The sequence below is a fragment of the Nothobranchius furzeri genome, chromosome 15 (assembly GCF_043380555.1).
Source record: "Nothobranchius furzeri strain GRZ-AD chromosome 15, NfurGRZ-RIMD1, whole genome shotgun sequence".
In the NCBI taxonomy this organism is placed as follows: Eukaryota; Metazoa; Chordata; class Actinopteri; order Cyprinodontiformes; family Nothobranchiidae; genus Nothobranchius; species Nothobranchius furzeri.
The window spans coordinates 54,178,679-54,317,944 of NC_091755.1; the positions used below are offsets into that span (position 1 = coordinate 54,178,679).

At 42.5% G+C, this 139,266-nt stretch overlaps 11 protein-coding genes across 13 annotated transcripts; 5 read left to right on the plus strand and 6 right to left on the minus strand.

Annotated features, from left to right (window-relative positions):
• Positions 1–2,973: 2,973 nt before the first annotated feature.
• LOC107391250 (inflammation and lipid regulator with UBA-like and NBR1-like domains) lies at positions 2,974–7,459 on the minus strand. The gene is made up of 5 exons (XM_015968443.3): positions 7,191–7,459; positions 4,474–4,628; positions 4,194–4,391; positions 3,421–3,740; positions 2,974–3,283 (listed from the first exon to the last, which is right to left on the minus strand). Exons 1-5 carry the CDS (start codon positions 7,346–7,348, stop codon positions 3,251–3,253), a joined length of 864 nt encoding a protein of 287 aa, XP_015823929.1. The 5' UTR covers positions 7,349–7,459; the 3' UTR covers positions 2,974–3,250.
• A 2,433-nt stretch (positions 7,460–9,892) lies between these two features.
• bltp3a (bridge-like lipid transfer protein family member 3A) lies at positions 9,893–26,055 on the plus strand. Its single transcript, XM_015968438.3, has 21 exons — positions 9,893–10,065; positions 11,974–12,136; positions 13,749–13,787; positions 13,961–14,052; positions 14,130–14,319; positions 14,593–14,733; positions 14,816–14,986; positions 15,200–15,386; positions 15,513–15,599; positions 16,051–16,221; positions 17,842–17,987; positions 19,650–19,791; positions 21,901–22,094; positions 22,178–23,400; positions 23,478–23,650; positions 23,723–23,862; positions 23,954–24,104; positions 24,488–24,753; positions 24,845–24,953; positions 25,033–25,127; positions 25,796–26,055. The coding sequence occupies exons 1-21, from the start codon at positions 10,022–10,024 to the stop codon at positions 25,910–25,912; spliced, it is 4,041 nt and encodes a 1,346-aa protein (XP_015823924.3). The 5' UTR covers positions 9,893–10,021; the 3' UTR covers positions 25,913–26,055.
• Positions 26,056–28,780: 2,725 nt separating this feature from the next.
• taf11 (TAF11 RNA polymerase II, TATA box binding protein (TBP)-associated factor) lies at positions 28,781–32,967 on the minus strand. The gene is made up of 6 exons (XM_015968442.3): positions 32,778–32,967; positions 30,530–30,737; positions 29,562–29,692; positions 29,401–29,488; positions 29,224–29,320; positions 28,781–29,152 (listed from the first exon to the last, which is right to left on the minus strand). The coding sequence occupies exons 2-6, from the start codon at positions 30,704–30,706 to the stop codon at positions 29,022–29,024; spliced, it is 624 nt and encodes a 207-aa protein (XP_015823928.3). The 5' UTR covers positions 30,707–30,737; positions 32,778–32,967; the 3' UTR covers positions 28,781–29,021.
• Positions 32,968–33,677: 710 nt separating this feature from the next.
• Positions 33,678–41,592, plus strand: nemp1 (nuclear envelope integral membrane protein 1). Its single transcript, XM_015968435.3, has 9 exons — positions 33,678–33,834; positions 34,175–34,296; positions 37,349–37,565; positions 37,650–37,722; positions 37,812–37,905; positions 37,986–38,100; positions 38,248–38,473; positions 38,689–38,865; positions 40,914–41,592. Exons 1-9 carry the CDS (start codon positions 33,723–33,725, stop codon positions 41,068–41,070), a joined length of 1,293 nt encoding a protein of 430 aa, XP_015823921.3. The 5' UTR covers positions 33,678–33,722; the 3' UTR covers positions 41,071–41,592.
• A 1,224-nt stretch (positions 41,593–42,816) lies between these two features.
• ormdl2 (ORMDL sphingolipid biosynthesis regulator 2) lies at positions 42,817–52,236 on the minus strand. 2 transcript variants are annotated; one of them, XM_015968436.3, is made up of 4 exons: positions 52,126–52,236; positions 50,491–50,664; positions 50,209–50,360; positions 42,817–43,337 (listed from the first exon to the last, which is right to left on the minus strand). In XM_015968436.3, the coding sequence occupies exons 2-4, from the start codon at positions 50,662–50,664 to the stop codon at positions 43,202–43,204; spliced, it is 462 nt and encodes a 153-aa protein (XP_015823922.1). In that variant the 5' UTR covers positions 52,126–52,236; the 3' UTR covers positions 42,817–43,201. The 2 variants fall into 2 exon arrangements, with proteins under 2 accessions (XP_015823922.1, XP_015823923.1); XM_015968437.3 differs by lacking the exon at positions 52,126–52,236 and adding an exon at positions 51,342–51,551.
• Positions 52,237–62,552: 10,316 nt separating this feature from the next.
• Positions 62,553–64,330, minus strand: LOC129164788 (uncharacterized). Its single transcript, XM_054746118.2, has 4 exons — positions 64,090–64,330; positions 63,290–63,391; positions 63,025–63,195; positions 62,553–62,948 (listed from the first exon to the last, which is right to left on the minus strand). Exons 1-4 carry the CDS (start codon positions 64,252–64,254, stop codon positions 62,778–62,780), a joined length of 609 nt encoding a protein of 202 aa, XP_054602093.2. The 5' UTR covers positions 64,255–64,330; the 3' UTR covers positions 62,553–62,777.
• Positions 64,331–66,383: 2,053 nt separating this feature from the next.
• pan2 (poly(A) specific ribonuclease subunit PAN2) lies at positions 66,384–76,189 on the plus strand. Of its 2 annotated transcripts, XM_015968431.3 has the most exons (26): positions 66,384–66,483; positions 66,676–66,981; positions 67,069–67,238; positions 67,330–67,450; positions 67,553–67,630; positions 67,703–67,973; positions 68,204–68,549; positions 70,169–70,265; positions 70,528–70,647; positions 70,752–70,871; positions 70,963–71,091; positions 71,171–71,370; positions 71,468–71,616; positions 71,695–71,801; positions 71,874–71,972; positions 72,051–72,139; positions 72,568–72,712; positions 72,796–72,933; positions 73,006–73,065; positions 73,146–73,236; positions 73,311–73,468; positions 74,290–74,433; positions 74,630–74,809; positions 75,232–75,325; positions 75,767–75,970; positions 76,039–76,189. In XM_015968431.3, the coding sequence occupies exons 2-26, from the start codon at positions 66,694–66,696 to the stop codon at positions 76,071–76,073; spliced, it is 3,633 nt and encodes a 1,210-aa protein (XP_015823917.3). In that variant the 5' UTR covers positions 66,384–66,483; positions 66,676–66,693; the 3' UTR covers positions 76,074–76,189. The 2 variants fall into 2 exon arrangements, with proteins under 2 accessions (XP_015823917.3, XP_054602092.1); XM_054746117.2 differs by lacking the exons at positions 66,384–66,483; positions 66,676–66,981 and having other exon boundaries at positions 67,086–67,221.
• A 2,716-nt stretch (positions 76,190–78,905) lies between these two features.
• spats2 (spermatogenesis associated serine rich 2) lies at positions 78,906–98,108 on the minus strand. The gene is made up of 12 exons (XM_015968433.3): positions 97,879–98,108; positions 92,965–93,044; positions 91,002–91,110; positions 90,577–90,626; positions 90,168–90,390; positions 89,698–89,874; positions 89,430–89,565; positions 85,758–85,816; positions 82,594–82,703; positions 82,357–82,459; positions 79,895–80,040; positions 78,906–79,815 (listed from the first exon to the last, which is right to left on the minus strand). The coding sequence occupies exons 1-12, from the start codon at positions 97,901–97,903 to the stop codon at positions 79,561–79,563; spliced, it is 1,473 nt and encodes a 490-aa protein (XP_015823919.3). The 5' UTR covers positions 97,904–98,108; the 3' UTR covers positions 78,906–79,560.
• A 2,757-nt stretch (positions 98,109–100,865) lies between these two features.
• Positions 100,866–106,130, plus strand: pym1 (PYM homolog 1, exon junction complex associated factor). Its single transcript, XM_015968430.3, has 3 exons — positions 100,866–101,042; positions 104,624–104,717; positions 105,403–106,130. The coding sequence occupies exons 1-3, from the start codon at positions 101,012–101,014 to the stop codon at positions 105,896–105,898; spliced, it is 621 nt and encodes a 206-aa protein (XP_015823916.1). The 5' UTR covers positions 100,866–101,011; the 3' UTR covers positions 105,899–106,130.
• Positions 106,131–110,602: 4,472 nt separating this feature from the next.
• Positions 110,603–115,335, plus strand: LOC107391241 (matrix metalloproteinase-19). Its single transcript, XM_015968429.3, has 9 exons — positions 110,603–110,821; positions 112,234–112,322; positions 112,395–112,525; positions 112,598–112,810; positions 112,903–113,148; positions 113,230–113,328; positions 113,412–113,576; positions 113,666–113,793; positions 113,883–115,335. Exons 1-9 carry the CDS (start codon positions 110,705–110,707, stop codon positions 114,120–114,122), a joined length of 1,428 nt encoding a protein of 475 aa, XP_015823915.3. The 5' UTR covers positions 110,603–110,704; the 3' UTR covers positions 114,123–115,335.
• Positions 115,336–120,488: 5,153 nt separating this feature from the next.
• On the minus strand, positions 120,489–125,757 carry LOC107391240 (transmembrane protein 198). Its single transcript, XM_015968428.3, has 5 exons — positions 125,572–125,757; positions 124,285–124,586; positions 121,158–121,733; positions 120,943–121,070; positions 120,489–120,859 (listed from the first exon to the last, which is right to left on the minus strand). The coding sequence occupies exons 2-5, from the start codon at positions 124,436–124,438 to the stop codon at positions 120,710–120,712; spliced, it is 1,008 nt and encodes a 335-aa protein (XP_015823914.1). The 5' UTR covers positions 124,439–124,586; positions 125,572–125,757; the 3' UTR covers positions 120,489–120,709.
• Positions 125,758–139,266: the final 13,509 nt, after the last annotated feature.

Consider the following 139,266-nt stretch of genomic DNA (forward strand, 5'->3'; position numbering starts at 1 on the left):
CCCACCCATCTCCCATTCAGGCTGCTTAAAGCTGAAAAACGGGCTCCGAGTGCAGGGCACTCAGACTTTGCTTGAGATGAATGTGAGCTGTGAGCAGTAATCTGGCTGTGATTCCTGAACTCACACGCAGGATGGATTTGATCATGGAGAACGCTACTGCACTATGTGGTGGAAATTAAACTCCATTATACGGCTGTTTGTACACCCTTGAGATCAGCAAGACAGAAGGCAGTGAGGAAATGTTATCTGTAGCCTGGCCTGCCAGACTCGTCCTCTGTTTAATTCTGAACAGAGAAAGAGTCTGGTAACTCACAGGCAGAGAAGCACATGAGGGGCGGGACCAGGCAGCCCAAAAATAACCAATCAGATAAAAGACGGAAATGCAGACTGTACCGCGCAACGCTGTAGTTTTTTAGCTGTAGTCAAAAAAGGCGTCTGGCAACGGCGCAAACATCTTTTTTTTTAGAAGAAAGACTTTCAGAGCTTCTACTGGTTGTGGTTTTAACGACACTTAAGACATTTAGAACAGAGGAATGAGCCACAGCAAACTCCGCCGCTGTCTTCATTGCTTATGAGAAACTGAGCGTTGCAGTGTGTGACGTCTGCGATGCTGTAGTTTTCTAGCTGTAGTCAAAAATCGCATCTGGCGACAGCGCAAACATCTTTCTTTAGAATTAAGTCTTTTAGTGCTTCTACTTGTGGTTTTAAAGACATGTCCAAGTAATTCAGAGCAGAGGAAAGAGTTGGAGTTATGTTTGACAAACTCGGAGTTATGGTGTGTGACGTACGCTACTCAGCGCTGATTGGCTCAGTTAGAATTCTCAGGGGGTGGAGTTATTTGAATAGGAGAGTTCCCAGACCCTTTCCCTGAGCAGAATTAAACAGAGGAGGAGTCTGGCAGGCCAGGGTATCTTATCTCTGTCCTGGTCCAAAACAATTCATGTCAACTAAATCTGGCTCTCCTCGCTTTAAGGCCCTGTCCACACGTAGCCGGGGATCTGCCAAAACGTAGATATTTTTCTACGTTTTGGCCTGTCATCCACACGAAAATGGAGTTTTTTCACACGAAAACGGATCTTTTTAAAAACTCCGGCCAAAGTGAAGATCTGCGTTTTCTCCGTTTTGGGTGTCTGCGTGTGGACAGACAAAACCGGAGTTTTAAGGTCCGCAACAAAAAAATGCTGACATCACGTGTGCGACCTGTGTTTACACTAGCCGACAGCATGGATGCCCTCAGAGCTGCGCTCGCTTTATCAATTGTCCAAGCGCTTTTTGCTTGTTTGTTTTTGCAAGCGGAATTACTGCTCCTTGCGGAAGACCACAGACGAAGGACGAGGTTAAGAACGGGGGAAGTACTGCCGCCTACAGGCCTGGCATGTCCTTAACAACGTATTTATCCGGGTACGTGTGGACCATGGTGTGGACAGTTTTTTTTAAACGAGGTGGTGTGGGTGCAAGTTTTTGGAGGGGCGGATATTCGTTTAAAAAAAAACGGCTACGTGTGGACTAGGCCTAACTTTGTCTGAAAAACTCAAGACTCCCTGAGAAATGATTACAGGTCTGCCCTCACAAACCCACTCCTGACGTGGAACTGTATGTGCGTTTGAATTTGAGGCATTTTACAGCTGGAGGGTAACTTTGCTGGTGTCCTGTGTCATAGTGACAGTTCCTTCCTGGTCTGCAACGTGTAAGTGTGTCCAAAACTGGAGAAAGGTTGGATATCTGTTTTCCTGCCACAGCAGATAGACACACAGATGGATAAATTGTCCAAGATTAAAAACAGTCCACAGATCAAGAATTTAACTTTCAGTGATAATTTAATCTTACAAACATTCATCAAACATAAATGAGTTTTCATCTGTTTGCAACTCCTCACTTGCATACATGTGCTGCTGTGGGAGTCGAATGCCAACTGATTCACCCCACATTCTGGCCAGTGGAAACTTCAGACGCCACACAAAGAAAATAACACACTTCTTGTGTGACAACAATGACCACGTCTGACAGCAAGAATAAAAACAAACATGCATCATCAATCAGATCATCAGCAGAAAACAGTTTACTGTTCAAATTGTGAGCCAAAGGAGTCCCTATTGTCATTTTAGCTGGTCTGTCACATCTCAACACCCCTGATGTTTACACTGTTACTAAGGCTCAAGGCGTTTTTTTGATGACCTGGTCCAACACGTGATGTCCTTGTATTAAACACATTCAACAAAACCAGCAGTCAGAGCGGAAAATGGAGAATCAGTTGGCAAAATTAATGGCTTTTAACTCCAAAGTCTCTTTTCCACATTGCGCAATCCACACACGTCTACACACAAAGCTTTCAAAACACTCATTCTGCTCACCACAATTCCATGTGCTTGATTTTCAACTAAATTTAAAAAAAAAATTAAAAGAAATCTAAAAAAAACAAAAACAAACAAGAGAGTTCACTCAAAAGAATCATTGCACTCATGTTTAACTTAGCATTCACGCATGCATACAGAGGGATGTTGGTTCAGCTGCACGTCAGGAGCGGTGGCCTCCAGCTTCTCAAAGGGACTCCGTAGTTTGCATAAAGTGTTTTTAGCTCCACCATGAAGCCTCTTCTTCATCTAAAGCCCGGGCCACACTGCGTTTTTTTTCGGCCGCCGTAGGAAAATTTCTCGTTGTGACGAAAAACAGTGAAAATTAGGGTGATTTACAGGTTTGTGGGCATCCATTGTGACCAGCCCGCTGACAGCTTATCGAGCACTCTGACGACCCTATCCAGCTTCCAACAGTCTTCAAGCTGCATCAGCAAATCTACGATCCTGGTCTGCAATCGATCGATAAAAATACACCCAGGGAGTGACACAAAAAACTAACGATGAGAGTACAACGAGAAAGTAGCATTTGCAACAGCCGAGGCTACACATATGAACATGTGAACCATCACTGTTAGGAGTTCGGTTCAAACTCTAATGAAAGAAGTGTTAGCGGTGGCGCTTTTTTTTTTTTTTCTCTCTTTTCATCGTTGATGGGTCGGTTTTTAGTGACGTAGGCTTTTCGGCGTGTGTGCTCGTGACATGAGCATGTCCTGCTAGAGCGAGGCGTCGTGCAGTCTGGCTCACTGAAATCTCGGCCCGTGTAGTGTGCCACCTCTCTACTGTCCGCAGTGTGACACAAAGCAGTCGAAAACCACACGGTGAGTACCGGGCTTAAGTGGTGTGACAGATTCCAGGGGGTCAATTCAGGTCCGCCTTTAGAGTAAAAAGTCCCACGATTAAGAATTCCCAAAAGGTGAAGGCTCCTGTATCTGTAAGGAAGAATACATTCTTTAAAGTTTACAAGAAATAATAAATGCAACTTCAGCAGTTTCAGTCATTATAAAACTGAAATGTTGAAATTGGTTTTCAAATAATCGGTTTTACTTTAGCGGTATGAACATCTCACCTGGTTGCACGAGACTACTGATAAACTGTTTTGTAGTTGATTTGCTACTATATCAACAGAGCTGTGTGAAAGTCCATTCTGGTCTTGCTGAAGCTGGCATGGGTTTCCCTGCAAATGTTCCTCTGTGACGATGCTGCTGCTGTGGAAGTGGTTGTTGTTGCTGTTTGGGCACTTGCTCTTCACTGGTGATCCAAAGGGGTTGTAGTCTCCCTCCAGGCTACGATGAGGCTGAGTGTTGAACTCGGCTTGGAAAGAGGACAGCTGCTGTGTGACCCCAAGGAGACCTCCGACCTCTACGCTCAAGATCACCCAAATTATATCTGTCAAAAAAAGTGAAAGTGATTCCATCACTCTCCTACAGTAGGTCTGTGCCACTTAACAGCTCGACGTTAATCAGCTTTCTTGTTGCACTTTCTCACACTCGCTGTGTAGGAAAAGCAGATTTTACTAAGAGTTTTAAATTAATGGTGTTTAGATGCCATACAGCAAATGTTTTCTTCTTGGGAATGCTTCAAACCAGTTGTAAAAATGTTCTTGGACTATAATAACGTATCAATCACGTGTGTGCTTTCCAAATCTTGAAACACTAATTTCAGCGTTTAGGCCGTTGCTTTTATTTTTGCATTGGGGTTTGTTTCCGTTTCACAGTTCAAGCAAGTTTATGGTTTTCAATTTCTTCCATAAAAAAGGTTACACGTTTCCACAGAATTCCACTTATGAGTAGCAGAAGTGAGCTGTAAATAATTACCAAAGTGTGAAGTTACTGTCCTCACCTCCATAAAAAAGTCCTGTGGCTGTGCACATTCTCCACTGGCCGTGGTACATGCCAGGAGACACCGGGCTATGCATCTGCACACTGACATCTGTCATTTCCTGGGGATCCAGAGGGCGTACCATCACCATGTTTACATGACCAAACTGATCTCCCCCAACATACTTCAGAGAAACCCCTGGAGGCCATGACTCCGCGCCTGAAAAACACAACAAATACATCGACTGTGTGTAAACTCTTTCCACAACGAGACGTAGAATTCTCTGTACCTGCTAGTTTACCTGTGTTCTGTACCCTCCAGGTCTTGGTGAACGTTGTGTCTGGAGGAACCGATTCCCCCTCACCGATCGTCACATCTTTCACTAAAGACATGCACGGTGCACTGACGTTAGGACTTTCAAAGTCATAGTAAGCTCCGATGGCAGCCTGTAAATTCCTAAATGAGACAAAGGAAAAGCAGAGACCCAGATAATCAGTCCAAAACCTGATGTACACATTATTTTTTTAGCAGTAGTTGAAACACAAACACAACAGATTGTTTATGTTGGACCAGTTTTAGGCAAATGAAAAACACTGAATGTGTAACCTTACCACTAGGGATGGCTACTTCAACGTGGCACCTCTTTAGTACCAACCAACAACACTCAACAGGAAAACTTACGGTTTATGCTTAGTTTAATTAACAAAATCTCGTTATCATTGGCTCATTTGGAAAAGACTGTGCTCCCTGACTTGTGTGTGAATCTAGATTCCACCCGGACATTTGATGCCCAAGACAATGCAATGGTTAGATCTGGCTTCTTTCAGCTCCAACGCCTGTTCAGGATGAAGACGATGTTGGAAATTGGGACAAAAGTAAACCAACTGCATTTCTATAGGATTGGCATTTAGATGAGGGAATCAATACAAAGCTCATCTCCTCAACACTAATGAAGAAAACAGCTAAATGAGATTGCTAAACACTGGCAAGAAGTAATTTGTCAGATTAGCTGAAAAAGAAAACAATGAGCTGTCAGCTTCAGTGAAACTAGCAGTGATTGAAATTACCCTGATTACATCATTTAAATAAGATCACAATCACTGATATAACAATTGCCCACACAGTACCCTATAAACTGCTGACAAGGAAGATAATAAAATAATTTTAATACAATCTGTACATTACATCCCTTATTTTAATGGTTTGTGTTTTCCTTTGAAAACCCACCTGTGCGGTGAGCTTCTAGCCTGGCAAGCCAGACTAAATAAATGTATTATTTAGTCTTAATAAATGTATTATTTAGTCTGGCCATGCTTCATTGACGGCTCTCGGTTGTGGGGCGGGTTCTACCGTTGTCTTTCAAATGATCTCCGCATTCCACTGGACAATGAATGTGACATACTCTTGTTTCACTCTGTTGCATCATCCCACCCACCAGGCATATAGAGTGCCCTGATTGGCCCACAAAGCAGATAAGCTCTGTGATTTGTTCACTAAGCAGATAGAGCACTATGATTGATCCACCATTATGGACCAATCACAGCTTTTTATGTGTTTGAAACCCCTCTAGAGAGCTGTGATTGGCTAGCCAGAGTCCTGGTAGGAGCTGCTGAGGTTCCAATGGAGTGTGCCTAGACCAAACTTTGCAAAGCAAGAATTTGGTCTAGTTCACTAGGCTAGTGAGCTTCATGACACGCGTTTGAGCAAGTCAGCACCAAAACAGGCAAAACCTTTAAACATGTGCCAGTTAATGGGGTGCTTTTATGGAGAGCTATAATGTCACTTAAGGTATCCAAAGTAAATTCAGGCTGGGAAAAATTACAAATGCAAACCTCAAGCCAAAAATAAGTATTTGTCCCCAAAATATTTTATCCTGGGAAAAGAAAAGAATTTCCCAGGCGAAGATCTGTGCAGGCTAGGCTTCCATAAAAATCCTCCATTTAAATCGAGACCCAAAAGAAGCAAACATACCAAAAACAAATGATTTGTTTAAAATATTCTCAACGGGAAAAAATATTTACGTATAAAATTTAACACAATGAATGGGCAAGTGGGAACTTGTTTGCAATCATAAGTCAAATCTTTGGTATTTACTGAAAACCTCTTGAAAATATCTTGAAAAAACCTCTTCATTTCCAGGACATGTTTGATTATGGCCCTCTATTATGTTGAATCCATTCCACAGTTTTCATTGGTACACTCAATCCATCCACTCAATCCAATTGTGTTTCACACATTTGTATTTTACCGGAATGTTTCATCTATCTTGTAATTTCCATTTTGTATTTTGTATTTTGTAATTTGAATTTCTTTTATTTTGATTTATTCAGTATAATTACTTACAACTGTACCATGTTCAGCGCTTTGGGCATCCTGACAGGGTTGCGGAAGGCGCTTTATAAATAAAGCTTTGATTGATTGATTGATTGATTGAAAAGAAAAACTAGCTTGAAACTGCATGTCTGCGGGGGGGGGACACCTTTTTCAGCATAACACCGGAAGTCAAGTTGTGACGAAACCAGATTGTTTTTAACGGTCGACGGCCGAAACACACACACACACACACACCTAGCCAAAATGCCACACACAACTAGCCAAAATACATTCGCTCTTAGCTAATCTAGGGTGCGCTAGATTATGTAATACCTGTGGTAACGTACCCACAGACATTCAATCTGACAATCGGCACAAGCATTTCAGATGTGTTGAACCATAATCATAAAGCCGAATATTATCAAAATACTTTTAAACAGATATAAACATTTAATCCGCACTCGGCTGTGTCCCTGCTAGTCAATCAAGTGAGTCACACTGACTCAGCTCGTTACGTTACCACGATGTCGTAAACTGTCGTATTCCCTTAATATTTCTAAGCGTTAAAAATTCAACATCGTAAAGGCTATCGTTGTTTTCATTGTTCTTTGTCTTTTATTTACGTGGCGGGAGTTGGTTCACAGAAAGCTAGCTGCTGCCTGCCTAGCCTCCACCACAGCAGGCCGCACGAGTCCCCGAGCTCACCAGTTGGTCATGTCCAGAAAGAAGGCGCATCCAGCGGGGTTAAGCTGAAACCCGAGAAGCCTCTGAAATTCCGATATTAAGATATCTTTGTCCGTCGTGCCCATGCAGCTGAATTTCTGCATTAGCTCCTGGTCCAAGTCCAGGTCCATGCCCTCCATGACGTCTTCGTCCTGGCAGACACGGAGGCTCAGCAAAATTTACACCGAGGCCTCAGCTTGTCAACAAAACGCAAACAACAGGGCCGAGTGCGCATGTCACATGACCTAGCCCAGCTGGAGCGCTGCCTGAAACCTCAGCAGTGTTTGGCTACAGCGGAGCATCGACTTGGTTGTTTTGAAATTTGGCCTGACCTCCTCGTTTCAACCACAAATAGGAATAATGACAACTTGCTGATATAATAAAGGGACGATTTAGCCAAACACAAAAAGTACTTTTAAATCAAAGAGAGCAACTCACTACCCTCAGGAGTTGTACCTTGCTCTCACCCAGAGAAATGCACTCACCTCCTCAAAAACCAATATCAAACCCACCTTTTCAAACCGAGACAACCAGGATCTCAGACTTTTTCCCTTTCACTGTTATAATTTGTAGTTGTATTGTATACATATTTATATAAATGTCCGGCCATCCATCCATTTTCAGCCACTTATTCGGGGTCGGGTCATGGGGCAGTAGCCTTCTCCCAGTTGGCCGTGCCCAGAAAATCTCACCAGGTAGGTGTCCAGGAAGCATCCTAACTAAATGCAGAGCCACCTCAACTGGCTCTTCTCAATGTGGAGGATCAGTGGGTCTACGCCGAGCCCCTCCACGGATGACAGAGCTTCTCACCCTATCTCTAAGGAAGACCCCAGCAACCCTATGGAGAAAACTTATTTTGACCGCTTGTATCCGCAATCTCATTCTTTCTGTCACTACCCTAAGCTTGTGACTACAGGTGTGGGTTGGAACGTAGATCGATCGGTAAATCGAGAACTTTGCCTTCACGCTCAGCTCTCTCTTCACCACAACAGACTGGTACAACGCCCACATCACTGCAGATGCAGCACCAGTCCGACTGTTGATCTTGCGCTCCACCTTTCCCTCACTCGTGAACAAGAAACCCAAGATACTTAAACTCCTCCACTTGGGGCAGGACCTCATGTCTGACCCAGAAAAGGCATTCTACCCTTTTCCGACTCAAGACCATGGTCTCGGATTAGGAGAAGCTGATTCTCATCCTAGTTGCTTTACACTTGGCTGCAAACGACTGCAGTGAGATCCGGCGACCACGCTCTGATGAAGCCAACAGGACCACACCACCTGCAAAAGGCAGAGACTAAATCATCAGGTCACTATAACAGATCCCCTCAACACCTTGGCTGTGCCTCTCTCTCTCTCTCTCTCTCTCTCTCTCTCTCTCTCTCTCTCTCTCTCTCTCTCTCTCTCTCTCTCTCTCTCTCTCTCTCTCTCTCTCTCTCTCTCTCTCTCTCTCTCTATGCGTGTGTGTGTGTGTGTGTGTGTGTGTGTGTGTGTGTGTGTGTGTGTGTATAATTTCAAAATGGCACTAGAGGGTGCTTAACGTGGCATAAGTGTGAAGAGATGAAGGTGTGGATAACAATCTCTAGTTCAGAATGGGACCCGGCTTATATGCTCCTGAGATGGAAGAAGGAAGAGCTGACTTTGGGAGCCAGCCTGTCTGGGGCACAAGCTTGATGGTCTTAGTAACCCATCTGTAATAAATGTGTTGTTTACTGAATAAATGAGCACATACTATTGAATGGTTTGTGATTAAACCATAAGGCCTTACGTCTAATATACTGTTCACTAATACAACCATACATGGCATATAGAAATATGGGGTTCAACTTTTAAAACATGTATACATGAAATAAAAACAATACAAAAGAAATCTATTCGAGTTATAAACAAGAGCAATTATGCTCATACTGACCCGTTGTTTTTAAAATCACAGATTATGAAATTAGAAGATCTATATTATTATAAAATAATGCAATTTATGTTTAGAGTGAAATTAACGGCTCTGCCAGAAAATATACTAATGTTTTTTGCAAAGAGGGAAAGTAAATATCATTTAAGAGGTGTATGTATATTTGTTCTACAAAAAGTCAAAAAGGGCATGAAAAGGAGATGTATCTCTGTAATGGGAGTAAAATTTTGGAATGAGGCTAAAATAGAATTAAATTTAGCAACTTCTCTTTCAGTTCTTAAGAAACTTATCAGTAAAAATATTTTTGAAGAGTATTAATTTGATGTTGATGGATGGATTTGTGTTTTATTTTTATTTGGGTTGTTGGTTCATTGCGGGAAATTGAAAAATTGTTTTGTAAGTAGGTTAGGCAATTATATAAGCTATTGCTTCTGCCTAAACCTATTCAGTCATGAGATACCAAATAGACACCATATACAAATGAAAGCATATGTTAGTGAGAAATGGTATTTGTATCTAATGTTATTGTACATTATCTTAAGAAGACTGACTGAATCATTCATTCATTCATTCATTCATTCATTCGTTCGTTCGTTCGTTCGTTCGTTCATTCATTCAATGGGTGGACCAGAATAAAGTCACAGGCAAAAAAACAAAATGTTTCTATTTGACACCGGGGTGTGCGTTAGCACTCTATATCCAGCAGGTGGCACTGTTGTGTCGGAGCTTGCGTTTTTCCTTGAGGGGGGGTTTAGCTGCTGTCCGGTGTTTATCGAGGAGGTACCAGCTGCTAGCAAGATGCACACGGCCAGCGCTCAGTTAAATGTGCAAGTACCCGCCAGCTAGTCTTTACCTGTACAGGTAGTAAAGCCACTGTCGTTGTTCTAACCGGACACCAGCGGAAATGGCGGGGATAATTAAAAAACAAATCCTAAAACATTTGTCTAGGTAAGTGTTTGGTTTGGTGTGTTAGCGAGAGCTAGCCCATCACCTTGGTGATGGTTTAAACGTCACGAATCGTTATTTACCTGTTGTTTGTCATTTATGGTTATAGGCCACCCTTTAGTTTATGCTACAATTGCAGAAACTTAAAAATGATGTTTGGAGCTTTTACGGGGACCGTGAATGCAGCATCTCAGCCTAGATGTAGTCAACTCCGTCTCTGCCCCATCTGGCTATTTTTAACCGCAGTGTTGTGCTTTATTTATCCAGATCACGATCTCTCCTTTGCCTTTTTGTGCCTTAAATATTTAAAGTAAGGTAACCACGAGCCGATGCGTATTCATCAGCCAAAAATTATCATCCTTTAATTTGATTTTCATTTTTAAGCTTTAACATTAAAAAAAAGCTTTATTCTGCAATTTTGAGCTTTCAGCATCCAGGAGCAAATGTTTTCGTGCCTTTGACTTTTCTTTCTGCTCTTTAGGTGAAGCTGTCTCTCAGGAATAATCAAGCCTGCCGTTTTTCATACCGCACCACAACTCTTGTGTTTATTTAGTATTTGACACAGCCAGATTTGAGACTCTGGCAGTTGTTGGGTTACTAATCTGGGTTTGGACAGCGGGTAATGAAATGTGTTTTGCAGCTTTTTGGGCTGAAGTTGATCAGAAGTACCAGTTGAGTTCATGTGTCAGAGCTGTGAGTTAGTAAAATCTCTCTCAGAGCTGTGTTGATAACTGTAAGAAAGGCAGGAATAATCCCTGCCATTCCATCAGGTTTTCTACAATGACTTCTTTCTTTTTTCCCCTCCAACTTCTGGAATATTTGTCACCTCTAAGCCTGTCTAATCCCTACAGCTTCAATACATTCTGCGAACAATCTCCAGACTATAATCTTTGATCTAATGAGTTTGAGCTAGTACCAGATTTCTTATTCACGTGTTTTTTCTGACATTCTGTAAAAAAGCAGAAGAAAATGTTGAAACGTGTAATAAATTGTGTTAGACACGGGAACGCTGGCTTGAACAGGTTCATCGGTATGTGCTGCTGGTTTACTCTAGAGAGCAGTTGTACCGGATTCCTCCAATACCAAAGATAAGATTTATGTGCAGAAAAATGTTTATTTAGCTTTGATTCATCAGACCGATGTCAAAGCCGTTACTTTGCTGTATTGCTATCCCGACTGGTAGTCACTCCCCGAGGCTGAGTTTAGTCGGTTTTATTTCCTCAGCTGTTTCTCTGTTAAATTCCAAATGTTACGGAGAATTTTCACGGCGATGTTCAGTTACTTGACCATAAAATCGCCCAGTTTTGTGCTGTGACCCACTTGTGTTCGCTTTTGGCTTCCGGCGCTTCATCAGACACCCTTTTCCTCAAATGACCCAAAAATGGTTACTTAATTTCCTTTTAAAATATTGTTTTAATTTTGATGCTGTTTGTGATTTTAATTATAAACTGCAGTAGCTCAGCAGGTAGAGCGGGCTGTCCAGTAATCAGAATATTGCAGGTTCAATCCCGAATGCTGCTGTTGTGTCCTTGGGCAAGACACTTAACCCAGCGTGCCTGCTGGTGGTGTTTGGTTAGACCGGTGGCGCCAGTGTTCGGCAGGCCTCGCCGTTATCAGTGTGCTCTAGGGCAGCTGTGGCTACATCGTAGCTCACCACTAGCGGCGGGTGACTGATTGTGTTGTGAAGTGCCTTGGGGGGGTTGTAGAACCCTAAGAATGCGCTTTACACATGTAGTCCATTTACCATAAAAGGGATCATCCCCTTGTTTAAAGGGTAGTTTTACTAGAGTTGGGCGGCTGTGGCTCATGTCTCCACTTCATTTGTGCTTCAGGGTATTTCTGACTTTTAGATTATAAAACCAGCGCGTTGGTTGCATCACATTTGTTTACAAAGGTTTTTATTTTCTTCAGGTTTACTAAGAACCTTTCCCCAGACAAGATCAACCTGAGTACGCTGAAAGGAGAAGGGCAGCTGTCCAACCTGGAGCTGGATGAGGAAGTCCTACAGAACATGCTTGATCTTCCCACTTGGCTGGCTGTCACTCGGGTCTTCTGCAACAAGGCTGCCATCAGGGTGCGTCATCGTCATCGGCTCATGTAACCCAGTTGTGTAGCTCAGCTCAAGTGGAAGTCTGCAAAAATCTCTGAGCTGGTGCACATCAGCTACATAAATCGTTCACTTTATTGTGTCACAGTTCATTCTCAGAGCCCTCTCCTTGTGCGTTTATCTTGACTCTGCGCGTTTGCAGAGGAAATGAGCGGTGCAGAATCACAGAGATGAGCCCTGCTAGGATTCTCCAGACTACCGCTGGTCTTTAGTAAAGGACGGGCGAGCCGTGATTCAGAGAGACATGAAAGGCCAGAGGATGGGGTGATCCTCAGATATGCTGGCAGATGAACGCAGAGCTGTCATGGTGGCTGTTTGTGTTCCCTAACAGTCCCAAATAAGACTGCATGTTTGAAATCAGCTTCAGATCAGGAAGCAAATATGATCTGCGATTATTTGGTGTTTGTATTTAGTTCCAATCAATCAATCAAATTTATTTATAAAGCGCTTTTCAAACAAAGTGCTTTACAAAATGACCCCAGATTCCCATAACAGGTTAAAAACATTAACAGACATATGCAAGCACACACACACACACAGACACACACACACACACAAGTAAAAATTATATTTGGCTGAGTCCAGATGAGCCAAGTAAGGTAACGCAAGGAAACGCCATCAGAGGAGCCGTCTGCCCCGGCAGCATCAGGTCTTCCACACTAAGTCAGGGCGCTCAGTGGAGGGGGAGCATAGACCCCCACCTATAGAGCACCCAGGAAGCTACAGTCGACCGCTCCCGGGGCAGAGGGCCCCTACAGAGGAAACACTGGATTAAAATGAGTAAAAATATAATAAAGAGCTAATATAAATGACTAAAGTTAGAAAATAAGTAATAAATAAAATCATATAGACAGTAAAATAATAATATTAAATAATTAAACAGTGCTAAAATATAATCATATAAAACATGCAAAGCAAGTAATAAAATGTAATCATGTAAAACGAGAAATAAAACTGGAAAATATTTAGATAAAAGCTAGCCTAAAAAGATGGGTCTTGAGCCTGGACTTAAAAACATGAACGTTCTCTGCGGCCCTGAGGTCCTCTGGCAGCTCGTTTCCAGTGATATTTGGTCACGCTTTGCAATAATTATTCATCAGCGAAAATCTGAGCCAACCTCCAAGGTGAAGAATGGACAAACACAGTCAGAAATGGAGCTAAAGAACAGTTCTGGTGCCAGGAAAGGCTCATGAAAGTTTTACACCAAGAACAGTAACACTGAGTGTATAAACGTATGGGAGATGATGCTGGTGTATAGTGATAGATGCTTGTGCTGCAGCAGGCTTCAGAACGGAGGCTAACAGATGATTATCTCCTAAACCACAGGATGGGTTTTACGTAAAAAATGTTGTTCCTCTTTTTTTTTTTTGTAGCCTGGGCTCAGGTGGAATATGGTACACGCTAGCAATTTTTAAAACCTTTTGGAATAGTGACCAGGTAGCAAAGAAAGAAAACAGTAACATTTTATGAAACAGCCCGTTAAGGAGTAAACCGTGTTTGTCTGCCTCCGTGCCGTGCCGCTGTGCTCAGTGGAGTGGAGGGGTTGAGAGTAACACTGGTGACCCTGTTGTCTTTTCAGATACAATGGACAAAGCTGAAAACAAGCCCCATTTGTCTGGTAAGACTGGTGCTACTGGGATTGATTAATCTCCCCTGGTTTTAGTGATTTAGTGAGTCATTCTGTGTAATGTTTGTGGTTTCAGCCATTTGCTAACATTTTTCATGCTATTATTAGTAAGTATTAGGCTTTTAGTCCTGCATGCCCACGTGTATTTGATGTGCCCTGTGCAGTTCTTGGATAAGGTGGAAGTTGAGATGAGGACGTGTGAAGAGCCGCGTCCTCCCAACGGGCCCTCTCCCATCGCCATAACAGCAGGCCAGAGGTAAACTCGGACACCTCCGGTAGAGACAAAACCGTAACGAATCGGATGTTCAGTTCGCATGTCCATTTGTGTTGCAGTGAGTACGGCTTTGCTGAGAAAGTGGTGGAGGGCATGTCCGTCAGGATCAACACCATCACCATAAAGGTGCAGGCTCGAGCCTTCCACGCCTCTTTTGAGCTTTGGCAGCTGCAGGGCAACAGCCTCAACCCCAAGTGGCAACGCAGCGACCTCCGATACACCCGCATCACCGACCCCAAGAGAGGAGAGGTACGGCGCTTTAAGAACACTGTGATAGTCGCGTCCAACGGAATACACCGCTCCTCTTATTACCCCGGCAGTAACTCATTTAATGGAGTCAGATGTGTTCATTAGCGGAGGGGACGTTACCCAGCAGGACTGAGGGTGTGTAATCCACTTAAAACAGAAATGTGTGTGCTGCTTCTCTTGTTTTCCGCTCCACCTAACCGTAGGAACACAACAGCTCTTGCTGCTTGGTGCTACTGATTGTAGTTTGAAGATCTGATATGATTGCTGCTTCAGGTGTTGACATTCAAAGAAATTAACTGGCAGACACTGCGAATCGAGGCAGACGCCATCGAGAGCGATAATCAGGACCTCAGTAGCACGCCGCTACGCCTCATCACCAACCAGGGGCGCATCCACATCGCTCTGAAACGCAGAGTAAGGACATGATGAGGAGAGGGGGCTGATGACACCATGAGCCATGCCTTTTCACAAGTTTGTCTGACTTTGTTCTGTTTAGATAAAGGACTGTAACGTGCTGGCTTCCAAGCTGCTTTTCATTCTGGATGACCTGCTGTGGGTGTTGACAGACTCTCAGCTCAAAGCCATTATTCATTATGCCAAATCGCTCAGCGAGGCCATGGAGAGGTCCGCACAGCAGAGGAAAAGCATGACGGCTGAATCCTTGCAGGTGTGGTCTCCGCCAAACACTCCGATTTATGTTCAAATGGTAGATTTAAAATTTAAAAAGCTTCATTTGAGCGACAACAAAGTTTGTGGAAATGATGTGTGTATAGGTTCAAACTGAAGTTTGATCTAAATATTTGTTTCACAGCATCGTGTTTTCTTGATTTCTATAAAATAATCAGTCATTGTTGTGTGTGTGTCGTGTCTGTGGTCATAGACGGCTCCGCCATCTCCCAGCATTCATAGCCAGTGGACAGAACCTGCACCTTCATCCACAAGCACCACCACCACCAACAACATAAGTCAATACTTTGATCTCCACGATGTCAAAGAGTCTTCCTACCACACCTTCATATCACGCCTGGACTTACACATATGCAACGACACGTCTTCACTGGATGAAGGTGGGATTGTCCTAAATAAACAGCTACATGTGCTAAAGTTGTGTCCCAAAACCCAGAAAAATGTTTGGTATTTGAAGGATTATTACTGTCGAGCAGGTTTTAAACAATTATCATGTGACTGAATAGATGAGCCTCCCCCGCCGGGCCTGCAGGGTGCCATGCAGCTGACCTTCAGGAAGCTGGGCTTTGACTACTATCCCAGTCACAGACCTGGTGAGGACGATCACGGGCTCCCTCTCTCTTTAATTTACCCACACACACACACACACACACACACACCCTCCGGCCGTGCTCTCCCTCTGTAACAACATCCATTCAAGACTTAAAGGCACGAGGGAGCACAGTCGGTGGGATTTTAAGTCTATATTTATATGTATTTAATAAGAATAAGGTCACGGTGCAGGATTACATACACATATATAACATTTTAAAGGATGAGAATTATCACACAGCCTTCAGATAAAATATAAAATTAAGAAAATTGTTATGAAATTACATTTAGGTAAAAAACAAACATAAAATGATTTATTTTTATTTTAACATTGCAACACATTAAATACTGTCTTAGCATGCAATGTGTTCCCGATTATTTCGAATGTCAGATTTCCATCATAAATCAGAATATGGAACACTGACTGGGTGTGTGGTTGTTGTTCTGGTTCAGCTGATGGATGTCGACACTGGGAACGCCACAGTGGAGCCATGGAGGCGCAGGCCCAGTGGACTGCGAGGCTGCTGCAAGAGTACCAGAGAAGAGCTGAGGCCTGTGGGTTTCCTGGACCGCATGCTGAGGGTCCTCCATCAGCCAAGGAGTCCCCAGCAAAGACGGCCCAAAGTAGGACTTCATGTGGTTCTTATTCCAATAAACAAGTCATTTAGTAGGTTTTCTCTCAGCCTTTTAGCTTTATTACATTACATCTCCCCACCTGATGTCACTTTTCAGTTTTAGCCCACCTTATCAGCTCTGTCTCCATGACAACTTGGTAAACTATGTCTCCGTGTTATTTGGTTAAAGCTGATGGAAAAATGGCCTGTAGATAAAAGTGGGTCTGAAGCTTTGCTGATACTCCGGTTTTATTAAAGGTGCAATATTCCATCTCAGAAAAAGTCTGACCGCCTTCATCAGGCTCCCTACAGTCACAGAATCTGATGGCTGCAGAACATGGTACAATATCTGCTCACGACACACACACACACACGCACACGTAGCCTAGTGAACCAGACCAAATTCTTGCTTTGCAAAGTTTGGTCTAGGCACGCTCCATTGCAACCTCAGCAGCTCCTACCAGGACTCTGGCTAGCCAATCACAGCTCTCTAGAGGGGGTTCAAACACATAAAGAGCTGTGATTGGTCCATAATGGTGGATCAATCATAGTGCTCTATCTGCTTAGTGAACAAATCACAGAGCTTTATCCGCTTTGTGGGCCAATCAGGGCACTCTATATGCCTGGTGGGTGGGATGATGCAACAGAGTGAAACAAGAGTATGTCACATTCATTGTCCAGTGGAATGCGGAGATCATTTGAAAGACAACGGTAGAACCCGCCCCACAACCGAGAGCCGAGAGAGATAAATATATTTATTTAGTCTGGCTTGCCAGGCTAACACACACGCACACACATGCAAACATGCAGTTCTGCTGAGCTGCCATGGGAAACATTTCCAGCACTCTGAACTGGACCTCTTCCCACTCACTTTATGCCACCCCTAATTTAGTGTGCTAGCATGTGTAGCATGTGGTGTTTTTGTAGTGAAAAACAAGGCCGTGGTTTATTCTTAACTATAAAATCGCAGCAGCTCAGCGTTACCGAGGATCTGGGGATTCTGCACCAACAACATAACCGAACTCCATCCTCTACCTGCACACGGCGACACTCACGCTCATTCTCACGTAAACAAGAGAGTTGAGACTTAGCTGTGTTTCCAGACAATAACTCCTAAATGTTCTCCAACAAGAGCAGAACCAGACTCTGAACAGAAACAGCTCTTTATGTGAGATTTGCAAACATAGCCATGACACCAGACAGCTCAGCTAGCATCTCTTCCTGTTCAGCAGCTCTCCTCTGAGTGTTTCATTCACACAGGTGTTGTGTGCTCTAAGGTGAGGGACGTGCAGAGGTGACGTTTGACCATGAAGTTATGTATATAGCTAGGACTAGCGCTGGATTGTATGAGTTTTTTCCACATTTTAGTGTCTATTCCAGTTTATTTACTTTTTTTGACAACATTTAATTTGTTGGTGGCCATCCCAAAACTCAGATCGTACCTTTTCATTAAAAAGTGATTTCTGCTTTGTCGTTTTTATCGTGAACTTTACAGAAGTGTCACTTTTAAAGAACTCTGTTACATCGATACAAACAGAAACTCAGCAGCTGTATGTCTGTCTCAGTGCATAGGTTTAAGATATCAGTGGGATTTAATTTAGTAGATTACCCATCTGTGTTGATGCTTTAGATGGACAGTCCAGTCCCAAGCTGAACTCATCCGACAAAGACCAGGCAAGCAAGCGATGCTCAGCGACAGCGACCTTAAATCCATCCCTTAAGAGGCTTCGGTCCAGCTGTGTGGTGATCAGAATGGACGATGTGGACATTCACCAGGCAAGTTTTCCCCTCAGTCTGATTTTCTTGTCCTGTTCTAGTAGAAACACCCCAAATAAAGGCCCTTTAACAATTTCTCAGTGGAAGCGATCAGACAGTGTCTCTGAGGAGGTTAGAGCTCATGCTGACAGTTGGATGGTTTTGTAATCATTGCCGCTAATCCGAGAGTAAAAGTTTGAGAATGAAGGCTTATAGCTGTAAAATTAAAATCCACTTTTTGGAGTCTTGCACCTGACGTAGTCTCGCAGTAAAGCTGTGGCTCATGACGCTTTGCTGGGGATCTGGGGTTACATCGTGAAATAGTATTGTAGTATTTTCTTTTAAAAATGTGCAGTCTCCAGAAAAAGGCTCGCCCAGTCAGCAGTCTTCTCACCCGAAAGGGCTTACGCGTAAAAAAAAACCCCGTTTACTTCGAACCAGGTATCGGTTTTGCTTGATCTGATGTGATGCGCTCATGTGTAAAGGCTGCTGGGTACGCAGTTGAGTTTCTGGTGAACTTGGTGAAAAAGAGGAAGTACTTTTCTCATAATAGTAACGTCTAGGTTATCATTTCTGTTTATTCTGTTAATTATATCACACACCTGTAAAATACACCAGAGGAAAAAAAAACCCTAATTATCCATTCTTATGTCCTCTGAAACCGCTCGTGAGCTAAACCATTAAACAAGATTAGCCTGACTCTGAATTTCCTCAGGGGGATACTTCACAGGTTTCACCATGAAGCAACCTGATATTTTAAGGGTGATCACAAGTCTAAGTCATGCTTAGTTCCCTGTTTGATAAATGAAGAGTTACTCCCCCACAAAAACAAAACTCTGTGAATTCCTGGTTTCCACCTACAGTTTCTAATAGGAAGTCATCTGTTGTCTCATTCTGGTGGTTCTGTTTTCGGTCTCCTCTCTGACACAGATGAGTGAGAAGACGTCCAATTAGAGGTGCTGAAAAAAATTGATTTAAAGTCTGAATCGGGATTCTTATTTATAAAGATTCAGAATCAATTCCAAGAACTCAAATATTTGGCGTGTTGCAGGTCTGAGATGCACTTTTTTGATCTTTGTTAGGAGAGTCAGTACTCCGTTTACTTTTGTGGTCCCATAAATTGAGATGATTTATGTTTGAATCTGCTGACAGTGTATTGAATGTAATTTTTTCCATATTCAGAAATTTGAGATATTCTCATATTTATTTTCTAAGTTGATAAGTGAGTACTCAGGATTACTCATGTAACTTGTTTCTACACTTACTTGAAAAGTATTTGATCGTATTACTTTCAAAGCCACTGTTGGGTAACTACAGATTTGTTATATTTTACAAGGTAAGCAAAAATAAACGTTGCCTTTTGGTCAAAAGATTGTTTCTGTTTACAGTTTTAGAATCGCTTTATTTTACATGTAAATTAGCGTTTTTGGAGCAAGACCAGTTTAAAGTCAAATACAAACGTCCCATAGCTTTAACTAACTTGTACAACAAAGTGGTTCATCCTGGAGCGGACCTTCTTTGTTAATACTGATTGTGAATCGATTTAAATTGAGAATCGATTCTGAATCGAATCGGCACCCCAAGAATCTGAATCGAATCAAATCGTGAGTTGCTCTAAGATTCACATCCCTACGTCCAATTGTAATGACATGTCCATCCCTGTCCTGCTTTCCACACACTCAGGTGTCTACAAGGGGCCGTCAGAACAAGAAACCTCATTCTTTAATGTCCTGTAACCGGAAAGCTCTGCGTCTGCCTGATAAGGTACCGGCAGTTCACCTGCAGTTTACTGAGTACTACTTTCCAGACAACTCAGGTGTGCCAGGTACGTCCAAGCTCAGTTCTTTGCTGTACTTCTTGTTGTGTTTTGGTTTGTAGAAGGAAATAAGTGCATGAATGAATTCCACATAATCTGATCTAGATTTTGTCAGCTTGTATTTATTTTGGAAGAGTTAGTTAAAGAGCAAGTCACCCCCAAATCAACTTTTTTTTCTGATAAACTATATAAATGCGTGTCTAATCGTGCTGCAGACACGTGTAGTCAATAGTTTTGCACTTTAGTGCGTTTTAGTTAAAATAAAAATTTTCTGCCTGAAACTGTCAGTGTTGTGCCGTTGTCAGGTAAAAACTCTTCACTGCATTTGAATTTAAATCTGCCACCGCTATTGGCTAAGAGGTATGCTATGATGTAAACTGGTACATTATGATGTCACAATGTCGTGAGTGTGTGTATTTGTTAGTGGCTCCACCCTCTCGGTCTGCTAGGCAACAGCATTTGTTGCATTTTTCAAACATGAAGTGGGAGTGAAGTACGCTTCTTGTACGGGGTGACTTGCTCTTTAACGTTACAGTAATCAGATACTTGACTTGTGTTGATTACATTGTAGAGAGACCTTCCACATCTGATTGAATAGCTCGTATAAGAGTTGATGGTTAACAATCTGCTCAGTAAAACTAGAATTTCCTTGTTTGTTTTTTACTGTTTAGTCACTCGGTGCGTTTTCATGTGCATCAGAAACCTGAATTGTTGCCCTAAATAGGCTGACGTTGTGTTCTTAAATGCGTGTTAAAGTGTTAGTCTTGCTGAAAGCGAACTGGTCCTAATTGTGCTGAAGCACCAAATCAGCTGTGCTGCAGCGATGCTGTTGTCCATTCCTTCGGCCATTGTGCATACCATGTTTTACCTTCATCTGCGTCACTCCCACCAGCGTTTGGCCCAATCTCAATACTCGCACCGTGTCCTGCGGTCTTCGGCAAAGTGCACTTGGAGAAAGTGCGCTGTAAGGCTTCGAGTGCGCTGTAAGGCTTCGAGTGCATAGTACACAAGTGTGCAAATAGTTGCCGAATTGAGACGGGGAGCATTGCGTCATCGACCGCAAAGCATGTCGGGATGCTGGTCGCTGTGATGTTCTTTAGAAAAACCTTTATTAACAACTTTCAAACAACCAAACAATTATTTGAAATAAATTTACATTCATTGCTGCTTTGTCGAAAGCATTCAGAGCATCAACTAATCATCCTAAAATTAACTACTTTCATTAGAAAATACATATTTTCAGAAAGAGCCGTTTCTCCCGTAGCAATGGCAATGGATTGTGGTTAATACCCATCACCCAATGTAGGAGCCATATGTGTCATTTCTTTTTACGCACTTGAGAGGAGGCTTTGCCTCATGTTATTGGTTAATTGCTTGTGGAAGCACCAGTCTACTTAAGCCAACACAGATTGGACTCAGGTGTTGCTGGATGGGACAAACAGTTTTTTTTACTGTGTGGCGAGGACTGTGGCTGTGTGTAAAGGACTCTGCGGACTGTCATTGGGGCAAGTAACGCATTCACTGAAACCCACTTTAACTGCTGTAAATGGATCATGGACATTTTGGAACAAGACAACATAATAAACATCATCAGAAATAAACTCAAGCTGCATTTCTTTAAGCACACGTAAAGACCACCCGTAACAGCAACCAAGTAGTGCCAGTGTATAGGGCATTGGCGCTACACCCAAGTCCGTATCGCTGCATACTTGGGTGAAGTGCGGATCAAGGGTGCAAAAGGGGCGTGACTTCCGCACTTGAGAATTGGGACACCCTACGCACTCGCACCCCTGGTCGGGATCTCGCAATTGAAGGGCGCAAGGGTGGAAGTGCGAGTATTGAGATTGGGCCTTTGTTTACCATTTGTGTTGCTATAAGCTAAACAGAAGAAGGCAGACACAAAAGGGTGCATGTCGCCACCTACTGTACCGGAATGGAACAGACTTCTTTTGAGGGCTCAGTCTTCTAACTTGCGTGTAAACCAGGATAAAGGCTCCCAGTTTATTACTTTAGATGGAACTTGATCAACTTAGATGCGCATGTAAACACACTGAGTAATGATGATCGGGACTGTTTTTGTGTCTCTGACTGATGTATGTTGCTGTTTCCTTCTCCCAGTGCCAACTTCAAGCCTGTACGCCCAGTTAAACGGCCTCCAACTTTGTGTAGACCCAGCCAGCATGCTGTGGATCAATCTGTTCTCCAGAGGTCTTCTGCATACTTTGGACCAGGTCAAAGCTTTTTACCATTTGCAAGACAGTGGTAAGCCTGAAGAGCATGTGGACCTCCGTCTGGATGCAGCTCAGCTTAAGGTGAACACTCGGCCCTGGTTGTTTTTCTCTATCTCTAGACTTGCTTTGAGTCTTCATAAAAAAGATGTTGTTCCTTTTTCTAGGTGATCATTCCCCTGGATTCATCTATTCTGGACCATCCAGAGCGTCCGCAGTCCCTCTCTGTTATCGTACCCCAGATGGTCCTAAGCAACACCCGCCACTGCCCTCATGGCTCCAGATCAGACCTCAGCAGCGCCTGTGAGAATTTCGCCAGCAGCCCTTTCTTCCAGCCTGAACCTCCTTGTCCATACCCCAGAGATCTGAATACTTTCCATCCCATTCCTTCCACGTTCCTTCAGCACTCCCAGGAAGCAGAACCCCAGCAGAACATGAAGCAGCTACGCTCTCAGGATGTCTGGGGTCTGAGCATGTCCCGTGTTACTCTAGGCTTTGATGGAGCGAGGAGATTCCCCAAAGGAAGAACCCAACCTTTTATCGAGCCCTTTGCCATGTCTGTGTGGATGTGTCAGCCGGGTCAACGCAGAGGTGAAACGCTGCCTCCCGCCCATAGTCCCGATGGAGCCAACCACAACTTCTCAGAACAGGAACCTCGTCGACACGAAGCTTCTCTCGCCTCTTTTCACTTCCTGGCCCACACCATCACCCCGCTGAAGATGTGGCTCAATCACTATCAGTATGTCGCCCTGCTGAGGATGAAGGACGCCATGGCCCGGCTGGGTGCAGAGCTGAGCCAGGATCTGCGAGGCATTAAACAGGCTTGTGGTAAGAAGACAAAAGCACCCACGGTTTGTCTGGCTCTGCTCGTGGACTCTGTGGAGTTGGGTCTGCTTTTGCCACCAGCTTCATCTGAGCCAGAAGAAGAGATCCCTCACTCCCCAGAAACAGACAGTCCCAGCATATCAGACTCGGACCTCTCGCCAGCCCACTTCTCTGTTGACGTGGTCCTGGAGGACGGCGGGTTAGAAAACAGCCTCTCCTCCATCACTACAGCTGTCACAGTGATTGATGAACAAGATGGCATGGTGGAGGTGGCGTATGAGGCTGTGGAGGAGGAGCTGGTAAGCAAAGTGACAGCAAAGGAGGACACCAGCGGGCTCTCGCCTCCCCTCTCACCTGGAGCCTCTCCTGTCATCTCCAGAGAACCTTCAACCTTCAGCCTGGAGGGAGAGCTGTCCAGTGCAATCACTGTCACCAAGGACGTCACCAAAGATGCCATTAGTGCCTCTCTGGACCTGACCAAGGGGGCGTTCTCCATAACAAAAGACGCATTCAGCATGCTGAGCCGTGGTTCAGGCATGAGCAAACTGTTCAGTGCCCAGACCAGGTGGGTTCTCCTCTGCTGGAGCGTTTGGGTGTGTGAAGTCATGCCCTCCATCCTAATGACCCAGTATGTGTTCACAGGGAACTGATTCAGCATTCAGAAGAATCCTATCTTTCTACACCCCCCCACACCATCAGCCAGTTACATTCCCAGCAATCCTTCGACAGCGCCATCTTGGATGGCAGCCTGCCTGATGAAAATCTGTCTGTTGGTAGTGATTTCAGCGACAACTTTGAGGTTCTCATGGACTCAGGTGTGTAAATGCTGCCAAGTGTGAATGGAAACGCCTCTGAGCAACGCAAACGAGATTGTGTGACGTTTTCAGAATCAGGAATAGAGTCCTCACGTCCCAACAACACGCCTGCAGGCAGCCGAGGCAGCCCAGCGCCGGGAACGGAGGGAGGCTCATCAGCTGATCTGAGCAGCTCCCCCTCCCAGAGTACGGAGGACGTGTTCCAGGACATGGTGAGCTACTGCTGTCACAGAGCTCACAGCAGTTGGATAACTTGCTATTCTCTTTCTAATGGGAACAGAAATGTGACGAGATGTTCTCCAGTCCTCAGTGTTGCTGCTGGTTCTGAGTGGAACAGCTTGTACCCTGGAGCTTCACGGAGAGGACCAGCTAGTGGCTGTTCAGGCTCAGAGTCTGACCCCCGTGCAGATGGGTAACGTCAGGCAGGCCGATGTTCTGGCTGGTCTCGCACAAGGTAAAAAGAGTCCTACGGTTTATATTCAGTCCATCTCTACCCCTTAATTACACACACACACACACACTCGCATTAACAAGCTTTACATTCTGGGATTCGCCTGGAACAATCTGAACCTGTCGACTAAAACGTATCAATTCTCAACCTCTGAGAAATAATTCATTCTAGAGAAATAAAAGCATGTGAGCAGGTTAACGTGCATCTTCTTTTCTCTTTAATCGCTGACTTTTTCTTGAAGGTTACGCATGTTTTGTGTCGGAAATCGGGTTAGTGAAGAGAACAAACCGTATTATTCTGCATAAACCAGAAAGCTGCTCCCGTATTATGAAATATTTGCTTTACCCTAAACCTGGGCTGGATCTGGTGCATTTATGTTTCTGCAGCTCCTGGGGACCGGGTCTTTGTCAAGGACCTGCAGCGGAACAGGGACTCTCCAGCGTTTCTCATGCGAGCAGAAGCGGGTCCGTCTGCTGCTCGGCGCTCTGCTCTGGCCGAGTCGTCTGGGTTCCTGGATGCAAGAGTTCAGGACTGCCAGGTGGAGTTATTAGCCTCAACGGTGGCCAGCATCAGCCCGTTCCTAGAGGATGAGTTCAGCGTGGATGGCCAGCCAATGAGGCTGCACTTACAAAACGTCACCATCACCTTGAAGGTGAGTCAGTCATATCCCAATAGTTTGATGTTCTGACCTCCACCGATCAGACTGCTGACTGGTTTTCCTGACTCCATTTTCTTTTCCCTAGGATGACGGTCCCAGAATCTACCCCACAGCTCCTCAACCGGTCCCAGCTAAGTTTGTTATCGACCAGCTGCTCCTTGAGCGAAGTGATGATGGCCTAATGAGGGTCAAAAGTGAGTAGGGTGACTTAGCTGCATCGGAGGTCTCAGATCTGCAGACAGGAGGTCATGGTTGTTTCCTTTCTGACTGTAGCTGACCTTCAACCCTCAGCAGATGTTCCTGTGGTGGAACGTGTGTCTGGTTCGGCTGGTTGCAACAGCTTCAGCCCAGTCCAACACCTCAGTGAGGTAGGAGAGCGAGTTTTTCTGCTACTGTGGTTTTGCCCCTAATTAAAGACGTCCTCCAAACATGGTTACAGCGATTGTAGCTATGATGTGATACGATTATTTGTTAATTGTCTCAGCTGGGCTGAAACCGTCTGATCTTTTCAGGAAATGTTTTTTTTTTTAAAACACGTTTTGTTGAATATAATCCTCTCTTCTTAAGCCCTTTCTGACTCTGCCTTTTGGTAATCCATGAAACCACAAACGAAAATCATAAAACTGGACAAACAAGGCTTTTGTGTGACTGTCACATTATTGCAGAGTCAGAGTTGTTTTATTCATCTGCAGATTGTTCCAGATCCTAAATCTAACACACGGTACCCCTTATTTAATAATAATGAATAAAAAGTGAATTTGGTGGCTAGTTGTCAAAGTGTGTGTGTTCTCTTTAAAGCTTCACAGTTGTGAGTTTGACGCTCATTTCTCTGATCTGTAGGGTTGAACCTACGTCTAGTTTCAGTCGTAACTCCGGTGTTTATTTTAAACCTCAGCGGGGGTGGGGGGTGGTGGGGGGGTCTGAGTACTCGGGACTGGGTGATGGTGTTGCATCTACACCTGTTTGTGGAGCTGTGTGCAGCTTCAGGTCAAGGTGTCGCCTGCCGCTAGCCAATCCCTTAATGCTCTGTTTGCAGATCCCGACTCTGGATTCACAGCTCTACAAGGTGCAGGCCGCCCTGACTCAGGCCCTCAGAGACAAAGAGCGCCTCCTTCTGGAAGTCAGGCGGTACGACCCCTCGTTTACCCTCTGATCCCCTCTGGTTAGTCGTGGGGAGAACGTCGGCTCCTTCAGACCATCTCTGGACAACAGATGCAAGGAAATGGAAGATGAACCCAAACGGTCTCTTCCAGCTTGTCCACACAGCTCCTGTAGGTACATTAATGGTAGTTTTATTTTTCTTTACTTCTGAATGTCAGACTAAATATTCTCAAACAGTTTTATATCTGGTAAAGATCAGTGTGCACTGCAGTGTCTTTGTGTGGTTTCAGTGTAAAACTCAGCATGCCAAATGAACAAGCTTTAATTCTCTCCACTTAGTTATTTGTGTCACTGCTGCTAGCCCATCAGGCACAGAGCGCAACGATCAGAGTTAAGATGTAGCAGAGTATTTTATTTTGCTTTATTCTGACTGGTCTTCGTGTGTCAATGCAGTTTATCTGTACAGAGTAAAAAAAAGCACGTTTTATTTATTTTTTTTCATGTATTAGCAGGTCAGGTGTTTTGTGAAAGGTAGAGAAAAAATGCACTTTTTTTTATTCATGAAGAACCTGAAAGAGTCAGTTTCGTTTGTTGCTTCATCGCCAGGTGGAGTAGTTCTCACTTCCTCACAAAGCAGGTGAATTATCTCCTGGATGTGTTATCTGATGACTCGTGAATCATTTGTGTTTATTTTAATGCTGTGAAACAATCTGCTCTGTGGAGGAAACATCCTGTAAACACAATGCCGCTGAAGAGGTTTCAGATGAAACTTCTTCCTCTGGATCTCCATAATGCGACTTTTGTAGCTTACCAGGAAACGACGATAGTGTTTTAACTGTTTCTCTTTGTTTCACTTGTGCGTGCGTGTGTTTAAATGTTTGTTTACTAAATCAGATTTACTATCATGAGTTGAAACCATATCAGTCATTTAAAAAAAAGAGAGAGAAAATGTTAGATTTAACCCAGTTACAGAAAAGCAGACTTCCTGTTTGCTCTGACATCATGTTTTTCACTGTCAGCTGTTTAGATTTAATCAAAAAAGTTGGATAGGAAAGATTAATCCTACAAGTGTCATGTTGTTGAATCGGGTTTATATAAGAACTACTTTATGTTAAATGTTTGAAGATGTTTAGTTGTAAAAAAACAAACAAAAAAAAACCATAAAGGTAACAGGAGACACCTGCTGGCAGGAACCTGCCAGTTATTTTCTGCTGAGTCTCAGAAGGTAGAAATAATAAATTAGCATAAAAAAGACGATTGTAATTATTTTAGCAACATGACACCTTCACCTAAAGCACGTAGAATAATAGGAGACACTGTTGTTTAAATGCAGGGTATCTGCAGGTTTAAGGGAGCCAAATTTAAGACTTTTTAAGACCTTTTTTAAGGCCACTTTGACCAAATTTAAGCTTTTTTTTTTTCAATTAAATTTAAGCTATAATTTCCAGCTATTGCCTGGAAACGGTGCTAACCACGTTGCGTATGTGGGATTAGCCATCTAGTTACCATTAAACTTTTTTTTTCTTAGTGAACATCAATCACATTACATTGTAACAACAACCAAAACTCAACAAAAACAAAAAGAACAATTCAGTAGATAAACCAAAACCTTATAACTAGACCATTAGAAATATTCTAATCAGCAGAAACAACCGGATTTATAAGATTAACAAGACACGATAAAGAAATAAAAATAAAATAAATACAATATTAATACTACTAATAACACAATAATAATAATACATATTTAAAGACAGAGGATCTTAGTTCACAGGATCTTCACTAAATGTGACAAGTGTAACAGCCTGTACAGTCTTTAGCTTTTTAAGAGATTTACAGAATAGCAGTTACCATTAAACTTGCACTTCCCCATGGCGCAAGCTCCCACTAGCTTAACCAGCTAATGTGCTCATCTAAAAATAGCCCCCTTTCACAACCAACTGAATGTGTATGGTTCCGCTTATGCAAATGTCATACACAAAAAATGTTGAACACAAACTAGAAATTCACAAAAATTTCATAGAAATAAGTCTTGTTTATTGGGTCTTTGGTGATTTAAGACCTTTGGAAACTGTATTTAAGGATTATTTGTCATTTTTAAGGATTTTTAAGGCCTTAACTTTGGAAAAGCTAATTTAAGACTTTAGGACCCGCAGATACCCTGTAAATGATAAGTTCATTCCTGTGTGTTGTACATAAACCGTCAGCTGCATGCAAACTCCAAACCTCTCCCATATGAGTGTAACCTAGAAGAGAGGCTGCCCGTTTACCTCGGTATCTCTCGACTGGCTGCTGGTGTTTCTCTTCCTGCATGGCCTTAATAAGACAGACGTGTAAATGTGCCACGCTGTATCCATGTAGCTCTAACGTTCCCTCTGTGTCATGTAGCATCTCTATTCCTGACAAACCGGTGCTTCACATTAGATTTCTCCATAACCTGCCACACTAGACCTCCTGTGCAATCAGAGGCAAGTCAGGGGTTTCCATGATGATGTGATCGAACCCACTGAGCCATGCACACTTGAAACAAATGCATGAACAGAGAGTAAAGAGCCACTGCACGGTGTTCTCTGTGCTTCAGATGCACGAGGTGACGATGTCATCGATGACTCCTGGAGGCCAGTTCACTGGAACTTGCACTTGTTTTACTGTAAATCACTTTAGATGAATGCAGAAGTCTTGGTGAGATATTTAGTAGTGCAGAGAATCTGGACAGTATTGTTTTCTTTTGTCGGCTGTGTAACTTTGAATTTTGTATTCATCACTAAAACTGGTTCTGTGAACCAAAGCTAGTAAATAAAAGAAATCCATGAATTGGAACACATTGTGGCTGCTCCTGTGTTTTTACTAGCTGTCCCTGCTGCATGCTTTCATGCTTTCATGTGGTTTAAATTCAATCACAAAGTGATACGTTCCCACATATAGTTAAATTATCGTCTTTTATTTCCATGAATCAGAATTCAAAATAATTGCCTTTTATTATTTCTGAAGAATTCCAACTAAAAGTGAGTAAAAAAGATTTATTTACAGATTGTTTCATTGAGTATTTGTTAATAAACCTCAGAGCGCTGTGTCCCAACTCAGAAGGTCGGAGGGCGGTGGCTTTGTGGACGCTGGCACTGAACTCCTGGGACAGTTCAATCCCCATTTTCCTCCTCCTGTCAGTGAAAGAGAATGTTTTTGTACTTGGTGTTCGGGATCTGGTCCCGGGTCTTCAGCCTCCTCACGGCTTCCCTCATGTGCTTCGGCTGGAGGGGCGGCGTGTCGCCCCACTTCTCACAAACATCCAGAGCTGGAAAAGGGAGAACTCTTAATTCAGTTAAATGAACGGCATGTTTGTGTTTGATTGGTCCTCCGCTTTACCTTCTTCTACAATCTCTCCAACAAACACCTTGGCAATACCAGACATCGCAATGACCACATTTTGGGACACCGACGATCCTGTTATGGACTGGATCAGCTAAAGAAAGACCGACATCAGAGACTTTAGTTTAAGGGGGGAAAAAAGCCCTGATGCCTGTTTTCCATGTAACAGCTCACCCTTTTAATAGCAGCTTTTGGGAAGGCAGAGCGTCTGTACATCTCATAACGGTTCAGCTGCTCTTCAGAGAAGGATGACACCAGCACTCTGAAGGAGAAGCGGGTTTAATCTTTGGCTAAAGATCTGAAGTGATGAACCTCTGAAGGTACAAAGATCTTACTGCATCTTTTGTATTTCGTCCTCATCGACCTTGTGGCGCTTCTCTTTTTTCTTCTCTGGCTCCACCTTCAGCCTCTTAGAAGCAGGCTGGCCAGAGGTTCCCTCATCCTCGTCGTCTCCTGCTGTCGTTTCCTTTGCAGAGGGAGAAAAACGTGGAGTGATGCTACAATCAGGCACAACTAAACCGCAGTGCCCAAACTGATAAATATTTGTTCAATTTTCCAGATTTCTGCACACACAACTCTTTCATCTACATTTTCACACAGGTTTAGAAAGTGAACCGTAGTGTTCAGTTACTACATTAGCTGCTTTTATACAAACACTGTTTGGGTTCTTAACACAGACTGTTCATTTTGGGGTAACGGGCCTTAGCAAAGTGTTTTGTTTGTACTTAAATTATCGTTTTTAGGTTTAACACAAAGATTGGAGAAGAGCAAAAAGTTCACAACAAATGGCTTAAAGGGTGATTTGGTTTAACCACCTGAACAAAAAATGTGTTCTCTGATGTTTTATGAAACCAGAAATCACATTTTATGCGACATGTACCAGATAGTGGGTTTTTGTTTAATGATGACCACAAAACTGATTTATTTATTAGAAAATATGTCCCGTAAGAGTCTAAGCAAACTACAAGTTTCTATCTGCTGTAAATATAAACACATAAAATATCCAGTTGTCCTATTATTAGTAATAATGTGTCCAGGATTAGATGCAGGGGATCAGGCCCAAACCATCACACCACCACCACAAATCTTCACTTTGATGTAACAAGATACCTACTTTGTTCATGCAAGCATAAACATTTACACACCTGAGAACACAGCTAAAATAAAGCTGATCTTAATTAAAACAGGTTTTAATGTAAGGAAACTTCAATTATGGCTCTTCTCTATAGATTCATGTTTTACTATTTAGAGCTATCAACTCCTGTCAATGTTTCCGCGCACCATTATGGTTAGCTTCACTCACAGCTTTAACCAGAGGTGTGGGCTGATCCTGCACGCTCGGTTCTTTATTTTCTTCTGTAGGTTTTTCTGAGACGAGTTCATTTTCAGGTTGATCCTTCCTAACTACTTCTTCATCGATAGCAGAAGCTGCCGTCTTCGGAAGAGAATCTTCTGTTTTGATCCGAGCAGGATCTGCCATCGTTTCTCGACGTCTCTCTACGATTCAGCCTCTGCAAACATAAAATGTTCTCAACATAAATTTATCTGGATAAATATAGACCAATTAACTGGTAAACAATCCAAATATGCTATTAATAAACTTGAAATCAAAATAAATGATACTCTGGTGAAAGATCCTCTTATCATAGCTACTGAAATGAATAAATACTTTGTTGACACAGTTCGAGATATAACTCAACAATTCACACCGTCTAACGGTGTTTTTGATCCTGTAAATCCTTGTCATGCTGTTTTCAGGATAGAAGAAATAACAGAAGTGGACAGCAACCAATCAAAGGCAAAGGATGTATATGGTCTCTCGACACCCATTTTTTAAAACTGCACAAAGATGCACTAATTCAGCCGGTAACTCATTTAATTATTCTATCGTTTAAACAAAATGTTGTGCCTTTAGCATGGAAGCTAGCTGCAGTCACGCCAATTGACGAAACTGAAATGGCCAATTATCGGCCCATCAGTATTCTCCCCACTATCTCCAAGGTTGCAGAAAAGTGGGTGGCAAAGCAACTGAATGCATATTTAAATTTTGGACACACATCCCTACATCCAATGCAATTCGGATTTCGTAACTGCCACTCCACAGAGACTGCAAATTGTGTCTTTGTGGAAAAAGTCAAAAGTCTCCTTGACAGGCATGCATGTGTAGGAGCTGTGTTCATAGACCTCAAGTAGGCTTTCGACACGTCGATCATCAAATTCTTCTAAACAAATTGAGTCATTTTAATTTCTCACCAGAGGCGCTGCTCTGGTTTCAGTCTTATCTGTGTGACAGAAAACAATATGTGTCCTTGTTTGGCAATAAATCCTCCTACATTAGTTGTCCAGTTGGAGTTCCCCAAGGCAGTATTCTGGGGCCGATTTTGTTTATCATTTATATTTATGATCTTCTCGAAGTATGTTCAAAAGTAAACATACAAATGTATGCAGATGATGCTGTTATTTTTACTGATACTAAACGTCCTCAGGAAGCCTCCCAATTGTTGACTGCAACCATGGCCCATGTACAAAAATGGGTCAAGAGTTCCCACTTAAAGCTGAACATAAAAAAAAACTGTTTGCATGTTTTTCACCAAAAAAAACAAACAATTGAACTAAAAAAAATCAAACATCTTTCTTGAAGGGGTAGAACTTGATATTGTCAAAGAATTCAAATATCTTGGGTTAACTTTGGACCCAACCTTAACTTTTAAGAATCACATTAAACAACTTTTAAAAAAAAACTGTCAATTATAATGTCATTTTTTTAACAAGTTAGACCTTTTTTCACTCCATGCTGCAAAGTTATTTTTACATTCTATGATTTTGTCTCACATGGAATAGTGTATAACCTCCTGGTCACTTGCTGCTGGTGCAACACTCAAACCCATAGAATCCCTTTTTTTAAAAGCCATAAAAATCCTTGATAAGAAATCATTTAGTTTCCACCACTGCTTTGTTTTAGATAAATATAGACTTCTTAATCTTAGTAACTTTGTTACCTTCAAGAATGCTTGCCTGTTTTTTAAGGTTTTACATGGACTAGCCCCTTTCCCACTGACAGATTGTAATAAATCGCGGTCTATCAGTGGAACGTCGACCAGGGCTACAGATAGAGGAGACTGTGAGGTGCCTTACAGACGCACTGCTTTTGGCCCGACCACACTATCCTAACTAAATATTGGACTAAATATTGGAATAGTCTACCACTCAGCATAGGTGACTCACAGTCATGCAGTTCCTTCAAATTCAAACAATGGCTGCAGGAAACCCAAACCCGTATCCATCAGTAATTTGTCCTCACCGTGGTGTTTTGTGTGTTTTCTTTCTGTTTTTCCTAGTTTTAAATACAATACTTTACTTTCTTTTATTGCTTTTATTACCCGCCTAGGGACTGCAGATGTAAATTAGCACTGGTGCTACAATCTGGCATATTTACCGATGCAATTTATTGTTGAAGTTCATTAATATGCACTGTCCCTATTAAATAAAGAAAGAAATGAAATTTACCGTTAAGGTGGATTTTCACGACAGAAATAACAGCATATACATACCTTCAAGCCAGAACGAGCTCAACGACACCACAGGAAGCAGCAACAAAACTAATTTAAACGTATTTTAGGTAGCCGTGAACAGAAAGTGGATTAAACATGATACATTTGTATAATATGTTAAAGCACACAACAAACGTGAAAAGCTAAGCTAGCGCTTCTTTCTTCTTCTTCTTCTTCTTCTTCTTCTTCCTTTTCTTCTTCGTGGGTTAATGGCGTTTGGAAAAAAAAAATGTTGTCGCCCCTTACCGCACTGGAGGGTAGCTGATGAGGCGAATTCATAAACTCTAGGGAATCTTGAACGTAAAATAGTGCTGTTCTGTTTATTGCCACCAGCATAGAGCTCATATTTTTCATTTAAGGAAAAAACAGACTTTGGAAGAAATTAGATAGTCTTTCTACTCAGGAAGTCTTTTACATGTATTAATCCAGATTTATTTCCTTCAAATCCTCCTCCTCCTTCTCTTTTGTTATGTCCCCGACAGGAGATGTTAAAATGTGAAGGAGGGGTAACATAAGAAATGCGACAGCGGGTTTAAAATGGCTTTAATTGTTATAAAAGGATCTACCTGGATAAGATGCCTGTGTGGAGCTTGCTTCAAACTCAGTTTTTCATTGGCTTTTTGTGAACGAAGAGGTAAATTGCTTTCCTCTAGTGGCGAAAAGCCGAAACTACACGTTGGTTCTGGTCATTTTTAGTCATTGGGTAAAACATCAGTAGAAAACATGTTAGCGTCCTTATATCAATGAGGCTAGAAACTGGAGTTTGAAGTAATTATCTTTAGGTAAGATAATACTTCTTTTTTACAAAACGTACTATCTCTTTAACAAACGTAAGCTAACGTGCAACAACAACGACGACCCAGCGCTGTGATTGGCTGGAATGAGCCGCGAGAAACGGAAAAGGAAGTGGTAGATGTTAGGGGAGGAGCTTAAGGTAGAACGGCCATGGCGGGATGCGTGAAAACGACACACTGTTGTTACAAGTCAGCAATAACCAAAGTTTTAGTCTTCGTTGTACTCTTTATCTGTTTACCCCAGTCTTCACTCCAGAGTACTGGTAAGAAGCTGTGTTACAAAGTGGGAAAATACACAGTCACTTACTTTATTGTGTTTTAACTCAGGCTAATCCAGCTAATTAGTGTTAGCTTGTTTCTTTCACAAAGTGAAACTGCTTGTGTGAGTTTAGTGGTGCTTCATACGTTCCTCTTTAATTCTGTTGGTTATACATGTAGTAGTTAACATCACCCCAATTCCCTTTTCGTACAATTCCTTTACATTTCACATGGATAAGCTATTAGTTGGGTTTATCCAAAAGATAAATCATTCTAACAATTAGCAGTAGATGATAATCTCACAGGATTATCCAGTCCAGAGACATGTCTGCTTGTGAAATCCAGGGAAAGCAGCCCAAATAATTGATCTGCAGGATGGAGAAGAGTTCACCATGTCAGGATCTAACCGGTTCTGCTACAGAAATGCTCTAGTGCCGACTTGGAGGCAAACTTGGACACGAATTCAGGTGAGTTTCTTGAACTATTATTGTATGTAACTTTTATTCTAACTGAAGTGATAAGATTCACTGATCCACTGAGTCCTGGCCAAGATGGCATCTAAAATAGTTTCAAAATAAAAGAAGACAGCAAACTACAGGGAAAGAGAGTTTCCAGATTTATACATCTCAACACGATCACTCAGTAACAACATACAGCTAATATTTAAGGTACAATGTGTAAGAATTTCACAGTGGAATAATCACTAAACAGTCTGTCTCAATTATGTTGGAAGGAAGGTTACATTGATCAGATTTCCTTCTCAGCTGGCTGGAGGTTGTCAGTTTTTCTCCTTTCAAAATGGTCTAAAAGGGACACAGTCTTTGTTTACAATCTGTGAGCCCACAGGGTTACTGAGTCTGTGCTGGATAACGCTGCAGTGCCGGCATTTGTAATTCCACACCGGCTGCAATACGCAGCAGCGTTTTGTAATGATGCTAAGCCGGTAACAGGAGCAGCCCAGGGTTTTTTCTCTTGTACCCCAAAGAAGCCACGGAATCTTTTTGTTTTATTCTAATGTTGGGTAAACAAGGCTAGAGGCTAACGTTGGGCTAACAATGCTAATGGTGAATTAGAAACAAATATTCAGCTCTAGAAAAATCTCCACCCACTTTTTTAACTACCAACAACTCAAACATTTCAGTGAAATGTTTTTATCTACTTATCAACTAACTTAGTATGACTCGTCTTCACTCGTCATCCAGAATCTTCTGGTGCCAATGTGCAAAGCATAATGTATACTTCTGCGTCTGCTTGGGTGCCGAGACACACAACGCCATTATACGTCGGTGTAAGGGCTCTCCAATGGGATAACAGCGGCTGACAGAGACATAGCCAACTTTTTAAATATCCGTCGAAAGTGACGGAGACTGCAAGCATGTAATTGGTTAGGATGCTGCTTCCTTTAATTTCGTCAACAGCATCGCCATTGCCCTTTCAAAAAATAAAAAGATATGAAGCGGCAGACATGGAAACATATTGAAGAACGCCTCACAGATAAAGTCAGAAAATATGAACGTTTACATACTTGTGACTGAAGGAATACAAAGATACGGCGCAAGCATTTTATCTGTGGACATAAATGACGGGAAACGTGTTTTTAGAGGTGCTGATCACATGAAGAGGGGGAGGAGAATGAGGAACACATTACTCCTTGTTAAAAAGTCTCTGAAATACATTAAAACTATGTAAACACAAGTTAATTGTTTTATTTATAAAGCCTCTTCCCACCCCCGATCAAGGGGGCCCAAGGTGCTGAACATAGTCCAAAGAAGCAGCACAAAAAAACAGCTCTATAATAAAATACAGAGATAAAAGCATTTAAAAACAAAAATAGAGCTAAAAACAATAAAAAATCAGTGATCAAAAACATTAAAATGTGATTAAAAACAACAAAGAAACAGATCTAAAATATAGTGTGGCAGGGGCGAGGTGGAGCTCCCTCCTCACCCCTGCCACATGAACCCAAGGGATAAGCCATCAACTCTGCTCAGTGGTCAACTTTCCTCGCGGGGTCACCCATAAAGACAGTGGGAGGGTTAAGTCTTGCTTTAAAAGTGGGCAGCGATGTGGACTGCTTGATTTCTTGTGGGAGTTGATTTCAAAGCCGAGGACTTAGAACTGCAAAGGCACGATCACCCCTAGACTTACGCTTTGATCGCTGTACCACCAAAAGGTCACTCTGACCCAAACGTAGCGATCTTGCAGGGACATAACGGGTCAGCAGGGAGGCTAAACATGGTGGCGCTGATCCAGACAGGGATTGAAAAACAAGGACCAGGATTTTGAACAAGATGCAACTCTTAACTGGTAGCCAGTCCAAAGCTGTCAGGAGGGGAGTGACATGCTCCCACTTACGTGCTCCATACAGAAATCTGGCAACAGCGTTTTGGACCAGCTGGAGCTGAGTCATTAAGGACTATATTAAATACACCATCTTGGACCAGATATACGACTGTAATGGTGGCGGGATACCCCAGAAAAGTGCTGCGCCCTCTGTTGTCCTGGCAGGGAACTGCTTTGCAACACTTCTCAGGTGACGGAGAAGTATGAACTAGGCTTAGCTGGCAACAGTCATGAAACTCATCGAACCGTAGTGGGAGAAAGTCACTGGTGTGTTTAGTAAATGGGCTGCAGCTTCTACTTCATTCTAACATAATAAACCTTTAAATATTTCTATACTCTACTTTAGATCTGTGGACTTGTTGGTAAATACTCTCATTTGAAATGATTTAGCAATTCAAACCAGGATGAGGGTGCAAAAAGCATTAAAGGCATTTTCAACTGAACAGTTCAGGGAATGTTACACATAATGGTCCTATGTGATGAAAGATTACAACCGCAGGTAAACATGTTGTTGACATAATATGGCCTGATCCAGCCTACAGGTATGTAACAAGGCCTACCAACCACCTGGCACAAGCTGGAGAAATGTGCTGTTATTCATCTGAATTTGGGAATCTTTGGGCTAAATGCTTACAAATGTGTAATTTCAATGAGTTTCTTTCACTCATTAACAAAAAACATTAAATCACAAACAATCTTATGTATTCCTTAAGAAAAATCTCATAAGGGCCCGCCCCTTTCTCAATAAATACAAAGTAAATTTAATGGCTGTAAACATTACATTAACAGACAGTCTAAGTTGCAAACAATATGCATCTCTTACTTTAACCGGAAGTTTTTAAGAATTTTTAATTTTACCTTTATTAAGTGTTTTAAATTGATTCAGAGTTGAGCAACAAGCGTCCTCGGTGGCCTAACAGGCCTCTGAAGGAAACATGACCACACCTGTGCACAAGTCTAGCACCATGACAGTGACGCGTGTCTGTGGATAACAAAGTTAAGTTTAATTTGAATGCATAAATTAAGAGGTAATTCTGCCCTGTTGCAGGTGAGATACCATGTTCATGATATTGGAAAGCTTCCTGCTGTAGAGTCGATGTCACGGTTTGGTGTAACAAAGTTGGGGTGTGGGCAAACCTCACACCGTCTGTAACGGCTAGTTTATGTTTCTGACAGGTGAAAGTTTGGAGCTCAAAGGACTTCAAGGTGGAAACGGTGGCTGGTGAGGAGGAGCTGCAGGAGCTGGAGAACTTCACCTTCTGGAACTGGCTTCAGGGGTTTCTACGGGAACGACACAATGAAACCACCATCAACATCAGCCTGTTCAGCAGCAAGACCTGCTTCCGAGTGGATCCGACAGAAAAAGCTCAGTTCACCGTCAGAGCCCTTCGCAGTGAGCAGAAACACACGTTCCCCTGAAATGTATGCAGCTTGATGAGAGATCAGCAGTGGATCTTCTGGCTTTTTGTTCCTGCAGAGTTTGATATCTTTCTGTTTCTGGTCTTCCTCTCTGGGACGTTGTTGTTCATCTTTGCTGACTCCCTCAGCAGGTATGTGTGTCCAACCAGATTCATTTTAAACCTTATTTAGATAACAGTAGCTGATGATATATTTCTGTGTGTTCTGACCCAATCTGAAGAAGTCAGATGTTCTTCTACTCGGCTGGTATGAGCATAGGCACCATCGCTTCCCTCATCATCGTTGTTTACATTCTGGGCCGCGCTTTACCAAAGGTTAGCCGCTTAATGACATTTCACTTTCTGTCATGTTGTACGTGGATCTCCTCAGGTTTTAGCTCCCCTCTTCCCCACAGAAAGGCTCTATTTATGTGATCGTAGCTGGCGGCTGGTCAGTCGCTCTGTACGCCATCCAACTTGTCTTCAGGAACCTCAAGCTAATTCTCCAAGAGCACTGGCGCTTGGCTTTAGGTACCGACCTTTAACTGTTGGTCTGCTTTAGTGCAAATGCAGTTACTCTCATTAGACATTAATAACATCCAACAGGCATGTTTGTTTAAAGGGTCAGGGTTTATTTGTGCCTTATGACTGTGTGAGCATGTTGTGTGTTTCTGTCAGGTTATGTGACGGTGGTGGGATTCGTAAGCTTTGCCGTGTGTTACCGTTACGGTCCTCTGGTCAACGAGAAGAGCATTAACATCCTGTCATGGACGCTGCAGCTGTTTGGGCTTCTTCTGATCTACTTGGGAATGCAGATTCAGCAAGTTGCCTTTGCTGTCATCTTGGCTGCATTGTTCTCCAAACACCTGGAGGTCCCTGTCTCTCTGGCACTTACAGCATGGAGGTATTGGCTAGCCAGATTTTAACAGTAGAGGGCGTAATGGTACAGATGCTTCTGTATGTAAAATCTGTTGTAGAGGCATTCATTGTTTAAGAGATACTTTATATTCTAAGGAAGTGGATAATCCCATGTGTGTTAACTGTTTATCAAATGCGGATCTGTGGTCATTTTTAGGATACATCTTTTTTCTAATTCCCTCATCTGCTTGGTTGTGTGAGGAAAATGATGCGGTACGTTAACTGGAAGCCAGTTCCACGTCGCCTGCTAACTGAGGAGGAGTACCAGAAGGAGGGAGAGGAAGAGACTCACCGAGCTCTGGAGGAGCTGAGGAAATACTGCAACAGTCCTGAGTTCAGCCCCTGGAAGGCCGTGTCCAGACTTCAGTCCCCCAAAAGGTGGTCAGCTCTGACTTCTGATGTTTAAATCAGGTTAAACTAGGGATGGACGATATCGGCATCGACCAATGTTGGTCATTTTTTAACATCGGTATCGGTTCGATGAATAAAACCGGGCCAATATTAACTACCGATATTTTTTCCATCTCGTCTCCATTTGTTTGCCTGTTTCAGAGGGTGAGCGGGTGGTGTGTGATTGTTTAGTCATGTGAACAGTGAATGTAATCATCTCAGAACCATAAATGTGTGTGTTGTGTGTACATAATAACAACGTAAATTCAGCATTAATAATTTAATTCTATACCAAATGTGCTGATTTTAGAAGCATTCGTGTCGGTATATCGGTATCGTCTAATATCGATTATCGGCCATAACAGTGATATTGGCCCAAAAATTTCATATCGGTGCATCACTAGTTTAAACTCATCATGTGTCATAGTTCCTGTGTGACGGTTGGAATGGGTACGCGTCCTGCGTTAACAGAATAAAGATGAGCTCATCGGTTTTATTATAACGGTGACTCATGTCCGATATTTCAGATGCAGTAAAAACGTATTAAAATCCCATCCTTTGATTACACAAAAATTACCTTTCGTTACCTCGCTATGAGTTAAAGCTTTCATTTGTTTTTACTAAACAGTTACAGTGGTCTCTAGTATAAATGAATGCCTTGTGAGTGGCTCTCTGTGGAGAAAAGCTCTGGTGCTCCTGTTTCATGAAGCAGAAATAAGAAAACGACAATATTTGGAATCTTACCTAAATTACAATTCTCAGAAATCTCATCTCTGATTGGATAACAGCAGCGCGGCTCTACCGCTGATCGTTTGCTCTGCGATGTTGATCTCCACAAATAACTTAAGACTAAAGGAGGTCTGCTGTGATGTAAAGTTGCTAATGCTAATAGCTACTACTAGCCAAGAAGTGCTCAGTCGCTCCAGTCACAGGCCAAGATGGATGAGTCCATGAATGCTAGCTTTCAGTGTGATGTAGATATGTGTGACTTTTTCTTCTCGAGTGTTTTCATCAGCGTCTAATGCAGGAAATGGGGTAGAAGACTATTTTCATGTAAACACCTGTCAGAAGATGACTTGGATGCTTTAACAACATTTAAAAAGTGAAATGTAGTAGAAACATTAAAGTGGTACTTTACTCACACTTTTTACTACATTTGCAGTGGTCGCTAGTAGGAATGAATGCCTTGTAAGTTACGCCGGTGCACCTGTTTCAGGAACTAGAAGCGAGTCAGATCAGGGTTGAGCTTCAGATGGTAGGACATGTTGTTGCCTTTTGAAGTTCAAATCATTAAAAGCAGGAAAATAATAAGTACGTAGTTCTGAACAAGAAGGTGTGAGTTTTTTAAATGGTTTATTGACACATTAATGCATAATTTTAAAGCCTAAATTTCTATTCTATCTATTCAGTCATGAATGTTCCTCTAAAGTTAATTTCTATTCTCAAATGCTTCATTAAGGCTTGAGTAGCCGAGGGCCTGTTAGCAGGAATGGAAACATAAATGAATCCCCAGTAAAGATGAAAAAGGATCCAAAGGAAATGCATTCAAGGAAAAGAAAACTGGACTCAAGATGGAACCTTGAGGAATCTCATATCGATGTTAAACGGTTGTTTTAGTCGATAACTGATGTGTACCAATATTACATATATTATGTTTACCTAGACTTTCTCTTGAAACAAGATAGAAACACCAGCCTAAGATCAGTTTTACCTTTCAGACTGTTTTTGATTGATAATGATGCAAACATTTTGTACATCCCTATCTTAAATGGGTAAAAAATCCATAAATAAACTAAAACGTTGTCAACATTTGAATGAGGCTTCAAGTACAGTGGCCTCTTTTTAAGTCATGTAAGAAATAGCAAAGGCAATAGCTGGATCTTTGACGGTCACCGTTAATAGAAATACTCCGGTGAAGTTTTTAATATTAAACCACAAAACAAACATGGGTTTATATTACATTACCCATGATAACACCAGATTGTAGTACAACAGCATCTGTAATCGCCGTCTCCTTTTTCTCCGCCACAACTCAGGTTTGCTGATTTTATCGAAGGATCTCCGCACCTGATGCCAAACGAGGCTTCTGTCCACGCACAGGAATACGGTTTGGGAGGATCTTTTTTTGAGGATGAGCTTTTTGACACTGATGATGAGGAAGAGGATGTAAAGCATACATCTAAACCAGAATGAGATGGCAGACGGGGAAGGAGAGTCGGGAGGAAAAGCTGAAACTGTTGCGATGGAAGAAGATCCTTCACAGCTGTTCACATGCGATTGATGTGGAAAATCTCTGGACTGGATTACAGGCTTACATCGGCTCTTTTATACTCTCCTAAGAATAGCGCCAGAAAAAAAATCATCTGGATACGTTTGTATTTGTAATAAAAGGGAATTAAATCTTTGTTGGGACGGTGCACCAAAGCCAGACCTGTTGGGTAGGAAGGATCAAGAGCTGTTCAGTACTTAGCATTTAGCTGATAAGTTTCCCTAAATAAACAAGTTTTAGTTTTCTAAATATTATTAATATTTGTAAAGAGTGTGTTCACGCTTCCTCTTTACTGTGATCAGGTCTGAACAGCAGCCGGATGCAGTTTTCTGCAGGAAGAGGAAATGTTTTGTTTTGGTCGTTGTTCCACGTGTTTCGTTCATTTAAATGGATTTGTTGGTGGAAATGTCCCGAAGAACTTTGAATAAATTATTTTATATTTGTGCTGTGACGTGTTGGTTCTGTTACACTACAAACGTTTAATCCTGAAGAACTGACCGCGTCATCATTCATTCATGAAGTTTAAGCTACTTCGTTTTCACGGTTTTAGAATAAATTAATTCATCGTTTTAAGGTTTAAAATAGAGGATTTAATTTGCTCTGAAATGAAAAACTTGGGGGTATTTTTCAAAAATGTTTTCTTACTGATCAAAACCTAAATCTCAAGTATTTGTTGATGAGTTATGTCTGAGTCAGAGGGTCTACTCCACACGTCAGACTAGGAGGAAGAAGATAAAGGTGGAACTTCCACCTTGAACTGTTTTATTTGACTTAGTTATCGTTAAACAGTTCTATTAAAGTCTTAGTCGGTTGTTAATCACCGGCCGAGGTGCAAGTTTGGTTTTCATGTCGTTTGGTGCAACAACATTTCACCTTAAAAGGATATTTGAATAGAAACGTGTGATCTTTCTCTTCTTTGTACGTAAATTTAAGCTTCAACATAAATGAAGGTAGACCAAAGCAACAGGGCGCTTCACGAGCACAATAAATGTTTTTAAAAAACGATAAAAGGAGGAAAAGGATGAAGAGCAGGTATCACGCTGCTCTGCCCAAGAAAAACTGCAGAGCCAACAGTCACGTTGAATGAGTTGACAAAACAGGTCAGAGATAGAAAACCCTCTTTCATCCCGTCTCTCCCACTCTGCTTTCACCAGATCTTATCTGTTACTTGGGGACGCGGTGACATTTTCACCCATCTGCTGTGAGCATCCCATCAGGTTTCTCTGTGTGGTGTGTGTGTGTCCAGTCAGGGAACAACTCGACACCTCTGTAGGAATGATTACACAGAGTAACTCAACAGTTTAAAACAGCTGATACAACTAGTGTCATTTGCATGCATTTCCCTGGGCTCGGCTTGACACGATCAACAGTAATCACATTCACATTGTGACATATTTCCTTCGAGCTACTTCCCCAAAACACGCACTAAACAGGGAAACCTTGCGCCGATGCAAACACCACTCCATCGAATGCGGAAGAGGGGGAATCCCTTGGATCATTGTGAATATAGCCGACCCTGTGGCTCATGCTTCATGTAAAGTGCCTGGATTTCCCCACAGCTACAAAGTGTGCGAGCAATGGATTTCCATAAACATGCAGGCCGAAGGATTCTCCAGTCCACTGGACCACGTGGCCTCCCAATAAAACATGACGTATTGTGAATAAGCAGCTTTGCAGTTGATCAGCCTGGTGCTTTATTATCATGACAAAACGTTTATTGCAGTTGTGTAAATGCATAAGTAAAAAAAACTGCTACAACCAATAAAAAGACTGATTCACGGTTATGGCAAGGACCTGAAACAAGCAGCCAGTGCAGAACAAAAAGGTGAATAAGCATCACAACTGAAAGCAGTGCAGTTAAAAGTTTGCTCCTTTACAAAAACGAGTGTGAATTTTTGATTCAACATCGGGAATGCCAGCTTCTTCTTCAGGCTGCAGCCATCGGAAAAACTCCACAGATTTTCTTTCCTCCTCAGCCTCTACGCTGAAAAAGGTCCATCGGGAACAGAAAACTACAAGTCCAGTCTTGGAGGTTCAATTCCAGTTTTTGTTACATCAATATTTGTTGATGCCAAATACCCGTACTCCGTGAAACTGGGGCAGCTTTGGTAGGAGGACCGTTAGGAGGGAACAAGTGTTGATGAAGAAATGTGTAGGATCATACTTTGTGTAGAAACTAGCAAGAATATACCTGCAAAGAGAACACACGTTAGAGTTAACTCCATTCAGAAAAACTACAAAAATCCCTACATCTTTGCAATAATTTCATTAAAAGCCCTACGATGTGATATATAAACGGGATAACAGAAATCAAGACCAAAAGAAATGTTAAAGCTGCTTTCAGTGGGACATTAGGCTTACCACGGTTACCACCAAATTAGCTCATGAAGGCTGTAGCGCCAGTGCCCTATACACTGGCACTCCCTGGTAGCTGTTGCGGGTGGTCTTTACGTGTGCTTTAAGAAATGCAGCTTGAGTTTATTTCTGATGATGTTTATTAATTGTCTTGTTCCAGAATGTCCATGATCCATTTACAGCAGTTAAATTGGTTTCAGTGAATGCGTTACTTGCCCCAATGACAGCCACAGTCCTCGCCACACAAAAAGAAATGACACATATGGCTCCTACAAAGGCAATCATGACGAGCTGCAGAATAACTTAGTATTGACATCGTAATGGGCGTGTGTGTGATCGTCACACTGCAGCTCATGTTGTGATGTCGGATTCATCATGTTCTCATGTAATGTTCCAGGCGCTTGACACACAGTGATCCAGCAATCAACACAAAATCCCACCTAGTTTCAATCATAGTGGGAACAGTGTGGATCCAGCCCAGAACTACTCGGGTGGAACTTGTTAAAGGTGTTGAACACTTGTTTAATCAATGCACTTGCAGTGTTCGTAGGGATGAGTGGCGCACCATCTTCAGCAACTAGAAGTGAGCTTCAGATGGCAGGTTTTTGAGTCTTACAGGTGCTGGCCAGTAAATTAGAATATCATCAAAAGGTTGAAAATATTTCAGTAATTCCTTTCAAAACGTGAAACTTGTACATTATATTCATGCAATGCATACAGACCAATGTATTTCCAATGTTCATTACATTTAAATTTGATATTCATAAGTGACAACTAATGAAAACTCCAAATTTGGTATCTCAAAAAATTAGAATATTCTGAAAAGGCTGAATATAGAAGACACCTGCTGCCACTCTAATCAGCTGATTTACTCAAAACACCTGCAAAGGCCTTTAAAAGGTCCCTCAGTCTTGTTTTGAAGGCACCACAATCATGGGGAAGACTTCTGACTTAACAGCTGTCCAAAAGACAATCATTGACACCTTGCACAAGGAGGGCAAGACACAAAAGGTGATTGCTAAAGAAGCTGGCTGTTCGCAGAGCTCTGTGTCCAAGCACATTAACAGACAGGCGAAGGGACGGAAAAAATGTGGTAGAAAAAAGTGTACAAGCTCTAGGGATAACCGCACCCTGCAGAGAATTGTGACGACAAACCCATTCAAAAATGTGGGGGAGATCCACAAAGAGTGGACTGCAGCTGGAGTCAGCGCTTCAAGAACCACCACGAGGAGACTCATGAAAGACATGGGATTCAGGTGTCGCATTCCGTGTGTCAAGCCACTCTTGAACAAGAAACAGCGCAAGAAGCGTCTTGCCTGGGCCAAGGACAAAAAGGACTGGACTGATGCTGAGTGGTCCAAAGTTATGTTTTCTGATGAAAGCAAGTTCTGCATTTCCTTTGGAAATCAAGGACCCAGAGTCTGGAGGAAGAGCGGAGAAGCACAGAATCCACGTTGCATGAGGTCCAGTGTAAAGTTTCCACCGTCAGTGATGGTGTGGGGTGCCATGTCATCTGCCGGTGTTGGCCCACTCTGTTTCCTGAGGTCCAGGGTCAATGCAGCCGTCTACCAGGAAGTTTTAGAGCACTTCATGCTTCCTGCTGCTGACCAACTTTATGGGGATGCAGACTTCACCTTTCAACAGGACTTGGCACCTGCACACAGTGCCAAAACCACCAGCACCTGGTTCAAGGACCATGGTATCCCTGTCCTTGATTGGCCAGCAAACTCGCCTGACCTTAACCCCATAGAAAATCTATGGGGTATTGTGAAGCGGAGGATGCAATACGCTAGACCCAACAATGCAGAGGAGCTGAAGACGACTATCAGAGCAACCTGGGCTCTCATAACACCTGAGCAGTGCCACAGACTGATCGAGTCCATGCCACGCCGCATTACTGCAGTTATTGAGGCAAAAGGAGCCCCGACTAAGTATTGAGTGCTATACATGCACATTCTTTTCATGTTCATTCTTTTCAGTTGGCCAACATTAGAGAAACAAACATTTTTTCATTGGCCTTTAGAATATTCTAATTTTCTGAGATACCAGATTTGATGTTTTCATTGGTTGTCACCTATAAATATCAAAATTAAACGTAATAAACATCGGAAATACATTGGTCTGTGTGCATTGCATGAATATAATGTACAAGTTTCACGTTTTGAATGGAATTACTGAAATATTTTCAACCTTTTGATGATATTCTAATTTACTGGCCAGCACCTGTATTTCTAGGGCCCGACCGATATATTGGTCGGCTGATTTATCCGTCGGCCGATATTGGGGTCATTAACAGTATCGGCTATTGGCCAAAAAGACGGCCAATATGGCCGATATTGCGCTACCTATCCAGCAGATGGCGCCAGCTTTATGAACTGATGTGTGGCTCCACTCCTTTGAACTTTGAACACAAATGATTGTTTCGGGACTTTTTTCAAATTTATTCTTGTTTATGTTTCTTATGTGCAATTATTTCCTGTCCAGGGTGAATAAGTTCACCAAGTTAACTTCCACGGAGTGTTTTTTATTACAAAGCACAAGTATTAGGTTTTATTTATTGCTGCATTTTTATTATTTTAATATTCTTATCGGGATCTTCTGTCCCTAAACTTGTGTGTGTTGTTAAGATTCCCCAGAGTTAGCTAAGTCAGAAAAAACATTTTGTAACCAGTTGTTTTAGCATAAAGCAATGGAAGGGAAGGCAGGGTGGCAAATCACGCTTTCCCTGACTGTACCTTCTGTGACCTGTTTGAACTTTAAGTGTGTGTGTGTGTGTGTGTGTGTGTGTGTGTGTGTGTGTGTGTGTGTGTGTGTGTGATGTTTAATATACTTTTGCAAATTTTGTCCATGTTGTACGACATGGCGATGCAAAAGTCACATCACATCATTCCAGACCTAACCCCATGTTTTAATGTATGACTTGCATATTTTACTCAAAGCATTTCCTAATCACGACTGGCTAGATCAGGGGTCGGCAACCCGCGGCTCTGGAGCCGCATGCGGCTCTTCCATCCATCTGATGCGGCTCTCTGTGCTTGTAAAATAATGAATGGATATTTAAATAAAATGCTTTATATTTTACTGCATTAATTTTACACCTGTATGCCAATTCTAAATGTAAAGATTGTCTGCGTAAACCTGAACAGTTCCAACCCAGTCTTACTGTGAGACCGGGTTGACGCGTCACGCTTGTGCGTAATCATAGGCGCTTTCTGAGCTGAAGAGGATGTGAGATTCTGGGCTTCTCCTCAGACGGCTCATGGATGCAACGCCACATTGGAGACAGGAACAAGCGCTATACAGCCAAAGTTTCATAATCAGGGAACATTTTCTAAGTGACAAGTCTCGCTTCAGTCGGAGGAATCTTCCTGCATGCGCTCTGGTTCTGCGACGTGCTCCAAGCCCCTCTCCACATCTTCAGCTCGCTGTGGACCTTATGTAGTACACGCTGACAGCGAGCTGCGCTGAGCAGTGTCCAGCTCAGATGTTCAGAAGGAAATCTTTTCTTGAGTGATTTAGCTACATCTGCGATGTGCGAAACGAATAAAGTGTCAGTTCGTCTGCATGCGTCGGGGTAATTCTTTCTATTCTTTCTCCATCAAAATAAACGGTCAAATACGGGAACTATCCGGTCAACACAAGCCCTGCTTTTAACTGTTCTGTTTTCTTGTGAAAATTGTTGCAAAGAGATATAATTGAACTTGATTAACACCAGAGCCAGGCGCACTGCGCCGTTATCTCCGTCACTGTAAATGAGGGAAAAACAAAATGATCGGATCCTTTTCTGACCTTCCCCACCTACAAAGTTTAATTACAACAATCAAACGTGACAGAGCCTGGATTTGTATTCTGAACAGTCTAAACATGTTTTAAAAAGAAACGTATGACAAAAGTGGCACCTGCTCAGTAAAACCACCAACAGGGTGAAAAATATCTAAATAATGTCGGCAGAGACGGGCTAAAACTTCTGGATCCACTTTATATAAATCGTTTTATTGATTATCGTCTTATGAAAGATAACTTTGACGTACACGAGCGACCGGTACTGGCTGCTGTCACCTATTGTGATTGGTTAAAGCAGCTCTCTGCTGTCTGAGGGTAGGCCCCGCCCACAACGCCGCAGCTGCTGTGGCTCCCAGTGCTTTCTTTACTGTGGGAAACGGTTAATAATGGCTCTTTGATGGGAACAGGTTGCCGACCCCTGGGCTAGATGGACGCTTCCATGCTTATGCAGTTTTGAGTCTGTGCACTCTGAGCTGTGTCGTCTCACAGATGATTTCATTCCTTTCCTCCTGGTTAACCAGTTGATGTGAGAACTATGGGAAAGGTCAGGTGACTGGTGTCACAGAAACATCAGCCGGCTTCCCGTTTGGAGCCCAGCTGACCGTGATGTAGGCAAAGTGTTGATTTGCATGCAGAGCGGGCGATGGAGACCTGATGAGAGGCGTCGCTCAGGACACACGTGGGAATGGATTTACACAACAACACGGCCCACGTGGGGCTCAATCACACAGCAGCACCAGCTTCTCCTGATTTACATGGTTTAAAAGGTTCGTCTCACGACTATTAACTTCACACGAGTATCTCCGCTCGTACACGTCATTAGTTTTATTTATTTTTAGAATAGTTGGTCGTGGAGACTGAGTGGGAATGTACTGGAAGCTTCTCATAGACACATTATTCTAGCTTCATCCGTTGTTGATCTGGCAGAAATACTAATTATTTCCATGTGCTCGTGCCTTTCCCCTCTTACTCCTGAGAAATGGTTTTCTCAAAAAGGCAAATGCTTAAAAAGTTTCATATTTTTGTTACTCGTTTCAGAAACGGAAAGTCATTTATTACATAGACCCATAACACACAAAGTGAAAGATTTCTAGTCATTTTGATGATTATGGTGACGGATATGAAAATCCAGGAATCAGTTTCTCAGAAATACTGACTATTGTGAAAAGTTAAATAATGGATTCACTCATAACACCTGCAAAGGTTTCCTAACCCTCTAGTTGGCTTCAGTCTGGGTCAGCAGAAAGTAGGAAGCTGAGTGGAAGGGGAAGGTTTGGTAGGAAAAGTCACATTCAGGAATCTGGGGGTGCTTCCACTAGCAAATAAACCCTTGAAACATCTGGTTTAGCATGTAATGAGTATCTAATTTCTTAGTTTCCCTTTGAAGTTGATTTATTGGCATAAATTAACTTTTGCATCATATTCTGATTTATCGAGTTTCACTTGTATTGATGCATAGAAGTTAAAATACTTTGCAGAAGCTGGAAATTTCTTTTTTGAATGTCCTCTTCTGTTTGATATTCAAATTTTCTGAGATGCTGAACCTTTTTTCTCAGTTATAAGAAAGAAGTGTTTGACATACCGTAAATCCTCTAATACAGGCCTGTATTCAATTAACGGCTGGGTCTCGTATTTTGGCCGGTGTCGGAGTCGGCGGAGGTGAATAATGGCCGTTTTTTTATTGTGGCCGGGTGGAATGTGGTAACAAGCAAGTACGGGGGGCGGTTGTGTCATCGTCTCACTTTTGATTTGCCAGTGATAGACCACGAGGGTAACTTTAACCGTGCGGAGACGAAGAGGAGGCGAAAATTTGATATCAAGTTCAAAGAGAACGTGCTGATTATGCTGCAGAACACTCTGGGGAGCAATAGGGGTTGTATGAACTAGTCGACTTCACCACTCTATAGTGACTTTTTATGCCTGTCATCGACTATTCGCTGTCACGTGATAATGACCGGCAAGATGCAGTCCTCGGAAAAGACAGCAGCCTGCTGTCAGCAGGTGACAAGCTCCTGCGCGTCGGGGGGGGGGCAATGCGCTGTGCCAGAGCTTCGGTACTGACATGCAATCGTTAATGTCGGTTCATTTCCTTGAATGTTTTGTCTTTTATTTGTGCCTGATGCGTTTCGCTGCTGTGGAGCGGGGCGCATCACCTTGTCCTCCGGTGACGCACCGATCACTGATGCGGCCGCCAGGCAGGGAGCACTCCGCTGTTTTTGCGGTTGGTAGATCTTTTGGAACTGCAGTTCAAAGGTAACTCATAAGGTGAATATATATGAACCCAGGTAGCAGTTTTTCTTTAGGATTGAGAGGAGATGCAGGAAGATAATAAACAGGCAGGACAGAAAAATAGTCAAATAAAAACAAGTTAGTTTTTGTACCTGGTGGTAGCAACAAACAGACACCATTGAAGGTCATCAGAAGTGAGGAACAGAAAATGAAATAATTATTTCAATGTTTAGAGCAGCAGGAACTCCGAGAGGCTGCAGGCGCATCAGTGAGTTTGCGGCCGCTGCGCAGGGGGAGGGGGGAGAGGGCTGAAGCAAGATGCAGAAACTACCGTTGTTAAAAGAAATGTGTTTAACTTTGAAAATGTGGGCGCAATTTTAATTGTCAAAAACTCCAGCGAACCATTAGTTCATTTTGCTCAAATAGAAATTGAGGCCTGTCTCTAATTATGGCCCTCCTTCCAATAAAGGCCTGGAGCTTGATGAGCTTGAGTCAAATACAGGCCCAGGCCTGTATTAGAGGATTTACGGTATTTCACTTTTTTCATTTATAATAAATGGGTTTCATGTTCTGAAAGAGTAACAAAATTATTATCACACAGGTGTTCAAGGAAATCTATTTACAAATTCAGCGACCTGCTCATCATAACCAGAGTAAAACTGAAAGCAGTCAAATTTTGCAGCAATTGTACTCACAGAACAATGGGTGAGATGGTGAGGAATTTGCGTGATGACGTGAATTGGACGCCATAGTCCATCTGTTCCCAGTGTGTGAGCATACGGGCTTTGCCTTGGTCTGGCGTTTCAAAAGGAGTTCCCTTTACCGTGTGCAGAAACAGGTACATCGCCTGCAGATGGGACAAACACACAGACACCGCTTGGGTCTACAGCAGAGAGTAGCTAAATACTGAGTCAATAAGAGGAGATTCTGCTGCAACGACTTTACAATATGCTGCATTTCAACATTTGTTAACAAACCAGGTTGTGGATGACGTTGGTGAGGGTCCAGACCAGCGGCACCGAAAAGAAAGGAATGCTGAGCAGGACGACGTGCAGGATGACGGTCAACAGAAGGTATGTCAGCCATATTCCCCTGCTGTTCATCACCCGTGTGTTGGGGTTCACCTCGCTGTGAGCCACGCCCACATTCATCTGGCAGCAAACAGGAGAGGACGATTAAAGAAAAAAAAACTGATTTCAGAGAAGCATGATAGACTTCAACTATATAATAAAGAAAACAACCTGCCTGTTTCTGAGTCAGGCATAAACTGAAAGTGGTCACATGGTTTTATAGATCATAAACTCCATGAAACACCACTGCTCATGTGATAGCATTACAATGAAAAACAAATCCATCTTACATATGTAAATATATACCTGTAAAGCTAAATATTTTTGCTATTGCTACGGTTGGTCTAACTTTCTAGGCTTGTGGAAACACAGAATTAATTGCAGTTTATAGTTTGCTCTTCAGTTTTGCTTTCTAAACTATTTTATAAGACATCAACATCTTTATTCAATGGCTAAAGAAAATGAGTTGGTCTTTTCTTTTGCACTTTGATTCTTGTGTGTAAAATTAATCTGAACACACTTTTATGAACACATTTAAGATTTGTTCCTAAAATGAAAAACAAACAAAACACATTCTTAAAAATTGCAGAAGACTTATTTGTGCATCTGAGCAAAATTTCATTGTCTTTTGGAAACCAACGAGAGATCACAAGGCAGCTCAAGGAACTGCATAACTATTTATACAGATAAACACATCTATTAGTTACACAGTATAAAAATTAACAGTGATTATGCAAAACTATCAAATCAGATCATACATATCCAAAAAGGTAACAGATACAGATGAGTGGCTGAGAAGGGGTTGATTTCTTCCAGGTCGCTGAATGAGTAAAGTTGCAGAGAACAGGTGATGAAGACAGGCAGGTAAGCTTTAGTTCCCTCAGGAAATAAAAATCTGTATTTTTCGTTCCCCATGTGTGAAATCAGCCTAGGTCAAGATGTGAACACCAGCTCCTTCCTCCTTCTCCATGTGTGCTGACAACATTTGTTACCTATGATCAGTTGGTATTAGTATAAAAGCTACTTTAATTGCGTTTATATTTTCTAAGTTGTTATAGGAAAATGCGATTAAGATATGTATTTTTAATAGTAACGGCAGTTTACTGAGAAGTTTGAAACCGGTCTAATGAGATGACTCCGCCTGGTAAATTAGTTCTGGGTATAGAAAACACGCGCTTCTTTAGCGCTCTCCCATCTCCCAGCTAACAAGCTAGCAGCAGGTTTTATCCACTAACCGCTAGCATGTAAACAAACAACCACTGAAAATAAACACAAATAGCCATTATTTAAGGTCCCCACAACGTCCGTCTGAAAGATGCTTATACTTTTCCCACTTCGTGTTGTTAGTTTATGATATTTACACGCTACATACGCAGGCTTGCTAACATCTACGCGCAGCCAAGCTAAAAAGTTTGGCTAATCAAGGTGGAAAACGTTCACGCTGAGCGTTGTCACAACATCTGTAAGAGTTGTGGGCAATTAAACTGGTCCACTCGGTACTTCGAGGTTTGAAACGCTACATTTAACCAGAGAGGACTTTACCTTCCTGTGTCGTCGCAGGTCACCAGGAAATGTCTTGTGTTTTCACTAACCCCGCCCTCCTGAGTCGGGCTGGTTCACCCCGCTGCCTGCTGCAGGTGAACGGGTCAAGAACATGGTCAAGAAGCAAAAGTACAAAAGAAAAAACAAAAATTGCGGTTTTCCACGAATTCCCCTCCATGTTCCAAAATCAATCCCAAAAATTTGTTAGAAAATTCCAACAATGCAGGATGCTTTGAGGATGATGCTGTCTGGTTTGCTGCTTGTTTACTAAACTTTACTGACATTAAAACACAAGCACACATTCAGAGTGTTTTAATTTTGAAAAATCTACAGAACTCTTCTTAATTTATCATCAGGCACGTGAAAACAATTTAATGTAAAAGGCAATAAAGGAAAATATTAAGTCCTTCTCTCAGTAATAGGGTTTTACATCAGGACATAAAACAATACTAGGTTCCAAATATTCCTATTTATTGTACCCCAGTAAAAAGTCAATTGCAAAAGAATTAACAGCTTGCTTCCTCTCTAAGCCTAGACCCAGCGAATAAATAACAAAAACCCTGGTGTTATTCCCTATAGCATCCTATAGCATCCTGTGAGTGAGTTCACAGTTACGTATACTGTACAAGTGGTTCCACCTAAAAAGAGGAGAGAGGTCTGTAATTTTCATCATTAGTAGACCCTAAGCTTTAACTTCAAAATGTGAAAACATCTCATTGTATGATTTTTAAAGAATTTCTGAGTATGACGGTACAGAAAATGAGCATTTAGCACATGGACGTAATTTTTTTTTGGGGGGGGGGGGACAGGGGGGACATGTCCCCCCCCCCCCCACACACACACACACACACTTTCTCCAAAGTCAAGTTTTCACCCCTGCACTTTTTACCAATACTTTATATTAAATTGGCACTGGTTGAGCTCTAGGACCAAGCAGAAAACAACCATTTGTGTTGAAGCCTGTTTCCCATTAGAACGTACTGTAAAGGACCCCCCCACACACACACACACACACACACACACACACACACGTGTCCCCCCCCCACTTCTAAAGTGAAAATTACGTCCATGATTTAGCATGAATTCTGGCTCTCACACAACTCCCACCCCTCATTTACACCAAGTGTGAAATCAATGCTGAACACCTCCAGAAAGTTGCTTGTGAGTTGATGCAATAAGAACTATGTGCAGAGAGGAGCTAAAAGCCACATTTGTCTTCTCAAACTATGAAACACTGCTAACTGAAGTTGTTAATAATGATGAAATAATATTTTGTTTTGAAGTAAACTGAAAGCACCTCGCTGCACCATGTTTCACTTCAGTGTCTAGCTCATGCAATTTCTTCAACTTCATGACAATCCCCATGCAGTGTGTGTGTGTGTGTGTGTGTGTGTGTGTGTGTGTGTGTGTGTGTGTGTGTGTGTGTGTGTGTCATCGTCGGCTCACTATTTAATTTTCTTTCCACTCTGCTTCACTATCAACTCTGCTGGTTACCTAACATCTGCCGATGTCATTACCTGCACAGTTACAACCTGTCAGCACGAGTCAACACAAAGCGACTCTATCGGGAATTTCCGAGTATACCGCAGTTCAAGATCTCCATGAGTTCCTGAAATGGCCTGGAAAATGGTCCTTCCAGGCTTGCCCAATAAAATGGAGACACATGCATGCCACGAGGGTACAGTAAAGTTACCTGGAAGTTCAAAAAGTGGAAACGGGTCTAATCTGCAAATGGAATTGGACAATTTATCCATAATAAGGAGAGGATTGTTGTAGCCATGTATCGGGAGATTATGGGCAAAATCCTTTCTTCGTCAGTGAGAGCATGAAAGATCCTCCAGCATGACAATGGTCCCAAACACACCACTAAGGAGTGGCTGCATAAAAAGCATTTCAAGGTTCTGGAGGTTTCAGCCAGTTTTTCATCTCAGTCCAACAGAGAATCTGTGGAAGGAGTTCAAAATCCATGTGACCCAAATCATCATAGCTCTAAAGAAGATCTGCATGTAAGAATGGTCCAAAATTCTTTAAAATCCTACAGTGTGATTTCTTGAATATTATTCACCTTCTGTCTCTCACATTTGAAGTGCACCTATAATAAAAATTACAGACATCTCATCTTTTTAGTGCTGCCAAATACTGTTTTTGCCCCATTGTAACACATTTCAAGACATTGTTCACTAAACGTCTAAAAAACACCATCATTACATTGCATATCAGTCTGTCCAAAGCAAATTTAAAAATATACATTTTTATTTGTTATAAAAACAAAGGAAAGAAAAAAGCTGAAGTGAGTCTACAGACCCCAAACCTCTTGGAGCAGCTGCTGAAAGACTCTTTGACAGATTTGGGCCACATCATCATATGCAGGCATATCATAAGAATAAAAATCTTGCGATTTACTCCTGAGTGGATGGGCAGCCAATGGAGCTGGAAGAGAAGTGGTGTGACACAAGAAAACCTGGTCAGCAGCTTTTTATACAACCTGCAGATGACCCAGTGATACTGTGTTTTGTCAAGAGAATAATGCATTACAACAGTTTAATATTGAAGAAACAAAAGAATGAATAATAATTTCCCCTTCAGATTGTGAAGTTATGCTACTTAAAATCATTTCTTAGATGATGCAAACACGAAGACTGACCCTCTAACGTGAAACCATGGTCAAAGTTTCCAACATGGTTCCTGGTACAAGAGGCTAGAGGACCAAGAGGATTTTAAAGCTTTTCTGCTGGACAGACAAGGACTTTAGTTTTTCCTTCATTCAGTTGGAGAAAACTTGTTGCCATCCAGCCATCCTGGGTTTATGCTGCTGCTTATATTAACTAGAATGACAATGCAAACGTTACTTTAGGTTTTGTGTGAAAACAACTGCTCGTCTCAGCAAATTTATGTCATCAAACCAGACAAAGAGAGGAAGAAAAAAGTGGCTGAGCTGAGTTTATCTAGCTTCACATCCTTCTTCCAGGGTGAAATAAGGTGGAGAGAACCACTATAAATCTGGCCATGTGGTTAATAGCAGCTATGCTGGGGGAGAAGAGATTCTGTGGTGATGTCACATATGGGACGCCTGGTTTGTAGTCTTTTTAAATAGGAATTTTTACAAGCAAATAAGTCTTAAATTACATCATAGATAGTCAGAACTAGGGAAGTAAGAAAATATCGATATGGCAATATATCGTGATATTTTTCCAGCAATATTATATCGATATTCAAAAGCCGTGTATCTAATTCTTGAAAGAATTTACATGCAAACATTGTGTATTTTCTTTTCGTTTTGTGCAATTCAATCGCCACCCGCTAGTTGGCAGCAGTGTGCAACGGGTTTTGTTTCCACCATTGAAATGTAAATCCCTCCATCACGGTTCAGATACCTCATGTTAAACATGTTACGTATCCGTTTGGACTGTTTATTGAACATTCTTGCAGTAAATTCAGTAAAAAAAATTTGCTTGTAACATCTGACTGAATGTATCGCAATATATCATGATATATCGTATCGTCTCCCCTGTATCGTGATACGTATCGTATCGCCAGAATTTCAAAAATACACATCCCTGGTCAGAACACTATCATTTTCATTTAAATTGAAGTACATAGGGTTCGAATTACAGAGGAACAAAGGGGAGCCCGGCTCCCCTGAAAGGGTGACGAGCTCCCCCAGAAGCCTTCAACTTACACACCTAGGGGGAGCCCTAAAAAAAGTTCCAGCTTTTATATTACATTATTTATATGGAATCTCAGAATTCCGGGGATTCTTCTGGACGGAGAGGATGGAGAGCGCTGATTGTTGATGTGCTCCAGGAAGCTGCGTCCTGCACACGGCCTAACACACTAACCCACGCTAACACGCTCAAAGTGGCACCACCAAAACATAGAATTAACACATGGTTGTTCGTGTCCACTCATATTCTCTGGTACGTTCTTTCTTTTATTTGTGCCTGATGCACTTTTGAAGGCTTTTAGGGGGCCAGGGCAAAATATGTAACCTTTTTGCATCGGTCTTAACTGATAATCTAATATTCTGAGCCAGGCAGATATTGTAGTAAATCTCTGAGTGGAAATGAATAACTGAGGACAATTAATGCAGGAGTTTTAATAAGTCATGAGAAAACATGGAGCTGTGTTTTTATACAGATGTATGACGAAAGCAGTGGCGGGGGGAAAACCAAAACGAATAAGCAATTACTGGCACAGGAAATGGTTTCCATAGTAGCGTCACTGAAATAATAACAAGGGAAGTCAGAAATTATCAGATGATGCATTAAATGGTCAGGGGATATCTTGAGAAATCAAGGCTTATCTTTCGTGTTTTTGTGTAACTTTCTAATGTTTTTGTTCTACAATGCTGTGAAAAACCATCTCCCCTAAAAGATTTCTTGTTTCTGCATTTTAAGTTCAACTTAAATGTTTTAGATCAGCTAATACTTTTTAAAATCGAAGACAATCTGACTAAATAAATAAATGCATTTTTCTATTATAAAGCATGAAAAAGTGATCCAAATGAACCAGGTGAAAATTAATCTCAACGGCTGCAATCAGGCATTTAAACTGGTAATGAGGGTCTCACATCAATGCTGTGGAGGAATTCTGGCCCACTCTTCTTTACAAAATTATTTTAATTCAGTCACATTGGAAGATTTTCCATCATGTACAGTTACAAGTAAAAGTATGTGAACCCTTTAAAAGTATAGATTTCCACACAAATTGGTCATGAAATGTGATCTGACCTTCGTCTTAGTCACAATAGAAAATCATAGTCTGCTTAAACTAAAACCACTCAAATAGTTATATGTTTCCATGTTTTTTTCAACACACCATGTAAATATTCACAGTGCAGGTGGAAAAAGTATGTGAACCCCTAAATTAATGACATCTCCAAGAGCTAATTGGAGTCAGGTGTTAGCCAACATGGAGTCCAAGCAATGAGATGAGATTGGAGGTGTTGGTTAAAGTGACCCTGCTCCATAAAAGACACACACCCGGTTTGAGTTTGCTCTTCTCATAAATCATTGCCTTATGTGAACAATGCCTTGCATGAAAGAGCTCTCAGAAGACCTACGATTAAGAATTGTTGACTTGCATAAAGCTGGAAAGGCATATAAAAGTATCTCCAAAAGCCTTGGTGTTCATTAGTCCACGGTATAACACAAATTGTCCATAAATGGAGAAAGTTGAGCACTGTTGCTACTCTCCCTAGGAGTGGCTGTCCTGTGAAGGTTCCCTGGAGGTTCCACAGCAGTACTGGCAAATATTCTGTGGGCAGATGAAACCAAAGTTGAGTTGTATGGAAGAACCACACATGTGTGGAAAAAAGAGGCACAGCACACCAATCAAAACCTCATACCAACTGTAAGGTTTGTTGGTGGGGGCATTATGGTTTGGGACTGCTTTCCTGCATCAGGGTCTGGATGGATTAATTAATTCCCAAATGTATCAAGACTTTTAGCAGGAGAACTTAAGGCCATCTGTCCACCAGCTGAAGCTCAACTAAAGATGGCTGATGCAACAGGACAACGACCCACAGCATAGAAGTAAATCAACAACAGAAGAAAATATGCCCTCTGGAGTGGCCCAGTCAGAGTTCTGACCTCAACCCGCTTGAGCTGCTATGGCGTAACCTCAAGAAAGCGATTCCCACCAGACATCCCAAGAATATTGCTCAACTGAAACAGTTCTGTAAAGAAGAATGGTCAATAATTAATTAACTGCTTCTCCCATTATCCAGTCCAAGAATCAGACCCTTAATCTTCAGGATGTTCTGCTACCAAGCAGAATTCATGGTTCTATCAGTCACACACACACACACACACACACACACACACACACACACACACACACACACACACACACACACACACACACACACACACACACACACACACACACACACACGTTAGTTTTATTTTAGTTTTACGGCAGATGGAACTTTTTTTTTGTCTTCTCAGTCCACATTAAAATTTCCCAAAAGTCTTTTGCTAAACGTGAGAAAGGCCTTTGTGTTCTTTGATCCACAAAGGTTTTGACCTCAGATCTATTGGGAGTAAAAAAAAACATCAAACTTCTCCTGATGCTCGACAACGTCTCACCTCTCATCCAACAGGTACAAAGAAGTGAAACATCTTCAAGTAGAAGTACTTTTACTCTTAAGAGTTCCTCAAATATTATTCTTAGGACTGCCATGTCTCCACACCAACATTCACTATATGGATGCCAGTTTAGCCACAGTTGGATGCAATGCACCAGGCCAGCTTTTTTTTCTGTATTCTGAGGTTCTGATCTGAATGTGTAGTTGAGGAGGGCATCTGCTTTGTGACTCTCTGGGTCTCATCACTGCTTCATGCAGATGATGTGGTTCTGTGAGCTTGGAGGTCCCGTTGATTTTTGTCTGTGTTTGTCATCATATTGTTTTAAGTATTTTACGATCAACCTGCTAGGGACTAAAGCCCTCATGACTTCATTACACACATTCATATCAATCAGTCAATTAATCAATCATCGATTGATCAATTAATCAACTAATCAATCAGTCTGAGTACATTTTTCTGACAATCACCAGATCTTCAGGTATAGTTTTAATTGTAGCATGTTTGTGAATATGTATTGATGTGTCAAGTACTTTCAGATTCCTAAGGAGTCACTTGAAGGCTTTTTCACCTTTCACTAACCCCGGTGTCCACTGTTCCTGTGTCCTGAGATGACCCCCAAAGAGTGCAGAGTGTACAGTTGACTCATTTTTGCACAATGCAGTTTCAGCCACAATGCAACAGTCACCTACAGTTTTGCAACATATTCTCAGGTTTTCAGTAGTTGTGTTTGTCTACTGCAGAGATCTGCAGGATCAAAAGTATATGTTTACAGTAAATAAGAAAACCATGGACCGTTTTGAAAGGTGCCTGGTTTCTGTAGGCTATGAGGAAACAATTTCCTAACTGTGTATTTGTTAGTTTTGGCTTTTCTTCCCTGATTGCTTTGATCAAACACTTGTTATAAAACACTGCTCCATGTTTTCTCTTCACATATTAAAACTTCTGCTTTCATTTCTTTTTTTTTCAGTTATTAATTTCCACTCGGGATCTGAAGCATGTCACGTATTCCTGCTGCAGGTATGTCCTGTCCCACTGTGCAAAGACCTAGTTTGGACTAGTTTGAAAACAACAACAAATGATGAACAGGAATGTGCTTCTAGACTTCTAGACCTGCAGAAGGAGAGAACAGAAAGGGGAAACACAAAAATACAACAAAACCAAAATATCACTGTGCACACAACATGAGGATATAAAACAATAACAATTTGTACAGAAAAGCAAACGGTAAAAATTCATAGTGCATTTAGTGCCAATCACAGCCTTAGGTCATCTGTTAAAAATGCCCAAGTCCATAATTGGATGAGCACCATGTGAGCACCTGTGTACACACGCTCGTGTATGTAAGGTTTTTCTATAGGAGTGTCCAATAGTGAGCGTGACATGCCCCCAAGGACGTGCAGAAGATGGAGGAGTTCCAAGCCTCAGAGATCCATATGTCTCCCCGGAGCATGGAGACCCCAGGGAGACCACTGCCGGAGAAGCCCTAACCTCCCTCCTGAGAGGCACAGAGGATTACCGCGTGGGGCGCAACTAGTGGCAAAAGCCCCGGGAGATAACAACAACAAGCCCCCAGGCCCGCCTGCAGCCACCTACACCAGAACAAGCTGTGCTCGGAACCCAGTGGCCCAGAACCCAAGGGGGCCAACCCTGGCAAAGACCCGACAGAGCCCAGGGATCACAACCCCCACCAGACGGCCACCAGGAGCAACCCGACAGGTGTCAAACAACCCCAAACTTCCAGCCCCCGATATGGGAGCTGTGAATACACAGGCAGACATAGGCACCACCCACTGGCAGAAATTTTTGGCAGGGGGAGGGTAGGTGAAGATGCTGTAGCACCATAAGATGTCTCAGGAGAGGGGAGGAGTCCAAGACCCCACCTGACAGATACAGTCACACACAAACACAGTCACACACTCCCACCTTCAGACTCTCACGTAAACACATACAAACTAAAGACACAAAAAAATGTATGCCATACACCCACTCACACTCCCCATACACACCCTACTGACTCTGGTCCCGGTACTGCTGTGCAGAGGACACAAGTATTCCCGGACCCCAGAGCCAACCCCATTCTACTGGGGTAATGATGAGCTGGCATCCCCACCCAACGCAGAGCAAAGCGACCCACCACCGCAGACCCCAATCAGACGGCCAGCTCCCACTCCTAGCCTGCTTATTGTTAACATAATAATCATTTCAGCCATATTTTGTGATCAGGCCCATGATTGTATTCATCAAGAAACTCATTGACAATGTTAAACTGGATGGTCACACATTCATATGTGAATGTACAGGGGACTAAATACACTGCCCTGTAGAACACCAGTGTTAAGAAGAGGTTTTTTCCTTCAATTATGTTTATTTATTTGACAGACGCTTTTATCCAAAGCGACGTACAATTGTTAACCTATAGGGCATGTTGTGATCTTTGGGGGAAACCGGAGTACCTGGAGGAAACCCACACATTCATGTGGAGAACATGCAACTCCAAGCAGAAAGACCGCAGCTGGGTTTCGAACCGGCAACCTTCTTGCTGCAAGGCAACAGTGGTAACAACTGCGCCACCATGCTGCCCGTGGATTAGTTATTAAACTATTTATGTCCATTGACCATTTGATCATTGAACTCACTAAGGTGTCTGTTTATCATTTTGTTTGCCTTGTGAAAAGTTTTAGTAAATTGTGCTTTCATTATCTAGTTTTACTAATATTGCATGTAATGACTATATAGTTACATACTCCAGCTTTAATATAGAAATGTTGCCCTTTCTTAGCTGAAAAAAAATTCAGTTGTTGGAAGCAGCGTGGATGTGAACATTTCCAACATTTTGCTGTTTGAGTGTTTTACCTGTACAACAACATCAAACTCAAAATTACATCAAAGTCTCACACGTTGACACCTGGAACTTCCTGATTATGCAACCTATGTCTAAGATCTTCTCGTCTTCACTGGCTCACCGTCACATTTTGTGTGCGTTTTAAGATATTGATGTTTGTTTTCAAAGCCCTTCACGACCTACTGTAGCTCCCCCTTATCTGTCCGACCTGCTGACTCTCTATGTACTTACTTATATGTTGAGGTCAGCTGACCGTCTACTGCTTTGCATTCCCCAGATGTCCTACAAATCACAAGGTGGACATGCATTTGTCCATGCTGCCCCCATGCTCTGGAACTCATTACCCAGTTAGGCTGGCATCCTCTCTGTCTGTTTTTAAATCTTGTTTAAAAACCTACTTTTATGACTTGGCTTTTAGACAGCGATTCATGTTATCATATAATGATTTTATAGTTTTATTGTTGTATTTTATCTTCTTATTGTTTTTACTTTTGTTTTAATTAATCCTGCCTGTTCAGCACTTTGGTCAGCTCTCACGCTGTGTCTTAAATTGTGCTATAGAAATAAAGTTGGCATGGTATGGTAAGATGACATGTACTGTTAGTAATCTTTTCTCTTATTAAATAATCTACCCCTGTCTTATCTGAAACCACACAATTTAAAAATGTGTAAAACTTCCAGCCATGTGTGTTTTTCTGGAAAGTGCAAGATATTATAAATATGTGGTTGCTTTAAAGTGAAAAAAATAAAATAAAATAAACCCTGACCCGACACCCTGAAGTGATTGCTAGTGCACACCAATTTGTGTCTTTCCTGTTCTTCTTTGACTGCATGATTACACTTTAAACTTTCTGGGAAGATTTTGAAGATTTCTAGGTTATTGTTGAATGAATTTTTTCTGGACAGGTAACTGCAAGAGTTTTATTTATAATTTATTAATTAATTTACTTTTTTTTACCTCAAAGCATGTAGACGGAATGTTAGGGGGAGAGGATAAATGCTGGAAATGGAGTTGCCCACACAAGCAACTTCCTTGTTGAGCAACAACACATCAGCACTGTGGACTTCCTCTTCCCCTTTGAACATGATGCCTTTCTTATTTATGTATTTATTTATTTATTTATTTATTTATGTGATTTAGAATCACCACTGAATTAACATGTTCTCAGCTGGACATGTCTGGTTTGCTGGGAGGAAGTATACAGGAAGTTGTGGATCTCCAAAGAGTAGCAGGAATGTTTTAGGAAAGAACAACTTCCTTCTTATGCCGGCATGCTATATTTTTTTAATTAATTCATTATATTCATTTCAAAAAGGATAGTTCCTCAGTGCAGGTAAATGTATAACTTTCCTCGATGCATAACGATTAATTATTCAGGATTAAAAAAAAAACAATCAACCAAAAGCATTATGATGGAGTAAACACATTACAACTCATATGTTCTGTCTTGTTTTATTATAAATTCTTTTTCTCATAAAATTGAAAAATATAAAAACACCAAAACAAACAGATTTTATAAATACCAAATAAATATAATAAATATTGTTTGTGAAATAAATAAAAACTGTTCCATGGGAAATACACTCTTCCATGACTTCATGGAGCTGGAGTTGAAACATTGTTGTTTAGACTGTCAGCAACAGGAAACTGCACTGCATGCTTTGATCAGTGACATCACCCGATCAGCTGCACACCAACAAACATTTAGATGTTTCAGGCTCTACCAGCACTTCTGACTGGAGCCTTCATCATGATGAGCTGGATGACCAACAGCAAAGACTCGAGCAGCGAGGATGGAGAAGGAGAAGACTCTGTCCAGCACGTAGTGGCACAGAAAAGCCTCCTTCCACTGGTCAACCGCTTCAGGCTCCACTTTGCTCACATGGGGCTCCTTTATAGATGAGGACAGGGATTAAAATCATTCCCAGCAACAGGAAAACTAGACTTTTAATTTCATCCTTCATTACCTTCTCGTGCTTTCCTCCGAGGGACCTCACACACTTGCTCATGTCTCTGTGCAGTTTCCTCAGAGCTGGCTTCACAATGCTGGTGAATTCAGAGCAGCTGTCAAATGCAGAAATCATCTCCACTGCAGAGCTGTAGCTCGTCAGGACAGTGAAGATCTTACTAACACAAGGCTGAAGAGAGACGTGAAAACAAATGAACCCAACTGTTCCTCCTTCAAATGGAACATTTTCTTCTAATGCTGTCACACTCAGGTGTTCATTTTACCATGGGCTTGTGTTTGAGGCTCTCTGGATCACACATGTCTTTTGCCTCCATCCAGACAAGGGAGCTGGAGACAGCTGCCAAGTCTGTTGACCCGTTTCTTGCCTGCAGATTATTTGGAAACACTTAATTACCATTGCAAAGGTCGTTAAACAGCAAGTTGTCTAATTCAAAGTGAAATCTGTGGAATAAATTGAATACTGAACTCAAGAATGCAAAAACAATATTGGCTTTCAAAAAAGAGATAAAAAATAAAATGATTAACTTATATAGATCTGTTACATAAATGTGTGAGGGGAGGGGGTGGGGGGTGAAAGGATAAAAAACCTAGTATGTATTCGTATGTGTATATACGTATGTATATAGATCTATAACTTAATGCTTCTTTCTGTGTAAATTGTTTTCTTTCTTTTTTTCCCCTCAAATTCATGGGTTGAGATTTTGTCGGCCAACAAGTCCAGGAACTATTGTTCAATTTCTTTAAGAATCATATGATTATTTCATTTGTATTAATGTTATTTTAGTTTAAAAGGGCAGACAACATAAGTTTTTCTTCTTTCTGTCCCCTTTTTCATTTTGGCTTGCAGCAATTTAGTTCTGTATTTTTATTTTAATGTCAATAAATGAAAATAAAAGATTGAAAAAAGAGAAAAAAATCTTAAGTAAAAATTCCAATTGATGCATTATTAAAACAGAACTAATTTAAAATGACTTATTTAAGCTTATTTGTGATAATGAAGTTAGTTAATCTTTTACCACATAAAAAACACACTTGTTGTCCAGCATTTAAGAAAGAAACACACCTTCACTGATGCGAGTTTGGCATAGTGATTAAGATCCAGAGAGCTGATCTTCACCTCAGTGCACGCGTCCTGCTGCGCAGAGGAGCGCACATCCCTGACCGGAGCGCTTGATGCTGCGGTGAAAAACACACAGAGAGCCGCAAAAGTCACCAAACGAAAATCCATTGTGCCGTCCTCTTTTTTGTGTCCCCAGAGAGAGAGAGAGAGAGATGTGTTTATGTGCGTCCCTGATGGATGTGGATGCTGTGGGTGATGCGAGTCCTGTTTATATTGTTTTGTCATCGCGGAGGTGACAGCATCACCGGTGACTCAGACAGGATTTTCCTTCTCCAACCCTGTGAGGTACGAGTGCTATTAAAGGTAGTCAGCACTAAAGTAAAATCCGAATGAGTTTCAGAAGATTTCAAAATAATTATTATCTATGACAACAAATACGTAGTTAAAACAAAGAGAGAGAGAGAGAGAGAGAGAGAGAGAGAGAGAGAGAGAGAGAGAGAGAGAGAGAGAGAGAGAGAGAGCGCTAAAGAAACAGCATTTCGCTGTTCGTTCGTTCATTCATCCATTCAGCGTATTTCAGAATTTTTGCTTCCTTAACATAATACTCGTAATTTTGTCACTTATTAATGTCCTTGATCAATAAACGTTTTCACATCACCACATTCCGAGGAAATGAGAATAACCTTTAGTTTTTGTTTTGTTTGTTTTTTTGGGTGATAACGGCAAAAATTCTCCACAAAGCAGACAAACTTTCCACCTGTGACTGAGCTATCCCCCTAGTCACTTCCAAAGAAAAAGATTCATTTAAAAAATCTGGCAAACTCCCTGGGAAGAGATCAGACACCGATTTACTTCCTTGATTTTTCCAATTGATTCATAGTTTTAGATGTGTTACGTGGAAACCTGATCAATGAGAATTTAACGGACCCCAGCTGAGAAGAACTTAACGTATTCATTTACAAATCTTAATAGACATAATTACAACAACACAAATAATAATAATAATAATAATAATAATAATAATAATAATAATGTGTGATCAGTGGCTTATTGGTGTCTCAATATTTCCCACAGATCATTAAAATATCATTGAATGAAGCCACAAAATTAACAGCTGTGGGTATTTGCAATGTATATTTAGAAATGTTCTAGGAAATTATACAATATCTAAAATATTAATTAATCTTTATTTGTGAAAGACAGAATCTCTGCCTTTAATGTCATTTTTCAACACATTTAGTTTTTGTGTGAATACTACTACTACTACTACTACTACTACTACTACTACTACTACTACTACTACTACTAATAATAATAATAATAAAATAATAATAATAATAATAATAATAATAATAATAATAATAAGAAACAAGTTTTCGCAACACTTTCAAGAGACCGAGTTCTGGTTTGAATTAGACTATAACTTCAGTACCTGACATAAAAGTCTTTGAAGTAGGACTCGAGTTTCTGATTATTTTGTGTGGGCGTTGATGAAGGATGACATCACAGGTTTTAAATTAGGCAGTTCTAAATGAGTTTTCCTTTTTAACTGTTCTTTTAGAAACAGTGTTTTTAAAGGAAAGGCAGCTTCATCTACACAACACAGTTAATACACACAGAAGCAGTTTAATGTGATTTGAAGGTTTTAGGGTTCAAGTCACCCAAAGGGTCAGAAAGTACTGGGCAAAAGTACACATGCTCATTTTTTTTTCAAACTAATTCTTTATATTGCCTTTATCTTCTGATAAAAAAAAAATGAAAAAGTGATTAATAAAGAAAAATGTTTGAAAAATAAGTAAAAAATAATGAGTAAAAAATGTATTGTGATTTTTTCATTCTACTAGTTGATTATCGCGAATTATCAATGAAAAAAATCTCTAATCCACAGAGGACAGATGATGCTTTTAAGGTCCCTTAAAATTTGTAGAGTTGCGGTTGCTGTTCGTTTATTCCATCAATAATCCAGATAGTAGGGCTCGGTCAGTTCATTTATCTTTAAATAATAAACAAACATACAAAATTAATAATAACAAATAAATAGCATATCTTATTTAGACATGTTCAAAAAAAGTAGCAAGACGCAAACGCATTTGGTTTATTTTGAAAAGTGTAAAAAAGAAGGGACTGGCATTAAAGTTAAATAACTGTTAGAAATACTTGTGTAATTATAAATATATACTTTTTTTATTTTTCACACTCGTGTTCAACAGGGAGCATTGATGCAAGTATTTTCCCGAGCGCTAACAAAAATTAATGACCAGACAAAAGTAAACCTAAAAATTCCTCTGTTCGTGAATGCACCATAATTTGCCCCGGAAACGTTTTTTGTGTTATCGTTGTGAATGGTTAGCAAGTGGTTAGCATGGACACGCATCTGTTAAAAAGTGTAAATAACAGGTTGGTTCCGCCTTAACATCTATTTTATGAATACATAGGTTTTTTTAAACGGTACAAATATAGTGTTCAGTATTATGTATGTTTCTGTTTAACATGTTTTAATCATTCATTATGAGGCTAGCTTTAGCTAAATTGGATATCCGTTAGCGGAGCACAAATAAACTCATAACGGGAAGGTTGTTGTTTTTATAGGTTGCCGTAGCTATTTCCATGATGAACTTTGACAGTCTCAACGCCGGGATGGGGGAGTATTCAACCAGCCTTCACGGGGCTCTGGACACGGGGCTGGAGCCCTCTATGGACCCTCATCTCAACCCAACCTTAATGCAGGCTGTGGAGCTCGATCCGGAGGGTTTGACTGTGTCGGTCCCCGAGCCTGTGCACCTGATGGAGGGGATGTTTTCTGAACTTCACAGCGTGGTCTCAGAAGTTGGCATCCCAGTCACTGCGGTCCATTTTGACCTCCAGGAGGAGATGCTCTGGATGGGGAACCACAGAGTGAGACTCTGGGTACATTGTTTAGTCACATTAAGGTCCCTTATTACTATTTTAGCTTTGTCTCTTTGCTTTTACAAATCTCCTTAGGGTCATGTTACTTCCTATTTTGGACCTACAATGGGCCGTCATTCTTCTTTCCAAGTGCATGCCACAGATGACATCCGACACATTCACAGTTTGGAAACAGGAGTGCTCTTCCTGTCTAAGTGCAACCTGAAATGCTACACCCGCGGAGGCCTAGTTATGTTTGATTATCCGTAAGCGGTTCAAAATCCTAGATAGATGTTTCATATTTAATACAGACAGCCTTCAGCTGTGAAGTTAGTAACTGAGGATGTCTGCTTCCAGGATGGAGGAAGGAGCTGATATGCATAATCTCCTCATGACTGACAACAACATGCTGCTCATGGGTGGATTACAAAACTATGTGGTGGAAGTTGACTTGAACACAGTGCAAGAAACTCAAAAGGTGAGATTGTGGATTTCAGGACCATACGCAACGTATCATGAAGACAGAAGTGTTGTTTTGATGCAAGCGACTGTTCGTTAATGATTTTGTGTATTTTGACAGTTCACGGTTGAAGCACCTGGAATGGCAATAATGCGTCAAACCAATCGTTTCTTCTTCTGTGGGAACACTTCTGGCAAGGTGAGGATGACTCCACCGTGTCAGCTTTGAATGCTTGTTATAGTTTCACATATCCACTCTCTATTACAACAGATAACACTTCGAGACCTACGCACTTTCAAGATAGAGCAGGAGTTTGATGCATTCTCAGGCAGCCTGTCAGATTTCGATGTTCACGGGAACCTTCTTGCTGCCTGTGGGTTCTCCAGTCGAGGACTTAATGGGTTGGCCTGCGACCGTTTCCTGATGGTTTATGACCTCCGCATGATGCGAGCTGTGACCCCACTTCAAGTGCATGTGGATCCCCTCTTCCTGCGGTTTATTCCTACCTACACATCACGCCTCGTGATCATCTCACAGACAGGTATTCCACGAAGGAGCTTAGGCTTTCAGTAAAATCTAAAAAGCTATTCCTGAAATACATTCATAAAACATCAGTGTTTCAAAGAGGTAAGCGGTACACTTTGGCTGTAGATCTATTAAGAGGAGTCTTTTTAAACTCTTTCACTCCTAATGGAGTCTGTTCAAGAACCTGTCCACAATGGAGGGATGGGTATTACACTGAAACACCTCTCTCCTCGCTGCTTTCTCCAGGTCAGTGTCAGTTCTGTGAACCCACTGGACTTGCGAATGTGGCAGACATTTTTCACGTCAACACTGTGGGGCAGTTGCTGATGAGCTTTGACGTGTCGTCCAGCAAACAAGCCTTGGCCTTTGGGGATTCCGGAGGGTGTGTGCACCTGTGGTCTGATGTTCCAGAGGTGTCGTTCAACGACTACTCCCGGGAGACGGACTTTGCTCTGCCTTGTCTTGTGGACTCGTTGCCTCAGCTAGACTGGAATCACGACCTTCTGCCCCTCTCCCTCATCCCCATGCCGCTGACGAGCACAGAGCCGCTGCTGTCAGACTGGCCCGCTGCCCTGGCAACACAGAGCCCCAGGTAAGACAAGTTTAGAGTCCTTCATGGTCAGGGAAACACAGTGACTAAAAGCTGCAGCTCTCACCCATTTTTTTCTGACTTGATTGTCGTACATTTGTCACCACGTGCAACAGGAAGGAGTTAGGGACGGATTACCACGGAGACAGGGGAAGTGTGAAGGAATTGACGAGAAAAAAAAAACCACATTGTTTTTTCTTTTTTCACTGGAAATGTGGAAAATCTGACTTGTGTGTGCTGGATTTGTAAATTCTTATGAAGGAACCAATCAGAAAATCCTCTACTGACCAAAAAGGTTATTATTTAAATCACAACTCCATTCACAGATTCCTCTGTATCTGATGTCTTTTGATTTATGTTTGATCATTTGAATCAGGCTACGATGTTAGCGTTAGTAGGAGTGCATCATTTTAGGGACCAAATTTGGACACAAGAACATTTACTTCATCGTAAATCGAATATCAGTTTGCCCTCATTTGAATGAGTACAACTAGAGCAGTCAAATATCTGCTGCAGCCAGATTTTTTTTTTGTCTACTTTCTCTAAAAACCACAGAAACTGTCAGCTGCATGAAGCCTTCTCACATGCAGCTGAAGGGGTTGTAGCACTTTGCTGCTCAGGCTTTTTTATTGAGACAGACTTTGTGTTCTCTGATGTGCTATAATTACCAGGGATGTGTATTTTTGAAATTCTGGCGATACGATACGTATCACGATACAGGGGAGACGATACAATATATCACGATATATTGCGATACATTCAGTCAGACGTTACAAGCAATTATTTTTACTGAATTTATTGTAAGAATGTTCAATAAACAGTCCAAACTGATACGTAACATGTTTAACATGAGGTATCTGAACCATGATGGAGGGATTTACATTTCAATGGTGGAAACAAAACCCGTTGCACACTGCTGCCAACTAGCGGGTGGCGATTGAATTGCACAAAACGAAAAGAAAATACACAAAAGTTTGCATGTAAATTCTTTCAAGAATTAGATTCACGGCTTTTGAATATCAATGTAATAATTGCAGGAAAAAATATCACGATATATTGCCATATCGATATTTTCTTACATCCCTAATAATTACCCGTTGGTGACACAGGATCAGTCCAGCTTTTGTGTTTTAGCCCTCGAACATGAAGGAGCAAAGGTCCCTTCTTAATTCTTAGAGGTGAACTTACTCCACCTCTGTGGTTGTGTTGCTTTTATCATGTTGTTTTATTTGTATATTTGGTTATTCTCACACACATTGTTGGTTTAAAGTTATCCAACAAAACCCAGTAGACCTTAAACCACTACAGCTCTCTATCCAGACAGACCGATGAAGTGGTTCCAGGTTTATTCCTGTGGAAACCTGAAATGTTCACAAACATCAACAGAAATAAAAGATGCTGCTGCTTCACTACAGTCCAAAGTGTTAAATGAGAACACAGCTCTATAAACATCCCTGTTTATGTCTTTAAGTGTCCAGGTTCTCCCTACAGCTGGTTAAATAAATGCTTAAGTTACGTGAAAGGGACACTGGTGTCATTTATCAGAACCCCCTGATGGGTCTCTAGATAGTTTGTTTTTTTTTCCTTTGAGTTTGATAAGTTTCAGTTTTTCCTTACAACAGACGAGCTCCTGCTGTGGACCCAGAAATTCTTCGTACCATGAAAACTGTCGGTTTCATCGGTTATGCAGCAAATCCTCGCACACGCCCCCGAAACCAGGTAGAAGTCTAAGTTCCCATGTTTTGAAAAGCCTGTGAATGCACCAATAGATTGTGTTTAGGCTCTTGGTGCCACTGAGGGAAAGAAAAGGGGAGGTTTTAGTTGATTAGTTGAAGTTGCAAAGAGCCAAAAGGCTGCATCAGTAAACAAACAAATGTTTTAATGAGGAATTTTTGCTGCATTTTAAATCTAAACTTTTACGTCAAATGCTTTTAGTGGTTTCACTTTAAGTTTCCTGACTTGTGTCCTGTGCGTGTTTCAGGTTCCCTATAAGATCAAGGATGTGGAGCTGGATTATGATAATTACAACCAGGTTCCAGAGTCTCCGATCGGCCGTGAGGAGGAGCCGCATCTCTGCCTGGTTCCTAAGAAGTACAGGAAGGTGGGGATGTCTCTGTTACGGATAAATATCAATGGTGCATTTACTTTTAAGGCAGAAAAGTAAGTGTGTGTAATGGTTTAATGAGTGTGTTTGTGCTGCATCAGGTCACCATTAAATACTCTAAGCTGGGATTGGAGGACTTTGACTTCAAACATTACAACAAGACTCTGTTTGCCGGCCTTGAGCCGCATATCCCCAACGCCTACTGTAACTGCATGATTCAGGTAAAGCACCCCGGAGGTTCTGTTTGGGCTCGAGTGGGAAAGAGGACTAACATAGGTTGTTGATCTCTGACTATTCTGTTGGGTGCATCAGGTGTTATATTTCCTGGAGCCAATCCGGCATCTTGTACAGAATCATTTGTGCCAGAAGGAGTTTTGTTTGGCCTGCGAGCTCGGCTTCCTCTTCCACATGTTGGATCTGTCACGAGGAAACCCGTGTCAGGTAAAGTCCCGGTCCTGTCGTCTCTGCAGGGGTGTTAGGACATCACCAACCCTGTGCTCTGGCTCATCTCTTCCCTCAGGCCAGTAACTTCCTCCGAGCCTTTCGCACCATCCCTGAAGCTTCGGCTCTGGGCCTGATCCTCGCTGACTCGGATGAGCAAACGGGGAAGGCCAAACTGGGCCGCCTAATCCAGAGCTGGAATCGCTTCATCCTCACCCAGCTGCACCAGGAGACGCAGGAGCAGGAGGGTCCGCAGGCCTACAGGGGAGCCAGCAGCAGGTCAGAACAGCTGGAGTCGGCCAGCATGGAGTCTGCAGCTGTTTGAGCAGATGATAGCGGAGATAAACTTGTGTGTGTGTGCTTCTGTTCATGGTAGCTCTCTGGGCTCCTCTGGTGAGTCCATCATCGGGAAGCTGTTTGGTTGTGAGGTAGAGAACAGCAGCCTGTGTCGCTGTGGGAAGGAGACGGTCCGGTCCTCTCTCACGCTGCTCTTCACCATGCATTATCCAGAACACAACTCTCAGAGTGAGTTAGGGGGCTTTTTCACTCTTAATGTGCTTTTACGTAGCCTGGATTGATAAATATTTAGTTTGGGTTCTTTAGACAAAACGGTTAAGGAACATGATTTTGCTGAGATCCTGAAGAAAAGCATCTGTTTGGAGCAGAGCACTCAGGCGTGGTGCGAAAACTGTGAGAAGTACCAGCCTACGGTGCGTTTCATGTAACCGCAGCAGCCACATCCCGCCAGCAGCAGAATTAAATGGTTTTATTCTTTTCTCTAGGTGCAGACACGTAACATCAGGTGCCTGCCCGACGTTCTGGTCATAAACTGTGAGGTAAACAGCGCCAAAGAGGCGGAATTCTGGAAAGTTCAGGCAGAGGTAACATATCACCTGTCTGCTTTACTGCAACACTTTCCATTTAAATCGGATCTCCTGACTTCCCTTTTCTTTTTCCAGTATGCTTTTAACAAAGCCATGCAGAAGGAGGCCACGGAGCCAGCGAGATCCAGCGACCCCCCTCCCAGCAACACAGAGTGGTGCTTAGAGTAAGAACATCGTCAGTTTGAGTTTTATTTGAATCATCACACCTGGTGGAGCCGTCCAGGTCTAAATGACATCTATCACACTTGTTTTTATTTGCCTCGTTATGATTAATAAAATAATTGTAAAAGAGAGGAGAAGAGGAACAAAATTGTTTTGCTTTAAAACAGATGCAGAAGTTTAGTTTCCACTTCATTTTGCTTTGATGAACAGATGATTTCAGATCCATGGATTAGAGGAAGAGCAATCAACCAGCTTTTAATCAGCCAGTCTGTATTTAGTTGGAATAAACCCACTGTGATGATGATGATGATGAACACAGATGTTCTCAGCCATTTCCTGCCCTGATATCCAGAGATCTGTGTCAGCCATAGAAAAGCCCAGATAGGTGGACCTCTAACACAGATCATTGGTGTCTGTTCACATCACTCAGTGGGGAGGAGATCTGCAGCATGGGTGGCTTCACCTTTGACACCCGGGCAGAAGATCTACGACACGTCTGGATCCCTGCCACTCTGAAAATGTCCATCAGTAAAACTCAGGGTCTGGAGATCAGCAGCTGCTCAGAGGGAGAGGAGGTACGCTTTTATTTAGCCTCTTCTGTAGAAACGGTGAAGATTTGCACATGAATCCTGACTTGTTGCGACGCCTCGGTGTCTAGCTGAGCTCTGCTGAAGAAGCAGAAGGTGCTTCTCTCTATGATCTGGTCGTCACGGTGCCCCACGTCCAGGACGCCCGCACAGGTGGGAACCTGGTTGCACACATCAAAGTGAGCGAGACGTACCACCAAAGGAAAGAGGTGAGAGGAAGTGAAACATCAGCTTCATCTTCAGCGGTTAAAGTCGACATTTAAAGGATGTTTGTGTTTCAGGGAGTCACACACCAGCAGTGGTACCTCTTCAACGATTTCCTCATTGAACCCATTGACAAGGTAAATATTCTAGCTGTGTTATGTTAGCTTAACATCATGTTAACGATCAGCTCTTATATTTATGTTTTTGTATGCCAAAGACTGAAGCTGCACAGTTTGATGTCCGATGGAAAGTGCCGGCTATCCTTTATTACGCCAAGAGGAACTACCACACCAAATACGACCTCCGCAGTAAGTTTCAGCATTTGAAATCAAAACGTTTACTTCTAGGTTTTTATTCAGCTCATTCGGACTTTCTACCTCAGTCAAAAACCCCATCGATGCCAGTGTGCTGCTGACGGAGGCCTCGCTGGCTCGGAAGCAGAGGAAGAGTCACGCCACCTTCATCCCGCTCATGGTCAGCGAGATGCCGCAGGTCGGGGACCTGGTGGGGCTGGACGCCGAGTTTGTCACGCTGAACCAGGTGAGCCTGCATGTGTTACGCTGGGGACACACCGGCCGCCGAAGCGCCGCGAAAAGGGGACCGCCTTCATTCGGCGCCCTTGTTATCCTATTCTATAGACCACATGGGCCGCCAAATGCCGCGCGCCGGCGCTCCAGCCCACGCTGCGCAGCGATCGTTTCGGCGTCCGCTCTATTTTTTTCGCGAGCCGCGGGTAAACCGCGTCAATTCTGGCAGGAAGTCAAACCTGGACATAAGAGGCAGGCTGGTAAATTTAACAAAATAAAGCATTTCAAAATACAATTCAAATCAGATGTGTTCATAAATACACTGCATAAAAACCACACACACACACACACACACACACACACACACACACACACACACACACACACACGCTGTGTATGTGTGTGTGTGTGTGACCACGTGAAGGGGGTGTGGTTTTGGGTGTCTTTCAACCGGAGCAAACAGGACAGAGAGGCAGAAAGTCGTAGACCAGCTATTAACAACTGGTTCACACCATAGGTTCACACACACACGTACAAACACACACACACAAACAGCAAGGGGGAGGGGGGTGTCGAGGAAAAGAGCAGAGAAAAGGCAGAGAGGAAATGGAGGACGCCAAGTGGTTAAAAGAAAAACTACGAGGCGCGCCTTGACCGGAGCGGAGAAACAAGCGTCTGGTCTGAACTGAGGAGCAGCGGCTGAATTTCGTGAGTGCTTCGCCTCCCGGTGCTTCGGCGGCCGGTGTGTGTCCGGCCTTAGACAGACAGACAGACAGATACACAAACAAATCTAAATCACAGATTTATCTTAACATGCTCCGTCCGTGTTTGCAGGAAGAGGCGGAGCTTCGGAGTGACGGCACCAAGTCGACCATTAAGCCCAGTCAGATGTCTGTGGCCAGGATCACCTGTGTGAGGGGGCAGGGGCCCAACGAAGGGGTTCCCTTCATTGATGATTACATCTCCACTCAGGAGCAGGTAAACAACCAAAGACAAAGGAATGACCTAAAGAATATTTGGGTCGTTGCAGCATTTCTCCACCTCATGCATCAGACAAGTATCAAAAAGTAAAGACCCATGTGAGGTGGTTTTAATGTTCTCTGAAGAAAAACGTGATAGTTATCAGCTGTTTGGTAAACGCTGCAGCTAACAGTTACACACGTTTGTTTTTTAGGTGGTCGACTATTTGACACAATACTCTGGTATCAAACCAGGAGACCTGGATGCTAAAATCTCCTCGAAGCACCTGACCACTTTGAAGTCCACCTACCTGAAGCTGCGCTTCCTCATCGACACAGGAGTTCGCTTTGTTGGCCACGGCCTACAGAAAGACTTCAGGGTCATCAATTTATTGGTTCGTTATTTCTGACCGTCCTGATTGTTGATTCAGTTAAAGTAAACCAGCTTATTTATGCTCCGATCCCATCACAGGATTGGAAATCAGGCCGATCACGAGATTTCCAAAGGATCGTCAGGTGGAAAAGATTGGATTTAACCTTATGAAACATCATAGATGACTTTGAAATCATCCTGAGACACACGACAGAATAACAGTGGCTTAGTTTGAATGTCAACAAGTTTCTCTACATCCACTTATGGCAGGCGGGGGTTCTGACACCATAACGTGTAGCTGTTAGCTAGCAGGCTAATGCAGAGCTAACGTGTCTGCAGTTTGGACGGATTGAATCCAGGCAGCGAAGGAAGTGCAGCAGCCTGTCGGAAAGCAAAAACGTGGTCGGCACATTCCTACCATCCATTTGCTTTTTGTGTTTAAAGGTTCCAAAGGACCAGGTGATCGACACCGTGTACCTGTTCCATTTGCCTCGCAAGAGAATGATTTCTTTGAGGTTCCTGGCTTGGTACTTCCTAGGTGAGTTAAGATATAAAGAGATATTTTTACTGTTTTAAGACGGAGTGAATGTTGGGACGGAGCATTGTGGGGTTGTTTCCTAACCAGTAAAGGAATATTGGAAGTTTAAAGTCCAGACAAGTTTAGTTTGTTGGGAAGGATTGACCATGGCAGCACCTGAACAAATCACCAGATCTGTGCAATAATGTCCTTTAGACCGGTGAACCCAAAGGAGAGCGGTTTACCCACAATGCAGTGTGATTGAGAAACCAATGCAGCATATCAACACAAACACCAAATATGTCAGCAGAGTTCTGTAAACTTTAATCATCAGGGTAACCCTGGAGTTCCAGTCATTTTTGCTCTTGCATTCCTGGAATATCCGTGCTGTAACTGATGGTGAGGAGCTGGGATTGTGCCACGGCATTTGTTATTCCCGGTTGTCATGTTTATTTTTTACAGATCTTAACATTCAGGGGGAAACCCACGACAGTATAGAGGATGCACGGACCGCCCTGCAGCTGTACAGAAAGTACCTGGATCTGAGTTGTGGAGATGGGAGCGACGACGTGAGGAAGGTCCTGAAGGGACTCTACGAAAAAGGCCGCCAGTTGGATTGGAAAGTCCCAGATTCGGATACGGGAGATGGTCCAATTATCACAAAAAGTAGGACGGTTAACATTACCAGAATATTTATTTAGAGTGGAGTAAACGTCCTTTCCTTCCTTCCACAGGTGCTGCTGTCTTTCCCTCTGTGATGGGACTGTGAGCCGCTCCAGACTCATTTTCTACTAGTTTGCATTTCTATTTGCATGATGTACAGTGTTAGTGAGCCAGCGTCTAAACTGTTATTGGTTTGTTTTTTCATTAAAAAGATGAAAGTCAGTTTAATTGTCCTTGTTTTAGTTGTTGGATTTGGTTTGGTGCCTCAGATTGAGTGTATCCTGACATCCTGTGTATGGAAAGCACAGGATAGGATTTCTGCACCTGTGTCTGTTTGGGTTGAAGCCTGTTCGTCATGTGGGAGTCTGGTGACACCTGCTGGTGGATCACAGGAACCTCACTAATAGCAACTTTTGGTTCTCAGTGAGCTATTGGATGAGCAGGTATGCAGTAAGAAATCAGTTTAGTTATTTCACTTTACTCTGATACAGAAAGACCCAGCTACATGGCTGCGTGATTTCAGATTGAGATCTAAACGGGAGAATATAAAACTGGAATCTAAGCAAAAGTGTATTTTTTTATATTAGTTTTAGTTTTTATCAAATGAAGAAATAACAGGCAGCTATTGTCTGGGTGCTTCAGTATAAGAAAATATTTCAAGAACCCGGATCACGGCTGGCTGCTTCTGCACATTGGATCATTTACTTTGCAAGATTGTTGCTTTCAGATGACACTAATTCTTAGACCAGCATGCTTTAGTTCTCTGAACAAATGATTAAAAACGCCACGACACCTTTATGAGCCAACTTTGACACGCAGACACACAGTTGGTATTGCAAACAGTTTATTTGTAGTAAATGAAAAGTGTGCCATTCAGTGAGAGGGAGAGAGAGGGCTGGGCAGTCAGGGACGGTCGATGTCTTTGGTCCATAATCAGGTGGAGGATGTGGAGGAGTCAGTGGGAGACGAGAAAAGGCACTTGAGTTTACAGTTGTTTCAGAAGAAAGGACACCAAGTCTAGTGGAAGAATGACCCAACCAGATGTTTTCACTTCCATTATGCCTAGTATGAATATCACATACAAAACGCCCTATGTGAGCACAGTCATATAGCTACATTTACGTATATACAGGAAAAATGGATTTATCCCCTTTGGACTTTGTTTTTACAGGCTGGGGACAAGCGAGAGGCAGTTGTTTCCGATGGGACCGGTTAATTTAGAATTTGGAATGTCAAACAGAAAGTGAGTGAATCCAGAGCTGCTGCAGGGTTAGGTTACACCACAGTGCAGCCCGCCCTCGGAGACCACATGAGAGGAAAGCTGTGGGGTCTGCTTCACCTTCAGGCTACAGGTAACCACCTGAGTGTGACCGCCTGCCGACCCCTCTCAGACTCACTTGGCGTGCAAAACTCAACATTTGCTGCTCGAACAAAAACATCCAGAGGTTGCCTGGCAACAAGCTTCGTTAGCTGAAGACGAGCTGATCCAAAATGTTTACGCTCTGGTTCAAACGGAGCCGTATTGTGATGTCGGCTTTAGAGGAGCTGCTAGGAGGATCCAACAGCAGGCCGGAACCCCTGTCCAGGATGGTCCCACAGAAAGGGCCAGTGAACCCAAACAGACGTGGAGCTCACTCAGACCCAGAACTGCTGCTGTAATCAAAATTTTTATTCCTTTAGCACTAACGAAAAGCCCAAAACAACCTAAAACTACCCTCTTTTTGCTCCTCCAGAGCTTTTCTAGAGACCATCTCCTGCACAGGCTCTCTGGTCTGGGACCCACGTTAAAGCAAGCCAACAGCTCACACAACCTTCGTGCGTCTGACCAGAAACCAAACACACGTGCCCAAAACACTGAACTAACCTTTCAGCCGAGCCTCATCAACCGTCATTCAACAAAGCCTGCTAACAACTTCGCAATAGTTCCTCCACTAATTCCACTACTAGGGTCGATCTTTTTTAATCTCCACAACAGAAGAAAGACCCCATGAACAGGAAGCCATGAAAACAAACATTGAGGAAACAAAGAAAAAGACAAAACACTTTAGAATTAATTTGTTCCCCAAAAACCTTCTTAAAGGAAGACGACACTTCATGAAGTAATAAAGTAACGTGATTGGTTTGCCACTACGGAGCTGCAGCTCAGTCTATGTACATAACTACAATAAGAGAAGGGGGTCCCCGTCTCGTAATAAGAGCTGCTGTAGGGAAACGGACTAAAGGAGGAGCAGCTAAGAGGTATTCACCACAGATTTGTTCTCTAACGGGGCAAAAAACAAGGACATTTCAGATATCAGCAGCTTTGGACCAACTTGGCAGCCATGAAGCAGTCAACCCTCCATTCACCAATATGATCTAACTCCTGCTGCTGGACCGTGCGCAGGGTGGGGGTGGAGGGCTTTTATAAAGAGGGGCGAGCAGGTTTTAGACCCTAGAAATTCCACAGTGATCTGCACGTACCATCCAATCAGAAAACAGTAATGGAGACATCCATGTTTGCAGAAAGGCAAAGGTGAATGTGACTAAAGGCAAGCATGACATTAACGCCATTTGTGTGCATATAAGAAAAGCAACAGACATGCAGAACCGAATAAATGTTGAGGATCAGGAAACCACACGTGGTCATCAAAGGAGCTTCTTTAGAGTTTTCACCTTTTTTTTTTTTTTTTTTAACAAAACAAGCCCTCTCAGACAATAGTGAACAGCAAGCCTGTGCACAAACAGTGACCCCCCCCCCCCCCCCCGGACAGATGGGAGGGGCACACTGGACTCTGGGCAGCCTTTAGGAAACAGGCTCAGATGAGCTCAGACTGCTGACAGGAGTCATGTGAACTTTCATGTTGTTTCTGTGTGGAGCCAACATGCTGATGTGTGTGTGTTCAGCCCACAGACAAAAGCACACCAACTCTGCACAAAGAGGAAGAGAGCACATAGAAAAATGCTAAACTACAACTTTAACAGGAAACGTCTGTGTCCTAACGTGTCCGAGTCCCAGCGTAAACATCCTAGCAGCCTTCCTAAAGCTCTGAGTTACAGTTTGATATGTCTCTTTTTATCGAACAAAGATTAGAAGGAGTTTGTAGTGTTGATTGCATGTCTACCACTCAGACCACAGAATTCCCTGTCGATGCTCCAACTACTTTTGCGCTTTCACAACGTTTCCATGGTGAAGGCATTGAAATGGTTCTTGGAGACGAGGAGAAAAAAAATAAAAACTACAAACACAAAAACATCCGAGCTTCGTGTCAGAGAGCTGACGGCGCCACGGCAAAAATAGAAAAAGTACTAAAAGTTCAACTTCAATAGTGCAGATTGTTGCAGGTGATCACATCAGTCTCTGGCAGACTGCTTGATGCGGGAACTAAAGACAGAAACCGACAATAGCATAGCATGAACTCTCTCAGGGGGGGCTAAAGATAGAAGCTGTCACCAGAACAGAACAGAGATGGAAGAGGAAGTCTGAAGGATGCAGAGAGGTGGCACTACAGCTCAACTGACTGAAATATGTAAACGTGTTTACTATTCTTCATTGAAAGGAATTAGTAGGAAGGTGGGGGGGTAGTGGATGGGTTTAACTGAGCGGATTTCCGATGTCAAGGGCAGTGGGTTCGAGGAAGCCTCTGGGGCAGCCCGTTGTGAGCGGGTCGCTCTTGATTGTAGGACGAGGAGTGGGAGGGGCCTTTGGAGCTGTTGGAGTGCTGCGGCGTGGGGCCAGAGGAGCCGCCATCACTCTGATGATGATAGCTCCCTCGGCCGGCGTTCCTGTCATGGTGGGAACTGCCGTTAAACCTCTGACCGCCTGAGTGGTACCCTTGTCCCTGGTAGGTGCGCCTGTTTCCTTGGAAAATCTGAAGGGAGAATCAGAGGTCAGAACGTTAACGCCTGAAGGGTCGATGCGTTCGGCTAACAGCTGCTCTCCCAGCTGACCTGTTTAGCAGGAGGGGGACGGGTTTCTGCAGGGGCACTCTGGGTCTGAGGGGGGGGAGGTGTCTCCAGCAGTCCTGGGCTGGTGATGGAGGACGATGTGGAGCTACAGCGGGACCGGCTTGAATAGCCTGTCCGTGGATGGTACACTGTAGGGGAAACAGTCACAAACATCACAGCCTTAAAGCCACATTCACAAAGCTGGTTTTCCAAGCTCACCGCTCAGAGTAACTCAGATTAGTGCAGCTCAGTCCGACCACCTTTCTTCAAATGACTTTTTTTTTGATTTTGTGTCTTTATTAAGTCTGTAATTCAGGATAACCTGACAGACTGGACTCATTTACCACAAAAATACATCACAAAGCCGGTCTAACCAGTCATATCTGGTTTGTTAAAGATCTCGCCAAGTGGCACCACAACACCCCAAACCTGGGTCTTGTGAGTTTGGTAAGCATCTGGACTAATTAGTAGAGCTGAGGAAATTAATGTTATCTTTGATGTTTTGAAATGCAGACATACATAATTATGCACCATTGAAGAAGCACACATAATCGATGACAGTCTAACCGCGGCATCGATTTTTGATTCAAAAATAAAATTGGCCGTTTTCTCCAGCTACACGCGTAGCTCTGACGCAGCATTAGCGATTAAAGCAGCTCCAAAGACACAGAAAGCTAACAAATGGACTCATTATGAATTTTATCATCTAAAAGGAAGGCAAGAATTGGACATGTCCTATGGCGTTTTTAAAAGTGCCGCTCCAAGATTAAATGTGCTAGGAACATGGGGCCATGGGGTAGAAATCCTTTGGCGGATACAGAACCATATTTCCCCTCCGTTCTCAACCGTCACAACAATACCTGTTTACTCCCCTGCTTCAGTTGTCTCTACAAACAGATCCACTCTCTAACCAGAGCACAGAGATCAGACCTCCAACTTTCCACATTTTAACTATTCATTGGGATTTATGTTGTTTTAGAACGTTTTCAGAACTTTTTCAGATTTTGAGTAGGTGGGTGCATCTGCAGAGCCTGTTTTCCCCCACAGCCTAAAATGTGACTGTTGGATGAGAAAATATTAAATTTTTACTTTATTAAATCTTATTAAACGTTTAGCAATATTATATCTTCCTAAGGATTGTTATTAGAGAGCTTTTTGGGAGATGGTTTGTTGTGTCATCCAGGTTTTTGAATAAAAAAAGCAAATATCTGACACGGTCTATTAATTGATGAAAATAAACCCATATGAAATAATTGTGATATCAAAGTGAATTGTTGACATACTACTCGTATTTGAATAAAATCATGAGACTAGTCATGACTCAGACCTCTGCTAATGAGAACAAGCTAATCCTGTTTACAAGCTGTGAGCCCGTAAGGTTATCAGGTCTGCACCAGCGCCGGTATTTGTAAGTCAACACCGGCAAGTAAAAAGCTCCAGAGTTTGACAGCCTGCTATCCAGTAAAAGGAGCGACCCAGAAGTTATTCCTGTACCCCTAAACCCGGGCATACACTGTGCGACTTTTTCACTTTTTTGAGCCGATTTTCCACTCGTGCGAGAATCCACGAGATCGGGGCGAGTTTTGCGCCGAGCGTCGTGTAGTGTACGGGGGGTTACGAGAGGCGATTAACACCACGTGACCAGCTACCGATCAGCAATCGTGAGCTCACACAAACTTCTGGCGTGTTTAATATTTTGCTCGTCCCTCGTGAGGGTATCGCACTGTTGAAGCGGCGCTGCGAGCAGCTGCGACCCAAAAAGTATCAGAACCGCTCACGGCGCATGCGCAATCCTGCGTCAACACTGCCAGCCTGCTGTTTCCCTAATAACACTCGTTGTTCGTTTTTGTTTCTACACGGTTTTTTTTACTCACAAAGATTGTCAAGAAAGCGTGTTTGTCGTGTTCGTGTCAAATTAAACTGATCACTAAACACAGATTTACTTTCTTTATTTCGTTTTCCTCATCCAACCCCCAAAAATCCCTGTGTGTCCTCCTGCAGCACTCCCGAAGGACAACAGGCAAAACACGACAAAAAAGTCTCACGTGTTGAGTAAAAACTGCTATTTTTAGCATATTTTTAGGTCTGACGTGTTGCTACCAGACGTACAGTGTGAGCGCATGACTCGTGAGATCTGCCCGGCGAGGAAGTCGTAGTTTGAGCTGAAGCTGAGTGCTACGAGTGAACAAGTCACACAGAGTCCGCCCAGCTTAAGAAGCCACGGCATCCTTTTAGTCCTGCAGCCAAATCAGGCAGGAAGAAGAATCTGATCATTTGAATATGTAAAAAACAGGATTTGATGACGATTTGATCTCAGAGGAACTTTCAGTCATTTTCTCCGTTTACACTAAAACACGTAAACGGACTGCAGCTCACTCGTCTGGTTTTGTTTTGTTTTTTGAGGCTGAGGGGACCTGGTGCCTAATGGCTGTAAAAACACAAAGATGTGCTAGTCGGTGTTTTACCTGATCCAAACCCAGAGATGCTCGTCTTCAGGGGTTCAATATCAAATGTAAATCTGACAGCTTTCCCAAGGTCTTCGTCATATTTTCGTTCACTCACAAAGTGCTGCAAAACACAAATGTTCAGCTGTACATGGGTTTCCTTTGTTGTTCAGTTGTAATGTTTTACTTTATTCACAGAAGACTTTTTGTGAATAAATTGAGATTTGGATCATTTAAACACAAAGGTTGTTTTTTCACCTTGATGTCTGCACGTAGTTCAGCCAGCTGCTCCTCAGACATGGATGCAGACCGGTCCGTCAGCCGCCTCAGCTCCTCCGCCCTTTTCTGCCGGGCGTCCAAAATCGTCACTGAAACACAGCAGCTGGGTTACGGCACACGATAAAAACATCACTTCTGGTGGAGAGTAGGGACCTGCAGGGCTGCAGCAGAAGCCTCTGTGGCTCCAGCAACCTAAAGCTACAGCGGATCTAGCTGTGCTGGGTCAATCCTCGGGGTAACTGGAAGGAAACGGCAGATCACAACAGACCGAGCGGGGTGCGAACCTGCAACCCTCCTGCTACAGGGCAGGTGGGTGTCGTCAAGAGTTTTCTCACAATTTTGTATCCCCCATTAGTTACAGCCCAGGTGAGAAAGTAACACCTGACCTGGTCTACCGTTGTTTTTCAAACCATCTCCACATGCTATTGGACAGTGCTAAGGCCAATCAGAGCGACAAACAACGTAACATTTTCATCGCTATGGAAACAAGTCAACGGGACAGTCCACCATACACTGTCGTAGAAGCAGCAGCAGCAAAAACATCATTTTTCTCAATTAAGGACTTCAGTAGCTCTGACAGAAAAGCCCAAGTCTAAAGCAGCTTAACGAAAAAATAAAACAATCTTTTAAACAGCGCCTCTCATGATCAAACTCACGAGGTGCTTCACATAAACAAAAAAACGATAAAGTGCAAAAATTATACAAAAAATGTAAAATACACTGCTCATAAAAATTAAAGGAACACTTTAAAGAAACACATTAGATACATCAGATCTCAACATCACTACTATTGTTTTTCTGATGTTTTTATTGGTTAGAGGTATTTGCCCTGATCTTTATCATGTTGTACAGCGCTTTGTGATTTATATCTGTGAAAGGTGCTATATAAATAAACTTTTACTTACTTACTTACTATTGGGTTTAAGTCAGGGGATCGTGATGGCCATGGGAATACAAATACCTTGGAGTTCACCTGGACAACAGACTGGACTGGAGAAAGAACAGCGAAGCTGTTTACAAGAAGGGACAGAGCAGACTGCACTTCTTGAGGACGCTTAGGTCCTTCAATGTCTGTAGCAAGATGCTGCAGATCTTCTACAAGTCTGTTGTTGAGAGTGTAATCTCTTCAGCCATCGTCTGTTGGGGTAGTAGCATCAGAAGCAGGGACCTGAAAAGGCTCAACAGCCTAATAAAAAAGGCTGGTTCTGTTCTGGGGACGACTGTGGAACCACTGGAGGAGATAATGCAAAGAAGGATTCTCCAGAGAATCAAAAAATGATGGACAACCCTGAGCATTCTCTTCACAAGACTGTTCGACAACGGAAGAGTGTCTTCAGTCAGAGGCTTCTTCAGTTTCACTGCAACACTGACCGCTACTGGAGATCCTTCCTGCCAACAGCCATTGTAATATACAACAACTCTTTGATGACTTGATTATTATTATTATTATTCTGAGCTACTACAGCAATCAATTTCCCTCTGGGATTAATAAAGTATTTTTGAATTTGAATTCAATTGTTTCAATTCCTTCATCCTCCAGGTGCTGCCTGTATACTCTTGCCACATGAGGCCGGGCGTTGTCGTGCATTAGGAGAAAACCAGGACCTGCTGCATCAGCGTAGGGTCTGACAACGGGTTCAAGGATTTCATCTCCATACCTTATGGCAGTCAGAGCACCATTTCCTAGGCAGTAGAGGTCTGTGTGTCCCTCCATGGATATGCCTCCCCAGACCATCACTGACCCACCACCAAACCTGTCACGTTGAACGATGTTGCAGGCAGCATAACGTTCTCCTCGTCTTCTCCAGACTCTTTCATGTCTTTCACAGGTGCTCAGGGTGAACCTACTCTCGTCTGTAAAAAGTACAGGGCGCCAGTGGCGGACTTGCCAATTCTGGTGTTCTTGAGCAAAAGCCAGTCGAGCTCTACGGTGCTGGGCAGTGAGCACAGGGCCCACTACAGGACGTCGGGCCCTCAGGCCATCTTCATGAAGTCTGTTCCTGATTGTCTGGGTAAAGACATTCACACCAGTGGCCCCCTGGAGGCCGTTCTGTAGGGCACGAGCAGTGCTCAGCCTGTACCGCCTTGCACAAAGGAGCAGATATCGGTCCTGCTGATGGGTTGTGGACCTTCTACAACCCTGTCCAGCCCTCTGAGAATAACCACCAGTCTCCTCCATGTTCTGGAGATTGTGCTGGGAGACACATTAAACCTTCTTGCTGCAGCACGATGTGCTATCCTGGAGAAGTTGGACAACCTGTGCAACTTCTGTAGGGTTAAGGAATCGCCTCATACTGCCAGAAGAGCCAAAACTAGCACGAGTGGAAAACCAGCTGAAAAAGATCAAGAGGGAGAAACTTGAAATGACCTCTACATGTGAAACCAGTCCTGTTTGGAGGGTTTGGTAATTGTTGCCACTTTAGTGCACCTGTCGTTAAGTCCATGAACACCAATACAGCTGAAAGTGATTAACAGTGCCCTCAGCAGCTTAATCAACCAGGAAATTATCAGACAGGTTTAATTGATTTCATGCCAGGCCCAATAGAAAAAGTGTCCCTTTAATTCTTGTGAGCAGTGTAGATCAAAAACATGTTCAAAACGAGTTCGTTTTTAAACATTGTGATCAAATATTTTTTAAAAAGCACGATTTCTAAGCCGAACGCCATCTCTGCATTTCTCTGTTGCGTCTCTGGTGCTAAGCGCGCCCAACATCTCTACTCACAGAGCGCTGTGATTGGCTCAACCTGCATCAGACATTCTGGAGTTTCCTTCCTCCTGATTTATCACACACCTGCACAAAGACAGCATTGAGTCTCCCCGGACACCCGACACTATTCAGCTTTTCCAGGGCTTGAACACACAACACTCCAACGGAGAGGACAGAAGAAAAACTGACCTACTTCTACAAATATGGAGTCCTGCTCTGTCATGTCTCACACACACACACACCACTCCAGGTATATCAGCACCCTAAGGGCACCGCTGCGCTTTAGAAGAAACTGGGCCTTGTTGTTCCACAACATTCACCGCTTCATGTGGGACTGATTTAAGTCCGACTCTTCGGCCCTTTGACTCAGACAATCGTGTTGGAGGAATAAAAGTAGCAGTTTAGTAGAAATGCAGCAGAAAAATGAAGTACTTACTGGCCTCAGCTTTCACTTTGTCCATCTCTGACAACAGAGTCACTTCTCTGTCCATTAGGCTGAAAAACAGCAGAGAAATCATTTAGCTCCTCTGCTAGATATGAAGGAGCAGCTGCAGCAGCAACAAAAACATGACAGTAGAGGTCAAGACGAGAGCTCCAAGACCCAAGAAATGACAGACCAATACTGTTGGACTTTTTAGTGTAAGCCACAGACATGAAAGGAAAGGAAAAACTCAAATCTCACATCACTTCCTGTATGGTTGGAGGAACCCAGCCGAGTGTTTTATTACTCGTCTCTACCCACGCTTCCCACCCTGGAGTCCCTGACCTCATAAGGCCAGAGGGCGTGTGATGGCTACAGTTTGTCAGAATAAACAAACTGACCACAAAAAAAATCCAAGTATTTATTAATCAATTAAAAGTCTGAATGAAGACAGAGGGTGTTTAACTCATCTAGTCTGACAAGAATCTTGTTAGTTTTGGGAACCGAAGGAAGCACTAAAAATATCTCAGTCTAAGCGTTTCCAAACAGCTGAAAGGTGCATTAGAGGGTAAACCTGGCCCACCTTTTGCATACGGGGCAGGGAGCAACAGAAACCGTCTCATTTCTCGTCCTTTCCGCAGCACCTTACGGGGGTGATGAGCACTTTAAACGTGCTCCAAAACAACAAGGTCACTTCCTCGTCTTATAAAAGTCGATGTTCAAAACAAACTCTAGCATTTCTAAAGATTTCAAGTCCCTAGTAGAAGCTGAAGCACGCCCACTCGGAATTAACAGCTGGTGTGTGTGTGTGTTTCAGTGACGTTGGACCTCAACAGCAGAAGAGTAAAACATCTGGAGGCTGATTTGAGCTATGACCATCAGAAACATGATGGATTCCCTTCTGGGTATTCTCTTCAGCGCTCAGCACCTTGGTGAGGATATAAACACAATCCTGACCTCTCAGTCCGCTGTGGCTCGGCAAAATAAAGACAAAAATACGACAAGGCTTCGCTCCATCAGACAGGTACGCTAGCCGAACCCTCTCTCTGCACATTCTTCCATGAATAAGTCACATGGATTTTTTCCCACCAATGCTGCTTTTGGACCAGAGTGTGTAACATGATCTGCTCACAGACCCCAGCGGTTCTCAGAGGCTTGCTGCTGCACCATTTAGCAGAGATTCAGCCTTTATTAAACCCTTGAACATTTCTCACACGATATTAAGATTCTGAAGGTTTTGGGGGGTTAGTGTTGCTGGAACCTCAAAGAAAATTAATCAATCTAAATCTCCTCGGCAAATAGAAATCTGAGGCATCTGGACCACAGAAGCTTTAAAGATAAAGCTGTTCTAATAGAAAGCAGCAGTGATGTGAGCAACAACCACTGCAGAGGAAATTCATCAACTAGCGCTTGCAACTTTCATATAAACATGAGACCCATCAAAGTAGGGATGTGCCGATCACGTTTTTGTGCTCCCGATCCGTTTCGGAGTCATTTGATTTTAAGAACCTGCCGATACCAAGACCTTATCTGATACTTTAGAAATGCATTAAGAAAACAGGAGCACACCAGAGTTGTCCTTTAACTGTTTTAATTATTTATGCGTTTCTTTCTTTAGGTATTTATGTAATTTCTTTAGTTGTTTTGCCATAAAACATCAGTTGTTTAGGAAGTACATTAATAACAAACGTGTTAATATGAAGAATATATCCATCCATCCATTCTCTTCCGCTTATCCGGAGTCGGGTCGCGGGAGCAGCAGCCTAAGTCGAGAGGCCCAGACTTCCCTCTCCCCAGCCACTTGGGCCAGCTCTTCCAGGGGAAATCCTAAGGCATTCCCTGGCCAGGTGAGAGACATAGTCCCTCCAGCGTGTCCGTGGTCTCCCTTTAGGCCTCCTCCCAGTTGGACGTGCCCAGACCAGGGAGGCGTCCAGCAGGCATCCTAACCAGATACCCGAGCCACCTCAACTGGCTCCTCTTGACATGCAGGAGCAGCAGATCTACTCAGAGCCCCTCCCAGATGACCAAGCTTCTCACCCTATCTCTCAGGGAGAGCCCAGCCACCCAGCGGAGAAAACTCATTTCGGCCGCTTGATCTCTACCCTAAGCTCATGACCATAGGTGAGGGTAGGAACGTAGATCGACCAGTAAATCGAGAGCTTCGCCTTCAGGCTCAGCTCTCTCTTCACCACGACAGACCAGTAGAACACCAGCATCACTGCAGACACAGCACCAATCCGCCCATTAAGAATATATGCAAAAGTAAATATTAATTTACATTAATAGCGCCTTGGGCTTCCTGACAGGGTTGCAGAAGGCGCTTTATAAATAAAGCTTTGATTGATTAATAAGAAGCATGTTAATATTAAGAACAAATGTAAAAGTAGCTCCCATTGCGGCTTTTTTCAGCGACAGGGTTGGCACGGCACACGACAATCAGCAGCAGAGTAACTCTTTTCTATAATACACCTGTAGAGCTCTGTAAAGGCAGCAAGAGAAAGCAGATCATACCACGACTCAAGGAGAGCAGAGCTCGACGTTTGCAACCAGACGCTCATCCAATGTGGTAAATATGCTGCTATCTGGGCATTTTCGCCGTCCGTGACTAGTTCTTGGTTTCTTGATGTATCTTTTCGTGTCGGCTGGCTTAGCTGAACTGCTGCAGCAAACTGAGCAGGGTCGGTTTTTTAACTCATTCACTGCCAATGACGACTAAAGCCGTCATTTGCATTTTTTTACTGTTTGAGCATCGGAACGAGCCCCCGCGCTGAGAGAACAAACATCTCAGCCCTGAAGCCGATCTTCATCCGCATATGTCACAGATCACATGATCAGGAAGCAACACATCCATGTGTTTGGAGATCGTTTTGGGCCGTTCCTGTAAAAAAAAAAGTGAGGCGCGAACCGGTGAAGCGTCTGCCGATCACAATTCGACAACGGATTATGAAAGAACGGATAACGCTCGAAACACGCGGATTCTTCCTGATGTAAGAGGTGAGTCTCCTCTTTGTTTTGGTTGTTTTGGCATCAACATCATGCTAGCGCGCAACGTTCTGTGACTCTTAAAAAAACAGTAAAAACGGTGAGAAACGCTGGCAGCGAAGGCCGTTAGTGATCAGGAAATGGCTGGCAGTGAATGAGTTAAGGTGACGCATCAGTGTTGAACGCAGCACCTCGTTAAATACCCAGTTTGCACACATCACACGTGTTTCTTACACTCCCTTTGCTGTTTGTTTAAAATACTTCCAAATTACAGACGTTTCCTCTCTCGTGAGGTGACAGCTCTGCTGCGTTAGCTAAACTGCTACATGTTACGGTGCGTGAATTCCCAGACTACCCTGTGGTGCTTACAGCGTTGTCTGTGAAACAAAGAATACTAATGTTGTTGAATTTAAAACTAAGCCATTGTTTTTCCGTTAGAAAATCTCTTTTTCAGGATGAATTTTAAAAGCGACGTTTGTTGTTTTAAATGGTTAAATTCGATTTTCTCCACCGATTTCCTGAAAATCCTGTGATCGGAACGGAGCATCCCTACATGAAAGAAAAGGTTTATTCACCGTTTCGGTGTTGAAACAAAACACCTGCAGCTCGAGGGTGAACCTCGGCGCACATCAAGCTTTGTAATAAATTCTGATTTGTTTATCTGGATGACCCAGCCTGCAGCTGCTCCATCACAACTCGACGTACCAGCTCTGGAGCTCCGCAAATGTCTGCTTCATCGTCTTGATGGAGGAGTCCATCTCCTCTTTCACCACCATCCTGTAGCGGGTCAGCGAGGCGGTGCACCTCTGCAGGTCTTTTACAGAGCGATCGATGTTTGTGGCTGAGGAGGACACGGTGAAGGTTTAAACGGTGTGTTTCTATCTCGCACACATCTCTCAGGTCACCCGCCTGTTGTTAACGAGTAAACATTAACTTTAACTCATGAACAACATGAAACATAAGAGCTTCTAACCCATCTTCTTGACTCCTGATGACCCCTGCTCATCAGATGCTAACGAGAAGGAGGGGGCGTGGACGTTTGAGCCTGCTCTGTGTCGTGACTTGTTGCCTCTGGAAACCTGGTGGTGATTTCTTCCTCCTGGTTGGGAAGCAGGACTCGGAGCGCTGCCTTGGCTTTCTGCTTCTGCACCTGTGAGAAAAGATAATTACAATAAAACCACTTAAGTGTTTCCTTTGAAAGCTGCTGCTGTCAGGGTAAATCCTCACTTTTAGTGAACAAAATATTTCAGCTAACATCTGAGATTTGAGAAGTAACTAATAAATGAATCGGCTTTGTAGATAATAAACAAGGTTAATATGATATTCCAGCTTTCAGAGCACAGCCAAGCCTCTGAAAAGAGACCCATATAGCTTTACGTTCACCGGGGCATACGCCTCCTCCTCCTTTCTTCCACCACATCTCGGATGAGGAGTTGTGTTTACCGGTGGTTTCGGATGCAGCGTTTTCCGAGTCCAGCTCAGCTGCATCTAGAGAAGCGGAGTCCAGCTGCTCGCTCAGCGAATCGAGAGACTCCCCGTCCATCACGGATCCGTTGGCGTGAAAGCCGTTCATCTCATCCTTGCTCTCTCCGGGGGGTGTGGCCTCGGGGGAAGCAGGTTGAGCAGAGACCTCTGGTTGGGGCTTTGGCTTCTTTTTCTTCTTGGGCTGGATGAGGATAGATCAGTTAATATCTTTATTTAAAACCTCATGTCAGTCAGTTTATAGATGAGTGCGTGAGACGGCGCTGATCCCACCAAAGAACTCTATTAACATCAAGACAATTCAAATCACCCCACCCTTCTATAACTGACGACGACTCCGATGCACAAAGTCAAAGCCATTTTAACTCACCTTCTTTTTGCCGGTGACGCTCCACTCCTTCAGGATCTCATCTGCACTCCCTGCAGCGTAAATCAGAAAAACGACGACAGCTTTGATCAGTGACGCGCCACCGGGTAACGCCCTCTGAGCACCATCCCAATATAAGAGGATGAGAGGCATTCTTTAGATGCCGCTAAACAAGACACAAAGCAGCGTGACGTGCAGGTGCAGCCCTGTTCTATAATTAAACCAGTGACAAGAAGGCCCGCAGCAGGGCCCGAATGCAGAGCATGACATGCATGAAGAAAAAAATGCTTACAGTTCTAAATATGTGAGGGTGAAATGAAACAACTAGTGAGCATCAAACAATATGAAAACAGCTCTGAGATGTAAAAGCAAAGAGCTCCGCCCCTTATGGGAACGAGACCGGAGCCTAAACTCAGACATCCTCATACCTTCCAGGAAAGCCTGCACCGTCTTGTCCACACAGTTCTCGTAATGCTGCAACACCAGCACTATCTCGTTGTTGCTTTTGTTGGGGACGACCGCTCTCACAGCGCTGATCTGTGAAGGAAACAAACATTCTTCCACTTACTTCCTTTTTGTCTGAAAGCTGACCCTGAGGGTGTTTCAACACTCAGGTCATGTGTGGTTTACAGACGGCAGCGGACCTGTTTAGATTTAAACTCTACAGTGAAGGACAGCTAAACCTCTGACATTATTAGCGCAAGACTTTGTGTTTTGGTGCTTCCTGTAAGTTAGCCCACAGGGTTCCTACGCATCACTTTCTTTATAATCTCATACTTTGAAGCTCAAATGACAGAATTTTTATTTAGATTTGGAGACTTTTTTTTTATGTAGGTAATTTGCGTAAACTAAACAGGAAATGCATTTTAGGCTGCATTCTCTAAATAAGGGTAAACCCACACAGAGACCTGAGAATGAGGCTTCAGGGAGAGATGTTTCTAATTAGTTCCTGGTTCTAATTAATTTAATATTAGATTAAAAGTTTGCAGCTGAGGGTGACGCAATAAGGATTAGAGTCAGCTCCTCCAGACCCGAGAACATCTCAACCAGGAAAAGATGGTTCGAGTCTTTGCCTCCAGTGAAGGAGTTCAGGTTTCTCTCATGTGTGATGGTAGCACAGAGTGAGACAGACTGACAGAACAGGGCTCCGGCTTCAGTAATCTGGACTTAGCTATGGTCTGTTGTGATGATGTAGAAGCTGAGATCTAAATTCAATGGTGTGCCAACTTTCCATCCCTAACCCATGGTAAAAGAACCATACTAACAGGTGAAATCAGTTTTTTTTAACAGGGTGACCTCACCTGACCTTGGAGGAGGAGCGCCGCTATCAAAATGAGTCAGGTGAGATGGTTCAGACGCCTCCTGGCTGCTTTTCTGTAGGTTTTCTAGAACAATCCATTGGGAGTCAGAACTAACTGGTGAGATCCTCCTAAGGAGTTCCCAGGCCAGCTGAGAAACCGATCACCTCGCACCCGCAGACACAGAAAGCTCATTTCGACCGCTTGTATTCATGATCTTGTTCTTTCGGTCACTACCCAAAGCTTGTGACCACAGACGAGGGTTGGAACATAGATCGATCTCTTCACCACGACAGACCGGTACGTCAGCATCACTGCAAACACGGCACCAATCCACCTACTGATCTCCAGCTCCATCTTTCCCTCACTCGTGAGATACTTAAACTCCTCGACTTGGGGCAGGTCCTCGTCCCTGACCTGGAGAAGGCACTCTACCCTTTTTCCTGTTGCAACCTTTGAAACTTAAAACTTTTTGGTTGTTTTAAAGTGTCGGACGTGACTCAGGAGGGAGGGGCCAGTGACTGGACACTGACCAGTCTGAGTCCAGGACCCGGCAGCCCTTATGATCATCCTGTACAAAATGCAGCTCACTGCTCCTCAGGGATGGGCCAAACCCAAAAGTGATCAATAAAGTATCAATAACTATAATTATTCATCCTATTCCCCCAGACTTTGCGATTAAACTGTAAGTTCCATTTTAAACAAATTTAGCATATTTGAGTCATTTCATTGTTGTCACAAAAAAAAAAATGTTTTCCAACTCAGCCCGTACTTCTCCAGTGTGTGTCGTGACCCAGGGCTTTGGAAGCAGGTTTGTTAATGACGGCTTAACATTTATGTCCCTTCCTAAAGTGCTGACACACTTACACCACCTCAGTAAACCATTATCTACCTTATTTTTGTTCCCTTCCTGATAAAGAGCTCTAAACAAGCTCACAATCGTACCAGGGTAGTCTGACATCAGGGTGATGATAGTTCAGTGTAAACAGAGCTGGTTGGATGCAGGTTTAGGAGCAGGTCAGGCTACACTGTGACACAAAGTTTTATCAGGTCCTGTTTGAAATCAGCCTGAAGCGTCCAGAGCACATCTTACCTTCTCCTTCACTCTCTCGGCTGTTCCTCCCTGGGACATCACCATCTTAGAACGCGTGTCGAACACCACACCAGAGGTATCTGTGAATAACATTTCAAAACATCACTTCTCCCCATCTGCTGAGGCCCTGACCTGTATCGGCAAGCCACCAAAGACAGAACTTCATTTGCAAAACAAAAGAACCACCGGACCAATCTGCAAAGATTTTCTGGAAAAACAGTTGAAATGAATCATGTCAAAAAGACAAATCTGTCCCAAAAGTTCTGAGATTAGCTATGATTTATGCATGTGCACGCGCACACAGGGTCCAAAGTTCATCTAGGGCCATTTAAAGACCACAAGAACTGCTGAGTCCTTGTGAAAGTGTTTTTCTCCAGCAGTGAACCCAGGTCAGTGTCACTGTGGGGTTCCAAAGCAACAAAATAAAATAGAATACAGAAAAGGTTTAAATGAGCAAATCTGTCATTTTAGGAACCCGTGGCAAACATCTGTTAGCTTCCACATCACGATTCTACAAACAACTCATTTCTAAATCAGAAACACTTGAATATAAAAATCCTATTGATTATTTAGTAATCCTAATAACTGCATTTACCATATTTTCTGGACTATAAGCCGCTACTTTTCCCCCAAGCTTTGAACCATGCGGCTTATAATGAGGTGCGGCTTTACTGAAGATTTTCCTTCACCTGCCACTAGGGGGCGCTTTAACAGAAAGTGAAACAGATGGAAGTCAAAACCGGAAATCGTAGAAAGTGCTCATTTTAATTTAGCACATGCAAGCAGCCGGCACGACGAAGAATTTTTTACCCCCTCATCATGGTAACTACACGTATGAGTTCATATGATGCCGCATTTAAGTTGAAGACCATCGATCTGGCAGTAAAGGAGGGAAACAGTGCTGCCGCATGTAAGCTTGGCATGAATGAATCCATGGCTCGGCGCTGGAGACGGCAGCGGGAAGAACTCATTCAAGCCAGCTTCACCCGGGGATGATGACAGCAACGCTGACATCGCCACAGAAAAGGTATGTGACGAAGCTCTTCTGAGGCTGTTCAACTCCGACACTGAAGAAGAGGACTTTAATGGCTTTAGTGTACAAGAGGAAGATGAGAGCGAATGACTTTTTCTGGTAGGCAAGTGTGTTTTATTTACTAACCAGGCATGTTTTGTGTGCAGTTTTTATTTTCTAATCATCCAGGGCTTATTAATGCTGTGTCAGCGCTGTTCTTTTCTTCTAAACATGCAAATTACCAGTAATAACGTGTCAGTTCCTATTTTATCTTATAACCATCCATAAATATGAATGCTATCAGTGCTGTTTTCTTTTCTAAACTTGCGGGAACGTTCACCCATGTTTAAAATTAATTTTGTTGAATTAAAACAACAACGAAAAAATTCCATGTAGCGTTTATCCGTCTAATGATCTTATGTTATAATAATAATAATAATAATCATAATAATAATAATGCATTGAACTTAAATAGCGCTTTTCTAGACACCCAAAGACGCTTTCACACACTCTCACATTCACACACTGCTAGTGATGGTAAGCTACTTGTAGCCACAGCCGCCCTGGGGAGGTCTGACAGAGGCGAGGCTGCCATTTGGCGCCGTCATTTTTTTTTTGTTGGTGCGGCTTATATTGAGGTGCGCTCTGTAGTCCGGAAATTACGGTACTCTTTAAGGTGGGAACCAATAACCAGAGATCACACTTTAAGGATACGGTCACCACAGAGTTGTCTGATTATGCTTTATGTATAAAGTCATTAAAACAACTTTTATCGTGCCAGATTTAACAAGGATTACCATAAAAATGCATAGATCTGTATCGAACAAAACCAAATCAATATTTAGCTTAAACCCTTCAAACATCAGCTAATTAAACATTTTCTATCTGATCTGTTGACCACATGAAATAAACACGATGGACAGTGATGCTGTTGCAGTCAGGGGGCATGAAAAGGCAAATATTTCATGGACATATATGATTAAAATTTTAGAAACAAATCCATTAAGTACCACTGTCCACTGCCCCTCAGAGTGCATGAGGCATAGTAAATATAACGTGTGTGTTGCCCTTGGACTACCATTATTTTTACACTTTTGTAAAACAAATGAATCCGAGTTTGGACTTCAAAAGAAAACAAGAGCGCACCAGAGCTTTGCACAGGAAAATCGTTTAATCCCGCTTCCGCTGAATCCCGCCACCATTACCGCGGGTCCTGCTAAAATTTGTAAAGGCAGAGCTATTAACTAATAAAAATCTGTATTTTGTAATCGCATATCCCTATATGCATAAAGTCGTTGTTTCAGAAGATTAGATTATTAGATTAGAGATGCACTGGAAACTAAGTCATGGAAAATTTCCAGCCAAAAATTACCCAAAAACACATTTTCGGTTTTCGGCCGAAACACCAAAATCACAGCAAACACGGTCGAAACAGGCTGTCAGCTGAACCCCGTTTTCGTTGCTGAACGAGTGAATATCTTTATGAGAGGGTGAGTGCTACTCTTCAGAATCAGCAATGACCAAAGAGCTTTGTCAACAGTGAACAGTCGGGAGCCTCTGGATGAGGGGAAGTTTTCAAACTCTTTAAACTTCAATAGAAACACCAAAAGTGTTGCTCAGATTGAAGTTATACATCTCCACGACCTTCTGGTGTGAAGTAATAACTTCAAGAGGGATTATATTTGCAGCTATGGCTCGTTAAACAACATTACAATTTTGACGCGTTACCCCCAAATTCCACTACCTCCGCTCCGCTCCGGTCCGCCCCGGCTTTCCGCCGCCGCTCACTTCCGAATTCAAATTATACTGTACCCGCTCTACAACGGCTCCGCTCCGGTGCGGAGACCTGAGGTGGGCAAACAAGCATGCGCTGGATTTTCGAGATCTTGCGACACAGTCTGAGCAATGAACGCGGAAGTTAGATCCAAACACCCGTTGTGTGGGAGAAGCATCGAAATGAATTAATCTGCCCATCATTTGTGTTGAGAGATCAGCAGTGTTTGGATCAACAAAGTGTGACTACTTTGATAGTGGAAACTGTATTTATGGCTTATCTTTGTGCATTTTAAGTTCAGCCGCCATTGATAGTTGTTAAAAGTTGTTAAACCTGTGCAAAAGAAACAAAAAACGCTGTTTGTTTATCGATTTATTGTGAAAAACGGAAGTTGTGCTTGCTCCTTTTCCTGTTGGGCCGTTGTGATTCCTGTCCATTGACTGCGGAGGTGCTCCGGCGTCCGGCAAAAATAGGATTAATTCTATTTTTGCCGGACGCCGGAACAGAGGGCGGCGCACTGCGCCACACTGCCGGAGCACGGCCGCAGTAGTGGAATTGCTCTGATTGACTACAACGGGACCGATTTTGCTCCGGAGTTCGTGCGAGCGGAGGTAGTGGAATTTGGGGGTAAAGGGTTAATTTTACAGTCCTAATGCTATAGTTTTAATTATCAACATAATTTCTTTCTGAGTTTCAGGTTTCAGCCAAGAATTTTCATTTTGGTGCATCCGTCGATTAGATATTACATTTTATGTCATTTTCTATAGTTTTATCCCCTAAAGGTCTTCATTCATTACCAACCTCAGCTGTACTCTCTATCCTACCAACAATGTTGGGACTCATGGTCTATTTTTAGCCACCTGCTCCCGCCTACTGGCTCCCGCGAGATCCACTTTGGGTCCCGTGGATCCTTGCAACCTAAGTCTCAATCTAGAGCGCCGTTACCAACATCAGGTGTACTCTTCATCCCAATGACAATCCAGCCGTCTGAAAACCACCCGTTAAGATTTATGTAGGGTCCAGTGGGACCTGCAGGACCTGAGTCCCAACGCAGGGCTCTAGTTCACATTGGTAAGCTAGCAAGACAAAATAAAAGCCTGTTTGCAAAGTGGAACGGGGTAAAATACCATTAACGATCACTACATCTACATACAAATTCACACAGATCACAACATGCCCTATAGGTTATAAATTGTAAGTCGCTTTGGATAAAAGCGTCTGCCAAATAAATAAACATAAACAAATTAGTTCATCAGACAACCTTAAAAAAGACTCATCTTAAAAGGGACAATGTGTAGTTTTTACCATTAATTTCTTGAAACATCCATCAAAATGTTGTTGAAAATGAATGAAATGATGCCCAGTTACTGAAAAATATTGGAGGCTTCATAACATATAACCATAAAAATCAGGTCTAAAATACATGGGAGCGGGTCTAAGTCTGGGCGACGCCATACTAGATGCCACGTTTCCTTTTACAGGAGCCCATGAGGACAAAATTAGTTTACTGATTTGCAACAAATGGTTACAAAACTTTAGTCATTTTTAAATGTTGTTTTACCTCTTCACTTGTTGCCAGTGAAGAAAGGAAGTCTGATGTGTTAGATATTTATCTAAAATTTGCACTCCCCAGGGCTTTTTGACCCTAATAGGCATCTGTTGGTAAGGTCTTACTCCAACACAATCACCAGAAAAAATACACACTGTCACTTTAAAGCTACAATAGCAAACCTGAAAAAAAAAACAATAATGTTCTAACGTAGCATAGCTATAAATATATTTTAATAATAAATATATTTTAATAATATACTTTATATATAACAGACAGCTGCTATCACTTCAACTTTAGGACAAACTACCAGAGTCCAGAAAGAAAAACACCAATAGAAGTCAGGAACAACAAAATACGTTTGGAAAACGGCAAACGATGATTAGCACTATTTAGTTTACTCTGGCAATGCTAGCTCTGGTATTTGGCGGATGCGGCTTAAAGATGAAAGCCAACAGGAGGCGCGAGGGTTCTGTGGCCGTGTCTGAAGGCTAGCTTGTTCTGCAGATTTGCTATTGCAGCTTTAACTAGACAAGAGGGTCAAAGTAAGTTTCATTTTAGGAACAATTAGAAACGTACCTTTCTGGCTGTTTTTCTTTGCCATGTTGTCACACAGGAGAATCCAGGGAGGTCTTCCCTGAAATCTAACCCTTTAAAAGTCTTTAGGTCAAATAAAGAGACTTTAAGTTGGAGTTCTTGGGAAAGAAGACAACAAAGCTCACAGCTGGCAGGCAGAGTGGAAGGAAAAGGTTCAGATCCAGGACGTCAGCATTCAGGCTGAGATTGAGCGTCGTCTCTTCCCTTTTCAACAAACTTCAATCAAACCTGTAGGGATTAAAACATAATCTTAACTGGTGATCAGAATTAGTTTAACAAAGAGCATGGTAAACTTGTGTTAAAAGGGTATATATATTCATGTTGTACAAGGTAAAAGTAAAAATAAAAACCTTTACTTCAGTAAGCCCTGAAAGATAAACGGAATGCAAATAAAAAGAAATCGGTTTCCTCTGGCAGGGAAAAATAAATGAAAAACAGATTTCAATAAAGTGTCGTCTCCCTAGCAGAGCTTTCTCGAGCTAAATCTGCTCTCAATAAAGTCATTGGCAGAACCGCAACAGTTGATTTTTTAGGAAAAAAGAAAAAAGTTAGTAGGGTGACATCCTTGGGGGAGAGTCTTTTTTCCCAGGCCACAGCAGGACCGGTGGGTGAAAAACGACCAGAGAGGTGATGGGTTTATTTCACACATCTGAGAAACTAGCAGAACTTAAAAATTACTACAAGTATTTTAATTTTCCTTGAACCCAAATGTGTAAGGGCTGTACAGATTGCTATTTGATGATATCAGCAGCAACGTGTCTGGAAGAAAAAGCTGGTTTTTGACCTTTGGATATTTTTATGACTTATTTTCGTTACGGTAAATGAAACGGCAAGTTGGGATAAAGAAACCAGCATAGGTCCAAATGATGACACAAAGGCTTTTTTTTTATAAAAAAATAAAATAAAATAAAAAATAAGGAAAAATGGAGAAAACGCTTAATCACCGTCCACCCTAGCCCTTTAGGAAGCTCCAACCAGACCTCTGGAAGCCCTCCCTCCAGGGTTTCCCTTTCTGGTCCTAGTTCTCTAGAAAGAGAAACTTAAAGGGACGTGCAAACCAACACCCTCTTGATTAGGACTTGGCATGCCACAGTCCCGGTTCCACCACACCTTTACGGACGTCAGCACAAACAGCCAGTGACGCTGCAGATGCCACTCATGCGAACACTAGGATACATTATGTTTATTAAGAGGGATGGTGCTTGAATAATCAAGTGCACCGGGTGCACTTGTGTTTGATCTGAGAAATTTTTCTTAAGGTGAATTAAATTAAAGATTGTTGCCACCAGTGAGTCAAACTGAGGTCGCGAGAGGTCACAGCAACACCAGCAAACAACCAGGAGGAAAGTAAAGATAAAGATTAAGTTACAATCAAAGCGTAGGAATCAGCTGCAGAAAACACTGTTACTCATCAAGGGCTTTGCAAATGTTTATGTGCAGAAAATCAATCTTGTGTCATGCAATAAGCACTAGTGATGCCCTTTATGAAAAAAGTCCCTGTGAGAAAGTATCTGATACTAAATATTCTAAAACTGATTTACTGTCCCCAGATTTACTCAGATCTCCTTATAGGCACCTGCATATTTAACAAAGCACATGACTGTAAATTACATTACTGAGTTTTACATCATGACCAGCATCCATTATTATTTCATCTCCTAAGAGAGAAGTTCAGCTAACTAGATACCGAGGAACAGAATTAAGAGACTACAAATAAAGAGGAATTGTTGGGAGGAGATGGATAATCGTTTAGATCAAGCAGTTTGTACTGATCCAGGCAGAAATAACTATCAACGTTAAAACTCACAAACCTAAACGAGATTTCTCCTCTCCAAAGAAATGTAAGTCCTTTTGTGAAAACAGCTTCACGACAAAGACTGACCACCTAAGAAATACTAGCAGCCACATAACTGTCATCTAGATGGAAAATCTGACATTACCTGGATTACCTAAACTCTATACACATTACCACTTACAAATGTTGCATCATTCTGATATAAAGATAAATTAGAGTTGCAAAATGAGGATTTCAGATTCAGACCATTTCAGAGCAGCCCATCAGTCGTTAACTAGATAACATTAGCGTGCTAACGTTACAAAACACTCCGTTTCTATTTTAGCGAGCGTGTTGTTAGCCAACTATTATTATCTGCAAATCTTAATGGAACACGCTCAAATACACATTAGCATTAAGTAGCAACAAACTGTGCAAACGCACTACTTCAAGGTGGACCTTTACACGTAGCTCCAGCTAACGTTAGCCCGCAACTAGCAGTGTGTTTTGTTCATACGTCGATCCCTGAGCTACTCAACTTTAGCGTTAAACTGCAAAGCTACGGTAAAACCTGCTTTAAACCTAGATGAATCCCGCTGAGATCTTAGCTAAACTTTATTTAATACTCACTTGATGTTGGCAGCAAAGTGGACAGTAGGTTCTGGAAACAGCTTACCGCAGGTCGCAGCGCCAGCAAGCAGTCTTTAACGCCAAGCAGTCTGCTGCTGTAGAGACGATTTTCCTCCAGCAGGCTACTTCATGGGTTGCCAGGTTGGATTCAACCAAGCCCCTTTTCAACACATCTGAGTTCACGCATAGGAGACAACCAAAGCTTGCTATTTTTGAAACAAATTTATTATTATCTTAATTCATTTCAAGAATGTCCCAATTTGTTGTTTTGCTGATTCTTTTCTGCACCAGTATGCCTCAGTCAGGATAATAAGATAATAATTTATTTGAGCAGAGAATGCAAAAAAAAAAAAAAAAACAGAAACAAGATATACATCCATCATACTGTGAATGTTCCAATTTGAATGCTACTTTCACTTAGTTGATCAATTTTTAACACTGAAAAGAGCGTGACAAATCAAACCTGGCAACTCATGTCATCATTTCCGGATTCGAAAAAATTGGGGTTTGCTCGTTTCGCTACCTTGTACCGCCCGCCGCAGGTTTTAACGTGTAGCGGCTGCCATGACAGCTTCCAGCTCGAGTGAAAGAAAACTTTAAAGCAAATGTGTGCAAGCTGTGGTTATTCTTCTGTGTGAGATCAAAGCGGACGTGTGGACGTTTAGGGGACGCAGACCGACAGAGGGGAGTGGAGCAGCACGTTACACTAAAATGGCAACCCCGTATGTCACAGATGAATCTGGTAAGACTAGGGCATGTGGCAGACATTGGTCCAGCTATATCCCAGTCCTTATTTATCATAACTACACTCTCAGCTCTTCCCTTTTATCTTCTACATCTGGGGTGCTAATGGTTATAGGTTTTAAATAACACAACCGAGTTAAAGTGTAGGTTATGTGGTGGTGTTCATTCACAAATCGGTACGTAGCTTGTTGCTGCTCAAAATACCACAATAAACACGGCTTTCATTTTAAAACATACTACTACCAGGTTAACACTTACATCTCTACATTTGAGACTTTGCGTTTTGTAGAATTTTAATAAAAGCTTTGTGTGGCAATGCTAGCTGTTGCTAAGTTAGCCAGCTAGCTTAACCTAGCATTTAAGCCAATGTTGTGATGCGTCTCCGTCGTCTTGTTTTGGGCTCCAATAAATAATATTTTTAATATAATATTGCTATTATTGTTCATATTTTAAATATTTTCATTTCAAAAGAGAGGAAATTATGCCTGATAACGAAAATGGCAATTTAACAGTCCCACCATGTCCATATACATCAGTTTATTGTAGTAATATTTGATATTTTTATTTATTAACTTATATTTCGAGAGGACAAACCACTTGAGATGAACCATCTCGTTTCCAAGTGGGTCCTCTAATATATTTATTATATTGGATTGCTTTAAATCATTATGAGTGCAGCATACCGTACTTGACATTCGGCTGTCCACATGAGTCTGTACAGATGATTAGGTTCCATTTTTAATAACTTAAAAAATTAAACACTTCTTAGTTTATTTCTAAAAGGAAGTCGGTGATGGTTTTGCTTTAAGCTTTCAGCAATTTTATGAATAAATATCCAAAAATACTGTCAATAATTCCCACTTAGTTTGCAGCTGTTTTAACAGAAGTTTGACTTACTAAGAATTAAAAAAAGGCATCTGTTTTGTTTTTCTTTCTTTTTTGCATTGAGACTTTTAGCTGTCCAACTTTTTAAAACTATTGAAACATATAATAAAAATGGGGAGAAGGAAAAGTTTAGATAAAAATGTGAAGGAAGATAAAAAAAGGTGTAAGAGAAAGGTAATTCGGGATCCAGACAGAATTGGTAGTAACAGCAGCATGAAGAGAAGCTAGTGAGGAAAAAGAGGATGAGCAGGAGGTCACACAAAGGTCACACCAAAACTGGCCTGAACAGGTGAGTTTTCAGCTGCTTTTTAAAGGAGACCACTAAGTCCACTGATATCAGGCTCATGGGGAGATTTCCAGAGTCTGGGGGTCACAACAGCAAATGATCTGTCACCCCTTGGTCTTTAGCCTGGTGTGCTGCACAGCCAGTAGGATTTGATCACTGGACCTCAGGGACCTGCTGGGGGTGTAGGTACTGAAAAGATCACCATTGTGTGATGTTGCCTGTCCATGTAACGCCTTAAAACCCAGAACCAGGATCTTGAAACGAACCCTGAAGTTAGCCGGCAGCCAGTGAAGCTGGAGGAGAAGCGGGGTGATGTGGGTGTGTTTGGAGGACTTGGTCAGAAGCCGAGCACAGGCATTCTGAACCAGCTGTAGACGGTTCAGGGAGGTTCTGCGCAGACACGTGAAAAGAGAGTTACAGTAGTCTAAGCGTGAGGAGATGAAGGTGTGGAGAACTGTCTCAAGTTCAGAGCGGGACAGAATGGGACTCAGCTTAGCAACGTTCCTGAGATGGAAGAGGGAAGAGCGAACACGAGAACTGACGTGAGAATCTGGGTGAGAGCTGGGTCAAAGGTCACACCAAGATTCCTGACAGAGGGTTTGATGTGAGAAGCAAGCTGACCAAGAGAGTCTCTGACTTTGGGAACCAGCTTGTTTGGAGCACAGCCGAGGATCTGTCTTACCCCGGGTTTCCACGGGAGCCGCCAGCAGCACGTTACTGCAGCAGCACGTCTTGCTCGCGTAAGCTGCTGCTTGGCCCTTCCCACGAGACGCGAAGCAGCAGGGGAGCAGCTGCCACCGACAGAGCACGAAGTCACACGAGTGACTTCGTCAGTAAACACAACAACAAGCAGGAGAAAACTACAACATGGTTTGTGTTTTATGTTCTGTCCGTTTTATAATCGCCAATATGGACCTGAAAAACAAAGGAGACCGCTAGCTAGGTGATAACTTCTCACGGGGACGCACAGTTAGTAACATTTTTTAAAAGTAAAGCATCCGGAAGGCAGCACGTTCTTTATTCTGAAAATCTCGGTAGCTTCTCTCCCTTTCCGCGTCCGATTTCCTGTCTTTCCTTCCCCAAAAATGTCGAACTTGACCCGTTTCAGAGGCGTCGCGCGTAGAAAATAGAACCGGCGCGTAAAGGCCGCGACATGCTGCTCCTGAGACGCGGCCGACTCGCGCTGCTGACTGCTGCCGACGGCTCCAGTGGAAAAGGTTCTGTTGACCACAGCGGTTCCTATCAGCAGCTATGACGTGCTGATGCAGTAACGTGCTGCTGACGGCTCCCGTGGAAAGCCGGGGTTATCTTCATTCAGCTGTAGAAAGCTCCCAGCCATCCAGGTTTTGATAGAGTCTAAGCAGGTGTGTAACAGCTGCAGCAGACACCTCATTGGACTTAAAGGAGATGTACAGTTGGATATAAAGATGGTAGGATATTTCATCAAAAGAGCTCAGGATGTGCTAAAGAGGAAGCAGGTAAAGGAGGAAGAGTAAAGGCCCCAGCACTGAACCTTGTGGGACGCCATGGGTGAGGTAGGTGGTGGACCGAAATTTGAAAGACGGCCACAGAGAAGGAACACTCAGTAGATAAGAGGAGAACCACTCCATAGCAGATCCTGATCTACCCAGTCACTCAGCCTCTCCAGTAGCAGGTGATGGTCAACAGTGTAGGCTGCAGAACTGACTGACTGATGACTAGATAGTCAGAGTAGAGCCTGTTCAAAGTGGATTACCACCATGTAATTATTAATAAACTTAATGTCACAACAGGTGTCATTTCAAGTACTTTTAACAATTTTTAAAGATTCAGATGAGCTTTATCATAAAGATTCCCCAATCCCAGTCCTGGAGGGCCTCAGCCCTGCATGTTTTAGCCTTTTCCTGCTCCATCACACCTGGTTCAGTGACTGAATCAGTCAATTCAGAAGACCGTTGATCCCCCATTGATTCAAACCAGGTGTGTTTGTGCAGGGAACATAGAAAGCATGCACTGGTGTAGCATACTCTCATTCTGTTCCTTTGGTTCAGATTCACACACAGTGTGAAATCTTGTGGTTTGCTGAACTTCCAGCATCCTTTCATGCCTTCATGGTTGTAGAGTTTTCACGTGTACAGTAAAGGTCCAAGAGTGGCCCATAGGTTTTTATTTAATCTATGTGATCCTATGCTGCAGAGGAGATACTGTACCACAGTAAATTAATGAATAAAATCCTTATTCAGGGTTAGCACTTATCTCCATGTGGTGGTTTGTTTTATGTTTATTTTTTTTAATCTGGACATATTTCTCACATTTATCATAGTAATGAAACACAGTGAGCATAAAAAAAAGGAAATGTAAATTAGATCCATTGATCACCCAAACTAAAACCACAATCATCCTTTAAAAGTTCTGCTGTTGCTCTTCAGGTAAATATATCGCTGCTACCCAGCGGCCTGATGGGACCTGGAGGAAGCCAAGGCGTGTGAAGGATGGCTACGTGCCCCAGGAGGAGGTCCCTGTGTAAGTCACCTCTCAACCCTTTTGCCCTAATCTGTACCTAAACGCTATGAAGGGCTGTTGTGCTGCGTGTGGAAGTCAAACCAGACTCTCCTGGTGAAACGTCTTAATTCAGTGTAGATGGATGCCGAGCAGCGAGTGAAGCTGAGTAGGTTTCTGCAACATTAGCCAATCTTATCTCTCTCAAAATCGAAATGAAACAGGAACTTGGTAATCGGTTTTAGCTTTTACGTGCATACAGGGGGTCATGGATAGTGTCTTCATCAGAGCTCGGTTGGATGGGCTGAAATGTTGGACCTTGATGCTGGAGGTGGAATTGTTCTGCTCTCATTTTCCAGTTTAACATTATTTTGTCCTTCAGCTCTGAGCCACATGACCCGACTGGATAATGAGTGGTGCTCAGAGTGACCTGGTCAGTGGTTGTCCTCATCATCTCTCCTATTAGCTAGTGCAAAGGATTGTGTTATCACATTCAGATAACAGAATTGGTCCATACCCCTCCAATGCTGGATTGGTCACATGACTGCGGACTTTCAGAAGTCAGACCCGACAGAAGAACTGGTCCTTGTGCCATTTTCTTTGTGGCGTGTTCCTGTAGCCCAGCCCGCGTTTTCTGGGGTTACACGTTTACTTTGTGGGTCTCAGTAAACCTGAATCAGGTGTTTAAGTTGTGTTTCTGTTGTTTTAGGTATGAAAACAAATACGTGAAGTTTTTCAAAAGCAAGCCAGACCTGCCTCCAGGCCTGAGCCCATCCGAGGCAGCCCCCTCCCAGCAGCAGCAGAAGATCCCCGGCTGCGGCGACGGCGAAGCGGCTGGTCTTTCAAAGTCGGCCAAACGCAACATGAAACGTAAAGAGAAACGAAAACAGCAGCAGCACCTGCAGGACCAGGACGGCGACACAGAGGTGGAGTCTGTGAGCAGTGCTGTGGAGAATGTGTCCATCTCAGAAGGAGGCGGGTCTGAGAACCAGACGTCTGTCTCCCCTGCTGATGACTCGTCAGCAGCAGGTGCCGAAAAGGCCAAGAAGATAAAAAATGTGAGAAAGAAGCTGCGGCAGGTGGAGGAGCTGCAGCAGAAAGTGGACTCGGGGGAAATAAAGCAGCCAACAAAAGAACAGCTGGAGAAGCTGGCCCGGGCCGGGCTCTTACATGAAGAGTTAGAGCAGCTGGAGCGGCATTCCTGAGACCGTAAGGAATGCGACACGAGTCAGCCTGAACATTTACAGGAAACGGACCTTTGTAGCTGTCAGATCATCACTCCCATATGTTCCACCAACTGACTATCATCATGAACAATGGAAGCAACCATAACCTGATGTTTGTGTAGCAGCAACTCCACATCAGACAGGCCTTGTGTTGCTTTTCAAACCCTAACATTGTGATTCCTGCAGTTGTATCAGCCAAGTCAGGTTAGACACATCCGACTCTTGTGACTTGTTTCCTGTGCACCTGTTTTCATTTTGTATTTTTAACACAATCAGGAAACAAGTTAGAAAAACATAAAATCCTATTCTGTCAAACTGAGGGTAGTTGCTCTCTTTCCTTATTTTTACTTCAGCTAATTTCCTCACCTGTTGTTTGGTCCGAGTCACTTCATTAACTTGTATCTTTATGTGTAGCTTAAATTCAAAAAGAGAAGAAAAAAAAACAGTAAATAACCTGCATTTATATCCTACTAGAGTTGTACAGCTCCCCAAAGCGCTTTACGACTAACCCAGTCATCCACCCATCCATACGCTGGTGGTGATGAGCTGCATCGTAGCCACAGCTGCCCTCTGCCTCGCTGACAGGGTGAAGTGTTTCACCCAAGGACACGACGACGGTCAGACTGAGTGGGGCTCAAACCTGCAACCCTCAGGGTGGGAATTTACCTCCTCTGCCATAGTCAAACACACAAATGAAACATGGTGTGTTACCAACCAGGTGGGAGTGTTCAGTCAGCTGATTGGTACGGTTTCCTGGGGGCGGGGCTGTTAGATGTCTGTGTGCCCTCCTTTATCCCAGAATGCACCACAGCCCTAGCTGTGGTGGGGTCTGACCCTGCGCAGCACACCGAGGGGGAGACGATTTAACGGTCCTACACAGCAGGTGTGAATATTGTTAATATTGCCTCTTGTCATACAGATTTGTACTGCATTAAAATACAAGCTGCTTTACTTGTTCATCTCGGTTCCCTTTTTAATAACAATACATTTTATTTAAAAGCACCTTTCAGAACACCCAAGGTCACTTTACAGAAAACACGTAATAAAATACAATAAAACAATAATAATAAAACCCAAACAAGAAAAAAAAAACAGAGAGAAACAGTTCAATAAAATCAGAGGTTGTAGGCAGATTTAAACATATGTGTCTTGAGTTTTGTTTTGAAAAGGGTAAAACTGTCGATGTTCCTGATGTCTGGGGGAAGTGAGTTCCAGAGACGAGGAGCAGAGCGGCTGAAAGCAATATTTTGACAATATTTTTTGTCAAACGCTTAACTGAACTGTCACATTTGTTGGGAAACGGGGGAGAAAATGTAGAAATTTTAACCTCTCCACTATTGAATATGTGTTTTTATAGAACCATCAAATCATCCCGAGCCAAGAATAGAGAGCAAATGTTTTTATTAGCGTTCTAATAAATACATGTTCTACATTTTGTTTTTCTAATTGGATAAAAAAATTACACTTTTAGGTGTGGAATGGTTTTAGTTCAGACTGGGCAGCAGGCTGCTGGAAATCTGCATTTTAACACGTTTTAATATTTGATTCATTTGATATAATTCTGGTACCAAAAGAAAACGAGAAGTTTAACCCCACAAGTTTAATTATTAGTGGTAATATTCTGGTGGTTGATGTCACCAACAAACTCCCACGATGATTCCAAAGAGGACATCACATTTGTAGAAGACAACGGAGGGAGGTGGAGGAGCTCCTGAGGGGTGAGAACCTTCAGGCATCAGTGAGGAAAAGCTGAACTATGTTGGTGGATTTCTGACGTGACCTCTGACCTTTCCAGGCCAGTAGTAGTTAACAGGTCAGATGGATTCTGTTCTCCAAGCTGCTGGTGTTTAGTGGTGGGTGGTGGAGAGCATCTTGACATCTATAACAGCTACTCCAGCATTAGCAGCACCAAACTCCATCAGTCCAGGAACTTCACCTTCCTTCGTTCAGACAGAAGACTTGTGGGCCATTCCCATCTGTACCGGGTCAGCCCGGGCCGGGTAGAGTAGGTTACATATCTGGGTGGCCTGGTATTTTTCCGGGCCAACCAAGGCTCATTTTCAGCCCTCTTCTCGAGGGGGTCTGCTTCAGGCCGACCAGGGCCAACACACCCACTGCTGACAGCAAATTCACACCTTCCATTAGAGCAAGCCTCTGATTGGTGGGTAGAATCAGCCCACATGGGCTTAAGACAAGGATGTGTGGAATCAACCGGGCCAGGCTGGGGCCGACTGGGGCTACCCAACCCGGTACAGATGGGAATGGCCCAATAGCAGCCTCCCAGCCCAGGCAGCGATGCCGAGCAGCAACTTCCTCCCTGAGGCTCATGAACTCTGACCCTGGAGCTGATTTTGGGTGATTTACTGATTTCAGCTGACCTGATTGACTCCTACATCTGTATCATGCTGCTGATCTGCAACCAAGGCAGATTTTTAAAAACTTGTTTGCTTTTCAAAAGCTAATAAAAATTCTCAAACGAGCCAAGCAGAATTTTTCTTTAAAATTACCGTTTCTGGGGATAAAAGTAGAGTTTTTGTCTGAGATTTCTCTGTCAGTCCTCCTTCAAGCCCACCATTGTCGAAGCTTGAAAGAGGATGTTTCTCCTGATTCCTCCCTTTCCATAGAAAGGAATAACGAAGTTCAGTCTTGGATGAAGACTTTGATTTGGCCAATATAACAAAAATATCTTCATTCCTCTAAAGCGGTTGTTTCCAGAATACCCTTTACGAGCCTCGTAGCTCTGCTACATGACCCAACTAGTCTCAGGTTTCATTTAGCAAGCGTAGAAATCTCTGATCCAACTCAGAAGTTATTTATTGTCCCATTTAAGAAAAGTCCAGGATGCAGGTAAAACTCATCATGCTCTCACAGCTCGACTGGAACGGATAGAACTTGTTCCCCTTTTGTGAATCTGACTTTAGCCTTTTCCAGATGCCAAGTTATATTTAAGACAATTTAGAAAAGCAGCAGTGCTGTTTTTGGAGGGCGTCAGATTATACAGATGGAGAAAAAACGGTTTGAGTGTGAGTGCAAACAGATTGTTGTGGTTCATCCTAAAAATGTTGAATGTTGAGCAGAAACGGAACAGCAGCAATCCTCCACTTTCTCTCTCTCTCTGTTGGGTTGATTGGTTTCTCTAACATTGTCCTCGTGTTGCCCTGCAATGGACTGGCAACCTGTCCAGGTTGAACCCCGCCTGTCTAGACCACTGGAGAGAGGCACCAGCCCCCCACGACCCTGCATGGACAACCGGTATAGAAAAAGGATGGATTAGATTAATTAAATGTGCCACCGCGTGAGCGTAGATACAGACTTCTTTCTGTTTGGGTCCCACATTTCTTTTCACTGGTCCAGGAGCAGCTTTGAAGAAACGTGTGCAAACACAGGTTGCTCGGAGACCCGGGGAAGACCGAGAAAAGCCTTTTAAATGGGAGCCGACTCACGTTGCACCATAAGGCTGAGTTTACTCATGGATGACATGCCGCTTGTGCACTCAGCCGAAGGGATTTGTGTTCAGTTAGAACATCCTCCTCAAACCTGGATGTGAACATCTTTCCTGTGGAGACATTTAAAAATGAACTTCTGTCACTTAGAGTTAACAGCAACTGTCTTTTTGAGGCTTTTACTGCCCAGCCAATAAAAGACACACTCTAATATTCTGTTGGACCGCCTTTAGCTTTGATTACAACACATATTTGCCGTGGCGTTGTTCCAATAAACTTCTGCAATGCCACATGGTTTATCTCCATCCAGTGTTGCATTAATGTGTCACCAAGATCTTGCACTGATGGTAGAGTCTGGCCGCTGCACAAAGCCTTCTCCAGCACATCTCAAAGATTCTCAGTGAGGTTAAGGTCTAGACTGTGGTGGACAACCCATGTGTGAGAATGACGTCTCATGGGAACAAGATTTCAGTTCAAAAGAAAACAAATGTTCGTGGTCAGGGTGGTTTAGTTTGAAACAGGTGGAACAAATCTGCTGGAAATTGTCATCATGAGAGGAGAGAGGGTTGTATCAGTTAACCATTTTCATCTTTTGTAACACACGGGCTGAACATGCTTCCCTTTTGAGTTTTTATGACGGTGTGATGAAACTGAAACAAAAGGATTGGACCTCTGTCTCCAGCCTGAGACGATTTGTTGGTCTGGTTCCTCGGAGGCGACACTCCCTGAATGGGCTCCCGCTCTTGGATGTGTATAATTAGCTGCCGTTGTGCCATAGGGGACGTGTGGTTACTTGTTTTCTGCAGACTGGAGGCCATAAAGCAAAGAATGCTCAGATTCTGTTGAATAAACAGGAAAGTTTACAAAAATAAATCAAAGCTCAACAACATTTCTGGCACACAGGCGTTTGAGTTCCAGTCCCAAAAATGTTTCCCAAAAGCATAGCTGTTCAGCACCTTACATGCTGGACAGCTGCTCTGATTTATTTCTGTCTTATTTCCTAATTATCACACGTTTCTACTCCATTTCATGTAAACAGGAAGTTGCTGTATGCACTTTGGTAGCAGAGGCTCTAAATGATGGAGTGCCAATCTTTGTGCAGTTGGTGTCTGAAATATGTGTGTTTTTATTTAACTACAGTCCACACATCACATTCCATGTCAAGGTTTTATTGTGTGGTTTCTGAGGCAAATACTTGGTATAAAAGCTGAATGGCTGCAGAGAGACAGCAGCTTCCGCACGGATGTAGACTAAAACACGGAGGATGGCTGCAGCTACAGAGACACGACACTCGTGCACCCGTTAAGGAAAACAACAGTCAGCTTGTTTTTTGTCTTCACTAATGGAAAAAGACCCAAACCAGAAAATGGACTTTAGGCTGGAGTTAATGGTGCTGTTCGTTTTGCTGACATCAGCCTCATCAGTCGCTCAAAGCAACAACGACAATAATGAAGCTATGGTAAGAAAAAGCTGCTGTCTGAACAAAAGTGTCTGCATGAAGACTTGCGTAGCGAGAACATAACCAGAAACTATATTTAACCGATCATCTTGTCATTGAGGTGTTCTACTTGATATCCTGGACCATAACAATCGGTCTAAAACTCTTTTTAAAGCTTAAACACATTCTTTTCATATCTAATTATAACTTAGAAATATATTCATACAATGAAATTTGTGTTTGGTTGATGATTTCTTTATTGTAACAATGCCTTGACGCAATAAACCTTTTTGCAGTGGCAAAGCCTTAATTTTCCCATCAATTTTGCCACATTTGGAGGAAATAAGCATTTATGAATAAGGTTTATTAAAAAAAAGGCCAAATCTTGTCTGCCGAACAGCTCATTCTGTCTCTGACTCTTGCTTTGAGCTTCTTTTATTGCAGTCATGCTACAATGGTCTGGATTGGGCCCTGTCACTGGGAAACTTGCTGGTGACCAGTATGAGGAGGAGGCACCAGACTGCTGTAGATACCAAAATCTACCCAAGTTTCTGTTAGATAAATGAATAAACTGTTAATTCACCAGCATGTCTTGTTTCTTCAGACTTTCAGTAAGAGACACCAAACAAGAGTTGGGCAAAGTTTTGTTTTTTTATTTGCCGATCGCTCTCCGTCCCAGTCCCCCCCTCTCGTCATGAGCTGTTGGTAGCAACCTAAAGAACTCGATCACAAATACCTCTGTAGCGTGGCCGGGCTCAGCCTTAGAGATGGGGAGTTGCTCAGACATCCGGGAGAGATCTGGAGTAGGGCAGCTGCTCTTTCCCATATGAAGGAGCCAAATGAAGTGGTTCAGGCATTTGGTCTGGATGCTTCCTGGGTGCCTTCAAGGGGAGGCGTTTCTGGCAGGAAGCCCCTCCCACCTCTGATCAACATGAGACTTGTTGGAGGGAATGTATTTCCACATTGAGGTCCTAGCAGTGGAGCTGGTAGAGGTTGCTGATGACGCTTGGTGTGGGGCTTCCTGCAGGGACAGTGACCTCTGTGACCTGGACTCAGATGAGCGGAGTAAGTCAGGAATGGACAAATTAGGTTTTTCTTGGTGTGACCAACAAACTCAACTCTGCAGCTTAACCAAGAAATGCCTTTTCCTTACAAAATGTGGCTCCATTTACAAGAAAATAAACAGTCTTTCTGGTGGTGGAAAACACTTTACAACAAAAATAACCGACCAAACACATTCTATGTGAAGTTAAAGGGTAAGATGCTTCAAGCCTACAACACCAACAACTACCACAAAGGATAATCCTTTGTGGTAGTTGTTGGTGTTGTAGTCCAGATTCATGAATACAGAGAGTTGAGATGTGAATGTCCTGAAATGGGATCAGTTATTATACCTGTTGTTTGTAGCTGATGAATAATTATTTTTACTGCAGGCATATCTAAGGACGTATGGCTACTTGCACGTTCCACTGGACAGGGCAGATCTCAAACCTCCACCTGAGGAAGTAACAGAAGCTCTGAGGTGACCATCTTCATTTCGTTTGTCTCCTACAGTGTCTTATTTGTGTCAAAACAACATTTCTGTGTATCACAGGATTTTTCAGAAAGTGGCAAATATTCAGATGTCTGGGAACTTGGACTCAAGTACACTGATGATGATGAGCAAACCTCGGTGTGGTCTCGAAGACTCGTTCAGGAACGAGTCTCTCAAATATCGAGTCATGGGTCGGTGACTTTATTGCATAAAGGCATAATCATCGTAGGGAGTGAACGCTAACTGTCAATGTAACTGAACAGGCTACTGGCGTAAGAAGATGTTGACGTACCGCATTTACAATTACACCCCCGACCTGGGTCAGGGCAAAACCCGTCAGGCCATCCAGAGTGCCTTCAAGTACTGGAGCGATGTGTCACCGTTAAGGTTCAGGGAGCTGTTCCAGGGCAGAGCAGATATCAAAATCTCCTTCCACAGAAGAGACAACTCCTGCCCGGTGCCCTTTGATGGACGAGGTAGGAGAAATCTCCTCAGGATGTTCTGTTGAGCTTTGGATGTAGAAGCCTGTCATATAAAACCAGGTTTAAAGATCCATTTGTGACTCTAGGCCACGTTTTAGCCCACGCGGATGCCCCAGAATCTGGCATTGTGCATTTTGATGAAGATGAAGTGTGGACAGAGGGAAAGAGCTCTGGGTCCAATCTGAGGATTGTTGCAGCTCATGAGATCGGCCACGCTCTTGGCCTGGGACACTCCCAGTACTACAATGCACTGATGGGACCCATTTATGCCGGATACCGGTCTGACTTCAAGCTGCATCAAGACGACATCCAGGGGATCCAGGCTCTGTACGGTAAAGCCAAACAGCCACCACACAGGAAAATCGTCTCTCTTTGAAGCATCGTGCATCCAACATTCAGTCATCCTGTTTCAGGAAAACCTGCGACGAGTCCTCCATCCAGGACTCCACAGCCAGCTCCACGAGCACCCATCCCAGATCCATGCAAGGCCTCTCTGAATGCAGTCATGCTGGGTACGAACATCTTAAACTTGCTTCAGAAAACAAATCACCCCCTCCTTCTAGCAAACCTTGGCTTCTGCACTGTGTTCCCGCAGGTCCTTCACATAAGACATACATGTTCAGTGGACAGCATGTGTGGATGATGTCCAGCTCTGGACACACCACTCCCACTGGGATTTCTACACTGTGGAGGGAGCTTCCAGGAAACCTGGATGCAGCTGTTCACTCCCAGCGGACAAGCAAGTCCTATTTCCTGAAAGGTGGATTAATGCTTTATTTTAAACATGCCTTATGGATGTTGTTGCCATGTTTATGCCATATTTCACATCTTGTATATGTTTTGTAACAGGAGACAAAGTGTGGAGATACTCCGGCTTCCAGCTGGACAGAGGCTTCCCCAAACGTCTGACCAGCATCCCTGCCAACATCGACTCTGCTTTTTACTTTGCTAAAATCAAAAGACTAATCTTTTTCAAAGTAAGAAGTAGAATTTATTCAATCTGTGCTGGGATCTCATTTATAACTGAACGTCTAGTGTAAGTAAACACCCCTCTCCTTCACTCTAGGGCTCCAAATACTGGCTTTGGGATGAGATTGGCCCCACAGACCTCAGATCATACCCCAGATTCATCGGGCAGCTCTTCAAGGGAATACCCAGCAACACGGAGGCTGCTGTGACGTGGACCGATGGCCATGTCTATGTGTTTAAAGGCAGCCAGCACTGGCGCGTGAACCAGCAGCACCAAAAGGTGGAGAAGGGCTATCCTCTGGACACTGTCTCACACTGGCTGCAGTGTGATGACTGAGCCACCAGAGGACAGCAGACATTTAACACAAACCTGATCCATGGTGTGGGTGTGAACATGAGGAGAACATCTGCGTGTGTTTCCTGCTGTCATAAATCTGAGAACATATAAAATGTGTGTGTGTTTTACCTTTAGTGTTGTACTGGGCTTTTACTCCTCCTTTAACATTTACAACAATACTGAGACTGAGATAGAGAAAGTTTCATTAATGCACCAACAGCTGCTCTTTACCATTTAGATCAAACAGATTCCAGTTATTAATTATTATTTCTGATTATTATCGGTCACTCTTTTCCATGTAGGCTAAAAATTGTCGTCTACACATATCTCCTGCATTAGCTTCTGATAGAAAATAGATGCTAGTAGAAGTTAACTGTTAGCATTAGCAACTCCACCACACAGCAGAACTCCTCCAGGCTTGTGTTATTTGTTGCAGAGCAAACGGCGTCAGTGGTAGAGTCATGTTGCTAGTATCCAATCAGAGACAAGAAATCAGGAAATAAGGCTCCAAATCCTGCCATCTCCTCCAGTTAACTTTTATGTCATCAAACTGGCGCACCAGAGCTTTATTTCCCCAAAGTCCGACTTACAAGGCATTCATTTCTACTACTGTAAATGTAATAAAAACATGATACAGCTGACTTTTAAACATTTATTTTGAGTTATCTGTAACCACCATGTTACCCTGCGTTAAAGTGTGCATATTTATTACATGTGGATGGTGTAAATTGTAAAGAATGGGTCGTTTACATCTTACATATGAACCATAAAATGTGAGATTCCATAGAAATATGAAATATCAATCTGATGGATCTTTGACTATTTTAACCAGAAGATCAGAACTTTTTATTGCAGGGATTACTTGACACTTCTCATTCATCACGTCTCACTCCACCTTAGTTCCATCAGTACACAGAGTGTTTAAGTTAGTCTTGTTTAAATTGTGTAGAAATAAATTTCTTAACTATTTTAGATCTGACTCTCTCTCTTTCCTTGGAGTCACAATGGTGTGTGTGTGTGGAATGTCATTCAGAGCCAGCAGATCCGGAGAAGCGGTTAGTTCTGAGTGAGAGTGAATGTTTCGCTCTAAACTTTAGTAGGAGATTTATAAAACACATGAAGTGCCATCTGTCGGTCTACGTACCCAGGGGAAGCCTCCGATTAGATCCAGAATGCAGAGGTCTACAAGGACCCTCCTCGGTACCGAAGCCGGTAGAAAAGCAACGTTGCCGACCAAACTAGTCTTGGAATGCTTCCTGGTCACGACAGGTTATCACTGGCGTCTCCGAGACCCTGAAGGGGTCGTGAGGTTCAGCTTTAATTCTGAAGGAACCATTGCGGTCAAATGTCACTTGCAACAGATTTTATCCAGCTTGTGTGAGGTTCTTTTTGGCTGAAGAGGAAGTCCGGATGGCCTGTCCGAGACTTCTCTAGAACACTTTGAACTAAAGAAAAGGTGGCGTGGGATAGTTTTTGTAATTGTCATATTTTGGTTTACTGGCGAATCAGAATTTGACATGCAAAAGAGGGTTTATACAAACACCACGGATAACCCCGCCTAGCCCCAGAAACGAAGGTTCTGATTTGGTCAGAAAAAAGGAAATGTGTCGTGTGACTTTAGCATTACGTGTCTTTAGTGTCTAGTGCAAATGTCCAAGATTATGATAACTTGTAAAATACTACTGATCACAGGATTAATCAAGTAATAACATTGTCATCTCACAGATTGATTGAACATTGGGCTCACATTATTATCGGTAATTAACAAAGTTGTTGATTATGCAATTATCAGAATAGTTCTTCGTCTTTGCTGTAACAGAAGTGAAGCAGTTCAGATGAGCAGAGTGCATGAAAGACCTTGGCCACTATCTCATGTAGATTAGCCTGTCAGAGACTTTATGTCTCTGCTCGAGCAGACGCAGCAGATCATGACCTTTAGGTCATAAACAGGAAATTCATGACACTACAAAATAAACTCTCGAGGTAAAAGAACATCTTTGATGTCCACCTATCACCTGAGCAGGTTTGTCAGATTAGCTGAAGTCACAGTGTGTTGGAGGATACGGGGTCTATACGGGATAAGGATTAGCTGTTGGAGAGTCAGCCTCACACACATAAACAGACACACAGATGGAGGTGGACCGGATCATCCAGCTCCCTGCGTGAATCCTGATTCCAGTCCAATTTTGATGCATCCAATCAGAACGAACAAAGCTTGAAAGCTCTCCCCCATTCCTCAAATAAATCAACAAATCTCAGAAGGGGGATAGAAATGTTTAAATAAATGCAACATTTATTAGATTTTTAAGATGAATAATCCCAGCTGTGAGCTTTTCAGTCCTGCTTGCTTTTGCAGTTAAATATTGGAACGTTTTGGGTGTGTGTAATCAGACTTTCTTTGTTCTGAAAAGAAAACCCACTCTACTTAAAAGTGAAACATATCATTACACATAAAAGACAACATGTCTGCAGACAGGCAGAGGAGAAAACAAGTCATTATTTTCTCTTCTGAAGTGGGTAAATGGGTTTTCCTGTAGGGCTGAAAATGTTGGACACACTTTCACATGAAAATCTATAATTATTTTGCTACTGGATTCTTGAAACCATACATGGAAATAATGGATTCGCCCAGCTGTGATGTATGTCATGTAAAAAATGAAATAGGGAAGGAGCAGATGGCCACAGAGCTACAATTTAAACAGCGGGCTCTTCTTCAGAGTGTAAAGGGCTAATTTACATTTATTTAATGAACCATAAGACGTAAGATTCCATATCCATGCTTTCGTTCTTTTTTAAACACAGAAACAGTTTTGTTTACCTGTTTGTAGCTACAGTTTCGCCGACGGCTGCCGGCTTCTTCAGGCTGACGCTGATGGTGGCGCGGCAGATAAACGGAGAAGGAAGTGACGCGCCACCATCAGCGTCAGCCTGAAGAAGCCGGCAGCCGTCAGCGAAACTGTAGCTACAAACAGGTAAACAAAACTGTTTCTGTGTTTAAAAAAGAACGAAAGCATGGATTTAGAAAGACACAGCAAGAACACACCTAAGATGTAAGATTCCATAGTAAATATGAAATCAATCTTATGGATCTTTGGGTACTTTTAACCAGAAGATTGGAACTTTTTATTGCAGGGATTATGTAACACTTCGTATTAACTGAGAGACAACAGAAGAGAGAGTCATCTTTAAAATTTAAGAAGATTTATTTCCAAACAATTTTAAACAAGACTAACTCTAAATTCTAAGTGAATGGATGGATCTTAGTGTGAATGAGACGTGAGATGAATGGTGTGTGTGAGTGATGTTTGTCATCAGAACTCTCGTATCCGGAGAAGCAAGTCTGAATGATGCTTTGATGTTTTGCTCTTAAGCTATGATCGGAGTTTCATAAACACATGAGACGCCATTTGTCGCTCCACACATACCCTTAGGATGAGACCTCCGCACAGATCCAGAATGCCAGGTCCTCGAACCCCACTTCGGTACCGGAGCCGATGAAACAGCGTCAGCAGTACGACAGACTAGTCTTTGGATTGTCTCCAGGTAAAAAGCGACAGTTGGTTGACGGCGTCAGATGGACCCGGAGGGTCAGCGAGTTCAGCTTTTATTCTGAAAGGAACCGTTGCTCGGTTGGTAAAATGCAACAGATTTTATCCAGCTTGTTGGTTCTTTGCTTTAAAAGGAAGTCCGGGTGGCCGGTCCGATACTTCTCTTAGAATGTGGTGAACTGCCGTGAACTGTAGAGAACTCAGAGAACTGAACTAAGATGGCGTGGGGCTGGTTTTAGTAATCTGGATGTTTTGATTTATGGTCGAATCAAAGTTGGGCAGATTTATAAACACCACAGAGACTATGCCACACTTCAGAAAGGAAGTTTCCGATTGGATGAGTAAAAGCAATGTGTCATGCGTTTACATTACGTGTCATCAGAATGTCTAGTGCAGCTAGATTAAAGTCATATTACTCATTGAAACTTACTAATCATAACATTGTCATTTCACAGATTGGTCAACATCTTATTATTGACAAACACTTTGTTTGATCAGCTTTATTAAAAATAGAGTTCTTTGATTTATTAAAAGGAAAGAGTCCTTTGTCTTCATTCTTCTCTTGGGCTGGAAAGGAAAAGTTTTAGAAGCACATGACCTTGAGCAATATCTCATGCTGAGGAGAGGGGAAAATGACTTTTAGGTGGAAAACAGTAATTTCATTCCGTTACAAGAGAAACACCAACAAATAAAAGGCTTTAGGGATTCTGCAGAGGGACAACCCAGTCAAACACATATGTACACATGTATTAAAACACATTTTAAAGAGGTTTCTTCCTTTTGTGTGTCCTGTGATCCAAGAACCCCTCATCTGTTTCCTGTAACAACTAATCCTACGTTGTATGGTCTTTTAAAACACAGAAGAAAAGAGTTGTTCTTTACCTTGTTTTGCTGACATTTAGGCTGCTTATAACAGCCGTTCTCAGAGCTATTTAAAAGCTATGGCAAAATATATGGAAAACCATATGATGGACTGGGACAAAACAAGGATCATAAACACTGAACAACAAAAATATAAAAGACAGATTAAAGAAGCAATACAAATAAGGAGACGTGGACACAGAACCATGGACAGAGGTGATGGAGTCCACTCGTTAGATCACACATGAGACTGTGTCATCGACGAGGAGGGCGTGGGCAGCAGAGGGTGACGTCGTCTTTCGCTGCCCGTGGATAAATGGTCAGAGGTCACCAACATCGGCACAGCTCTGAGGATGGCTATAATAATTAATCGAAACGCTAGCAAAACAAGGTAAATAAAAACTAAAATACATGGGGGCGGGTCTAATTTCTTGGCGACGCCATATTAGACGCAATGTTTCCTTCTACTTGAGCCTGTAAGGACACACACATTTACTGATTTGTAACAAGTGGTTACAAAACTTTTGCCATTCATAAACATTGTTGTTTTACACAGTTACCTCTTTGTTCGTAGCCAGTGATGAAAGGGAGGCTGATGTTTGTCATTTTGCTGGAGGCTGAACCATCTGACGAAGGACGCATTCGAAAATTGTGCGCCCAGGGATTTTTGACCCTGATGGCAACCCGCTGGTAAGGTCTCACTCAAACACAAAAATATTGCTTGCTTGCAATGGTTTAGGCATGCACTGCCCCCTATCGCGGGGAAAATACACACTGTCACTTTAAGAAAAAGGTGAATTATTTCAGTTTTTTATAAACAGATAAAATAAACATTATAGGTTTTATTACCCATAATTCAACATTCATAATGCTTGCATTGATTGACATGTAGACTTAATCCACAGAAATTAAAACAGATTTGGAGGATTAATTCAAATATGACAGTTTTTCCGGTCTGAAGACTTTATTAATCTACGCTTCCATGCTGTAGTTCTTTTTTAAAACACAGAGCAGTGTTGTTAACCTGTTTTCCCGCTACGTTTCGTTTGCGGCTGCAAACTTCCTCAGGCTGACGCTGATGGTGGCGTCACTTCCTTCTCCGTTTATCCGCGGGCATCAGAGGACGTTGTCGCCCTCTGCTGCCCGCTCTCCCCTCTCCGACGATGCAGTCCCATGTGTGGTCCAGCGTGTAAACTCCATCGTCCCTGTTCATGGTCCCACATCCACGTCTCCTTATCTCGATAGCTTCCTTTATCCATCTTTTGTATTTTTGTTGTTCGGTGTTTATGAACCTTGTGTTGTCCCAGTCCATTATATGGTTTTCTCTTATGCAGTGATCTGTTATGGTTGACTTCTTTATTGTGCTTTCTGCTTCTTCTTTTGCTGCTCTTGTGTGTTTTCGACTTGCCTCTTTCTCGCACTCCTTTCTATGTTCTATTGTTCGTGTGTTGAGTTGGCGTCCGGTTTCTCCTATGTTTGTTTTATTGCAGAGTTTGCATGGGATTTCGTAAACGATTCTACATTTATGCCCAGCTGGTATTTTGTCTTTTGGGTGCACTAGTCTGTTTCTAACTGTTGTGTATGGTTTCGTTGGTGTGTTTATGTTGTGTTTTTTCATTGTTGCTCTTATTTTTTCTGTCATGCCTCTGATGTACGGTAGGATTATCACTGGTTTTGGTTCTTGTCTTTCTGGGTTTCTGGTTCTTTGCTTTGGTTGTTCTTTTCTTTCCATTGTTGTTTGTTGTTTTCCTTTGTTTATTGCCAATGTCGGGTATCCGCAGGTCTTTAAAGCATGTTGTATGTGTTTGTCCTCTTGTTTACGGTCTCTTTCTTCTGTTATTATGTTTGCACGGTGATATAATGTTCTGATTACTGACATTTTGTTTATGGTGGGGTGTTCTGATGTCCATAATAGATATTGGTCTGTGTGTGTTGGTTTCCTATATGTGTTTATGTTTCGGGTCCCGTCGTCTACGCTTGTCCAGTAAAAACAAATCAGTCTCTAAAATAAGACGGTGCGTAGGTTGATGACTCAAGACAATGAGGACGATCTACGCCTCAAACTACTTGAATAGCTTTTGTGAAAGTGAAGAAGTGAAAATCAATATTTAATCATCAGGACCTCACAACAGCTTTCTCAGGCCTGTGCTGTTTCCAGTCACTTGGTGCTGTGATTCCTCAGACTGTAAAGATGGGCGAGGCGGCGGTCAGAGGCACCATGGAGCCCGTTTCAAAGTCAAAGTCAATCAGAGTGTGTGTGACGGTGCTGATGCTGCTGGTGGAGGAACCCGTTCCCAGCTGGTGCTCTTGGAGTCTGCGGAGGTAACTCTGGACAGACCAGAGAAACAAGGTTATTCCCTCATGATCAGGATTTTCCTTAGACATTTTAAAGTTTCATTTTAGCCACTCACCGGAGCCAGGACATCCCCTGCGTAGCGCTTGAGGGGCGGAGGCCTACGCTGGCGGTACGGCTGAGGTCTTCTCCTCGATTCTCTGCATTTATACTTCATACTTTGTTTCTTCTGCTTTTTATGTGCAGCTGAGAAAAGTGGGGAATTACAGTACAATGTGAAATATTCAACATATTAGGAACATGAGCTCTTTCGTCTGGTTGACAAAAACTCACCATCGCTGTGTGAAAATCCTCTTGCAGTGAACCACCACTGCACCAGCACACCCGAGACACTCAGAAAAGGACAGATCCCAGTGATTGCCCAGTTAAACCAGCAAAGCGGGCGTGGAGCCACTTGACAAAACAAGTCATACAGCTGATCCGGCAGCATGAACGCCCCCAGCAGGAAGTCCACGCACAGCATCACGATTGTTGCTCCCAACACAGACGTGTAGATGATGCTGAACAGTTTCTGCCACTGCAGCGTGAACATGGCAGAGGAGATGCTGGCAGCCAGTACAGCACTGAGAAGAGCCCATGTTAGTGTAAGGCTGTAAAACTGACTGATAACCACCAACAGGGAGAGTGAGACCAGACTTCCCAGCTGCAGGCCGCTGAGGACCAGTCCCAACATGGACACCAGCATGGTCATCAGGCCACACAGCACTCCCACACCCAGACTGATTCCAGCCTTGGTCTCCACTCCCAGCTGGCTGTCCAGAGCGGGCTCCTTGTGGTAGAACAGGAGCACAACACCTGAGCCAAACGTGAAGCCCGAGAAGAACATGATCATCTTAAAGCAGCGGTATCCTGGAAAGAGGAAATGGAGAAAACCCTGATCAACTCAGAAGACTCAAAGGTGCTTTTACACATATATAAAACCCTTGAAAACCATATAATGGACTGGGACAGCACACTGATCATAAACACAGAGTAACAGAAATTCAAAAGATGGTTCAAGGAAGCAACTGAGACAAGGAGACGTGGATCCAGGACCATGAGCAGGGACGAAGGAGTATACACACTGGACCACACATGGGACATTGTGATCAACAGAGGGGGCTCGGGCAATAGAGGGCAATATCGTCCTCTGCTGCTCGCAAATACTTATATGGAAGTGATTCCACCAACATCGGCGATAACTCCAACAAAGGCAGCAGTAGACGTCAAAACGTGTCAGCTATGGTAAAAACAAGCTCCTCTTACTTTAGACAGTCTAGGAAGACATCCATCCATCTATTCATTTTCTCCTGTTTATCCAGAGTCGGGTGGCGGGAGCAACAGCCTAAGTCGAGAGACCCAGACTTCCCTCTCCCCAGCCACTTGGGCCGGCTCTTCCAGGGGAATCCCAAGGCATTCCCTGGCCAGGCGAGAGACATAGTCCCTCCAACGTGTCCTGGGTCTCCCTTTAGGCCTCCTCCCAGTTGGACGTGCCCGGAAAACCTCAGGGAGGCGTCCAGATGGCATCCTAATCAGATGCCAGAGTCACCGGCTCCTCTCGATGTGAAGGAGCAGCAGATCTACTTTGAGCCCATCCCGGATGGCCGAGCTTCTCACCCTATCTCTAAGGGAGAGCCCAGCCACCCTGCGGAGAAAACTCATTTCAGCTGTCTGTGTCATGGTCTGTGTCTGCATCTCCCCTCATGTGTCTCCTTGTGTCCTCCATTTGTTCTCTATGTGCTCCTTTTGTGTCCTAGCGCCCTCATGTGTCAAGTCTGCGTCTTCCTCATGTGTCTTCTGGTTTTCCCCATTTGCCCCTAGATCTCCAGCCCTCTAGGTTTCTCAAGTCATTTCCTTTAGTCACAGCCTTTCATGATTCAGTATGTTTTTTCCTATTAGTGTTTATTATTTTTCTCCCCCCTCCCTTTGTATTGTAGTTATGTTTCCTGCTCTTTTGTATTAGGTTGTAGTCTTAGGTCAAGTTAGTTTCTCCCCTATTAGTCATTGCCTTCACCTGGTCCTCCTCCCACACCCCACACACCTGCAGCTCATCTCCCTCTCATCCTCCCTGTGTATTTAAGCCCTGTCTTGTCTCAGTTCCTTGTCGGTCCATTGTTTGTATTCTTTCTGCATTTGTTTGTGCTCTTTATGAGCTTTTTGTCTCGTCCCCAGACTTTGTACTCTAGGTGAGCTTCTGTTTCAAAGTCTTTGGTCTTCGTGCTCTTTGAGAGCTTTGGGTGTCCTGTGCTCCAGGACTTTGGACTTTAGGCTCGTTGCCTTGGATTTATTTTTGTTCATCCTCTAATAAAAGGATTTTTTCCTTATATATACTCCTGCCTCGTGTCCTCCTGGGTATCTGCATATTTGGGTTCTAAACATCCCTGTAACGTGACAGTCTGCATCCGCAATCTTGTTCTTTCGGTCACTACCCAAAGCTCATGAACACAGGTGACAGTAGGAACATAGATCGACTGGTAAATTGAGAGCTTTGCTTTGATTGGGAAAAGGGTGGAATGCTTTCTCCAGGTCAGGGATGAGGTACTGCCCCAAGTGGAAGAGTTTAAGTATCTCAGGTTCTTGTTCACAATTGAGGGAAAGCTGGAGCGTGAGTTTGATAGGCGGATTGGCGCTGCGTCTGCAGTGATGTGGGCGTTGTACCGATCTGTCGTGGTGAAGAGAGAGCTGAGTCAGAAGGCAAAGTTCTAGGAACACAGTGCCCTCTATGAAGCAGAATATTAGTAATGTGCAGCCACAGAAACTGTCAAATGTTCTCATTTGGGTTAGCTGCAGTGTTGTTGTTGTTGTTGATTATTCAATGAATCAGGAGTTGTTATTCTCATTTCTGATGAGCTCATCTGAACAATTGGCTTTAAGGAGGTGGAGCTGCATGCCAGGAGGGGAACCTTTTGGAGTGTCTCTTTGCTTGTGTCAGGTTTGATTATTTTGTTATTTCACAGCCGGCTCTCGTCTTGTCCTGTGGGTCCACATGAGCTGAAAACGTGACACAGTAACTAATGTCAGAGGTCATGCAAAGACACAGAACTCAGACAGTCTTTAAAGGCAGCTTGAGATGATTTACACGAACTGGACCCCGGGGGCGGGCTCTACACCCATGTTTCAGGGAGCAGGTTGTAGCAGAGAGAGAACAATATTTGTTTCCCACAAATTTGGTAAAAATGACATCATTGGGATTTTATTTAGTGTAACAGTTGGTGGTTCATAAATACTAACTCCATTAAAATGAGACAGAACTCCCCATATGCCTCCTCCAGCTTTGGGCTTATCCTCACTAAACCCCTGGCAGCCAGCAGACACCTGCCAAGACTTAGACCATCAGGTGAGCTAATGATACATTCAGTTGCTGTAGACACAGTGACATCAAACATAATCTCATTTTAGGATCATCATTGTGGATACGTACCAAAAAAGCAGTAAATGAGGCCAAACGAAAGGCAAACAGAGCAGACAATAGATGGGATGGCCTCATGTTGTAGATCAATCTGTAAAGTGCACAAATCCACTTCAGGAAAACCAGCTCCTGGCTCCTCAGTGACACACAGAGAGGAAACGGCCATCTTGGAGGAATCTGCTGTGCAGCTGTTTTGGACATTAATCTGATTTGCTCATAGAGCCAGGAAATCTGGAATGTCCTGCATGTGGAGTCCAAGGAAAGAGGAAGCTCCTGGATTAAAAGCGTGCATTAAAGCGCTTCCTGTTGTGCACCTGCAGAGAGAAATGGTCGTTTTTATTTTCCATTCATCTCAGTAAATGCAACGCCACCGGTCTGTTTCTGTCTAGACACAAACACCACCCACATTAGCACTTTTTCTCTAATAACTCATCAGTTGATATTTGGCAGTTTAGGAGCATTTATGCCGTGATCTGGGTTTTCCCATGCACACATTCCCCAATCAGTAAACAGTTTTCCCCTCGGTGTGTGTTTTGTTGAAGAACAGGATGCAGAAGAGGAAATGACCTGGTTACTCGGTGCCATGCTGTTCAGATGTATTGTTCTTATGATGTCTGTTTACTGAACACTGTGGTGGAACCAAACACCTGCAAAGTAACAGCTTCAAGATTTAACTGAAGTTAAACTGAAAAACAATCATTGAACAAAAATAAACCTAAAAATAATGGAGATATTTAAATAAAATGTAAAATATTAGTATCTTACATTTTTAATGCTTTAATATCAGTATTTGACCTAATTGTTTTCAATATGGCACCAAAATATTAGAAATGCCACATAGAAAATGTCTTTTTAACTTGATGTGAATATTAAATAATTAAATAAAATCAATATCTCCTGAACAGAATAAAAAAGTTACAGCTGGCAAAACATAGATGATTTATCAGTCACATCATTTGTCACGTATGGTAAAATGTAGATAAATCCACGTTTCCTCTTATTTGTCATGTAGACGAACAGCTTTCCCCACTGATGGTACAGTATGAGGCTTTCGCTGCATTATTCCCGTAAGAACTTTATAATCTCTTCAGGCAGATCCACCATCAGCAAAAGGAATTAAATATGATTTAGCAGGTGACTGACTTTCCTTTCAATTCTGTTTTCTTCTACAGGGGAGTTCAAAAAGCGTTCTGATTCCTACGTTTTCATCAGTTTTTGAACATTCTGTGAAATAAACCGATTCTATCAGTAAAACAGACAACACATGAATAAATAATAAACAATATGTCAACGTCTTACCTCCGTTCAGTCACATTCTCGGAGTAAACTTTAAAAAAGAAGAAAAATGGGTCCTCTTTGGTTGTTGTTCTCCAGTAAATGAGTCAGAAGTTTGAGTTGACTGTGTTTATCCTCTGAGAGCTGAGAGAGAGACTCGGCGTCCACTAAATCCCTCATCTGCGTCTGTAAACAGCTGACGCCTGAGAGAGGGACCATCTGCCCCCAGCGTTAGGACGCCACTGCAGCAAAGCCCAGCTAAAAGAGCTCAGCTCTCCCTGCACCAGTTATTTCTGAAACATAGAATAATATTTGGTAAATCTCTGACATGAAAACGAATGAAAAGAAATGAAGTATGCATTTCTTTAAAGGAACACAACCTGTTTTTAAATAAGAAAACCTGTGAAAGGAAAATTTCTTCAGCCTTGATGATATTTTGGCTTTTTGGCTGTTGAAAGAAAAGATGCAAATGTATTTCCAGACTTTGCCTTTAATGTGTGGCTTGTCTCTAATGATCTGCACTGATTACAGCAGGGGCCAGCAGCTAAAGAGGTTTCTACTACAATACTGCTGAAGCTTGGGTTCAGTTACAAGTGGGAGTGTGTTGCTCTGTAACCACTAGGGGGCAGAATGGGTGCTTGAACAGATGTAGCAGAGAAGAAGAAAATTGTAAGATAGATGGGGAGCCAAGTGGAACCAGCTCCCAGCTTTAGTCCGTGAGGCAGACACTTTGTCTACATTTAAGAATAGGCTTAAAACATTTTTATTTGATAGGGCCTATGGTTAAAATCTGATGTTAGCCTAAATCAGGACAAGTGGGGGAGTAGAGGGAGGTGGAGTGTACAGTCGGTAAAGACGACTCTCCCTTGCCCTGCCTCCAACATGCCTCCATCTAAATAGGATAGATTACCCAGAGTTATCTCTGTAGTTATGCTGCGATAGGCTTAGACTGCTGGAGGACACACTGACCACTTTCCACACTCTACTACTTTCTTCTACTATCTGCTCTTTAACTGTATTACTTTCTGCAATTTCAGCTGTTAACTTTATTTTCTCTCTAAGTGTTTTTCTCCCCAGAAGAAGCTACAACGATGTTCTGCTGAGCTGTGGTGGCCTCATGGAGGGGGCCATCGCCTAGCACACTGCTGCTTACCACTTAAACATTCTCCCTCTCCTGATAATAACTGTTTGCTTTCCTTGACGTTGGACGTGTTACTGCTAGTTTACCCATTTAATTAGAGATCCACTATGATAAATACAATAAAGTTGATCTCACCAATCAGAATATTTACTAAGACATCACAATAGAACTATAGACACATTATTGTGTGTGTGTGTGTGTCTGCTCTGTCTTCTCGATCCCCAGTGAGTCGTGGAGGATGGCTGCTTATACTGAGCCAGGATTCTCTGGAGGTTTCTTCCTGTTAAAAGGGAGTTTTCCTCTCCACTGTCACTGCATGCTTGCTTAGTATGAGGATTGCTGTATAGTCACTGACACTCGTCAGTGACTTGATGCAATTTGCTGGGTTCCTTATATAGGAAACATTATTTCTGATTGGCTTAATGAACTGTGAATTGGAATGTTTATTATGTGAAGTGCCTTGAGACGACTCTTGTCGTGATTTGGCGCTATATAAATAAACTTGAATTGAATTGAATTGAAGTGACGCCCATCTCTTTCCAGACCACGGGTTCCTGGAAATACGAAAAAACAAATGCATGTCATTGGGTCTATGGAAGCTATTCTAATCCTGTTTGTTATGCACCTTGGATTTCACATATGATGTCCATGCATTTTAAAGACACATTTGGATGCCAAAAAAGTGCTTTTTTTTAACAGAAACAAAAGTCATTTAAGGTTTTGTGGGAAAAGATGTACAGGGCTACACATTTGTCTCACCATGTTGATGTCATCCAAGCAGACACGGAGAAGACAATGGCTGTGAGTTTGGTGAGCTTTGAATCCTTCTTCCAAGACAAAAGAAGGAGTATTAAACGTGGGGAAAACCTCCATAAATCTGGCCGTGTGGTAAATAGCAGCTACGCTGGGGGAAAGATCTTCTGCTGTGGCGTCATATATGTGACGTCTGATTTACAGTCGTTTTATTTAGAAAATTTTACAAGCCAACAAATCTCAAAGTATGGGACAGACTGGAAGTGGGGAGAATAAGGCTCCGTAAGGAATATCCTCAGCCTATTGCCTGCTACCTGTTACCTGAACAAAGGTGAAGCTGATGCAGTAACCAGGTCAGACAATGACACTCATGAGTAAAACCTGTAAATTCCTGCTCCTAGTGATCAAAGCAAGTGGACCAGCCGTTATAGATGTTTGAAAAAATAAATAATAAATATTTTATCCGTGCACCATCTCTGCTGTTAACCAGACCTCAACTCACCTGCCTTCAGTTAGGTCGCATCTATGAGGATCAGATCTGGAAATGACATGTGGGGTCCCCCAGGGCTCAGTTCTTGGACCACTGCTCTTCAATTTCTACATGCTCCCCCTGGCTCAGGTCATAAACGATCTGTCAGTGTTTGGAGTACGTCAATGACTAGATGCAGTCAAACTTCCTCCGGTTAAACAAAGACAAGACTGAAGTTATTGTCTTTGGAAATAAGAAGGACAGGATGGAGGTTATTGCACAGCTTGGCTCAACAGCAATGAAGACAAAGACCCAGGTTAGAAATCTTGGTGTCATAAATAATATAGACCTGACCTTACTGGTAACATTAGGGCTATATCTAGATTGGTGTTTTATCATCTGCATCAAATAGCATGACTCAGAAGTCTCGTGTCCAGACAGGACCTAGAGAAACTCATTCATGTGTTCAGCTCCAGCAGCCTGGAATATTGCAATGGTCTTTTTATTGGTCTTCCCAAAAAAGCTTTAAAGCCATTGCAGCTTGTTCACAATGCTGCTGCTAGAGTCTTAACAAGAACCAAGAGAACTGAGCACATCACTCCTGTTCTTAAATCTCGACACTGGTTACCAGTAAATTACAGAATCAACTTTAAAGTGTTTCTACTAGTTTATAAATCACTCAGTAGCATGGGGCCAAAGTACGTGTTGGATCTTCTTACAGTATTTACACCCAGCAGGGCTGGGTATTTGTACTGTATTGTATTGTATGTATTCTGTCTAATTGTATGTATTGTATTGTATTTGTATTTGTATTTGTATTGCTTTAGAAAGCAATCAGCTATAAGAACCTGGATCAGAACCAAACGGGATGAAGTTACTTTAAGCAGAGATGGAATGACCACATGAACTCAAATGTGCCCCAAGTAACTTTTGAATCTGAATAGAACTTTTTGTTGCATTCATCAGCCTTTCGGTGATTGTTTCTTAAGCTGCATCTTCTGCACTGTAACTGCTCACCCTTTAACTTAGCCTTTTTAATGAAATTTCTTACATCTAAGTTTATTTGTGAGTTCAAAAAATGTTTAATCTTTTGCACCTGAAAAGCCCATTGAATTGCTTCAGCTGTATGAAATGTGCCATATAAATGAACCTGCCTTGCCTTACTCACCTACTCCGTTTATATAAAATCAGCAAGATATCGTAATTGGTACCACAACACTGGTTATGTATCTCAGTTACTTTCTCTGTCTGGTTTACCAGGATTTTAGTGAGGTCTGCTTGGGGTGTGTTAAAACTATGAACAGAACCGCGGAGGTACTGGCCCCTACTGAAAGCTGATTGGCCCCCCCCAAAAAAAGGGCAGCTGATGGTTTGATTCTGCAAATGTAGAATAAACCTTATTGATCCCACAGTGGGGATCAAAAATATGGAGCTTCGGGGTGGTTGTGTCTTGCGTAGAATAAAAAATGAACTTGAAAATTCATAAATGGATGTTTCTCAGTGAAAAATTGTTTCTAATGAGACACAAATGCAGCAAATTTGAATTAAGTGGAAAACAGCATGAGCTTAAAGGCAAACTCATCAAGCACATTCTTCATTTTGCAATTCATTGAAGCTCATGCAGTAGCTCAGGAGGTAGAGCAGGTTGTCCAGTAATCGGAAGGTTGCAGGTTTGATCCCGTCTCCAGAGAGAGGTCTGCTGTTGTGTCCTTGGGCAAGACACTTAACCCACCTAGCCTGCTGGTGGTGGTCAGAGGGACCGGTGGCATCTGTGCTCGGCAGCCTCGCCTTTGTCATTGTGCACCAGCGCAGCTGTAGCTACATCGTAGCTCATCACCATCAGCGCGTGAATGTGTGTGTGAATGGATGAATGATACATTGTAGTGTAAAGCGCTTTGGAATCCTCGGACTCTGAAAGATGCTATACAAGTGCGGGTCATTTATCATTTAACTCCTTTGGATTGTCCCTTTTTACAATATGAACTCTACATGGCTCCTGACTTAAAACAAGGATTGTTTGGGAAAGAGAAACTGGAGACAGTATTGAACATTGAGCATAAGGGAAGACTGACTGACACAAAGCAAGAACAAACACGATGATCAAAACAAGACCATAAAAAACAGAAAGCAGCACTTTAATGACTTTTCATACAGGTTATTGTTTTACTGTCAGTTAAAAATCAAAATAACTGACTGAAAAACATAATTTTTGTTTTATTTCTTTTGAAAAATGAAAATGAATCAATAAGTGATTAAAGGAGCTGTAGTTTCCATTCACACGTGTGCAGATCATTTATAAACCGGGTCATAGGTTAACTTTCATGTGGTAGAATACAGAAGGCTGTCAGAATAAATCTATTTATAGACAAAACAGTTAAATAAAACTCTAAAAGCTCCAGTGGATATTTGTAAAATCAGAGCCACAAAACAAAAACAGTCATCACAGCCAACATAAGAATAAGAATAAGACGGTTCTGTAAGTGAGAATTAAGCAAAAGTCCATTTATGCTATCCCAGGATGCCTTTAAAAGAGGAGCACTCTAATAAAAACCAACAAAGTGCTTTGTTAAAAAAACAATGGAAGAGGTGCTTATTTTATTTTTAGACACAATCTCTGCCGTGCAGTTATTTTTATCTGCAGATGAAAAAATAGTTTTTCTTTCTTTACTGTTTTTAGACTCAGTCTCTCTACACTGCACATTAACGACAATACTATTGATCATCTTCTTTAAGGTTTTTTCAAAAATCCAACAGCTCTGTACAACTCACAGGAAAATAACTATTCAATCCGGAACAAACACATTATGATTGTCTGCTGCTGGTGGAACTGTTTCTTCCTGAAGTATGGAAACAGGAGCACATCGATTCCTGGGAACTCCCCGTGTGGGATTGTTTATGACGGTGACTGCTGCACGGGAACGATCGATCAGGCCTGAACAACGTTTCTAAATGAACTCTCTCTCACCTCCAAGACGTATTATTGACACAGAACTGAACAACTCTAATGTTTCATATAAATACATGTGAATGTGACACAGTAACAACATTTATGCAAAGACACAGCTGTATTAGGACCTTATGTGCTCAGGAACATGTATAATCAGGCTTCCATTAAACTTTACTGAATATGTTTGACCTTTTTTATCAAGATAATTAATTTCCTGGGTGTATGAAGCAAGAACTCCCGCGATCCGTTGGCTCATATGCAACAGAAGATCCTCGTGCGTACATGGATTCAATTACTATGATTTTAGGTTAACATGGACAACTTGACTGTTTCTATTTGTGAAAACTATTTGTACACACAGCATGCGTGTGTGTGTGTGTGTGTGTGTGTGTGTGTGTGTGTGTGTGTGTGTGTGTGAAACACTAGGGTCGATTTAAAATCAAACATGAAGCAGGATCTCAGAAAAGTTCAAAGTCTATCTCTAATAAAGCCGCTGATCAATGCCGTGATGTTTGCTGTAGCTCAGCAGAGACCCAGCACACCTGATGGAACATTCATTCACACATCTTTTCTTTCACATTACACCTTTGCACATATTCATAAAACATCCTCTGACCTCACAAGCACATCTGGCCCAAACACATACTTCCTGCAGGTGATGCAGGTAATAGCACCATGCTTTCACAGTTTCTTCCATTTTTACTGTTGTTTTTATCCAGCGCAAAGTCCAACCGGTGTTCTGAGAAAACGTCCTACTTTGGCAAAATGTCCTACCCGTAAGGTAATTTTACGGTGTTTTACATGACACAAACCCTAACCCTAACTTTTACCCTAACCCTAACCCAAAAAATCAAGTATCAACGTCAATAAAAAGTACTAATACTTACAACTTACCTATTTTCCTGCAAATATGACAACGGAGTAGCATTCCCTTGTGTTGTGCGCATGCGTGCACTTGCTCAGGAACAACGGGTAGGAGTAATTCCCAGAACTAAAGGAAGACCTAGGACATGCTGGAGAGACTGTTTCTCAGCTGGTCAGGGAATGCCTTGGGATTCCCACAGAGGAGCTGGCCCAAGTGGCTGGGGAGAGGGACACCTGGACTTTTCTGCTTAAGGGCTACTGTCCCTGTGACCTGACCCCGGATAGGCGGATGGATGATGGATGATTTAAAGATAGCAGCGGATTATGTGGCAGAGCCACTTTCAATTCTTTTTATTCTTTCAATTAACTCCAAAGAATTTCCATCACAGTGGAAGTCAGCATATGTTTTATTATTATTAAAAGGAGATCCATCAATTTTGACAAATTATAGGCCAATATCAAATTTAAGCGTGCTTTCCAAGATAATGGAGTCACTTTTCAGCGTTCAGCTAAAATAGTTTTTGTCAATTAATGACATCGTCTCGAAATGTCAATCGGGTTTTAGAAAAGGGTACAGCACTATTACAGCTGTTATGAAGGTGATAAATGATATTATAGTAGCACTTGATAGGAAACAGTTTTGTGCCTCACTGTTCATAGACCTGTCTGAAGCTTTTGATACCGTTGACCAAGCTATTTTAATAAACAGATTACTAAGCCTTGGGTTGTCAGAACACTCAGTAGCATGGTTCTCAAATTACCTGACTAACAGGACACAGTGTGTTAAATGCGAGGATCTTTGCTCTGATTTTGGGGTTGTCCAGAGGGGGGTGCCCCAGGGCTCAGTCCTGGGGCCCCTCCTATTTATCTTGTACATCAATGACTTGGGCCAAAATATTAAAGATGCTAATATCCATTTCTATGCAGATGATACGATCATCTATTGTTTTGGAACATCACTTTCTCAGGTTGTTGAATCCTTGCAGAAATTAAGCATTTGATGTAGTCCAGCACTCATTGCATCAGCAAAAGCTAACCCTTAATGCTGAGAAGACTAAGTTGATGTTTTTTTTTTTTTTTACAAATAGGCAAATACTGAATAGTATTCCTAAACTAATCACATTGGAAGGGAAAGTCATAGAGATGGTCCATGAGTATAAGTACCTAGGTGTTTGGATAGATAACTCCCTTACCTTTAAATCTCATATAGATAAACTGGTGAAAAAATTAAAACTAAAGCTGGGTTTCTACTTCCGTAATAAGTCATGTTTTTCTTTTGAAGGAAAAAAAGCAACTTGCCCCTACTACCTTTTTATCTGTGCTAGATTATGGTGATCTTATATATATTAATGCTTCTTTAACTGTGCTACAAAAACTGGACTCGGTTTACCATGCGTCTCTGAGATTCATCACAAACTGTAGAGCCATAACACATCACTGTGAATTATATTCACGAGTGAAATGGCCGTCACTGGCAATAAGAAGACAAAATCAGTGGTATGTTTTTATTTACAAGGCAGTGTTTGGATTGTTACCTCCTCATATTTGCACTTTAATCACACGAAAAAATGTTGATTCCTATTCTTTAAGGTCGAACGATCAGTTGCTACTTTCTGTTCCTTTTGCTCGCACACAGTTAGGAAAGAAAGCCTTCGCCTGCTCTGCTCCTGCTTGGAACCAGCTGCAGAAAACCTGGAAAATGACTGAGCAGGTTTCACTAAATGCCTTCAAAACCAAACGGAGAGCTTCAGAGACTGCATTAGTAACTTGTAACTGCTTTTAATGATTGAGTGTTTTATCATTGTCATTACGTTGTAACTGTTTGTATTTTTTGCTGCCTCTTGGCCAGGACACCCTTGTAAAAGAGGTTCTCAACCTCAGTGGGTCTCTATCCCGGTTAAATAAAGGTAAAATAAAAAAAAAATAAAAATAAAAATGGATAGATGGATGGTAGCAGATGAGCCATCAGTGTTAGTACTAGCAGCTTGACCCCCCCCCCCCCCCACACACACACACACACACACACACCCACACACTGATGGTACAGTGGGCTTCCCCGGCTTGCTCCAGGGAAGGAACCGTAAAAGTGTTAAGTTTTGTGTCTTATCATCTCCATCCTTATCAAACCCATTTGTAAAAGAGTGTATTGTGATTGTAACAAAGGCAAACCTCATGAGGTGGCAGGAACACAGACCTGGAAAATGCTGCATCTAAGAAATAAAACGACAAACAGAATATATTAAATATTTCTTTTTAAACCACACAAAGGTTTTTCTGTAACAGCCTTTAGGATTTCAGTGCTGTTTGGTTCTAATGTGTTTATCACATCAAAGCTTTATTGATCACCACTATAGATATGTTCACAATAACAAATTGAGGATTAGGAATTTGAAAAGTTACCATGGCAACCTAATCTGATCTAAATAAAAGCCATACAAGACTGTGTAGCCTGTAATCAACACAACAGTTCTTTTTGAGTGCTCTCCAAAGGATCCGCTCTCTGGTCTGAATGTTTAGCTCGCTTGTTGACGGGAGTTCTGATGAAGCCAACAGGACCACATCATTAGCAAAAAGCAGAGACCTGATTCTTAGGCCACCAAAATGGATCCCCTCAACACCTTGGCTGAAACTCAAGAAAAAAATCCTAAATGATTAAATCTGATGAAATGTGTGTAATTCATCCTCTCAGCTCTTCTTTTCACGTTTAAACAATTTAAATTTTATATTGTTATTAAGGAGAGCTGCTCAGTGGCTGAGCATCAGTCTAGAAACCAACAAACACCAGCTAATGACCCTCGTAAACAGTTCCTATTGATATGTTGGTTTTTCTCAGGGGAAAAGAAAAAAGGGAAAATGATCCTGAAACGTCCCTGACTGCCATTCTCAACTCATTCTGAGTTTTTCAGCTTCGTTTGGATGAGGAATAAGATGCTGCTGGCATAATTTTACTTGTTATTTTTAGCAGTTGAGTGAATAAATCTTCGATTTGACGAGTTTTTGTGAAAAAGGTTCATTAGTAAGTAGAGCACAATGTCAGCAGTGAGACAAATGAGGGTAACGAATGGTCAAAGGTTTAGCCTGTAGTCATGTCATCAGTGTGTTTGATTTGCTTTAAGTTACCCACCAAGCACAGAAAACTGAAAAGCCAATGTGCGTTTTAAATTTGTTGTAAAATAGAATAGAATAGACTTATTATTCCCACAGTGGGGAAATCCACTTGCCAGCAGCACACACACTTGAAAAGGAACACGAAAGACAATAACAAGCTTACAGGTAGACACACAAAGGCAGTTAGCTATGATTGTAACCTTCAACCACTAAAAACAACAAACAAAAAGGAAACTTGGGTTTCCAGAAGCATAAGGGACAGAGATACTGTAAATCCGGTATTGCACAATTATGGAGCACATACTGAATTTTGCATTGATGTTATTGTGTACCAGGATAATGCCAGTACCAGTTAAACTGCAGAGGGGATAAATGACCTATGGTAGCGCTCTAACATCTGGGATGTCTCCGTATGCCTCAGAAGGAGCTGTCCATGGTCTCCACAGCGGAATGCAGTGGGTGGGAGGGGTTTTCCGAGTTAGGTCATCTTCACCACCATCTTCCTTTCACACATCTCCTTAAGTGAATCTAGTTGGCAGCTCAGAACTGAGCTAGCTTTGTTGACTAGTCAATCACAATTTCCTTTGTCCTACTGGTGTTAAAACGAAGGTGGTTACACTCACACAAGTCCACAAGTCCATGATGATTGACCTGTACCCCAGGTCATTCCCCCAGACACATACCCCACATGTAATCAATGATCATTTAAAAATCCACAGCAATTTAAGATTTAAACTGACAAAGATTTACAAGAATGATCCATTTCCACCCGTTCACCCGGGTCTGGGTTGCTGGGCAAGAGACGCCCAAACCTCCCTTTCCCAGCAACTTTCACAAGCTCTACCAGCATGATTTCCTGGCATTCCCTTGCCAACGTAGAGATATAATCCCTCTGATATGTCCTGGCTTGACCTTGGGGCTTCCTGCCAACCGGACATGCCTGAAACACTTCTCCTAGGAGACATTCAGAGGGCATCCTCACCAAATGCCCAAACCACCTCAGCGCCTTTCAACATGGAGGAGCAGAAGCTCTGCTCTGAGAATTTTCCTGAATGGTCAAGCTTTTCACCTTTTCTTTGAAACTGCATGGCAGAGAAAACTCAGTTCAGCTGCTTGGGCAAAAGAAAAAAGGTTCATGCCTGTTGTCATACAAAAAGGAACTCTCAAAAACATGAAATAAGATCTTGTGAGGGCTGCTGTTTGCTGCAGCAAATCTCCTTCTATGGTAATTCTATGTAAATCTCCACACATACATATATTGATTGTTCCCATGGTGACATAATACAGAGCCTTGTGGTGGGAAAATGCTAAATATCTATTATATTTACAAAATGATCCAAAATATAACGTCCAAAGGAAACTGAGACCACATGGAGCTGTGTGTGATGTATGTTACTACATAAGAAGTGTGTGTGTGTGTGTGTGTGTGTGGTAGGGGGTGCATTGAGTGGGGTCAAAAGTTGATGTTTTCTACAACTGATGTATTCATAAAAATAAACATTACAATATTTTAAAGTCATTTGCTGCCAGATTTGCTGTGAATTTCCTGAAAGGAAAAAAATGGGATAAAATGCACATGTACTGTAAATATTCACTAGAAGTGTGTGCTGAATCATATATAGAATACCTGATAATAATAAAAACACATCTGCACATTTTATTTGATGACATTTCACATTCTGCTTAGAAGAAAGACAAGCAAAAAGCACATTTTGGAGATAAAATGCAAAATTTTGTGCTTTTGTTTCATATAAATGATGTTTACTCTCTACCTGATCTTCTTATAGGTTACTGACCATTAGAGACACGTTATCCCGTCTAAAGCATATTTTTGATACATTTAGTATTTTGTTGCTTGTGTTCTGATTTATAATTGGATGTTTCTTGGGCACAATTTTAGATTTTAAATATTTTTCTGTGTACTTTTCAATAAATCTCTGTCTCATAATTGTTTTGTGACAACTTAAAGATGTCTTTAGAGTTATATCACTAAAATGAAATGGGAGCTCGACTGGTGTGCAGATCTGTTTGCTGTTGTTTCACATTTCCCATAAATATGTTTTGTTGTTCCTTGATGGTAGATGTGTTTGTGTATCATAGCTTTAATGTTCTTTGTCCTGCTTGAAATCCACTAAAACTAATGTTCAGGCGTGTTCTTCACTTAGCTTCGCCTCTGCAGTCACAGATGTTGGTTGGTTGTTTTTATTCCTGTGAGAAAGTTAAGAGTAGTGTTGCTTATTTTGTCTTGAAGCACCAAGTAGATCTGAGTTAGACCTCACAGACGCTGCACACACCCTATAGAGCTCCGGATGTCACGTGACTCTCAGGGAGTAGACGCCATGTTGGCAGGCAACAAATGTAAACAAAATGTACGGGATCGGCTTGGATTTTACTTCGTCTGAGTTTTCTTCACACTTTAAAACCAAAGAAATCGTTTTATATAGTCAGAAATTAAATAGACTAAACATCTCCGACCCTTACCGTGCCCCTGGGATACTTTTTAAAAACGCCAGAAGCTGTCGGAGCGGACTTCTTACCGGACCTGGCCGGGGAACCCCTTGGGATTTACCCGGAGGAGCTGGCCCAGGTGGCTGGGGAGAGGGAATTCTGGGCCTCTCGACGCTACTGCTCCCGCAATCCGACTCCGGATAAGCGGATGAAAATGGATGGATGGACAAATAACATAGATTAACATGTAAGTAGTTTAAATAGAGTGCTGTGCTGTTTGAATTTATTAACAGAACGCCAAGAGAAATCACTAGTTTGATTTTTTTTCCGTGAAAAAAATATATATGTCAGGCAGGAGCGTCTCAGGATCTGTCTGAGATCTGTCTCGGTGACACAGATAATAGCAATCCAAAGTGATTTTTATGTGTGATCTGACAATTGATCAACCATTGCTTAAAAATTAAATACAACTTAGCCGGTTAATTGCTGTGATCATAAAACACGTAAACGGCAGCATGCAGAAATCACGAGGCAACGTTTTACGTGACGTTTACTTGTTGCTGTGAGTAATAAGACAGAAAAAGCTACGCCAAAATAAGTTTAGGAAGCCCACTAAGAATCATAATAAAAGCATTTCAAATAAATACCACACACAGTTGAGGAAATGTTGGTTTAAGTACCTGATATGAAGTGGTCGCTGCATAAGTGAAAACCTTTACTCTCGGGATCCCACAGTTTCATTTCAGCCCGGTCACTAGCGCGTTTTATTACAATGATCCAACGTTTGCGGCGCTCCGGATCTTGGGGAATCCTGTAGATGGTTCATTCCTTATGTCGTATGTTCTGCATCCTGGGGCACAACAGGAATCCACCATATTTCCCGTTTGATTGAGTTTTCTGACAATAACAAATAGTCCAGCTGCAGGCTTCTGCCTGCCAATATGGTGCCGTTTCGATTTGAACTGTTGCGCACCGGGAGAAGTGACGTCAACTCCCGGAGCTCTATTGAGTATTTAACTCTCCAATAAATACCCCAAAGTTCACAGGTGCGCAGAAAAAACACCCTAACCAACACAAATGGAGTAACGCTGTCTCAGAACAAATAGCAAAGACGCTGGATCTAACTGCTCATTAACAAACCAGTGTTGTGCCAAAATCTGATTCCCCTCAAAGTCACATTCACATTTTGGAATCATTTATCAGAATAAACCAAATATTAGGCTATGATTTCCATTCAAATCAGAATCAAAGTATCATTGATTCTGCCGTTTACTCATTTTATAAAGGTCTTGGATGTTCCCAGGTTTATATTTAATATCTTTTTATAATAGGAGGTACACAACGGACAAAGACACAGCTTTCAAAGTGCTTAGAATAGGTTGACCCCAGTGCCTGTGAGAAAGGAAATCTCATTACCCCAAAGTAATTCAGCATGATGTCAACTTTGCATTCTCAGTACTGTACTCAGTACTTTGACTTTAAATTAGTACTGATGTCCATGCACTGTTTATGAATGCAAAGCAACAACCAAGCAAGACTTGGCCAAGCACTTGCACTGAGGAGAAAGAAAGAAAGTAAACAATCTTTTATGTAGCGCCTCTCAAGATAAAAATCATGAGGCGCTTCACAAAAACAAAACATTTTAAATATAAAAAGACATTTTCAAAAAATGAAATAAACATGTTTAAAATGACAAAAAAAATTACAATTGTGATAAAATATTTCCAATTAATTAATTAATTGAAAATAGCAGCCAAATGGAAAATGACTGAACTGAAACAGAATCCTTATGTTACAGTTAGAGATGCACATGGCTTCTCCCAGGAACTCTGCTCTACGTGACGTCCTGTAAGTTAGAAAGCCTCATTGTGAAGGCAGCTATGATGCTGTAACACTCAGGTCTCAGCATAATGGTGGTTATTAATTTTCTGTGTTCCTGAAATGTTGTCCTGCAACCTTGTCATACCCTGTTCCTCACATCTTCACGTA

What these genes read in the sequence shown, in the direction of transcription:
- LOC107391250 (XM_015968443.3), bottom strand. Translation starts at nt 7,348, where the DNA reads ATGGAGGGCATGGACCTGGACTTGGACCAGGAGCTAATGCAGAAATTC. An exon ending in TTTCTGGACATGACCAACTG is followed by an intron (nt 4,629 to 7,190) that starts GTGAGCTCGGGG and finishes TGTCTCATTTAG; the next exon opens with GAATTTACAGGCTGCCATCG. An exon ending in CACAGGACTTTTTTATGGAG is followed by an intron (nt 3,741 to 4,193) that starts GTGAGGACAGTA and finishes TTTTTTTGACAG; the next exon opens with ATATAATTTGGGTGATCTTG.
- bltp3a (XM_015968438.3), top strand. Translation starts at nt 10,022, where the DNA reads ATGGCGGGGATAATTAAAAAACAAATCCTAAAACATTTGTCTAG. An exon ending in GCAACAAGGCTGCCATCAGG is followed by an intron (nt 12,137 to 13,748) that starts GTGCGTCATCGT and finishes TTGTCTTTTCAG; the next exon opens with ATACAATGGACAAAGCTGAA. An exon ending in ACGTCACCATCACCTTGAAG is followed by an intron (nt 24,754 to 24,844) that starts GTGAGTCAGTCA and finishes TCTTTTCCCTAG; the next exon opens with GATGACGGTCCCAGAATCTA.
- taf11 (XM_015968442.3), bottom strand. Translation starts at nt 30,706, where the DNA reads ATGGCAGATCCTGCTCGGATCAAAACAGAAGATTCTCTTCCGAAGACG. An exon ending in CCACACCTCTGGTTAAAGCT is followed by an intron (nt 29,693 to 30,529) that starts GTGAGTGAAGCT and finishes CCCTCTGCAAAG; the next exon opens with GAAACGACAGCAGGAGACGA. An exon ending in GACGAAATACAAAAGATGCA is followed by an intron (nt 29,489 to 29,561) that starts GTAAGATCTTTG and finishes CTTCTCCTTCAG; the next exon opens with AGTGCTGGTGTCATCCTTCT.
- nemp1 (XM_015968435.3), top strand. Translation starts at nt 33,723, where the DNA reads ATGGCGGGATGCGTGAAAACGACACACTGTTGTTACAAGTCAGCAATA. An exon ending in CACCGTCAGAGCCCTTCGCA is followed by an intron (nt 37,566 to 37,649) that starts GTGAGCAGAAAC and finishes TTGTTCCTGCAG; the next exon opens with AGTTTGATATCTTTCTGTTT. An exon ending in TGGGCCGCGCTTTACCAAAG is followed by an intron (nt 37,906 to 37,985) that starts GTTAGCCGCTTA and finishes TCTTCCCCACAG; the next exon opens with AAAGGCTCTATTTATGTGAT.
- ormdl2 (XM_015968436.3), bottom strand. Translation starts at nt 50,664, where the DNA reads ATGAATGTGGGCGTGGCTCACAGCGAGGTGAACCCCAACACACGGGTG. An exon ending in CCAACGTCATCCACAACCTG is followed by an intron (nt 50,361 to 50,490) that starts GTTTGTTAACAA and finishes TCCCATCTGCAG; the next exon opens with GCGATGTACCTGTTTCTGCA. An exon ending in ACCATCTCACCCATTGTTCT is followed by an intron (nt 43,338 to 50,208) that starts GTGAGTACAATT and finishes TTCTCTTTGCAG; the next exon opens with GTATATTCTTGCTAGTTTCT.
- LOC129164788 (XM_054746118.2), bottom strand. Translation starts at nt 64,254, where the DNA reads ATGGATTTTCGTTTGGTGACTTTTGCGGCTCTCTGTGTGTTTTTCACC. An exon ending in GCCTCAAACACAAGCCCATG is followed by an intron (nt 63,196 to 63,289) that starts GTAAAATGAACA and finishes GTCTCTCTTCAG; the next exon opens with CCTTGTGTTAGTAAGATCTT. An exon ending in TCGGAGGAAAGCACGAGAAG is followed by an intron (nt 62,949 to 63,024) that starts GTAATGAAGGAT and finishes TCATCTATAAAG; the next exon opens with GAGCCCCATGTGAGCAAAGT.
- pan2 (XM_015968431.3), top strand. Translation starts at nt 66,694, where the DNA reads ATGATGAACTTTGACAGTCTCAACGCCGGGATGGGGGAGTATTCAACC. An exon ending in GTGAGAAGTACCAGCCTACG is followed by an intron (nt 71,802 to 71,873) that starts GTGCGTTTCATG and finishes TCTTTTCTCTAG; the next exon opens with GTGCAGACACGTAACATCAG. An exon ending in CGTACCACCAAAGGAAAGAG is followed by an intron (nt 72,934 to 73,005) that starts GTGAGAGGAAGT and finishes TTTGTGTTTCAG; the next exon opens with GGAGTCACACACCAGCAGTG.
- spats2 (XM_015968433.3), bottom strand. Translation starts at nt 97,903, where the DNA reads ATGGCAAAGAAAAACAGCCAGAAAG. An exon ending in CCGAGAGAGTGAAGGAGAAG is followed by an intron (nt 91,111 to 92,964) that starts GTAAGATGTGCT and finishes TTTCCTTCACAG; the next exon opens with ATCAGCGCTGTGAGAGCGGT. An exon ending in GGTGCAGGCTTTCCTGGAAG is followed by an intron (nt 90,627 to 91,001) that starts GTATGAGGATGT and finishes TTTACGCTGCAG; the next exon opens with GGAGTGCAGATGAGATCCTG.
- pym1 (XM_015968430.3), top strand. Translation starts at nt 101,012, where the DNA reads ATGGCAACCCCGTATGTCACAGATGAATCTG. An exon ending in GTATGTCACAGATGAATCTG is followed by an intron (nt 101,043 to 104,623) that starts GTAAGACTAGGG and finishes GTTGCTCTTCAG; the next exon opens with GTAAATATATCGCTGCTACC. An exon ending in CCCCAGGAGGAGGTCCCTGT is followed by an intron (nt 104,718 to 105,402) that starts GTAAGTCACCTC and finishes CTGTTGTTTTAG; the next exon opens with GTATGAAAACAAATACGTGA.
- LOC107391241 (XM_015968429.3), top strand. Translation starts at nt 110,705, where the DNA reads ATGGAAAAAGACCCAAACCAGAAAATGGACTTTAGGCTGGAGTTAATG. An exon ending in GGGGATCCAGGCTCTGTACG is followed by an intron (nt 113,149 to 113,229) that starts GTAAAGCCAAAC and finishes ATCCTGTTTCAG; the next exon opens with GAAAACCTGCGACGAGTCCT. An exon ending in AAAGACTAATCTTTTTCAAA is followed by an intron (nt 113,794 to 113,882) that starts GTAAGAAGTAGA and finishes CCTTCACTCTAG; the next exon opens with GGCTCCAAATACTGGCTTTG.
- LOC107391240 (XM_015968428.3), bottom strand. Translation starts at nt 124,438, where the DNA reads ATGGCCGTTTCCTCTCTGTGTGTCACTGAGGAGCCAGGAGCTGGTTTT. An exon ending in AGGATTTTCACACAGCGATG is followed by an intron (nt 121,071 to 121,157) that starts GTGAGTTTTTGT and finishes CACTTTTCTCAG; the next exon opens with CTGCACATAAAAAGCAGAAG. An exon ending in CAGGGGATGTCCTGGCTCCG is followed by an intron (nt 120,860 to 120,942) that starts GTGAGTGGCTAA and finishes TGGTCTGTCCAG; the next exon opens with AGTTACCTCCGCAGACTCCA.